The 144,179-nt window shown below is 37.8% G+C and overlaps 1 protein-coding gene and 1 non-coding gene across 6 annotated transcripts; one reads left to right on the plus strand and one right to left on the minus strand.

The window, feature by feature from the left end:
- The first annotated feature begins 46,811 nt into the window (after positions 1 to 46,811).
- LOC131066069 (protein ENHANCED DISEASE RESISTANCE 2) lies at positions 46,812 to 111,818 on the plus strand. 5 transcript variants are annotated; one of them, XM_058000744.2, is made up of 23 exons: positions 46,812 to 47,004; positions 47,107 to 47,304; positions 51,301 to 51,375; positions 51,490 to 51,543; positions 51,714 to 51,779; positions 51,938 to 51,999; positions 98,181 to 98,224; positions 98,561 to 98,647; positions 98,740 to 98,786; positions 98,862 to 98,962; positions 99,068 to 99,163; positions 99,274 to 99,338; positions 99,429 to 99,500; positions 99,630 to 99,785; positions 99,876 to 100,225; positions 108,846 to 108,915; positions 109,109 to 109,281; positions 109,536 to 109,637; positions 110,388 to 110,438; positions 110,536 to 110,679; positions 110,777 to 110,872; positions 111,168 to 111,269; positions 111,382 to 111,818. In XM_058000744.2, exons 2-23 carry the CDS (start codon positions 47,179 to 47,181, stop codon positions 111,490 to 111,492), a joined length of 2,250 nt encoding a protein of 749 aa, XP_057856727.1. In that variant the 5' UTR covers positions 46,812 to 47,004; positions 47,107 to 47,178; the 3' UTR covers positions 111,493 to 111,818. The 5 variants fall into 5 exon arrangements, with proteins under 5 accessions (XP_057856727.1, XP_057856726.1, XP_059070047.1 ...); XM_058000743.2 differs by having other exon boundaries at positions 47,110 to 47,304; XM_059214064.1 differs by lacking the exon at positions 46,812 to 47,004 and having other exon boundaries at positions 47,026 to 47,304.
- Positions 111,819 to 134,913: 23,095 nt separating this feature from the next.
- On the minus strand, positions 134,914 to 134,984 carry TRNAT-AGU (transfer RNA threonine (anticodon AGU)). Its single transcript has one exon. It is a non-coding gene; the product is annotated as a tRNA-Thr (tRNA).
- Between the last annotated feature and the right edge of the window lie 9,195 nt (positions 134,985 to 144,179).

A 144,179-nucleotide genomic window follows, 5' to 3' on the forward strand; every position in this document is an offset into this window, starting at 1 on the left:
TATTAAGCCTTTCAATATCATCATTGTTGTTTCCATTTTCACCATATACATTTTGGCACGCCCGGTGGGACTCTTGTCCCTTTTGCATTTAACATTTTGTTGCAGATTTTGTGTTTGAAGTTGCAGATCTAGCATTTTCGACAACATTTTCGTGTCTGCGCACTTTCGGGTCGCGTTTTTTATTTTCTACTGCATCTGTGACATCTGGAACCGCATCTGCATCCTCGACAGCAATTTTTTTTTTTTGTAGATTCTAAAAACCGCGTCTGTGGTGTTTTTAGACGTGTCTGTGTCCAAAAGTCACGTCTGGGTTCTAGAGCCGTGTCTGTGTCTCACATAAGTGTGTTTGCGTCAGATAGGTGCGTCTATGTTTGGGGTAACCGCATCTGTGTGCGTTGATTTCTTTTTTTTGGAGCTTTATTGATTCAGTTTTTTGTCATTTAATATTTCAGATCCGGTTTATTTTGAGCTAACATCTTCAAATCTAGCTAATAAAAATGGTGCATCTTGTCTTGAAAGCAAAATCGTTTGATTGAAGGCCCCTATTTTCACAAAGTCTTTTGGATCTAAAATTTACCTAACTTGTATGCTTGTAGGGAGGGGTGATTATTTCAAACAATCCAAACTACTAACAAATCTTTGTTGCAGGTCCTTGGCAAGGGTTTTTGATTTTTTTATTGTGTGCTTTGTTTTCAATAGACTAGCAAACACTTCAATTGGTGCACTAAAATTGAATCATTGTCTTTTGTGTCTTGAGCAATAGGCTCTTTTTGTTTAATCTTTAGAGGGCTTGTCTTCCCATGTGGTCATTAGGACTACTAGTGAGAAGAGAACGACCCAGGTGGTAGCAAAAGAAAAGCCATCTTCTTCCAAACCACTATAAATAACTATATTCATGGTGAAAACTATGAATAACTTGTGTTGATTAGTTCATACTGACACTATGTCTCCCCATAAACCCGTTTGATCAAATTTATTTGATCAGTTGTAGGGCGTAACCCCTACCGGCTGGGAGCCTTCTATATTTACAGAGCTGAAAGTGTCGCATGTATGGCCACACGAGCGGATGCCCTTACTAGCACCTTTTTGTTTTAGAAGCCCAAATCCTTCTAGTTGTTGGGGCAGGAGGTCGGACCTCTGGTAGTGGCCCACACACATATGGTTCTTAGTAGAGATACAAAGATCTCCACGGGGAGTTTTCGTGGGGACTGATGCTTGGCTGACCCGAGAAGTGAGTGTCGAGGGTGGAGCCAGTGAGGTCAAGCATCTAAGTATCCGCTCTGAATAGCGTAGCCTTGGGGGTAAAACCCCATGTGGGATCAACAACTATTGTCTTGGCCAGCCATAAGAATTGTGCTTGACTTATTTTAAACATTCAAACATTCAAGACCAAACAGCAAAACATTGTGTCTTTTGTGTCTTCAAGTGTATGCAAAACAATTTTACATCAAACAACACACTTTCTTTGAGTCATATTTTTGAGTCTAGACACTTGCAAACATTGAGTCCTCATCAAGACTATGTCCTCTTGTCACGAAAAATAGTCAAATAGTCAGATTTGGTCACAACAAAACAACTTCATAGATTGGAAAAAATTGCACAAATTTTGCAGAAACGTGTTTGTGTCTGACATAATAGCGTATGTGTCTTATAACCACGTCTATGAAGGGCAGAAACGCGTCTGTGTTTCCAAAATCAACATTTCATTTACCAAATCGCATAAATGTGTCTGTGTTTAACAGAACCACGTCTGTGTCAGAAAATCATGTCTGTGCAGTATACAGGCACGTCTGTGTTCAGAATTGAAAAACTTTTACAGTCCAGGAAACAAACACAGTTAGTTTCAGAATTCTTGAGCTTCCTAGGTTATTTCTCCAGGTTTTCATCTAGCATTCAACCTATCTTTGGGTCTCACACAGTCCATCATTGCTTTACACTTTACATTACATTCACATTTGTCTAAACTTGAGTCAAAAGGTCACTTGCTTGTCCTCATCATACTTTGTCAACACACTACATACAACAACATTTTACTAAGTGGTCCCTCATCAAGGTCTATCACCTTTGGGTCTCATTTGGTCTTACTTAGAGTCAAGGTCAACTTACCTCATCAAGAGAAACTATCATCTCTTTGGAAGTCACACCTACTCTACTACATACATACTTGGTCTTATATTTTGGACATTGCAAGTAAACCTCAGATTCATTTACATTCCATCCAACTCTTGGTCTTCCATACTCTTTCCATTTTCATCTAGTCTCACACATCTTGGTCAATACCTAGTTCATGGTTGAAACCCATTCCCAAAAATCTAGGAGAGAAGCTAAAGAGGCTCAAGAGTCTGCAAACATGAGTTCCTATGAGTATGAAAATGATATCTTTTTCAATTCTGATCATACTACATTACCTGACATGGATGCCTATAGAAACATTCCAAATGTTGAGAACATGGACACTACAAACAACAATGATACACACAATGATGATATGGACAACTTTTCAGTACATTTAGCAGATGTGGAAGAATCTATTATGGACCCCCACTTCAATCGATTGATTGAGGAAATAATGAGGAGGGATAGACAATACTTCTTACAAATGATGGCACAAAGTGGAGCCAAGATACCTCATGATTTTGACATGTCTCAAATAATGGAAAATCGACCTTTGCAACAATGTCACTCCAACATGGATCAAAGGAGGCCTAATAGTGGAGGCAATAGGAGACCACATCTTGTACCTGAATCACCATCATCTTTGTTTCAAAAACTAGAGGTCCCACATACACATGGTCAAGCATATGATACTCACCTTCGCAGACCATTATGGAAATCTTATGTAGAGAAATATGCTCAATCGCATATCAATGCTAAGGATCAACTACCAAAGCAATTGGATATTCAAAGGCATGCTCAAAATTTGGACACAAGGAAACCCCGTGTCAAATTTGGGGGCAACACATTAGAACATGACATGCCTGTAGAGTATGGTATACATGGAAAAAATAGATATTGCGTTCCTCAACATGAATCTATACCAAGTGGTCCATATATGCAGCATCACTATAGACCTCCTCCATATGAACATGTGTATGATCAATATCATCCATATATGCAACATGCTCCTCCTCCAATTGGTGCCTCAAGCATAGGGTATGGTCCAAGAAGTTGATCTCCACCTAAGAACAATTTGGAGCAACAAATCAGGGACTTACAAAAGAAAATGGAGGACATAAATACACCGAAGCCAACATACACAATGAGAGACATATGTCCTTATCCATTTGACAAGAGCATTCCAATGCCTCCTTTTCCTACACACTTTGTGATGCCTAAATTTGATAAGTATAGAGGAAAAGGGGATCCTAAGGCACACATAAGATAGTTTTTCACAGCTTGCATTAAGGTAGCAACAGAAGAGACATATTTGATGAGATTATTCCCACAAAGCCTAGGCGATCAAGCTATGGAATGGTTCTCCCAACTTCCACCTGGAATTAAGTCATGGGGTGACTTAGCAGAGGCATTTATCCAACATTTCTCCTACAACATAGAGACAGACATATCAGTCACTACTTTGTGCAACACCAAGCAAAAAGATGGAGAGTCTTTTGCATCATTTTTACAAAGATGGAGGAATCTAGCCAGTAGATGCTCTTGTGAAATTCCACAAAAACAAATGGTAGAAATGTTCACCCAAAATGTTAACAAAGAGATTGGTTATGACTTAAGGAAAGCTTGTTTGTCCACCTTCAAGGACGTCATTGAAAAAGGCTTAGCAACAAAGAAGGTCCTAATTGAACAACGAGTCATTAAGATATTCAAGGAAAACAAAGATGACTTTAAAGGAAAAGATAAGCCAAGATTTTGGAATAAAAACAAGAACACAGTCAATGATGGTGTTGTTGATGCCAATACAGTGCGACCCAAAATCATTTTTTCGGGATCAAGCTCTACAAAAAACCAAGTGAATACTCAAACAACTTCCAAATCACGAAGGAATTACACCCCATTGGGAGAACCACTTGAGTCAGTTTTCAAGAAGCTAGTGGCAAACAAGATAATCACAATTCCAGATTTTCCTGCATATGAACCAAAGGTCAAACCAAATTGGTGGAATGATGATGAATATTGTGAATTTCATAAGAGAAAGGGTCACAAGACAGGAAATTGTCATCGACTGAAGAACATCATACAAGATCTCATTGATAGGGGTGACATTGAGATTGAAGGGCACTCATCCAATCAAGAACATGAGATGTTTAAGGAACCATTCCCAAAACATGACAAGGGAAAAGCTAAAGCCACAAATGACCAAAACAACTATACCAGAGCAACCTATAACTATGATTCAACTATCAATCACATTTCGATGGACAATTACATCTCTACCATTATCATCAAGGACAAAAACCCTGAGAATTCTACCTAGAGACCCAAGATTGTCTTAAGGTGTTAGATCTTCTTCCGAACCTACCTCTAAATGTCATGTTACAACCCGTCAAGGTAAAATCACTTTGCAAGGTGCTCCAGCCAAGAACACTGCTTCTTCATCAACCAAGCCTGAGTACGACCTTGTAGAACAGTTAGGGAAGACACCCGCGCTCATCTCCATCCTTGAGCTCTTATGCATATCCCCCGCACATAAAGCTATTCTTGACAAAATCTTGAGAGATACTGTCGTTCCTACTGATCTGAACATGGACCAATTTCAAGCCATGGTGGGATACCTTTCCATTCCACACTCTCTTACATTCACAGAAGTCGACGACGCCTCCGTGAGCCAACCACATAATGCACCATTACACATTGAAGCCTTCATACACATAAAACGAGTCCTGATAAATGGAGGAGCTGGTCTAAACATTTGTACATTGAGCACAATTAAACAATTGGGATATTCTGATAAAGTTGTGAATTCTACAAACAAAATCACCATCAAGGCATATGATGATGAAGAGCGTTCATCCAAGGGCACAGTCACCTTACCTCTCAGAGTTGGACCAGTTACGAAGGATGTGGTTTGTCAAGTCCTAGATCTAGATCTCACTTACAACATATTGCTAGGGCATCCTTGGATTCATGAAATGAGGGCAGTCCCATCTACATATCACCAATGCATTAAGTTTCCTCACAATGGAGTGGAGGTAACAGTTAACGACGATCCTAATCTGTTCATATACTGCAATAACCTGAGATCAAAAACTAAGACCATCATTCCCAGTAATCGTGAAACTGTTCCTTCTTCGGCATACATTGATCTTGAGTCATTAAACCTTCGACATCAAAACAAGGTGAGCTTAAAGGCAAATTTCAGGACAAGGGCATGGGGGAATACACTTTAAATCAAACCATGTACTTACAACAAGTCATGAGTTCACCAAAAGAATATGGAAGACCACATCCTAACAAGCATGTATCCATCATTGTACTCAAATGGGACCCTACTACCTTTCAAAGATGGGGTGAACTGGAAGAGGAAGACTTATACAAAATGCTTTATAAAGACCTTGAAGATGATACACGAGATCACATCAGTCTACCATGTGAGAAATATGGCAAAGGTTTCAAGATTCTACAAAAATTCGGGTATGATGGAAAAAGCCCTCTTAGGTTACGAAAGGAAGGCATCATTGAACCTTTACAACCTTAATTGACTTTCAAAAAGGAATGCTCGAAGGGACTTGGTTTCTTGACTTCCAAGGTCCACACTCAAAGGACAAAAGAAGCCTTACAAATCAAAGCTGCCAAGATTCAACAAGAGGATCACTATTCCATAGACTCCAACAAATGGGAATGGCATTCAGACAAATCCTCCAGTGACTATAAGCTCACTGAGACATTCAGAGAGCCAGATGAACCCATAAAAGAAGAGGAATTTTATAAAAGATTCAAAGTTGGTCAAGAAACAACCCATGAGGATTCCACATAGTCCTTGTCTCAAGGTCCTAGGTTGAAATCACATAGGATGAGAACACCTGTCCCAGAATGCGCTACTAGTGATGATAATTTGGATTCATTCGCAATCAAGACTGATGAGGAGAGTGCCATCGATGACCTCGATAATTACCTTGACATACCTGAATATAATTGCATCTTCACTCTTAGCCCCGCTAACTTTGAAGACATTAAAGGCCTTCCCCTCGTTCACCGCCAACTCATTGACTGGGATCATGAAGGACCTGCACAGTTTGACACATTCCAAAATGATGAAGCTTTTATTGACTATCTTGGCATACGAGACGATCTTCCCCTTGGGGACCATAAAGCAGGATACACTATAGAACTCAATAGCGTGACATATTTTGGTGAGGGCGTCGGACCTTCTAGTCGCAAAAATGTAAAAATAAGAACAAACCAAAGGTCTTATGGCAAAAACCACACTGTGGCACTGTCTGACCCCAAAAAATTAAAAAGAAAGCATGTATCTGAGGGCAAAAACCTCTCTGAGGCACCCGAAGATGGAAGGCTCGACATTCTCCTAGTATCATATGAGGAAAATTCATCCATGTTGGTAGAGGAGACTATCAAAACAAACATTGGTATAGAAGAAGTTCCACACAACATATTCCTAGCCCAATCTTTAACGGAGTCAAAAAGGTCAAAATTCATAAGTTTCTTCAAAGAATGACAAATCAACTTTGCATGGTCATACGCTGATATGCTTGGATTGGATCTAGATTTGGTAATGCATCATTTGACAGTTAAACTGGGGGCAAAACCAGTGAAACAGAAATTAAGAAAGATGCATCCACAAGTGGCATTACGAGTCAAAGCAGAACTTAAGAAATTATTGGATGTCAGATTTATACGCCCAATTGATTATCCTAAATGGATCTCCAACTTAGTACCTATCAGTAAACCAGATCGCAACATCAGAATATGTACAGATTTCAGAGACATCAACAAAGCTTGTCCTAAGGATGACTTCCCATTACCAAATATTGACTTGATTGTAGATCTCATAGCAGGTCATGAAATGTTATCATTGATGGATGGATTCTCTGGTTATAATCAAATAAAGATCACATCTGAGGATCAACACAAAACATCATTCACTTGTCCTTGAGGAACTTTCTGTTGGAATGTCATGCCCTTTGGGCTAAAAAATGTAGGCGCTACATATCAAAGAGCCATGACTACTATCTTTCACAATCTCATGCATGTAAATGTGGAAGATTATGTTGATGACCTCTTGGGAAAATCAATAGATAGAAATACACATTTGGACATACTTTCAGTCATCTTTGATTGGTTGGAAAAATACAAAGTAAGATTAAACCCCAAGAAATGTGTCTTTGGAGTAACCTCCGGGAAGCTACTAGGATTCATTGTATCAAAAAGAGGAATCGAAGCTGATCCAACAAAAGTCAAGGCTATCCTAGAGATGCAACCACCAAGAAATATCAGTCAACTTCGGTCTTTACAAGGGAGACTCCAGTCCATACGAAGATTCATAGCGCAACTTGCAGATAAGTGTAATCCTTTTCAGCACTTGCTACATAAAAACATCAAATTCAAATGGGATGATAACTATCAATAGGCTTTTCAGACACTCAAAGGTTATCTTCTGAATCCGCCAGTTCGGATGCCACCAGTTCCTGATCAGCCTCTGTTACTATACATATCAGCTACTCCAACAGCACTGGGGGCACTCTTAGCACAACAAATTGCAGAGGGCAAAGAAAAAGCAGTATACTATATCAGTCGCACATTGGTAGGATATGAGCTAAACTACACACCAATTGAGCATTCATGTCTCATCGTGGTCTTTGCTTCATAGAAATTACGACATTACATGCTCACTCATAAGACTAAGTTGGTTGCAAGAATCGATCCATTAAAATACCTTCTCAATAAAGCAAGACTTACTGGGTGACTAGCCAAATGGGTAATGATCCTGAGTGAATTCGACATCGAGTATGTGGATAGAAAAGCAATAAAAGGACAAGATATCACAAATCAGTTGGCAGATGCTCCCATGATTGATGATGTTCCTCTAAGTTCAAAATTTCCAGATGAATCCATTTTAACAATGTCACATGCAAAGCCATGGCAACTGTACTTTAACAACTCATATACACAGCATGGGGCAGGAGTTGGCATCCTCTTTATAACTCCTCAAGGGGATTCTATACCAAAATCATACTGCATATCATTTCCTTGCACTAATAATATAGCAAAATATGAGGCATTAAGAACTGGATTATGGATTGCAGTTCAGTGGAAGATCCAGGAACTTCGTGTTTTTGGGGACTCTCAACTTGTAATCTGTCAAGCAACTGATGATTACCAAACAAAGGATGAAAAATTAATGCCTTACAAAAAAATGGTGGATGACCTAAAACAACATTTCACAAAGATAGACTTTGAGCAGATACCAAGAGAGTAGAATCGAGCAGCATATGCCATGGCTACAATTGCTTCACTAATCGATCTACCTCCGAATGAGACCTGCTATGAGTTCTTGGTGGATAACCTTTTGGTTCCTTCATATGAAATCATTCCTACTGAGATGATATGTGTCGTTGGTCCTGAGTCCTAGTTATATGGTTCCATCTTCACATACCTTCGTGACAATACCCTACCTCCTAATCTATACAATAACCAACGTCACACTTTCATTCACCAATCTTCTTGATACATCATTTTAGCTGATATCCTATACCGGCGAGGTCTAGATGGCACTCTTCTTAGATGTTGAGAAAGCGACGAAGCTCAGATTGCGTTACGTGAAGTACATGAAGGGATATGTGGTCCACATGCTAGTGGTCCTACCTTAGCCAAGAAACTCATCAGGACTGGATATTACTAGCCCAATATGGAAAAAGACTCATATCAATTTGTCAAGAAATGTAAGCAATGTCAAATTCATGGAGACCTCATCCATGCGCCAGCGCAAGAACTTCAACCAATTGCGTCTCCTTGGCCCTTTTGTCAGTGGGGACTCGATCTCATAGGCAAGATTCACCCTCCTTCTTCCAATGGTCATAAATTCATTATCACTGCCATAGAGTATTTCACAAAATGGATTGAAGCCGTGCCTCTTACACAAGTCACTGGAAAACAGATTGCTATGTTCATCCTCAACTATATCATTTGCCGATATGGTATTCTTGTTTCCATTATCATTGATAACGGGCATCCCTTCAAAAATCAGGATGTTTGTGAACTTTGTGACCACTTCCATATTTCCCATTGTTTCTGCACGCCATATTACCCCCAAGGTAATGGTCAAGCTGAGGCATCTAATAAGACAATCCTTAAAATCCTAAAAATGACAGTCGATGACACTGGCCGTAATTGGCATATCCAAATTAATCCTACACTTTGGGCATACCACACAAGTGTCCGCACACCTACAGGAGCTACACCCTATTCACTTGTCTATGGCACTGAAGCCATCTTGCCTATTGAGGTCGAGCTACCCTCTTTACGAGTCTCTTTGCAAAATATTATCAGTGATGAAGACTATAGGGTCTCTTGCTTACAAGAACTTGAACTATTGGATGAACGAAGACAAACTGCTTTTAATCACCTCAAGGCTTATCAACAACGAATGAGTCATAGCTACAATCACAGAGTCAAGCCTCTCATATTTGTGGTAGGTGATTTGGTTCTCAGAGAAAACCCTAAAAATCAGCAAGACCAAGAGAAGAAGGGCAAGTTCGAACCAAACTAGCTTGGTCCTTACATAATTATAGCAGCATATGGATCTGGTGCATATCAGCTCTCAACTACAGAAGGTGAACCTTTGGAGGATCCTATCAATAGCATGCACCTTCGTAGGTTTTACACATAGCTCTTCGGAATATCCTAATTCAAAATACAAAAAAAAAATCAAAAATTTCAAATATACAAAAAAAAAAATCATAAAACATAAAAATCGTTACTTGGTGAAAACCTGGCAAACAGGTGCCTTGTGACACAAAAAACATTGAAAAATCAAAAAAAGTAAAGAGAAATAATTTCATCCAACGGTGAAAACCACTTCGGTGGCACCTTGGGCAAGTACCATGGTGAAAACTAGGTCACCAGCACCATGCGTAGAGACATTGCTCCTCCCTCCTTCAAGATTCACTTTCATCCTTTCACTTTGCACACACTCATAACCTATTCGTTCATAATAAACTTACCCATTCCCATCATGGCTTGTTATTGATCTACCCAAGATTGGTTAGCATTCATAATAAACCTCCCCTTTCACCTCCCTTTCCATCCATAATAAATCAGATCCTATCTATGGCTAAGGCAAATCCTACGTCTAGTGATGGGCGTGGAACTGAGAGCATCACATGTTTCAAGGAGTACAGTTTCTTACAGCTTCCTTCAGTCTATCCACACCCAATTCACAATAAAGCAACATCTACATCGCCAATCCACAATAAAGTTCTGTCTTCTTCACAATAAAGTATCAGTTTCATGGATTCAGTCAGTTTCAGATGAGACAGCAGCAACAATGGGCTTCAACAAAATCAAATCTTTCAATAGACTCAGACAACATATGGTTCAATGTTATCTATCCTTTCTGTGAAAGTAAACATTGTGACCACAATCAAATAAGACTTATACAAGTGACAAGAGACACTAAATTTGAGGACTATAGTGGATGTTGGTGTCGAGTCTTGGTTTTCTTTTGATTTTATCTTTTGGTGACATGTCTTTTAGCTTTTCCAGGATGTCTCTGACTAGAGATTCTATCTCCAAGATGTCTTTGACTAGAAAGGCGAGGATGGGGTATCGTCACCTATTTTTCTTTGCTGTCTGTGGATTGTCTCTTAGTAATGCTATGACTTGTCTAAGGATATGAGGACACTGAGAGTCTAGTATGAACTGGGGCATTCCTTGTTTGCGACTATCTTATCTCCATGCAAACAAGTACAATGACTTTCTGGGTCGAACATATGCCTCGATTGTCATAACCTACTTGCCATAATAAAGCTCAATGATGATAACGCACAAGAAGCTCTTTCACTTTCATATCTTCTATCTTCCATCCCCCTTTCTTTATTGACTTCCATCATCTTCTCGAGTTCGCGTAGCCTGCTATCACATGACTGAGTATAATGACACACCAAAAAAAACATTTGCATTTCATGTAGTTGCACCTGCATTACCACATATAAGCATTTCATACATACATATAGATATCACAACAACATCACATCCTGCACACAACACCTGTTAGCACAATTTACATTTGCATTATCATATTCATTTGCATTTCATACATTCACATTTGCATCATGCATACACATATAAAAACATAAAAGAACAAAAATATGGCATTTCATCATGTACATATTTGCATCCATATGATAAGCATCACATAAGCACATCTCATCACATAGGTACACATGCATATAGCTGCCGCAAAGATGAATCATCTCATATAGATATAATCAAAAGTGTCATGATACAATGATGTCAAAATCATAGGGCTACAATCACCCGAAGGTGTCTACATCATCATACAAAAATGATACAATACTGATACATAGGGAGCCCTCTATGGCTATGATGAACTCCCTCCCTCAAAGCCGCCTGGCCTCGATGGAGTCTAAGCCCTGGAAGGACCCACCCCAAGATCATCCCTCATGTCCCCTCTATTTGGTGGTGGTGGAGGACCCATAACCCCACCACTAGACACATGTCTCCTCTGGCTCCCTCCCGTAGCTGTCGTTGTCCGCGATGGTCTATGGAAGCTCCTCACCCGCTGATCAGCTGGCACTACACCATAATAGAGATCCCACCAATAGCCTATCTCCTCCCCTGCCCGCAGGACATAGGCATATCCAGCCCCTGTGTCCCTTGTTGCCTACCTCCCAGCCCTCAGTGCTGTCTCAGCCTCTGTGTAGCGCTGAATGGCTTGGTCCCGCTTCCGCTCAGTATCTTTGAGCCACCTCCTGAGTCTATCCCTCTCCCTCTCCAGGTTTGAAATATCATCTGCCTATCCCTGGCAGATCTCCCTCAGCTCAGTCAGCTCATCCTCCTCTGCCTCGGCCCCCTGTACCTCTTCCTGTGCCTCCCCCTATACGAGTGCCTATCCCTATGCCTGTGCCTGTACTGGTGGCTATACCTGTACCTATACCTACCTCTGTCCCTGTCCCTACACCTGTCTGGGACCTTGTACTGCTGGCACCTATAACGCTAATCCACCGCGACCCCTCACAATCTGAATATATCTGTCCTCTCCACCCTCCCTCCGCGGTGCCACCCTCCTCTCTCCAACTGCACCCCGCCTCCTCTGTCGGCCTCTCCCCCCATCATCTCCATCATCATCACCATCCCCACCACCATCTCCATCTAGCGGCTCTCCTAGATCTGTCAGGTGTGGGAATGGATGCTCGGCCCAATACATTGTGTACTCTACATCCATGCCGGCATCCTCGATCTCTGGCCATATATCCCAAGGTAGGGGCATCATCTCCACTAGCTGTGTAACAGCCTGATCATATGATAGCAATGGCCCAAATTGCGCCTGATCCCTGACTGTCCGCGCATACATGCCTGAACCCCGTGGCATCCACTGGATCCTGCCAAACTGCCTGCCCACCCTGTCAACCAGCTGCCTCTCCAGTACATAGGGCGTCCGCCCAATCAGATACCTGCTTCGGAAGGTGTAGGGTAGCTCTACTGCATCATCCTCCCACTACTCGCATCCCAGGTACAGCCTCCATATAACTATATCAATCTCATCTATACCCCACCGCCAGTACTCCAACCTGACAATCCGTGGCTGCGAGGTGATCATATCATACAAATGCACGAAACTGCGTCCGTGACCTCTACCCCTTAAATGTATCGGTCATGTCACTGGTAGATGCAAATAGGCCCACACTTGTAACAATGTGACCCCGCAGCCCAATCCCACTGATCCATGGTACACAAATTGATGAAGCTCATAATATAGGTGTGCCAGCACACACGGTCACCAGGCATATCTGGTGTGCTGTGTCACCAGTGTCTCCAATGTGCTCCCCCAGCCCACAACTGACCCTCGTGTCGCTCTATCCGAACACAAGAACCCACTGATCGCTCCTCCTACCACTGCCGGTAGTGCCAATCCTGTCTATGTCATGGTATCCCATGCCACATGCCCTGCCCTCATCTCCAGTCCTGGATCCCGAAACACTCATCTCAGGGCATCCCTGTCTCCATCTCGATCATAGGGAATCAGCTCCCCATCGATCGGTATCCTCAGAATCCGGTACACATCCTCCAGGGTGACTGTCATCTCACCCATCGACAAATGAAACGTGCAAGTCTCGGAGTGCCACCTCTCCACTAGTGCAGTCGGCAATCCCATGTTCACCCGAAACTCAGGCACATATAGAATATGTCTCAGACCCATAGCCTCAATAGCAGCTCTGTCCTCGAAGGTCAGCTCAGGTCACAACCTCTGAGTTGATGGGAATCTCTCCCGTGACTCCAGCATAGGAAAATACTCCTGCAGTCAAGCAAATCAGTCATGTCAGTCATAGTGGCATTCACTGTTCATCACAAAATGCTACTTTTTTATCTAAGTGCATATGGTACTCTATCCTAGTGACACTCATTGTTCATCACAAAGTGTTGCTTCTATCCTAGTGGTACTCCCTATTCATCACAAAGTACTACGTGTTTTGCACTCCTTGTTCATCACAAAGTGCTGCTCACATTTGCACTCCCTATTCATCACAAAGTGCTCCTCACATTTGCACTCACTATTCATCACAAAGTGTTGCTCATATTTTGGTACTCACTATTCATCACAAAGTACTATGTCTTGGTACTCACTGTTCATCACAAAGTGCCTTGATCTATCTTATTCTAGGGCCTATGCTTGAGTGAATCCTCTTAAGTAGTTTCCTAATTGGCAACGTATGTTCTATTACAAAATTGTCAATCCTAGCCCTATTTGCTATCCTAGTCTTCCCTAGAGGACCTGCTTAAGTGTATCTTCTCAACAGCTTATCCAATTGATAGCGTATGTTCATCACATAACTGCCGATTTGACCTTGAAGACATAAATGCGCTTAGAGACTGCATAAACGTGCCTGTTTTACACAGACCTGCCTATGCTCCACATAGATGCGCCTGCAAGACACAAATGTGCCTACCTAGCATAGATGCGCCTGCACAGCGCAGACGCGACCGCATTCTATATAGACACACCTGGCACAAACACAGACGTGCCCATCTAGCATAGACGCGCCTGGCACCAACGCAGACGCGCCTGGACGTTTTTGACATTTTTTGGACCCTAACCTAGAGTGCATTTATTACCCTATCTAGCATGCATTAATGACAACAATAAATGCAACAAAGTACAAGGAGGTTTTGTGGTACTTACCGGCTCTCCTGCCTCTGCTGGCCTCTAATATCGGCAAACGCAATTGAATCTATGAACCAATGCCATCGCTGCTAACTGCTGCTGCTCTATTTTGCTCTGCACTCTGATCTCGTGGAGGTGTAGATGACAATGAGGATGTATTTCCCTCGTGGTCTATCTTATAGACTGCCCTAGCCCTCGTTTCCCGAGTCAGTCTTCTTTATCCCGTGACTCTATCACTCTATCCGGTCAGTCCTTTCTAGCCTTTCTTTCTTATCGAGAGATTGTCTGCAATATTTTCACACATTTTCATCCAATCTCTCGAGGGGGCATATCATTCCCATCTTGGGGCAACTTTGTATCAGTTCATCTTATCTTCTTTGAAACAATGCGACAAGCCACATTGTCTCAAAGAGGGGCAAAATGTAGACACCTAAAATTGTCCAATCTAATTAAATAAATATTTTTATTTATTTAATTATTTTAGCCTAATTCATCTATTTATTAAATAAATCTTTATTTATTTAATTAATTCATTTATCCTTTTCTAGCCTTATTTCTCATTTAAATAAATACATTTATTTATTTAAATTATCCTTTTCCCAAATTAAATAAATATTTTATTTATTTAATTGATCTCACTTCTTCTATTAATTAAATAAATCTTTATTTATTTAATTAATTCATTAACCTTTTCTACCCATGACACATGTCATTCATCTCTTAATTCATACACTACCTACCCCTTTCATTATTTTATTATTTCTTTTACCTACCCTCTAATCATAGTCGACCTCCTTTTACACCTCTCAATCTTATCCCTCCATTTCATATTGTGTCTTCTATATAAGGAGATGCTTCCTTCATTATCAAACCCTAACTATTTGATCAATTTGACTACTTGGCATATGCGATCCTACTTGCAACCACATTCCGTTCTTTGTTGAGCTCTTGTGCACATAAAATCTAAGAGCAAATATATCAAGCAAGATCAATGGAGATAGGAAGAATGGAGATCAAAACCCTATTGGACATGTGATGGTATAATCTTTGTGATTTCATTTGATTTGCATTGTCTTAGGTAATCTTCATATGTTATGGTGGATCTTTGTTGTTGTTGGGCTAGGGTTTTGTGGTTGAATCTATTTAGCATTTCAATATCGTCATTGTTGTTTCCATTTTCACCATATACACTATGTATTTAGTTAATTATCTTCAAACCATTTTTAGGTGTATACATTTTTCCTCTTTGAAGTGATGTGTGATGACGCGTTGGTTCAAAGAAAAATATTGATTTGATGCGGATATGATTTTGATATGATTCCCCAGATGTTGATTGATAGATTATGATGTGAGGATGCCCCAGACATTGATTGATAGATGATGATACGAGGATGCCCCCTTGGGAGATCAATTAAGAGAATTGACAATTGAATTGTTTGGATTTGTGCGAAATTGATTTCCCAATAAAATTTACTTGATTCCTTCAACTTTGGTTGATGAAAGTGTCGGTTCTTTGATTACTTTGATGTTTTTCTTGAATTGATGATTGATAGAGTTTGATTGACCTCATGATCGATGAGGGTCAATGATATAAACTCAAGATTTGATGATTTGATAGGATGAGTTTGATTGACTTCATGATTGATGAGTGTCAATGATGTAAACTCAAGATTAAAAATACTAGATGTGTGACCTCATGATGAATGAGAATCATTGATGGGTGCTCAAAGAGAGTGATGGAAGTCTCCAATGAGCAGATAGGATAGCAGATCAAATGGTCAAAGAGATTGATTGGATAAAGAACTAATATTTTGTTGATATCCCATTGCAGGAAGATTTAGATGTGTTGATGTTGGTTCATTCAAGGGAGTAGCATGAGATTTTTTTAGGCCGACAACATCTGGAGAAATTTTTAGTCATCGTCCTAGTGGACATTGATACGAGAGATTGATCATTGATCTGATTTTGTATACACCATTGATGAGACATTGATGATTCATGCGATATATTTTGACATTTTTGTGATATCATTGTACATTGGACCTTGATTATTTCTAATGATATGATATGTGGTCAATCCTATTTGCCCTATATGGTCTATGAGATTATGGATGCATTCTACTTGATATATGATTATGGACCCTAGACGATGGATGCATGCCTCTTATATGATGATGCAAGACAATGCTATATGTACTATGTGACACATGTGCAATGAAATGTTTCCTATTTGCATGATGCTTTTCTTACTTTTCCCATGCATGTTGATATGAGATGGATGTGACACAATACAATGATGATGTCTTTTGACATGATTGATATTTATGAATGAATGAAGGATTGAATGATTTATATGGATGATAGATCTATATGAATGACGTCTTATTATGCAATGTCGACATGTGACAAAATGAACTAACTTAGCTCATGCCGAATGAATGAATTGATTATTTTTGTTAATGTCCAATGTACTCAATCACATAATAAGAGAGATAACACATGTTGAAGCATTTGGTCTTGGAAAAAGATGAGCTTTTATGATCCCATGCAAAATGAAATGCAATCTACTTTAAATAATGCAAATACAAATGAGATGCAACGCTGCAATCGGATCAGTCACTTGGCCGTTTCTTTTTGTCATCATTGAGATTTTAAATTATGGGAAGTAAGTGCAAACATCGATGGTATAATTGAACCATGATGACCTGAGCACTACTTTCCTGGGTTTTGATATTGCAAGTTAGCACAAGCATCGAGGTATAATTGAACCAAGATGACCTGAGTGTTTCTTGCATAAAATAGGTAGTATTAACCATTTCTATATGCAAATCCAAAATGTCTTCGATGATACTCAGATGATCATGTCCTGAGACAAATTTACACATATTAATGATTAATTTACAAATAGTAGTCAAGAAAATATCATGTTCCTTGTTCCTCTAGTCAGAGACATCCTAGAGTCACTCAGAAATCATGATAGTGAAAATCAAGATAAAATAGTTGAACCATTATTGTCAAATTGTTAAAATCATTAGTCAAAAGATATTATTCATTGATATGTGTTTGTCATGTTTAGAATGACATTGGGTAGTTTGATGGTTGAAAATTGATTTTGTGTTCAACGTTGGATGTGTCTCAGTTTTCGCTTGACAAGTGTTGCCTACTGTTGTTCTACCTGTTTGATTAAGCCCAAGGAAATTTTGTCCATAGCTAGGTTCAAGATTTTGCCCCCAGTCTAGAAACAAACTTTATTATGGTATATACAATGATCCAAACCATGGTGAGAAATCACCTACGAAGCCTGCACATGTACAAAGGCTTTATTATGGATATGAACAACGTTAATGGAAAATGAATGCAAGCGGAAGGATGCATGAACTAATAGATGGAAGAGCTACCTGATAGATAGCGCCTATTACCAGGTTTTCACCATCTATTTTTATTGCACTTTTATATTTATTTTTTTGTTATTTTTCACTATTTTCATTATTTTTTTATTTTCTGTTTTTTCCATTGTTTTTGGATTTTCTGCTTTTGCACTTTTTTGGATTTTCTGTTTTTTCACTGTTTTTTGGATTTTTCTGCTTTTAGACATAAAACTTTTTCAGATGCATTCTATTGATAGGTTCCTTGAGTTGATCCCTATCTGGCATTGATAGCTGATAGGCTTCTAACCTAAATGTTGCTATGACAACAAATAGACCCAACCAATTTGGTTCAAACTTCCCTTTCTTTTCTCAATCTTACTGGTTTCGTGGATTTTCCTTGAGCAGTAGTTCTCCAACTTGAAGTGCTCTTGGTTTGACCTTGTGATTAGAACTTCGACACATTCTTTGTTGATACACCTTCAAATGATCAAAGGCATTTTGTCATCATTCATGGATCAATTCTAGCTCTTGCAGTCTGGATACTCATTGTTCTTCATCTGGGATAAGTCCTTTTAATGATACTCGTAGAGAAGGTATCTCTACTTCTATGAGAACTATTGGTTCTGATCCATAGACAAGAGAAAAAGGTGTGGCTCTTGTTGGTGTGTGGATACTGGTACAGTAGGCCCATAGAGTAGGGTTCAATTGAATATGCCAATCTTTGCCAACATCATTCATTGTCTTTTAGAGGATTTTCAAAATTGTTTTGTTTGATGCTTCTGCTTGTCCATTCCCTTGTGGATAGTAGAGTGTGGAGAATCTATGTTGGATCTGAAATTTCTCACAAAGCTCTTGTACATCCTGGTTCTTGAACGGTCGCTCATTATTAGTGATAATGGTCATGGGTATGCCATAGCGACATATGATGTAGTTCAAGATAAATGCAGCAATTTGTTTTCCTATGATATTTGTGAGTTGTACTGCCTCAATACATTTTATAAAATATTCTATAGCTACAAGGATAAATTTGTGACCATTGGATGGAGGATTTATCTTTCCTACTAGATCAAGATCCCATTGGCAGAAAGGCCAAGAGGTTGCCAAAGCATGAAGCTCTTGTGCTGGTGCATGAATTAAGTTTCCATGGATATGACATTGTTTGCATGTTTTAGCTATCTGAAAAGAATCTTGTTCCATAGTTGGCCAATAATAGCCAAAGCGTATGAGTTTTTTCATAAGGGTAAGACCACTTGAATGAGTGCCACAAATGTCGTTATGGACTTCATTTAAGGCCTTCTCAAATTCTTCTTGTTCAAGACATCTTAATAGAGTACCATCTAGACCTCATTTAAAAAGGGTATATGCGACAAGAGTATAATGGGAAGATTGGTGAATGAAATTTCATTTTTGGTTCTTTAACAAATTGGGAGGGAGGGTATTATCTTTCATGTATAAATTTGGCCATAGCGGGAGGAATCATGCCCAATAAGGTGACAAATAATTTGGGAATCAAGACAATTATGTGCAGGGTAAAACAATTCTTCCACCAGGAATTCTTAACGCTCTTGATTTTCCTATGTCTGAAGTAGAGAAGCAAGTGTTGCCATGGCATCTACTACTTTGTTGTCATTTCTCAGAATTTGCTCAAAAGTGATTTCTACAAAATACTTCTTGAAATAATCTACCATATTTTTATAAGGCATTAGTTTGTCATCCTTTGTTTGATAATCATCATTAATTTGATTGATGACGAGCTGAGAATCTCCAAAAACCTGTAATTGTGTGATGTTTCATTCTATGGCCATCTTGATTCCTGTGACCAAAGCTTCATATTTTTTTATATTGTTGGTGCATAGAAAACTCAATTTATATGCCTTTGGAATTGTGTGACCCTGTGGCATGATGAATAAAATGCCTGCTTCTAATCCATGCTGAGTATACGAACCATCAAAGTACAACTGCCATGTCTGTTTGGTGAATGCAAGGATATCAGCATTTGGAAATTCAATGTTTAAGGGATGATCATCTTGAAGTGGTTCTTCGACAAGATGGTCAGCAATAACTTGTCCCTTGATAGCTTTTTGTCCACATATTCAATATCAAATTCACTCAAGATCATGACACATTTTGCTAATCTTTCTATTAAAATCACCTTACCGAGAAAATACTTTAATGGATCTATTTTAGCAATCAATTTGATGGAGTGAGAGAGTAGATAGTGTCACAAATTTTGAGAAGTGAACACTACTGCTAAGCATGCTTTTTCTATTGGTGAATGAATTGAGCTCGTATCCCACTAATGTTTTGTTGATATAGTAAATAACTCATTCTTTTCCTTCATTATCTTGTTGTGCGAGCAGAATTCCTGATGATACTCCTGTGGCTGATAAATATAATAACAATGACTTTTCTTGAATTAGTGACATTAGAACTAGTGGTTGCATGATATATTCCTTGATCTTGATGAATGCTTCTTCACATTGATTGTCCCATTTGAAATAAACATTCTTGTGCAATAGATGTGTAAATGGTTGACATTTATCTGCCAACTAAGCAAAAAAAATTCTAATTGATTGCAATCTTCCTTGAAGTGATTTGAGTTGACTGATATTCTTGGGAGATGCCATTTCCATCATTGCTTTAACTTTATACAGATCTACTTCTATACCTCTAGCTGAAACAATGTATCCCAATAGCTTACCTGAAGTGACACCAAAGGCACATTTCTTAGGATTCAATCTTAGTTGGTATTGTTCTAATTGGTCAAAGATCTTTTCCTGTATTTCTAGATATTCCTCTTTGTTGTATGATTTTGCCAATATGTCATCTACATAGTCTTCCATGAATGTATGCATCATGTCATGGAATATTGTTGTCATGGCTCTCTGATATGTAGCACCTGCATTCTTTAGTCCAAATTGCATGACATTCCAGCAGAAATTACCCCATGGACACGTGAAAGTTGTCTTTTCTTGATCTTCTAGAGCTATTTTAATCTAATTATATCCTAAGAAACTGTCCATTAGAGAAAACATGGAATGTCCAGCAGTTAAATCGACAATGGTGTCAATATTAGGCAAAGGAAAGTCATCCTTTGGACATGCATTATGAGATCTCTGAAGTCTGTGCATATTCTGATACTTTTATCCGGTTTAGAAATAGAAAATATGTTTGATACCCATTAAGGATACGCTACAGGTCTAATGAATCCCACATCCAATAATTTCTTTAGTTCTGCTTTGATAAGGAGAGCTATATGAGGACACATCTTCCTCAATTTTTGTTTTACTAGTTTAGCTCCTGTAGCGACATTTAGGTGATGCATTATAAGATTTGGATCCAACCTTGGCATGTCTGCATATGACCAGGTGAAATTGATTTGTCATCTTTTGAAAAATTCTAGATATTTATGCTTTTCTTGTTCTAATAGATAGGTTGTCGGATGTAGAACCTTTGGTTTATTTGTTGTGCCAATGTTGACTGCCTATGTTGGTTCAGTCAATATAGATGATCTCTCTTGATAATATTCAAGTAAGGTGTCAAATCTCCCATCTTCCGACGCCTCAAGGAGGTTTTCACCATTAGATGCGTCCTTTCTTTTTAATTTTCTTTGGTCTAATGTTGACAATAAATGGTTTTCAACATTAGACTTGATATTTTTTTCTTTATTTTTACTTTTGCGACTGGGAGATTTGGCACCCATTTGACCGGAAGATGCGTTGGTCAAATCCCTAGTGGAAGTTGTTGTAGGCTCACTTGCATTAAGGTATAAGGCTATAGCATGGTCATTAGGAAAGGTATCAATTTTAGTATGTCCTTCATTATCCCAGTCAATAAGTTTAGGATGTATTAAAGGTAAGGGATCTTCAGGTTGAGATGTTTCAAAGGCATTAAGGGTCATGATAGAAACGTTAAATTTTTCAATACATATTTCAATGTCTAGGACGATACTCTCGTCAGAATGACCTCTCACAAGTAGTTCTTGATCACCCTCGATTAAATCTAAGTCGGCCGAATGTGATTCTAATTCAAATGATCTAGTTCCTAACATTTGTCCTACATATGCATGAACTGCATTGACATCCACATCTTCTTCATAGCAGGTTTCTTTAGCTAATTGTTCAAAATGATAGGAATCCCATTCCCATTCATTGGAATCTGTCTCACTAGTAGCCTGCAATCTATAGATTTGTTCATACAGCTTTTGGTTTGTTTCTTCTGTTTTCCTCACTATCTCTTTTCTTCTCTCATATTCAGCTTCTTTTGGGCTAATATTTAGTTCTGTCAGTATTTCTATTAATTCTACTTGCTTTATACCAACTTCTTGTCTATTTTGATTGGGATTTGACTCTGCTTGAGGAGTGCCTTTATTTTGTCTTTCTTGTTGATTATAAGTTCTCTCTTTTTGTGATCTTATGTTTGCTTGTTCTTGTTGTTTGGCAGAGGCTTCCTCTCTTTCGATTGCAAGTTGCTCTTGTCTTTTGCCATGTTCATCTTTTTGTTGCCTAGAAGATGTTTCTTCTTGTGGAGTAACTTGTCCATTCCCTAAGCCCGATTTGTCTATAGGCTGCTGAGTATGAGGTTGTATGGGTTTTGAGATACCTTCTTTATTTTTGCTACAGGACCTATTCCAGTGTATCCCATTTTCTGAAGAATGTTAAATCCTTTTCCATATTATTTTGTGGGTATTCTGATATTATTAATTTTTGTTGAACTTTTTCATCTTTATATAGCCATTGTAGCACATCTTTGTCATTTGTTTCCTCAGATAATGTCCCAGCACTAACAAATGCTCCAAATATTGGAAGAGGTTTTACAACTAGTTGTTGTTTTGAGTTTGATGGTTTACCATAAGATTTAGGAGAAAGTGGTAACTATGACAATGAATATTCTCCATTCCCTTGATGTCTTAGCTATATCCGTTTTTCAAAACTTGACAAGATTGAGAAAAATGATTTTTCCTTGGATTGTGTGCTTGAAGATGATGCCTCTCTATTATGTGGAACAATGACCTCTTGTGCTGGTTTCAAATTACTACAGTATTGGAATGGATTCAAGTCTGTTGAAATTGTGATTTCCTGCCCATTGTATGGAAACTTCAGGCACTGGTGATAAGTTGAGGGAATAGCTTGTATGTCATGAATCCATGGTCTTCCCAAAATTATGTTGTATGATAAATCTAGATCTAGAACTTGGAATGATGTATCTTTCTACGAGGGCCCTACGCTGATGGGTAATACTACAATTCCTTTGGAGGAACGCTCTTCTTCATCATATGCTTTGATTGTGATCTTTTTTTGCGGGGATGAACTGCATCTTCAAAATAACCTAAAGCACGAACAAGACTTAATGAGCAAATATTCAAGCCAGCTCCTCCATCTATTAGGACATGTTTAATGCGCGTTTTATGAATGAGGACTTCAATATGTAATGGAGCGTTATGGGGATGCTGCAAATACATGCCATCTTCTTTTGTGAATGATAAGCAATGAGGAGTTGTGAGGTGTCTCACCATAGTTTGGAATTTATCTAAATCAAGATATTTAGACATCGTCATATCTACTAGCACTCTTTCTAAAATTTCTTTATGTGCGGGTGAAAGTTTTAAAAGTTCTAAAAAATTTATTTGCATGGGAGTATTTTGTAATTGATCCACTAGACTATATTATTTTGAAATGGATGACGTGTCAGTTGTAGGACCTGATAAAGTAATTTTGTCTTTACTTGTTGTGATAACATGAGCGGGTTGTTGTTGTTGTTTCTCTTTGACCACAATCACATTAACCACATTATCATAAGTATGAGCATAGATCACTTTTGCTTTACCCTTGCTATTTTGCAATGCCGATGATTCACCCTTCTCATAATTAGGAAGAGGAGTTTTGAAAGTTGTGTGTGATTTGTTTGTCTTATGCCCATCCATAGTTGTGACGCCATTGTCAATCAAATCTTGGATGACATGTTTTAACCGCTGACAATCATTTGTTTGGTGTCCTTTGTTTCAATGAAAATCATAATAATGGTTGTCATTCCACCAAGCAGGTTTAACCTTGGGTTCAAAGTTTCTTGCTTCTATCAAGGTAATCAACTTGTTTGCAAGAAGTGTCTTTAGTGCTGACCCAAGTGGTTCACCAATGTTGGTAAATTTTTTGTGAAAGAAATTATTGAAAGATGATTTTTGTTTATTGTCATCTTGTTGAATCACTACTGTGTGACTTGATAAATTGAAAATGGGTTTCTTTGGTTTCACATTATTATTATCCACTATCCCATCATTAACGATGTTTCAATTTTTGTTCTAAAACTTGGGCTTATCATTGTTGTTATTATTATTGTTGTTGTTGGGAGGAGGATTAACTCCTCCTTTGTATATCTTGAACTCTCCTTTCTTTACCATAGCTTACTCAATCCTGATTCCATTATCAATCATCTTTTCAAAACTTGGATGACTTTGCATTTTTATTTTATAACTCATTTGTTCATTTAGATTGTCAATGAATATGTCTATCTTTTTCATATTCTGGCACCGTACGAGGATATCATGTAGCTAATCATCTCCACCTTTGTAGAAATGTCATGAAAGGTTCTCCACTCTTTTGCTTGGTGTGACACAAGTCTAGCATTGTGATCTCATGTTGTATGTTTTACGCATATTGTAAAACAAACTTGTCCACCAATTCTACAAATGATCTAATTCCAAGTGGAAGTTTCAAAAACTATTCCATAGCTTGTCCACTTAAGCTCTTTGGAAATAACCTCATTAAGTATGTGTCCTCATGTGTGACTTCCATACTCATTGTGCAAAATTCTCTTATATGATCTTGGGGATCAGTTCTTCCATTATATTTGTCATATCTAGGAGTTTCACAATTTAGAGGAAAAGGTATCATGTTGAGACTTATGTCAAATGGATAAGGACAAATTTCTTGAAGTGAATACTTCTTAGTAGTTCCCCTTTGTATATATTGAATTTGTGTTTGAAGAGTTTGTATTTGTTGCATGAGAGATAAGAGAGGATCATCGACATGATTTCTCCTTGTATCATCACGATCCCTTCTTGTATCATTACGATCCCTTCTTATGTCATCATTAGGTCTTCGTGTGTACTCATTGGTTCTTCATGCATCCTCATGAGTTCTTGTATCATCAGGAATTCTTGTGCCATCTTTTTTGTGACTGAAAATTTCTTCATTTTGTTCTTTGTCATTGTAAGTGTCACTTGATCCTCCCCTTTGTCTTAAATTGTTTACGTCAAAATCTTGGGGAAGTTTAGCACCATACTTTGGTAACATTAGGAAGTGTTTTTCTTTTTCACCCTCCAATATTTTTTCCATGAATTTATCAAATTTAGGATCTGGTTTGATTTTTCTAATGTGTTGATAAATTACCTCCTCTTCTTGTATTTCATTTCCTTGTGCCATTTCTTCACGATCTTCTGCCATTTCAAGCATTTATATTTTTGTTTCTTCAATCTTTTGTCTCTAAGCCTTGGTTAAAACGAGCATACACATGTTTTGAATATTTTGCGAGATTTAATTTTTCTATAATGTGTCTTAATAGGTGGCCAATTATTGAGGTAAATATGATAGATTGACAAGACACGAAATGGTCATTCAAGTATTTGCAAGTTTGCAAGTTTTTTTTTTTATCTTAGTTTAGAGTACAAATTTTGTGATTTTGATATGACCAGATTCAATAGGAATGATATATCCTATGATAGAGGATAAGGTTAATCTAATCCAGCGTTGTAGTTTCATGATAAAGGATGATAGATCATGATGAGAAACTATGTTTGAATGATCAGTTTATCAAAGAAAATGTGATCATGCACTTTGAGATGTTAGATCTTGAACTTGTTGGAAATGAATACTTGAAACCCTTAGCGTGTCTAGTCTTGAATTTGTTTTGATAGAAGATAACTTGAATTAGTGACCCAAGAAGACAATCTATGCATAGGATGGAAAATACTAGGTATATGCTCACTGTGGATTGATTAGGCAAGTACGACAAATCCGAAAAGGCATACAAAAAACACAGGTTTTTGTACTGATGAGAACAGAGTCTCGTATGACAAAAGATTGTGATTCAAATGAAAATTTCATTACTGCCAGTTGACAGAAGGGAAATCTCATATGAGTTGCTACCTATACTCGTACGACAGTTTAGGGTGAACCAGGCGATAATTCTTAGAGACCAAAATGACAAACTGAAAGACTCGTACAACAGTTTGGTGTGAACCAGATGATAATTCTCAGAGACCAAAATGATAAACTGGAAGACTCGTACGATAGTTTGAGGTGAACTAGACGATAATTCTCAAAGACCAGAATGACAAACTGCAAGACTCGTACGACACAGGACTGGACAGGGACGAGTTTCTAGCAAGAACAGAGTTTTGACCAATGAGTTTTGATGTTTTAATTATTTTCTTCAATTTCAATATTTTAGTTTCAGTTTCAAGTACAAAAACACAACAAACACACTAGATCCAAAGTGACCTCAAGCACATCACGCTAATCCTAAGGAAGTTGGTTGAGAGAGAAAAACTTTGTTTGTAAGCTTAGGTACACACCCAATAGCTAATCAGAATACGATCATTGAGTCTCACATAATGGATTCTTAACGCCATATTAGCCAGCTCCAAAAGCTAATGGGGGCACGATATGGCAAGTGTCTTGGGAGAGTTACTATCTCTATTGCACAAGTATTATCCCCCTTTCAGAGGTGAACTGGGTAGCTTCTATCTTCAAGTTCTTAATAAGGACTTCCATTCAAAATTACCCCTTGAAGTTGTGCAAGCACGATTAAGGCCTATAGCCCGACAAGGTACCGAAACAAGATGTAGTCATGCAAGCGTGATTGAGACCACGACGCCCTACAAAATACCCGATATGAGAGATGTCAAAGAGAAAACTCAAATAACTCCATCCTCCGATACTTTAATCCCAAGAGGCCTATTTATTATAGTGAGTCAGAATGCTTAGGTCTAGTTGTACTCACTTGGGTCATTCTCACAGGGTAATTACTTTTTCCCATTGTGACAGGCTCGCTAAAGGAACACAAATCTCAAACTCGAAAAGCTTCAAGGTTCTAGATTTTTGATTGTCTATATAGACAAGAGCATACTCTCCTACCTTTTAGACTCTTCTCAAACATGAAAAACAAATTTGTTCATTTACCATATCGCGATTTTTGTGCCTAGAAAACTTAAGAATACACAAAGTTTAGTTGAATCTCCTCAGGCAACCTGCAAAAACAATGAATCAATATTCATATTGTTTTTGAGCGACAGGCGTGTTCTTGGACAAACCTCTTGCAAAAACTGGTTAGGCTGTAAAAATCTCAAAACAGATCAAGATTAGCATTAGCATTATCAAAATTCAATCAAGAAAAACCCTAAAATGCAATCTATTTTTTATAAAAGAAAATCGAAACTCGTACGAGCTTTCTCACCTAGCCATACGAGAATTCTCACCTAACTATACGACAAAACAAAGAACATCGTACTGTGAAGAAAATAATGTTGTACGAGATTTTGTAGAATGTATGAACAGAATCTCGAAGGATGAGAATTTGATAATTTGCAAAGCCAAAAATTGAGTTTCGGGCCCCACAGTGGGTGCCAATTAATGTTTGCGTGAAATCTGGAATCTACATCTGCAACACAAACACTCAATAGATCATTGCATGCATGGTTAGTTGATCAAAATCAATAAATATAAAACTATAACAAATCGACCTATTGCCTCCTAAAATATGCGAGTATAGATTTTCTCTCAGATTTGTCTAAGCAATACCAGTGACTTGACTACACCAAGACGTAGGATTTAATCTATATGAATGCAAACTAGATGAATGCAAGATTAATAAATTAAACTAGATTAATCTAAAATGATATGAGATACATGATTGTATGCATGATTAATCTAAGATGCTAATTATGCTAGATGATTGAGATAACAAATGACTATAGTAATGATGCTAAAATCTAGGATGCAAGGGATCTTTATTGCTCCAAAATGAGAGGTATTTATAGGAATTCCAAGGAAAAAGCTAAGGTGGCAAGAATCAATGGTCCAGATCTGATCTAAAGATACCAGGGGCTAAGATTGGGGAAGTTGGAGAAGAGGTTGGAGGTAGGGACACTTGCCATCTCTATGGTGACAAGTGTCAATGAACCTTTCTCATGAGAGGGCAAGTGTCCTAGGGAGGAGACATGTGACAAAAGTGTCATGTGTCTCAAGGGGAGAATATCCAACCCATAAGAGGTTAGGATGTACAAGATAGGATAGAGTTAGTTAAACCTAGGATTAGATAGAATGGGTTAGGTTAGAGGGTGGTTAGGTTAGGTGGTTAAAAGTTAGGAGCCATGTGCTCATATTTGAATTTCGAAATTCAAATATTAGGAAAAGATGATTAATTTCAACAAATCAAGATTTGATTTGTTTTAACCAATTATGAGATTAGAAGAGTGAATAAAAATGGGGGGAGGATTAATTAATTTAGATTAATTAATCAAAGGAGAATTATTGAAATGAACTTAATGAATAAATCCTTAGATTTATTTATAAGTAGATTGAATGGAGAAATTAATCAAATTATTTGCGAATTCAATTAATTGAGAAGGGTTGTTAATTCAATAACTGTGTATTTAATTAATTATCTTCAGACCATTTTTAGGTGTATACAGTAATATTTGCACAAATGTTTCAAAATTCAGTTGCTAAATATAATCAATGCTTTGAAAGAGGAACTAAACTAGAGAAGAAAACAAAAGGTTGCTATTACACATGCTGTAAATTTTCTCATTTAGTTACAACTTGAAATTATAAGAATAGAAAGTTTTGGGAGTGCACCCAATATAACAAGTTTGCCTTGATGCCTAGGAAGAAGAACCTCAACTAACTGAAGAAGAGATGCCTTCTATCTCTAAATTGAAAATAGCAATAGTGCAATGTATATTGCTACATAGTGAAATAAAGTTGCTAGTTTGAAACTGAGAGACAAAAGTTAACTTATTTTGCTATTATTTTAGGTGTCCCAACTACCAAAGAATTTGAACTACAAAAACTATTGAAAGAATGAGGGATATTCTCAATTTTGAATTCAAAATATACCTCACTACTAATTGTTTCTTCTTGTCTTCCTTGTAGCTCACTAAGCAGTAATTTAGTGGCTCTTTGTCAGATGCATCTACCCAATTTATTCTAAACACTGCCACTTATAAAGACTCTTTCAAAAAGTTCATAGTATCTTCAATGATGATAACGATCTTTTTTGACTATTCTGCTGACAATATTAAATCTTGGCATTCAATCAAAATATGTTGATCAAACTTTCCACTGGGACCAAATTTATCCCCAATCGACTTATTCCATTGGGTAAGTATTATCTCTTTAGTACCCAACTAGCATATATCATCTTTGTACATTTTGGCACCAATGTTGTTGGTGATAAAGCCTTCAATAATAAGTAGGTTAGGAGAAACTAATTTCTTGCTCATTTTTTGTTGGCCTTCAAGCATGATAATGGAAATGAGAAACAAGCCAAGTCCAGGTGCATCAATCTAAGGAGACCCACAAGGCATGGGTTAAGTTCTTTGAAGAGAACTGTGTTTTTATACTTTACCAGAATCTAAGACAGATACTGCAAACATCCCAGTTGAAGGGAAGGGTAAAGGTATTATGGGTACTTCACCCTCAATTTTGAAAAACATTAAGATAGTGGAAATTGAGCTCCCGGTAGATACAAATGTACAGAATAATGTTGAGATACTGGCAAATACAGAGAGTGAAAAGGCTGATAATGAACAAGTTACTAATGTTGAGGACAACAGTCCTCTAGATCAGATTGTATAGGATAAGGATAAAGTTCCTAGGGAGGAATCGACAGTTACTGAGACTGCACCAAGTGGCAAAGCCACAGGTGCAAGTGAGGAAGTTATAAAGGTTAAATCATCAGAGTAGAAGAAAAAGGAATCTGATAGGGAACTAGTAGTGAGTCCATCATTGTTGTCAATTGACACCTCACAGGTTGAAAAGAAAAGCATAACTGAGATGAGTTCTATAGAGCTCATGATGTTGGTTGCACAGAAAATGATGAAGGAAGGATCTATGGACAAAGGAGTTATTGATCAGTCTATCACTATTTTGCATAGACTTATCCCAGAGTGTAAATTTGGCAATGAAGCAAGCCCATCCGGCAAGCTCAAGATAATCATTGAACACATTTCAAAGGATTTTCAATGTTTACAACAGATATCAAACCGACAAGCACTGGAGTGATTCACACAGGCAAAGAGAGCTACATTTGATCAAATGATTGAGTCTAAAAGGAAGGAAATTAATGATAAGTTGAAATTGATAGATAATGCATTGAGGCAGTGTACAAATATCTATAGAGTATGTTGTAATACAGGTTTTCTCACAACTGAGATAGATAAAAATATTAGGGACATTCAGGAGAAAATTACAAGTATAGCCAATTCTTTTGATGGATTGAATTCATTGACTACATCTATAGATGGTCAGATTTTGGTTTGGAAGCCCAAGTTTGTACTCTTGAAAGGGAAAAAGACAAAATCATAAGATGAGACAGAAGTCTTAGAGGTTTGGTGAGTCCCCGATTGGATTCATTAAGTGTACATAAGAAGGAGTGTATAGATATGGTTGGTAAGCCCACACCGACAAAACTTAATGAGAAAGAGTCATTTTCCCATATGTTAAATGTACTTGTGTTTATTTCTGACACTTTCAAATCTGGTTGGGATACTTATCTAGAGCTTTTGGAGAAGGCCTATCCATAAATTTTTAAATATATTCAGCTCCGGTAAGGTATTTTGGGGACATATTCATTGTAAAGTCTTTCATTCTTCATCCCGGTTTTCAGTTTTTGGTATTCTTTTTTAAATTTTTGATGACATTGATGTCAAAGGGGGGTAATATTGATGTGAAAAAGAAAAAGGGAGTTGTATACATTAGGGGGAGTATAGGTGGAAAACTATGGAAGTATGGAGTATTTTGTATTGATGGATATTCATCTCAGGGGGAGCAGGTTTAGGATGAAACCGGTAGTTGGAAACCATGACCATTTTTCACATGAGTGTTGCCATCAATGCCAAAGAGGAGATTGTTGGCAATTGACACTCAATTAGTTGGTTTCAATATGTTGTCATTGATGGCAACATGACAACTTGTCCCGACTTCATATTTTGGGTTAGTTGTGTACTGACAAGCACATCACAAACACTTCACCGACACTGACACCAACATCAACAAGTTGGAAGAAATTCTTTGGTTACCGACAATGCAGGCTGACATGGTATAGAATCAGGTTATCGGTATTGGAGACCGACATCTTTTGGATCCACATCAGCAATTGATTTTGATATTCATGTATTTATGTTATCTAGCCGACATGTACATTCATGTATACACCTAAAAATGGTCTGAAGATAATTAATTAAATAAGCAATTATTTAATTAACCCCCCTTCCCAATTTAATTGAATTCACAAGCAATTTGATTAAATACCTTTCATCTACTTATTAATAAATCTAAGGATTTATTTAATAAGTTCATATCAATAATTCCCTTTGATTAATTAATCCTCTCCCCATTTAATCAATTCTTCTAATCCCTAATTAAGATTAACAAACTCAAGTTTGTTGAGATTAATTACCATTTTTCAATTATTTAAATTTCTAAATTCAAATGAGCACATGGCTCCTAACTTTAACCACCTAACCTAACCATCCCCTAACTTAACCCATTCAATCTAATCTTGGGTCTAACTAACCCTATCCTATCTTGCACATCCTAACCTCCTTATCCTAACCTCCCATGGTGTGGATATTCTCTCCTTGAGACACGTGGCACTTTTGCCACATGTCTCCTCCCTTGGACACTTGCCCTCTCATGAGCAAGGCTCCTTGACACTTGCCACCACAAAGATGACAAGTGTCCCTTCCTCCATCCTCTTCTCCAACTTCCTCAATCTTGGCCCTTGATATCTTCAGATCAAATCTAGACCATCGATTCCTACCACCTCATCTTTGGCCTTGGAATTCCTATAAATATCTCTCATTTTGGAGCCATATGGATCCCATCTCATATCAATTTAGGCATCATTACTATAGGCAATTTGCATTTCAATTATCTATCATTTATCTTTTAGATTTATCATAGCATGTTAATCTAGTTTCTTAAATCATGCATTTCATATCATCTCCATAGTCACTCATGATCAAATAGCTACTCAACTCTTGAGTTGTCACTTTGGAGGTCATTTCTCCACTCAGAGCCCATCAATCCAACACCTTCAAGGTCCTCAAGAATAGAGGAAAATGAGACATTTCAAGGAAGGCTTGTGGTTTGCATTTCTAATCTAGTTTTGAAACTAAGCTTTTCAATTATATTTTATTGTCTCATTATATGTGTATGCCTCTTATATACCACATTTTTAGCATCACATTAATTGTCTCCCACCGTGGGGCCCAGCCCCTTTGATCTTTAACAAGTTTTCTTGCAGGAAATTTTATTGACAGGTTGATTAGCTCTTTCAGAGTGCAGATTAGCTCTCTTGGGCTCTTGAATCACATTCTTGGTCTCTATTGTGGCGTTCCGGCACCTCAAATGGCATTTATGGGAGATTCTTCAACTCTATTTTTATGCTTTTCTATACTTTAGCGCTTTCAGTCTGTACTTTAGCATTTTTCGTATGCATTGTGGCATTTTTGGCACATTTGTCAGCGTTTTCAGTCTATTAACAGCATTTCTGGTGTGCAGAACAACATTTCTGGTGTGCATAGCAGTGTTCTTGGCATATATGATGACGTTATTGGTCAATTTGATGGCATTTTCAGTTTTTTGTTAATTTTGCAAATATTGTATGTTGCATTCCTCATTTCTGTTGTTGGACTGTCATTTTCCTGAACCTAATTTGCAGATTGTTGGTTTTGCAGGTACTTATTTCATTGTGAAAGACCGGAGTCATAAACTATTTTGCCGCTAAATAATGCAACATAAACTACTAACTTTGTTTGCAGCCGTGAGATTTTGCAATTATATTTGTTAAATTAGGCACATAGACTAATTACAATGGAAATAGACAAACATGTCTTATGTGTTTTGATGATAGGCGAGTATGCTCTCACCTTTCTTAGGTGATCAGAAAACCAGACTCATCCTTTGCTTTCAATAGTGCATTTCTTTAGCAGGCCTGCCCTCCTGAGGAGTTATTAACTCTTAGCCCTTAAGGTCGGTGAGAGGGGAACGACCTAAGTGGGAACAGCTAACGCCAAGTACTCCAACCCACTATAAAATAAATGTGTTTTTGATGAAAATCAAAGCAACAACAGTGCTCAAGAATAGCTCTCCTTCGTACCTTCGGGTATATCAAACCTTGGTTTTCAAGGCTGGGAGACCTCTTAATTGAGTTTATACCCCGACGTGCTGAACGGACCCCTTACTAGTTCTAAGTAAATTAGAAGCTACCCGATTCACCTTCGAAAGGGTGATAATCTTTGTGCAAGAGAGATAGTAACTCTCCCAAGACACTTGCCATATCATGCCCCCATTAGTGTTTGGAGTCGGATAATACGGTGTTGAGAATCCATTGCATGAGACTCATCGGCCATATTTTGATTAGCTATTGGGTGTGTACCTAAGTCAACAAGCAAAGGTTTTCATTCCATAGGATAGACTGATTGATGTGTTTTCAAATTGTTCAAAACCCGTGAAAACTTAGGCTTTCTTTAAAGCTTCTTGAACATACACTTTATGTGTCCTTTGGGACAAAAATACAATCTAAATTCTGTGTTTGTAAGTCAAGTCAAGATATCATCCATTGAAATATAACAAACATTGAAAAATCAGACTTCAAATGGTCAAATTCACAAGTTTCACATCAGATTAGCTCTATCAATCCAAATAGTCACATTCACAATCCAAACATTAGCTCTTTTGGTCCAAACATTAGCTTTATCAATCCAAACAGTCGCATTCACAGTCCAAACATTAGCTCTTTTGGTCCAAAGATTAGCTCTTTCAGTCCAAACAGTCGCATCTAAAGTTCAGAGAGTCGCACCTATGGTCCAAACAGTCACATTTTTAGTCCAAACATCAACTCTCTTGGTGTGAATGTCAAATATATCATATTTTAACATTAACTCTCCAAGGTTGAGCACATTAGAGTTTTTGGTCTAAACATTAGAGTTTCTAGTCAGTTTAGTAGTATTTCTGGTCAATACAGTAGAGTTCCTAGTCTAAACAGTAGCTCTCTTGGTCTAAAGGTCAACTCCCTTGGTAAAATCAACAACTCTTGTGAGTTGCATGTCAAATTGCTCATGTTGCAGCATCAAATCTCCTAGTTGGTACTTGCTAGGTCTACATATCCATTTTCTGAGTCTGAAAATCACAAAGTTGGGTCAAAATTGAAATCTCTTAAGTTCAAACACTTAATTTACTAAGTCTACACATTATCATTTGAACTTTTTAGTCACTGTATTGCAGAATAGCATTTCTAGTCTGTCCGTCAGCGTTTTTGGTCTGTCTGTCAACATTTCTGGTATGTCTGGCAGCGTTTCTGGTCTGTCTGGCAGCGTTTCTAGTTTATCTGTCAGCATTTCTGGTCTGTCTGTCAACATTTTTGGTTTGTCTGTCAGCGTTTATGGTCTATCTCTCAACATTTTTGGTCTATTTAGCAATGTTTTTGGTAAGTTTGTCAACGTTTCTGGTTAGTATAGCAGAGTTCCTGGTCACTTTGTTAGTGTTTTTGGTAAACTGCATCAAAATCAGAAAACAAAAACAACCCATTTCTCAAACAATCAAACATAGAGAGTAGGTCATCTTGTTGGGTCATTCAATCAGGTTATCTTTTGTCAAAATAGATTCAAGAACAAGACACGCAAAGGTCTTAAGTTTTCACCCCAAACAAGTTAAAGATCAATCACCTTAAAGTGCAACATCACATTGTCTTTGATAAACTGATCATTCAAACATAGTTTCTCATCAGGATATATCATCCTTTAATCATGAAACTACAACGTTTGATCGAAATAACCTCATTCCTTGCTCATGTTGTTGGGATCTAGTACAGGTCAGCTCTTTCGGCCAAACAGTTGCACATACGGTCCAAATGGTCGCACATACGGTTCAAACAGTCGCACATATGGTCCAAACAGTTGCACATACAGTTCAAACAGTTGCACCTATGGTCCAAATAGTCGCACCTACAGATTAGCTCTTTTGGTTCAAACGGTCGCACATACGGTTCAAACAGTTGCACATACGGTCCAAACGGTCGCACTTGCGGTCCAAATAGTCGCACCTACGGTCCAAACAATCGCTCTTCTAGTTTAAATGTCATCTCTCTTGCTATGAATGTTAGATTTTTCATATTTCAACATTAACTCTCCAAGGTTGAGCTTGCTAGGTATAAACATCATTTTTTTCATTCTACACATTAACTATTGGGGTCAAAATAATCATTGTATAAGTTCTAACATCACTAGTTTAAGCTTCAGAGTTCTTGGTCTAAACATCGGCACTCTTGGTCTAAATGTCAACTCTCTTGGTCTAAACCTCAGCTCTTACGGTCTAAATGCCAGCTCTCTTAGTCTAAACATCATCTCTTTTGGGTTGAATGTCAAATTACTCATGTTTCAACACTAAATCTCCTAGTATGCACTTGCTAGGCCTAAATTTCAGTTATCTGAGTCTGAAAATAAAAAAAAGATAGGTCAAAATAACAATCTCCTAAGTTCAAACACCTAATTTGCTGAGTCCAAACATCATTGTTTTGAACTTTAGAGTTATTACACTATATAATAGGGTTTTTGGTATGTTCCTTAGCATTCTTGGTCAATTTGTCAGTGTTCCTAGTTAGTTTGTCAGTGTTTCTAGTCCATATAGCAGCGTTTCTAGTCAATATAGCAGTATTTCTAGTCTGGTTGAATGTGTTTCTAGTCTATTTGTCAGTGTTTGTGGTCAATATAGCATTGTTTCTGGTTAGTTTGTCATCGCTTTTGGTCCATATAGCAGCATTTCTAGTCAGTTTAGCAGTGTTTCTGGCCCATATAGCAGCATTTCTGGTTATTTTGTCAGTGTTTCTGGTAAACTGCATCAAAATCAGAAAATAAAAATAACCCATTTCTCAGTTAGTCAAACATAGAGACTAGGTCATCTTCTTGGGTCATTCAATTAGGTTATCTTCTGTCAAAACATATTTAAGAGCTAGACACGCTAAAGGTCTCAAGTATTCATTTCCAACAAGTTTAAAGATCTAACACCTTAAAGTGCAACATCACATTTTCTTAGATAAACTGATCACTCAAACATAGTTTCTCATCAGGATCTATCATCCTTTAATCATGAAACTATAATGATTGATCAAAATAACCTCGTTCTCTATCATAGGATATATCGTTCCTATTGGACTTGGTTCTTATCAAATCATCACCATTGCACTCGAAAACTGAAGATCGAAAAACTTGCAAACTTTTAAAACACTTAAACCATCTTGTCGTGTCATATCGCGCTATCACATTTACATTGACAGTTGATCCCTTGTCAAAAACAACTTTTAGACAATCAAACCTTTGAAAAAGAAACAAAAACACTTGCAATAGCTAAAAATCATATCCACATGACATACCAAAGCAAAACACAAGAAGAAAACATAACAAACCAACATTTCAGAACAATCAAACAAGTCTAAAATCAAAATCCAACCATGTTAAAACCTCACAAGGATTCAAATACATCTCAAAAGAAAGGTGGTTCTTTTATGCAACTCTTAAAGATATCCCTAAAGGATTTGGCTGAGAAAGATCAAAATCGTGCACCTATGTCTAGCAACGGCTCATCCCTCCATAAGAAAATTAACTCTCCAAAGGCATCTATTCCTACACCTCCTGAAAGCTTGCAAGAATCTTCCACAGCATCCTTACCAAACAATATACCCATCAAGCCTATTTTGGAGGATCCTATTCAAATCTCATCTCCTTCACATCCAAGCATTGATTCCTTGCAAATTGAAGTCCTCATTCATAGAACGCTTGTTAAACATGTCCGGATAGATGGAGGAGTTGGCTTAAACATTTGTTCTTTGAGTCTTGTCTGTGCTTTGGGTTATTCAGAAGATGCAATTGATCCCCTAAAAAAGATCAAAATTAAAGCATATGATGAAGAAGAGCATTCCTCTAAAGGAGTTGTGGTTTTACCCATCAGAGTGGGACCTTTGCAAAAAGAGACAACATGCCAAGTTCTAGACTTGGACCTACCATACAACATACTCTTGGGGAGACCATGGATACAAAACATGCAAGCTATTCCATCAGCATGCCATCAGTGCTTAAAATTTCCCTACAATGGGCAGGAAATCACAATATCAGCAGACTCAAATCCATTGTAGTGTTGTAATAATCTGAAATCAACTCAAGAGGTCATGGTTTCACATAACAAAGAGGCAACATATTCCAGCACACAATCCAAAGAACAATCATTTGCATCAATTTTGTCAAACATGGAAAAACAAATACGGCTAAGAGATCGAGGAAACGGAGAATATTCATTATCATAGAACAACAAACAAGAGCAACTTGAAGTTGAAAGGGAAGAAGAAGATGTAGAAGTCGATATAGTTCACATGTATGTAGGACAAACGTTAGGAACTAGCCTATTTGAATCAGAATCACATGCAGCTGACATGGACTTAACCGAGGACAATCAGGAGCTACTTGTACGAGGTCATTCTGACGAGAGTATTGTTCTAGACATGGAAATACATACTAAAATCCTTGACATCTCTATCATGACCCCTAATATCTTTGATATAATCCACCATGAGGATCCTTTATCCTTAATTCATCTTGAACCTATGGACTGGGAAAATGAAGGACATACCACCATGGATACCTTTCCTAATGACCATGCCATCTCTTTATATCTTAATGAAATCGAACCTACAACAACTCTCACCAGAAATTTCAGAAACGTATCTTCAAGTCATTTGGGTGTCAAATCTCCTAGTCGCAAAAGTGAAAATAAAGAAAACAATAAGTCTAATGCTAAAAACCATTTCTTGGCAACATTAGACCGAAAAAGAGTAAACATAAAGGACGCATCTAACAGTGAAAACCTCCTTGAGGCACCGGAAGATGGGAGATTTGACACCTTATCTAAATTTTATCAAGAGAAGTCATATATCTTGATGGAACTAGCAGAGGCAGTTATCATTGGTACAACTGATCTACATCCAGCAACTTCTCTATCGGAACTAGAAAGGCAAAAATACTTGGAACTCTTCAAAAGGAGGCAAATCAAAAGATGGTCATATGCCGACATTCTAGGGTTGGATCCAGATATTATAATACATCACCCAAATATCAGTCCAGGAGCAAGCATCAATAATGAAACACATCATGGATCAAGAGCGGGTATTCTATTCATCACACCACAAGGTCATACAATTTCAAAAGCATACAAATTAAGCTTCCCATGCACCAACAACACTGCAGAGTATGAGGCTTTGGTTACAGGTATCAAAATGGTTGTGGAATGGAACATTACACAACTTCAGGTCTTTGGAGTCTCTCAGCTTGTCATCAATCAAATCAATGATGACTATCAAACAAAAGATGGCAAACTCATGCCTCACAAAAAGATGGTGGATGACTTCAATAAATATTTTGTTGAAATCACTTTTGAACAAATTCCAAGAAATGATAACAAAGTAGCAGATGCCATGGTAACACTTGCTTCTCTATTACAAACACAGGAAAATCAAGAGCGTTATGAATTCCTGGTTGAAGAGTTGTTTCATCCTGCCTTTAATTGTCCTGATTCCCAAACCATCTGTCAAATTATTTCACATGATTCCTCCCGCCATGGCCAAACTTACACATACCTAAAAGATAACATCTTACCTCTTGACTTATCGAAAAATCAAAAGAGAAACTTTATTCGCCAATCCTCCCATTATACTATTGTCGCACATACCCTATTTAAACGAGGTCTAGACGGTGCTCTTTTAAGATGTCTCGAACAAGAAGAATCTGAGAAGGCCTTAAAGGAAGTCCATAACGACATTTGTGGCACTCATTCAAGTGGTCTTACCCTTTCAAAAAAACTCATACGCTTGGGCTATTATTGGCTAACTACAGAACGAGATTCTTTTCAAATAGCTAGAACGTGCAAACAATGTCAGATCCATGGAAACTTGATCCATGCACCAGCACAAGAACTTCATGCTTTGGCAACATCTTGGCCTTTCTGCCAATAGGGTCTTGATCTAGTAGGAAAGATAAATCCTTCTTCATCTAATGGTCACAAATTCATCCTTGTAGCTATAGAATATTTTACAAAATGGATCGAGGCAATACCTCTCACAAATATTAAAGGAAAACAAATTGTTGCATTCATCTTGAATTACATCATCTGTCGCTATGGAATACCAATGACCATTATCACTGATAATGGGCGACCATTCAAGAATTAGGATGTACAAGAGCTATGTTTGAAGTTCAAAATCCAACACAGATTCTCCACACCATATTATCCACAGGGAAATGGGCGGGCGGAAGCATCTAACAAAACTAATCTAAAAATCCTCAAAAAGACAGTGAACAATGCTAGGAAAGTTTGGCATATTCAACTAAACCCTGCTCTCTGGGCCTACCGCACCAGTATCCGCATACCAACAGGTGCCACACCTTTCTCTCTTGTATATGGATCAGAAGCCATATTGCCAATCGAAGTAGAGATACCCTCTCTACGCATATCACTAAAAACACTTATCCTAGATGAAGAACAATGAGTATCTAGACTGCAAGAGTTAGAACTGATCCATGAAAGAAGACAAAATGCCTTTGATCATCTAAAGGTATATCAATAAAGAATGTGTCGAAGTTATAATCACAAGGTCAAACTATGAATCTTTCAAGTGGGAGAACTAGTACTAAAGGAAAATCCACAAAATCAGTCAGATCGAGAAAAGAAGGGAAAATTTGAACCAAACTAGTTAGGTCCATTTGTGGTCACAACAGTATTTGGGTCAGGGGCATATCAGCTATCAACACAAGATGGAGATCAGCACGAGGCACCCATCAATAGCATGCATCTGAAGAATATTTATGTCTAAAAAATCCAAAAATAGTGAAAAAGCAAAAAAAATCCAAAAACAGTGAAAAAGCAGAAAAATCCAAAAACAGTGAAAAAGCAGAAAAATCCAAAAAAAGTAAAAAAACAGAAAATAATAAAAAAAATCAAATATGAGAAAAAGTGCAATAAAAATAGATGGTGAAAACCTGGCAAACATGCATTATCTGTCAGCTAGCTCTACCATCTATTGGTTCATGCATTCTTCCGCTTGCATTCTTTTCCATCGGTGTTGTTCATATTCATCATAAAGCCTTTGTCCATACGCAGGCATCTCAGGTGATTTCTCGACATGGTTTAGATCATTGTCTATATCATTATAAGGCTTGTTTCTAGGCTGGGGGCAAAATCATGAACCTGGTTGGGGGCAAAAAGTTGCAATCATTTTGAGCTTAATCAAAGCAGGTAGAACAACAGTTAGACAATGCTTGTCAAGCAAAAAACTAAGACACATCCAACGTTGAACATAAGATCACATTGTCAACCATTAACTATCACATATCAATCTAAACATGAAAAAACACATATCAATGGATGATATATCTTGACTCGTGATTTTAACACTTTGGCAATAATGAATCAACTATTTTATGTTGATTTTCGCTATCATGATTTCTAAGTAACTCCAGGATGTCTTTGACTAGAGGAATGAGGAAGGAACATGATATTTTTCTTGTCTACTGTCTGTAAATTAATCATTAATATATGCAAAGTTGTCTAAGGAAATGATCATCAGAGTATCATTGAAGACATTTCGGACTTGCATATAGAAATGGTTAATACTACCTGTTTTACGCAAGCAACACTCTGGTCATCTTGGTTCAATTATACCTTGATGCTTGTGCTAACTTGCAATATCAAAACCCAGGAAAGTAGTGCTCAGGTCATCATGGTTCAATTATACCATTGATATTTGCACCCACTTCCCACATTTCAAAGGCTCAATGATGAAACAAAGCAATGACTTCATGACCGGTTTGATCACTGCATTGCATTTCATTTTGCGTTTGCATTTAGCTTGCATTTCATTCTTGCATGGGATCACAAAATATCATCTTATCCAAAGCCAAATCTATCGCAGGAATCGTCAATGTATCAACATAGGTGTATACACAATCATAACGATGACTCATCTCTCCAAATATTGTCGACCCAACGCAAATCTTATGCTACCCCCTCAAATATGAACCCAAATCAGCATCGAAATCTTCCTGCAACAGGATATCAACAAAATGTCAGTTATTTATCTCATCTGATCCATTCTATCAATGTCTTATACAGGATGAATCCTTCCTGGAACCAGACATCTTGATCAAGTCTTATACAGGATATATCGTTCCTGAAACCAGACGCTTTGATCATCTTTGTCTTATATAGGAGGTGTCATTCTTGAAACCAGACTAAATCTTGATCTTATCAATCTAATAAATCTTATCAATTCAATCAAGCTTTATCAATCATCACATCCAGAATCACATCATAGTGATCAAAGAACTCACAGTTTCATAAATCAACGTTGCAGAAGTCAAATCATTTCTAATCAGGAAATCAATTTCACAAAGATCCAAAAACTCCAAAGGTCAATTATCTCAATTGATCTCCCGAGGGGGCATCATAGTATCACAATTTAGCAATCAATGGTTGGGGCATCCCATCAAACCAATATCACATCAACATCATCACATTGAGATTATTCTTTGAATCAACGCGTCATCACACATCGCTTCAAAGAGGGGCAAAATGTATACACCTAAAAATGGTCTGAAGATAATTAATTAAATAAGCAATTATTTAATTAACCCCCCTTCCAAATTTAATTGAATTCACAAGCAATTTGATTAAATACCTTTCATCTACTTATTAATAAATCTAAGGATTTATTTAATAAGTTCATATCAATAATTCCCTTTGATTAATTAATCCAAATTAATTAATCCTCCCCCCATTTAATCAATTCTTCTAATCCCTAATTAAGATTAACAAACTCAAGTTTGTTGAGATTAATTACCATTTTTCAATTATTTGAATTTCTAAATTCAAATGAGCACATGGCTCCTAACTTTAACCACCTAACCTAACCATCCCCTAACTTAACCCATTCAATCTAATCTTGGGTCTAACTAACCCTATCCTATCTTGCACATCCTAACCTCCCATGGTGTGGATATTCTCTCCTTGAGACACATGGCATTTTTGCCACATGTCTCCTCCCTTGGACACTTGCCCTCTCATGAGCAAGGCTCCTTGACACTTGTCACCATAGAGATGACAAGTGTCCCTTCCTCCATCCTCTTCTCCAACTTCCTCAATCTTGGCCCTTGATATCTTCAGATCAGATCTGGACTGTCGATTCCTGCCACCTTATCTTTGGCCTTGGAATTCCTATAAATATCCCTCATTTTGGAGCCATATGGATCCCATCTCATATCAATTTAGACATCATTACTATAGGCAATTTGCATTTCAATTATCTATCATTTAGCTTTTGGATTTATCATAGCATGTTAATCTAGTTTCTTAAATCATGCATTTCATATCATCTCCATAGTCAATCATGATCAAATAGCTACTCAACTCTTGAGTTGTCACTTTGGAGGTCATTGCTCCACTCAGAGCCCATCAATCCAACACCTTCAAGGTCCTCAAGAATAGAGGAAAATGAAACATTTCAAGGAAGGCTTGTGGTTTGCATTTCTAATCTAGTTTTGAAATTAAGCTTTTCAATTACATTTTATTGTCTCATTATATGTGTATGCCTCTTATATACCACATTTTTAGCATCACAATTCATATTGTAATTATCTTTGTAAGCTGACATAAGGCATGATAAATTATAAAGGGTATATGGGTCAGTTGGTTAGACCATTTTGAAATATGATATCATGAGAATATGTATTGGGAAGGAAATAATGAAGGAGATGCAAAACATATGAGAGAGATTATGTATGTGAGGATATTTTTGTAAAGGGTTATTCTGGTATAGGGTTAAGGGTTTCAAACCGAAACATACAAAGCTTAACCGAAACTGTATTCAAGTATAGAAGATGTTATCTTTGCAGTTCAATCATTTCTCCAAATTGCAATCTGGATTTGTATGTAGTCAGTGAGGCTCCTTTTGTGATTTAGCAGTGTGCTCTAGGCTGTAAGCCTTCCTGCAAGTGCAGGCCCCTATATTTTGTAATATCTCTTCGTATGGCTAGTGAATTGATATTGTGGGTCACAAATCCCACCGTGGTTTTTCCTCTTTGAGGTTTTCCACGTATAATTATGTGTGTTATGGTATTTATATGTGTGATTGGCTTATTGGTTGCTTTACTTCTTTCAATTCTATATGTATTGGTATACCGGTTAGTGTATGCATGTTTTAATAAGGTTAAAATTTATCATTTTGGTAGAACACTGATTCACCTCCCCTCTCAATGTTCTTGGATTCCAACACTTCTACCGTTACACAAATTGCAATACCAGAACAACTTTCGGTGCCTTAGCAAAAAACACCCCACATCCGGTCCAACCAGATCACTGGGTTTGACATCAATGACAATACTCACACAAATCTAACAAGCTGACAATACCATTGCCATTGTTTCTCCATACACCTAGCCTTGTACTCGTTTCTTGCTCCATTTTTCTACAACAACTATGTAAGACAAGTCATGGAGAAACGTGGGAGAAACCCTAATATTGCATAGGCGAGATAAGGTTTTAGCATTTTACATAGCATGTGGGGTTATATAAAAAATATTTGTAGATTATAGAATATAAAATATTGTAAGTCCCTAAATATGAAAATAAATATTTTGGTTTCTACCTTGGCATGTTCTTCCCTTTAGAGAAGTCAAAACATTTGTGACTTGATGCAACAAGCTATTACTCAAATCCAACACCTCGATGATATAACAATAATTAAAGGTTGATGATTAGGAGAATAATTTTATAAGGATGGAAAGAATTATATATGTGTGTGTATGTGTGTGGAAGTGGGTCATGACACAATCACAAGAGACATCCACAGAGATTGCACAACATGAGCTTCATTTCCACTATCCTTCGAAGCATACCAACAAATCATTGATATTTTGTTTACAACTTCTCACAAAATATCTCTTAAAGTAACTAAGAGTTGAAAGCAAGAAAATACTAAATGCTATGGACTTAATTCCAACCTAAAATCATCAATTCTCTGACCTTAATAATGAGTTTTCAAATTATGTTTATAGGGAAAGCCTTCCTTAAAATCAAGGATCAAAATCTTACCAAAACCAAAACATCCTAGGAGGTGCATCCAACATGCAAGTTGCTAGCCTATAACTGAAAGACCCAAAATAGTAATATTTGCACAAAGGTTTCAAAATTCAGTTGCTAAATATAAGTAATGCTTTGAAAGAGGAACTAAACTAGAGAAGAAAACAAAAAGTTGCTATTATGCAAGCTAGAAATTGTCTCAATTAGTTGCAACTTAAAATTCTAAGAATAGAAATTTTGGGAGTGCACCCAATATAACAAATTTGCCTTGACGCCTAGGAAGAAGAATCTTAACTAACTGAAGAAGAGATACCTTCTATCTCTAAATTGAAAATAACAACAATGCAATGTATATTGCTACATAGTGAAAGGAAGTTGCTAGTTTGAAACTAAGAGGCCAAAGTTAAATTATTTTGCTATTATTTTAGGTGTCCCAACTGCCAAAGAATTTGAAGTAAAAAAACTATTGAAAGAATGAGGGATATTCTCAATTTTGAATTCAAAATAACCTCAATACTTATTGTTTCTTCTTGTCTTCCTTGTAACTCACTAAGTAGTAATTTAGTCGCTCTTTGTTAGATGCATCCACCCAATTTATTCTAAACTTTGCCACTTTTAAAGCCTCTTTCAATTTATTCATAGTATCTTCAATGGTGTTAACAATCTTTTTTGCCTATTTTGTTAACAAAATTAAATCTTGGCATTCAATCAGAATATATTGATCAAACTTTCCACTGGGACCAAATTTATCCCCAATTGACTTATTCCATTGGATAAGTATTACCTCTTTAGTGTCCAACTAGCCTATATAATTTTGTACAATTTGGCACCAATATTGTTGGTGACAAAGCCTCAAAAAATAAGTTAGGAGAAATTAATTTCTTGCTCAGTTTTTGTTGGCCTTCAAGCATAATAATGGAAATGAGAAACAAGCCAAGTCCATGTGCATCAATCTAGAGGGAGCCAGAGGTGAAATGGTGTTACTCAAAGATTAGTCTCCAGGTGGGAGATTTTTTAGTGTGGAGCCTGATCAATCTCCAAGTGGTAGATTGTTAGTATGTAGTGACTAATCACGTTGTCAAGCTTAAATTACGATGACTTTTACAACAATGATTTCCCTCCAAATCAATTAATTGGGGAGTTCCCATTATTTAATAAAGAAGTTGGTTGCTATTTTGGTATGAAAATAGACCTTTGTAAAACACCAAAAAAGTTTGATAAATAAGTGGCCATGGAATGTGAAAAGCAATAAGATTGTAATTTGTTTCATCATTGGATAATAAAAGAAAGTGGATGACTATTTCTATGTGGATGTAGTCCACATTGGGTAAACCACATTAAATCTGTGTTATTGTGAATTGCTATTTTTACTTTTTAATTTGTATTATAATTAATATTGTTTATTGCTTCAGTCAATCTAAACCCTAACATTATGCCTCATAACCACTATATCATTACTCCTAGCTAACTCTCCAACTCTCAAATTTTTGACACTTAGCTTGACTTTTTCCTAGACATCGACAACCTCCATAGATGTTTTTTCCTTTTATTTTCATGTAATGATTATTGAATTTCTTCATAGATGAAACAATTTAAAGGAACTTGTCACATTACTTTTCTTTAGTCGAGCTTCAAGACAATCAATGCTTTAGCTTCCATCATGTAATACTACATATTCCCCATTATTCATGTGCACATTTGAATTCTACTTCTACACTTTTGACCATTCTAGAGAGTTTGATATGACTAACAAAATATGTTTTTTTATTTCTACTTATAGTCCAAAGAATGAATCCTTAATATATTCAATCCCCAAGGAATCCGATCTAGAGAGTCTAACATAATCAATAAAGAAGTGTTTACTTTTTTCCACTTGTCACCGAGTAAATGACTCCTCAACGTATCCAATCTCTAATGCATGGAATAGAGCATTATAAAGAGTTAGACATAATTGACAAAACATTATGTTGTTTTCTACTTGAGTAAGGAATGATTCCTCAAAATATTCATTTCCCACTACATGAAATGAACCATTCTAGAGAGTTTAACATAACCTAAAAAAAATTTGACATTTTCCATTTTCTAAGTATTGTTTCTTTTTACTTTCTAGTGAATGATTTACATTTATGAATAGTTTAGTTTATTTTTCAACTATTTGTTGATAACTATGTTCTTTGTGATTTACTTCATTCAATTAAAAAACAAAAACAAAACAAAACTTAGACCGTTTCTTAAGATTTTCAAATGAATTTGGCATAGAACCTCCACTTTTAAAACTAATATTTATAGCCACTCATTTATCCGCCACCTAGTGAAGGATTCCTTTCTCTTTACTAGTTGTGCCTATATTATTTATAGGTGGCCACTGTCAATCCTAGGACTTTTTAATTAAAAGGTGCGACCTTATAACCTTATTAAACTAGAGAATCAATTTCTTTTCATTTTAAAATACTTAAAAACAATAAAATAAAATTGGCCTAGTGTAAAGCACTTCTTCTCTTGCTAATGTTGACTTAGCCCAAATTATATCCTATGATTGGAAATTAATTTTTATTTTATTTTAAAGCTAAAAATGCATGCCTTATAATTTGGCGAAAGTAACACTTGTATTCAATTATTATTATTATTATTTTAAATCTTTAAATTTTAAAGTTCGGTTACGTCCAAATATGTCACCGTGAACTACCAGTAATCTTCTTCTGTCGCAAACTACCAGTCTCTGTAATCTGACATCGATTTTTCCGTCAAGTAACACCATTGCTGCATGCATTATTTGAAAAAAATTTATTGAAGCGCGCCTTTTGTGATTCAATCTTTGCCACTTTCAAATGATTTTCTGTCAAGTAGTTTGGTTTTCACTTTCTGTCACTTGAGTACACAATTGAATAAGATTTCTGTTTTGTCTTTTTTCCATCAGGTAATTTAATTTTTTTTGAAAGATGTGATTCCGAGGTGATCATTGACACCGCTTCTGAACAACATTACAACTACTTTCTTTTTATTAATTAATGTTGTCTAGTAGGTGACGGAAGAAGTTCAGCCCCAGCGAAATCTTCTGTTACATTTTTCTCCCACGTTTCAAGATTGTACAATGGAAGGATGGCTCTATGTTATACAACCAAATAGATTAAGGTTGCAGTTCCCTCGCAAGAAATATTTTATTTTGCAGGGCAATGCGCTTTTGTGCTTCAAATCCATGCCCTCCACTGGCCATGAGGTAAGTTTATGTAATTTATTTTAAAAAATTGCATTGGTTTGAGTTCTTGTAGGATTGAATTGATTTTTATTAGCAGTGCTCATGATTACCAATAAAATACTGTGTTGCAAGTAATATTAACTGTCGTTGAATAAAATTTGAATTGATTTTTTCATCTTTTTAGATATTTTGACTTTTTGGATTCCTTTTCTCTTTTTTCTTAAGGATTTCTGCGCTGGAATATTTCTAGCTGGCCTATTGCTTTTCCAGAGCGAAATTTGCCTATCTCCAATTTCGCTAATGAAATATTTGGTAGTAACGAAATTTTGATTTTAGTGTTTTGGTTGTTTCTTATTTTACTTAGAGTTCACAACTTTCTTCATAAATTATTCTATTGGAATTTTTTATTTTTTTTTCTTTTATAAATTCAATATACATGCACTGTAATTATTTCGTTTTTTAGAATCTTCTTCGGGTTTCAGCATATTATAATTTTTTTAATCTTTCTGATACTGTTCTTTTAGTAGTTTATTATTATTTTTATTGTTTTGTTATTTTTTCTCATATTTTTCTTTCAATAGTTTACTATTTTTTATTGTTTTATTTGGTTTTTTTGCCATCCGGCTTTCATCATTAGTATCCCAATTTGTCCTTTATTTTCTTGTTTAAATTTGTTCTGGAGCTCTGTGAAATCTTCCTTGTGTGAAAGCACCTGATACGATGTCTGTTTTTGGTGTATTGCCGACCTAACTATAATATTCTCAATATCTTGGGATTTGGACTTTTTAAATTTATATAATATTTTGTCTATACATATAGTTGACTAATGCCTTATGAATGGTGTTTTTGTCGATTCAATCTCGGTGTCAGGATGACTTTCTGGTATGGCCGTTGTTGTTTGTTATTATCTTTGAATCCTAAAATGTTCCTTTGGATAGGCAGGAAAAATGCATCTCAATTTGCAACATATTTCTCATTCCTATATTGTCTTTAATTTCCGGAAATTCAATTTTTCAGAACTATAAATTGCTGTAAGCACCGATTGAATACACTTATATGGGCACTGCTGATTTTTGTTTAAGAAAAACTGTGTTGGGTGTTCGGTTTAATTTAATGCATCTTTCAGATATATTACTAATGGCTTGGCCTAATTTTAGGTGACTTTCTTACCTATTGTTCCTCCTGACAACAATGCCATAGCTTTGATAAAATTAGGCAGCTGGAACTCAGTTTTCCAAGTTCCAGCGGTTCTAAAAACTTCATAAAGTTGTTTTTTGGTGTAAAGATTTCTTGTTTTTTTCTTTATAAATAAAAACTCTGAAATGCTTCATCAGAAATTAGACCTCATAAAGCTTAACAGATCCATTACTATTGCCAGGAATTTCCACTAACTTTTCCTGCCAATTCCATTTCTGTCATTTATTTAATAAGTCTACACCAAAATTATGCTGTTCGTGATCTATCAATCCTCAGTCTCGTTATTTTGTTTCCAAAATGTGTGAGTACCTGCTTTGGATTCTTGGAACAACATAGCTTTTTAATTGTTTATTTAAAAAAACGTTTTAGCTAAATGAAATAGAGGCTACAACTGCTTCATTACGTTTGGCAAAGAATGGGAAAAGGCAAATTAACCAAAATTCTTCTGCCAAACAAGGCTTCATGTTATAACCAGACAGAAGCAGCAGATAGGACATTCTTTGCCATGCTCTTGCATCTCTCCACTGTTTATTAAATTTGAATTTTTTTTCTTTCCAATTTTAGGTTGGTGTTTTATTTCTTGTTTATTGTTCTTTTATCCAAAGAAGTTTGCAGATTTAAAAGTGAACTTTTAGTCTTTGGCATTAAATTTTTTGAATCTTTTTGTCTTGTATTCGTGAGAACTTGAAATTTCTAGAAAATATTTTTTCCCTAGTTTTTCTTTTAAATGCTTTGATCAAATCTAGAATATTTGGAAACAGAATAATGGTACTGAGAGGTCTAGGCTTTAATAAAACAACTGGAAATGCAACTGCTCAAACCAATAACCAAGTTTTCCATTAATACTCTAAACGTCTAGATTGTTTGGCAACACAAGAGTGCTCTGAATTTCCAGGTCAATAAACCCAACCCCAATATGAATATTTGATTGTCGACTGTAGAAATATTTGATTATTAATTCCATTGTAATGGTGTAAGAGAAAAGTCTGTCAGAAATGAAGCTCATTGGATCAAACTCTCCAGTGGCTTATTGAAATTAAACTTTGATGGAGTTTTGAAGGGCAAGGCATTATTGCAGCGGTTCTTTTATCGAGAGATAATAAGGGTTTTTTTCTTTTTCCATTTTTCTTGGGTGTTAACATCAGTAATGAGACTGAATTGATGGCTGTTATAGAAGATCTTCATCTCACTAAAAAAGTGGGTTGTGGGAGGCTATTTGCGGAATGCGATCCTTCAATAGTTATCTAGGTGCTGACCAAAGTGGATTGGTCAAACTGGAAACTGAAATCTCTTTTGGAAGAAATGCTTGGTCTCTGTAAGAGAACTTCGATGATGTTCTTTTCAGTCATTGTTTTCAATGTGCAACAGAGTGGCCGATTAATTAGCCAATATAGTGGATCTTAACCCTCTTTCTTGTCTGGTGGCCAATTGTGCAAATGAGTGGGATGACCAAGGTGCACTTTTATAAATTGGTCTTCCCCTGTGAGCATTTGTTTAGTGTTGAGTTGTGCCAGGTGTGACTCTCAGGGAATGAGTTTGTTGGTCTTAGTATCTCTCTCTCATTGCTTACTATTCCACACTCAGAATTGTTATTTGGTTTTGTGGAGATATGAAGGGTGGCAGTTTGTTGTTGTTCTTGGAGTTGGCAATTTGATGGTGGCAGTAAGTGGCTTTGAAGAATACTTTGCAAGCTCTATGTTTCTATTGTGCCCTTCTTTTTTCCCCTGTGGTTGTTGGTGGTGGGCCTTGTGATTTTTTGTGGTGGCCTCCTCTAGGTCCTATTTTGTATGGCTCATGGCAAGAAAGGTTCCAAATCCTAGGATGCACTTCTTTCCAGTAGTTGAAAGCCATTTGTAACTGCTCACCTCTAGGCTCTCCTAGTTTGGTGTAAAGCATTTTGTGGTCAGAAAGTTTGGGAGTTACAGGTTACCTGCAGAATTTCATCCAAGAGGATTTCTTGCAGATTTTGGAAATTGAGATCTAAGTTGGTGAGGTGCACTTTTGAGCAAAGATTATTTTCTGCTTCTAGAGGAGTCTTTTGTTCCATTTTCAGCTGTAGCACCTTCATCTTTGACTTGCTCTGCCCTAGAAGAACCAACATCTTATGGTGATATCAGTATGCTTAGCAATGAGATTTTTCTTTCCACTGCCACCTTTGTGACCTCTAATCATTCTGCTTGGACCTATGCACAGTGATGAAGGAACTTTTTGTCACCTACACTCTGGGTACTTTGCAAGTTTTGAGTATGTTTACTCTTCTGATGTTGGTGGATGGAGCTTTTCTTTGTTTGGAGAAGTGTCAAGATGCTATCTATGGCATCAACTTTCCCTAGCTTCTGGACTCAAAAGACAAGCAATCAATGGTTACTTAGCTCCCAAATGTGGGCTCTTCTGCTGGCTGTTATAAAGGTGTTGGTGGGTGCGGTGCTTCACCTGTCCTAAGTTTTTGGTCATTCTCTTAGTCTATTGGGTGGAAGGCATTTGGTTTCTTTTTGGGCTGCTTTTTTTGTACCAATTGATTTATCTCGGGATGTAGCCCCTTTGTCTACTTCCATTTTTTGGTGATTTCTAGCCTTGTAACTTGTTTGTTAGATTATTTGTATTTTACTTCGATTTCAGCTGGTGAGATCCCTCATAAAAAAGAATAATTGATTATTAATTTATTCTACATTAAGCTTAACACTATTGCTTATGTCATTTCTAAATGTTTTAATTTAAATGCTTTAACATGTCCAAAGTCTAAATGCTAAGGATTATAATGGTCCACACACCTCTCATATTTGATAGCCTTATTTATATACCTTTCTTCATTCATTTCAGGAGCCTGTTAAAACAGGGGTTATTGACCCATGCATAAGAGTTGCAGATAATGGAAGAGAAAGCATTCACAGAAAAGTATGTCTGCTTTGTATGGGCTGCAAATAAATCATATCTTTTCCGCTTCCATCTTATAATCTACTTATATGATGATGAGAGTTAAATATAATGTCTCCTATGCAACATTTGCAGGTTCTATTTGTTTTTACGCTTTACAATTCTGTTAATCATGATGATGAGCTTAAGGTAAGATATTTTGACACAGGCAATGCAAAAAATGAATGTTTCTTAGTTTCCTGGGAGACATAGTGTTTTTTTAATATGACAATTTAAACAATATACTTGTAAAAATTTAATATTTCTAATTGGTAGTATGTGCATTTCCTTCTTGTATACTATTCAACGAATTTGTGCAGGTGGGAGCAAGGAGTTCAGAAGAGGCTGCCAGGTGGATGCATATTTTGAAAGAAGCTGCATTACAGGTCAAATAGATTTTTATGAATGTGAAACAAGATTTTTCTGGTGCTTGCACCTTGTATCTTATTTGTCTATCAAATTATGGAATGTCCTAAATAAAGTGATGTGGTTATTTAGAAGGCTTCAACTAACTTAAAACTTCTTTTTTTCCTGGAAAATGAAGGCACAACCTTCTCAAGCAGTAAGCACTTTGGTTGCACCTAGGAAGAAAATGTCAGGTTTAAGGCAAGTATATCTTTGTCTCATGAATCCATAGTTATTTACTGGACTCTTTTACAAGCTATTGCTCTATGAAGCCTTACGCACTTAGTCCTCAATCTCATTATTTTCAAACTAATGTTTGAAACTTACTTTTATTGAAAGTTGAAATTTTTCTCCAGTTCTTGTCTGTAATATATGCATCCTGTATTCTGGTCATATCAAATGCTGAACTGATCATTCATGTTGACTGGACCTTTTTGATACCGTTTCTTTCATTGGTGTAGACAACAGACTTATAAATAGAAAGTGAGTAGTGTGAATGGAGAAGATACTTCATAAAGTGATCTGTGTGACTAGAGGAGATGTTCTACATTTCAATTTTCAAAGTTTATGCGTACAATGAGTATGTTTTTCAAAGCTGAGGCTTATGATTCTGGATTTTGTTTGCAGTATGAAGCTTAGTATACAAGTAGAGTATGCTCAGATGCCTTGAGACATATCGTAAATCTCCTCTTATTGTGGGGAATCTGGGGATGGCAACCTAGGTTATATGTATTGAAGAATGCTGCAGGCAATGGAAAGTTCTAAACCTATGTGTTTAGTACCTTTAGATGAAAGGTAGTGCTTTGGTGGGAACTACCAAAGTAGTCCAACATAATTAAGTGATGAACATATTTTCCGTGCAATACTTGAACAACATTAGATGTTGCATATGCAGTTTAATTCTATCAATGACAAATTTATTGCACTTACTGAGAGTTTTTACTTTTCCTGTCCAAATATAGCTTGTAAGTACTTCACATAACCTTAGGTCAAGGTGGAAGGTTGGAGAGTGAAAAAAGCATGAGTTGTGATATGATTCAAATTTTCAATGTTAACCACATGATCAAGACTCTGCCTTGTTTTCTATGATGGGCTGTATATAAAATAAGACACTCAGGATTGTCGGACTGGAGAAGGACATACTAGATGTACAACTTTGATACTAGAGGGTGGTTAGAGAAGCTGATCCAAAACTATGTACAGAGACCACTGGTAATAATGATGACTTCTCCCTATCCAATTAGAATACACACTGTGATGCAACCTTCAGTCAAGAAATGAAAAAATGATAGTGGATTTGCAAAGGCATAGGTTGCCTCATACTATATCACCTATATAAATTGTCTCTTGTAAATTTGAAATTTATGTGGATTCCATTAAGGATGCAACACTTTTATTGCTAGGATTAATTTCCTTCAAAAGACCTTGCATACTCATACATGTAGATGCCTTATATTTACTTTGATTTTACAGTGTGGATTTCTTCCATCCCAGCATTAATGAAAGAAAAAGGATGAATTATTATTTGATTAAAGAATATGCAGAATTTCATGACATCTTCGTTGGCATCAGCTTTCTTAAATTTCTGGATTTGATGTTTTCTCTTATCTTTGTACAATGGAGTGATCACTCTTTAATTATCAGTGTTCCACGGGCGTTGGGGACGCGGGGACGCGTTTCCGGGACGAGGGGACCAAGGGCCTAAGTTTGGGGACGGCGAGGGGACGCGGTTGGGGGGTGGCGTGGCGGGGTGGTGGTGCTGATATAGTTATACATATACATATAGTACTTGAAAAACTAGTTTTGAAAAGATGTATGACAATATTACAGTATAAGAATTACATTTCAAATGAGACTATAGGAAATTTGAAATACTAAATCTAAATACCAAGATTTCTTCAATGCTAATTGTGTTGTTATATGGAGCCTAATCAGACTCGGAGGTTAAATTTTCCCCTACTTCTATCGGTGCGGTTTCCCCCTATATTTTTCAACGGGGGTTTGGGGGCAGCGCCCCCAAGTTGGGGTCAAGGGGCAGCCAGGTATTTTTATTATTTTCTAAAGGCGTCAGGTGTTATTTCTATTGGCCCACGTCCAATTAGGGTTGCCCCTTAACCCCCAAAAAGTCACATGTTTATAAAAAAATGCTTTTTTTGTTTACTTTTTACATGGGTGACGGGAGACGTCTGGGCGTCTCCCCGTCCCTCGAGAGACGTCTGCACATCTCTCGAGAGACGGGGAGACGCCCAGACGTCTCGGTGTTCTGGCGGCGCTTGGGTGGCGGTGGCGGGCCGGCGGGAGACGTCGCATCCCCGAGACATTTCTTACGGGGAGACGTGGCCAAAAAGGGGGGGGGACACGTCCCCGTGGAACACTATTAATTACAGTCTCATCTTCTAAATTCACTTATTTTCTTATATCCTTGCATCAACCTCACATGCCATTGATATTTACCATCTCTATGACAACCTACATGGGATTCATTTCTTGATTTCTTTTTGGTCTTTATTCCTTTGACATGGATTTGCAAAATCTAGATTTGGTTAAGTCTTTCCAAAAGTTGTCTATGGCTACTGTATACATTCCATTCATTATGATGTACCTCATTATTCCTTAGGATATCATCCTATGGGAAAATGGATTCAGGATGCTTACAAACTCATGTTGTCACTCCTGTCCTCAGTTCAGACTTAGAAAAGAACAGTAGGTACATGTGATATTAATGTTTCTTTTGTTAGGAAGCAAACTAGTTGATTCTTTTTAAGAGAGACCAAATTCATTCTTGATTCTATAATATGATAAGTACAAAGGTAAAGATGAACCTAGATTTTGAAAGATAATAAACAAAAACCTTGTTGAAATTATATAGCTAAGTTCGGATTACATGTAATTATAGCTTGCTATGAATATTGGGCAAGACCTATATAATGTAACTTGTGGATAGGGCAAGACCTATATAATGTAACTTGTGGATAGGACAAGACCTATTGAATGTAACTTGTATTAAAACGTGTTGGAGCTGACCTATATTAAAATCACTTGTAACATGAGGGCTATTTCAGTTTTGGCGCTAACCTTAAAGCATTGAATTGTAATTAAATATGTTCTTCATGCAATCTGACTGGGGAGAATTAAAAGGCTAAGTCTCCTATATATACAAGGCTATCAATCATTGCATACAACAACACACTCACGCGAATTACTTCTCTAATCTGCAAGTCATCTAAGTACTCAGCGAACTCCTTCAGCAGAGCATCAGCAAAATGCATTCCTTCAGCAGGGCAGCAAACTACTCCCAAAGGACAGCGAATCAATTCTGAGACAGCGAATACACTTCAAGATCAGCGAATCCATCTTCAATAACAACGAACTGACTTTGGAGGAGCGAACTTCATTTATGGTCAGCGAATTGTCCCCTTTGATCAGCGAATGGTGTCAATGATTAGCAAATGGTCATCAAACTGTCTTCCTTGATTAACATTCAAGTATACTGCAGATAAGTTCATTATTCTGCTATGCCTTCCTGTTGTGACCATTTCACACATCGCCCCATCGCAAATGGGGACCCCCTCTTTTTGCTTGTTTTTGTTCGTTTTCGCTTTCGTTTTTAGGGTTTTGTTAGTTAGTTAGTTGTCTGGATTTAGGGCCAAGCCTTAGGGTTTTAAATTTTGCCTTTTCAAGCCAAAATCCAGTCGCTTTTGAGAGCTTTTTGAGCTTCTTTCCTAGAAGCAAATTTTTGAATGCAATGAATTCGCCAAAATGGTCTAATTTTCAATTGGAATGTTCATGCAGAGCTTAAACTTGTCTAAAGGATGACCGTCAATGTGAATTTTTGTCTGATTGAATATTTTGACCAAATTTTGACTTTTTTGAAGTTTGATCCTGGGCATTGGAATTGATTTGTTTTCGCCTCGTGAAGTGTTAAAATGTGAAAAATCTTGTTATTTTGGCCTGTAGGAGCAAAATCGCTCCTGTCCCTCAGTGAAGGACGGGAGCTCAATTTCAAATATCTCATTGTCCTTGCAGAGCCCAGACAAATTTTACGTTTGAAGTGATGAAGAACGACGAGATCTTTTCATTGAATATAAATTGAAGATTTTCATGAGCACAGAAAGGTCTCCAGAAGGAAAATCGCTCCTGTCCCTCAGTGAAGGACCGGAGCTACAATTCAAATTTCGCCATGCCCATGCAAGATTTTGATAGCTCAGCAACTGGAGGACGTCCGAAGGAAGATACTTTGCCAAATGAATATAATTTGAGATGCAAAAAATGGAGAAAATGACCTATATTGACTAAATCGCTCCTGTCCCTCTCCAAGGGACCAGGGCGAGGTACCTAGTAGCTCTCGTCCCTCTCCCAGGGACCAGAGCGATTCCCTCCATTTTGCAAAAACCAGACAAGGGTCAAGACAAGTTTACGTTCAAAAACGAAGGAGAACATGGGATGAACGCATTGAATATAAATTGAAGATTTTTGGACGTCCATAACAGTGCTAAATGCCTAGTTCGCTCCTGTCCCTCAGGAAGGGACCAGAGCGATTTTTGATATAATTGCTCTTCTTGCAAAGTTACAAATGATGTCAAGGCATGAACGAATGGAGGGAAGAAGGACGAGTCCGTTGAATATAAACTTAGAGCATGGCAAAGTAAGATGAAAGCCACAGGGGAAAAATCGCTCCTGTCCCTCTCCAAGGGACCAGGGCGATACAAGGGTGAAGATACGTCCCTCTCAAGTTCAAGGTCGTCCCTCCAAGGTTCAAGACCGATCCAAGCCAGGACAAAAGGTGGCGAGGACATTTCAAGGCATTTCCACCAGGCGCAAACGTTACAAAGGTCATCACATGGAAGGATTTGTACTCTAAAGACCTAGATCGCTCCTGTCCTTTGGTAAGGGACCAGAGCGATATCTACATAATGGCGTAGATTTCAAAAGGCGAACAAAGTTTCGAGCAACCAAGAAGGTCGAAAGGACGTCATTTCACGCAATGAAGTTGATTGCAAGTTGGTACAAACAAGAACAAGCATATAATGATGAACTTCGCTCCTGTCCCTCAGGAAGGGACCAGGGCGATGTTAGATGCATTGCCCATTTTATGCAAAATTTACGTAAGGACAAAACATTGCAATGTTCTGGAGGGTCCATGGTATGACAACAAGGTGATAAACAAGAGAGTTGAACGTCCAAACATCGCCAAATGGTGTAAAGGCCCCACATCGCTCCAGTCCTTTGGACAAGGACCAGGGCGATCCTATCAAAAGCGCTCATATTCCTCCAAAATCGAAACAAGGCGAGGTTAAGCAAGACAAAGGAAGGCGTTTGGAAAACATCACAATGAAGGATCGAAGGTCAAAATGCATGTTGAACGTGAAAAAATCAAGATCGCTCCTGTCCTTTGGACAAGGACCAAGGCGATGCTATTAAAACACTCCCGTCCCTTCAAAGATCAAAGCGAAGCAAGGTTAGGTAAGGTGAAGGACGACGTTTGAAGGACATTACCATGAAGATCGAAGTACAAAGTTGACAAGGCCAAGGAAAACATGTGGATCGCTCCTGTCCCTCTTCAAGGGACAAGGGCGATGATCCTTATAACATCGAAAGTACCTTGCAAAAGCAAGTGGAAATAAGCGCAAAGGACACAAGCAATGATATTTCGAAGGTCAAAGGACGCAAGGTGAATGCGAGATGGACATGAAAACAAGAAGATCGCTCCAGTCCTTTGGACAAGGACCAGGGCGATATGCACTTAAAGGACACCCATATGCGCACACAAGGCGATCAAATTCGAAGGACCATCAAGGTGATCGATTTTTAACGTGGAGATGAAGGAGTTGGACGTAAGAAATGCAAGAATCATGCCAAAGATAGTGAATCGCTCCTGTCCCTCTCCAAGGGACCAGAGCGATGAGGTACGTCCCTTTGTTTTCCAATTTTGGCGCCAAACAAACAAATTTAAATTTCCTTAAATGCTAAATCGATTAAAAAATTGAAAATCCATTTTTATTTAGCATTTAATATGGCGTTATCTTTTATTAATTATATTTTGCCTTTATTAAAAATCGAAATTCTCATTTAAAAAAACGCAAGGCATTAATAATTAATTATTTAATTAATATAAAAATCGGTTTGAAGCGCCCAATTAGGCAAGTCGGCCTTGTTATTTTATTGCAAATCATTTAAAAAATGGTTTTATTTGTCAAAGTCGGCCTAAGAGGTGAAAGGGTATGAGCGCTATTTATAAGGGGAGTGAAACGTTCATTTTTACATAATCATTTTTACCTTCCTTCATGCGAATCAAGAAGAGGCGAATATAGTGCGAAGTGTGTTCAAAGGTGGTGCGATTTCAAACCAAAGGTGGCGCTAGTATCATCTTGTGTGGAGTGCGAATTGCGTTGAAGATCAAAGGTGGTGCGATTCCAAACCAAAGGTGGTGCGAATTTGAAGATCACGCCTAAGGCGAATTTGCTAAAGACTTGGAGATTTATTTGTGCGAATTTGAAGATCCATTTGAGACCACGTCCAAGGCGATAAGTGAAGATCACATTCTATCCAGAGGTGGCGAAGTGTATTTTGAGGGAACCATATTGAAGATTATCTTATACCTCAAATTTTGCCTAGGCGAATTTTGTTTTTGCATTCTAGAGTTAGCTCTCTATCGAGGTATGGCGATTTAATTATTATTGTTTTATTCATTCATCGTCATATTTCAAATTTTGAAATTTTGATTCTTTAAATCTCTTAGCTCAATCGTTGTATTTTAGGAAATGATAACTCTAGGGACTTATCATGAGGTTTCCTAAAATCTATCTCTCTTATTTACGTTATTTATTGCAAAATCTATTTCTTATAATGAAATGTTGTGTAGGTATGGCGACCCCAAAGGCGGGAGCATCCACCAGTCGCTCGGCTCTCATGAAAAAAGATCAGAAGACTGAAGAAGTGGAGACCAAGATCGTGTCCAAGTGGAGCAACATTGGAGATACAAACTTGGGAAACTTTAGCACGAAGAAGTTCCGAGAGATCCCTTACATCGGCAAGCCATCACCTGTCGCCCGGAGAATAATAGAAAGTGGCATCATTAAGGCGGCCGGTTTTCCTCCAGCCATTCAGTGTCACGAGTTGATGATCGAGTGTGCCCGTCATTACAATCCACAGTCCAGGACCATTGTGTCCAATGAGGGAAATATTTTGGCGTACCTTTCAGAGGAGGCCATCAGTGAAGCCTTCCATCTTCCAGAGCACAGGGACATGATATACAAGAGCATTGAAGGAGCCAGATCAGTGTACGATGATGATCCAGATGCTTGTCTAAGCATAATCAACAAGAACTGGCTACTCAAGAGTCGTCCCCGTCTGAGCAAAGTACCGAACACACCGCACAGGATTGATTTCCAAGAGGAGTATAGAGATTTGATCACCATGCTCAACAGAGTCACAGGAGCACCTCATGCCTTCTATTTTGAGAAATGGATGTTTTATTTCATCCAGGTGATTGTTCAAGGGAAGGGTACAATACATTGGGCTAGGATAATTAGCCATTGCTTAGACGTACAGTTGAGAAGACTCAGGGCCACTAAGTCCTTCCACATGAGTTCATATGTCATCTATGCCTTAATCAGGAGCGTTGAGTACGCAGGACTACCTCACAGAGGAGTGATTGGAAGAGGACCCGGTGAGGTCAGAGTTTGTGAATCCTATACCTACTTGCATCATCCACCAGGGAAGAACTACAAGTTAATCAATGATACTTTCACGATGAACATCACAAGGACGTTGCAAGGAGGGATTCACAACAGATTATCTCAAGATGCCCAGGAATTAATCAAGAGGTACGGTGCTTGGTTCATTCAGTTTCCTAAGTTCACTTACATTAGAGTGTATGGATGTCCTTTACCTCCATACATGTTGCCAAGATACCCGACAGACAGGATTGTGTTACTTGAAGTAACAAGGCAGTTGGCAGCATATATGAAGGCATTCAGACACAGACATCAGAATGGAGTTCAGGTACCTATTATTTTGGGTAATTCAGTTGAGGTATGTCCCAATGTCTCAGCCATGGATGATGCAGAGAGGGAGTTAGCCTTGTATCCTTTTTCATCTTTTGCTTGGAGGAATAGTTTTGATCCTCATGGACATTTAGAAGAGACAGTCGGTAGAAGATTTAGACATGAGTACCAGATTGAAGATTTTATGATGAATCTCCTAGATGATCTCGAAGTGAAACGTAAGATACATTCTAGATTGCCTCTGGATTTCATCAGGAAATGTAAGATTTACAGAGTAGCCGACCAAGCTCAGGACAACGGCAGGCACATCCAATCTTCATATGATAGAGAAAGCAAGACAATAAGTTTGAATTGGAATGAGCCCGAGGCCGTGGATTTAGATGGATTGATGGCACCAGTCTTGTCTTGTACTCGCAGATGGGTAGATGTTCAGCACCAGAAGTTGAGAGAACAAGGCATAGCCATGTCTTTTACTTTGGAAGAGAAACCAGCCGAAGGTGGAGCCAGTGTTAGTGAAGGCAATCCTAATCCTAGGAATTCAGGTGAAGGTAACCTTCGATGTGCCAGTGAGGGCAATCTCCATTCGAGAGGTTCAAAGAGAAAGGAAAGATCAGAAAAGAAAGAACCTTCCAAGAAAAAGCAAGGTGCCAACAAAGATCAGACACCAGGTATTTCTTCCAGGCCAGAAGATAAAACAGTTCGAGTGGAAGAATCCATGGAATCGATGGTACAGAATGACAGGCAGGAGGAAGAACAGGCACAGCATGTTTCATCCGATGGATCTCTCCAAGACTATGATTTAGAAGAAGATAATGAAGTAACATCTCCTCCCAGACAAGAAGAAGTAGTACACAAAGAAATTCAAGTTCAAGAGACAAGATCAAATATCCCAGATTGGTTGAAGGAAAGATTGACTAAGGTGATCGTAATTGAGGACGAAGACAGTGCAATCGATCTAGAGAGCCTTGTTGGACGTTCACATATGACAACAGAGAAGAAGAAGGCTACAAAGATGTCCAAGATGATTCGAGATGAGACTGGATCTAGAAAACTGCAGGTAGCTACACCGGCAGCAGACAAATATGAGGGTGAGATCCTAGCGGAGGACTATCATATACAGACTATTGAGTTAGGACCATCCACAGCAGAGCAGACTTTAGATGATGCCACCGACACATTTGAGGCATTGAAGGATAAGTTCAGAGAAGAAGTAGAAAAGAATAGAAAGCTTGAGAAAGAGGTCGGTGCATGGAGAACATATTTCAGTCACATCAATGAACCTTTGGGACGTCAGGATCCAGTTAGATCACCATTGCAGGCATTGCCCCTTCAATCAATCAATGAAGCGGAAAGATTCAGGAATATGGTCCAGCGTACACGTAATTGGATGGATAGATCTCACACGGTGGCCATTGAGTTTATTACAAGGATGTCGAAGATCACCCACCAGGCTATCCAAGTCCTTGAGATAATCCACAGACTGATGGCAACAGTAGCTGCATTTGCCCACACCAAGGACGTTGTCATTCCTGTCTTGAAAGTTATAAGACATACATCCAGAAGAATTTTAGCACAAGAGAAGATCTTGGAAGGCGATTCTCACAGTTTGTTTCAGTGGTCAACCTTACTCCATATAAAGAGTGTTCTCTTTGAGGACATCAGTGTTAGATGTGGTCAAGTTGAGGAGGTGATCAATCCGATCCAGGACAGAGTATTTGAGGTACTTCGTACCATTCTTGGCAGAAGGATCGAGGTCGAGACAGATGTGGATTTACAAGAATTTGAAGATAGAATCAAGATCATCTTTCGCAAGGACGCAGATGTTACAGATGAGCAGTATGATCAGATGTATGCCACCATGCTCCTAATTGATAGAACTAAGGAACTTGAACCTACCTGGGACACAGCTCTTCTAGATGCATTTGATCAGGTTATCCACTTAGAAGAGAGTATCAAGAATCTTCCCGAGATTCCAAGCACAGAAATCGAAGGAATTGTGACAAAATTCATTGCATATGCTAAAAAAGAAAATTGGAAGGGGAATAAGATTCTAGATGAAAGGTTGTTACAGATGACATGACATCTTAATTCTCATTGGCTGATACCTCCTAGATTTTTGTGCCAAATTTAATATTTGGCTATGTATTTAATATTGTTCAGTAAAAAGGAGGTCATTTGTAACAAAGCCCTAATTAGGGTTTAGGTGTCATGATCTTGTCCATCGATTTACTTTCAATCTGGACCTTTCATTGTAACTGGGGATGCTATTTATACCCCCCATTTTTCATTTCATTTGTATCAGAATAGTCAATAGAGAAATAGAGAATAGAGTTGTAAGCAATTTTTATGTTGTAGCAAGATTGAGTCTTGAAGAGAGAAGTTCAAGCAATTGTTGTATATGATGACTTGGAAATCAATAAAATATTGAAGTTATGGTGTTTTGTTGCAAGTTTCTTGAGTTATCTTCATGGTTGTTGGATGTACTTGAATCACGCTCAATCAAAGTAGTTTGTTAATTAGAAAGACTAAGTGTGAGATTTGATATTTGGTAGGATTCGCAATCCAAACCACTAGCTTCTTGCTGATTGTAAGAACGCCTTGCGTGGTCGACTGGAAAACACCTTGAGTCCTTAACCTTCAAGCATTTTCGTATCTAGGATATGTACCTTCGTAGTAGTGTCCTTGATCTTTGATGCATTGAACATCATTATTACCTTAGAAGATCGCACTAATTTCAGTTGAGTTGTTATCTTATGGCAAAATTGAAATTGGTTGAGTCTTGCCAAATCTCATTCATGCTAAGTCGTTCATAGGGTTAGACTAGATTAGACCTCTCAAACCCTGTCCTTTTTCCTTTTTTTTGAAAGTTCCTTTTAGATTAGTAAAACCTTCGAACTATTGAATCCGTAAGAAGCCTTGAAGGAAACAGCAAATCACATCATACCACTAAAAAGCTTGTCCACACGTGGAGACCCCACTAAAAGAACCTTGGAGTCCACCTAACTGATCCTTTTTTGCAGATCTTCAGCAGTTAGAGACTATTTTCTCAAGAGAGGATAAGATGCCTAATGGTATTTTATTCTGTGTATGATTGTGTACAAAATACACGTCAACAGAATTGGCGCTAGAAGGAGGGCTCTTTAGTTTCAAAGTTCGAAGTCCGAAAATTTTGAAAAGAGAAAAATATTGCAAACATGATCATGAAGTACGATGGTGTTGCCGAATGAAGGACTGAATCAAGTGGTGCAACCCAATTTGCAAGTAGGCAATACCCAAGAAGACATCATTTCCCAATTGAATCAAGTAGCTTGGAACGCAAGGAGAAGCCAAGTCGAATATAACAGAGTCAGAATCATCTTAGAGCAAGAGGAAGATATAGCCGAAGAACATCAAAGGGTCATAGCTAGGAATCTTCGCAATCAAAGGAACGTACAATAATCCTTGCAAGACTTCACGCTGGATCGCATTGGTTCATTCTCGCCCGAGAAACATCAAAGGTTGTTGAGGTCCACACCAGGCATCAAAGATCTAAGTGAACTTCAGTTTACTTCCAAAGCAAAGCGAGCTAAGAGAGAGGACACTCCCAAAGAGTTCGAACTAAGATTGGAAGGATCTCCTGAGTCATCACAAGTTCTCCAAGAACAAGTCCAAGCGGCGATCCAATTTAGTATCCAAGCAATTTCACAAACAAAGAGCCAAGCTAGTTCATCAAGTTCAAGTTCAAGGAATACAATGGCTCATCGTGCTCCACCACCACCTCCTCCTCCTCATGTACTCAATGGCGCGACGTGGCTAGTCAACAATCCATCACCATTGGAATTTGCAGTTTATCATGATATGCCAAAGAATCCCGAACACTTTTGTTCCAAGTTCAATGTTAGTGATTTCCATCGCACAGCAGAAGATCACATCAAGATGTTCGAGGACCTTCTTCGTAACAGACAAATTGAATATGGAGATGTGGCATGTAGGCTTTTTCCCTACTCATTGGGAGAAGAGGCATACTTTTGGTTTATTCATTTGCCTACAGGGTCCATCAGGACTTGGGACGCGATGAAAGACGCATTCATTGCTAAATTTGGCATCCCAACTACACCAGCAGAGTTATATAGACAGTTCGTTGAGGTTCGAAGGAGAGAGCATGAACCTATTACTTCCTTCAACGACAGATTTCACCGAGCATACACAATGCTACGTCCTCCTTATCTTATTGCAGATCCAAGGGAAATTTACTATGGAGCCTTAGATCATCTCACGGCCATGTTCGTAAGGACACACCCAGCTCCGAATGATCTAAATGCGGCCTATACTAGAGCCATTGAAGTGAGTAAGCACATGGGACAAAACATCACTGGACCACTACTACACATGGGATCCGTCGCAGCACCTAACCAGATGCAAGCAGTTGGCACGGCTTTAGCCAACCAAACTCCAGTCATGAATCCAATCCCGCAAGCGACCTATCCAAACGTACAGCCGGCGAATCAGTTGGTCCTTCACCCAGGAGCTCCAATTTCTCAAGCTCCACCCGCTCAACCTGTGTACCTGCAAAATGCTACAAATTCGTCAAGGACACAAGAAGAGAAAGATGAAATGAAAGAGCTGATTGAGCAAGTCAAGAAGTTATCAACTGAGGTCACCCACCTGAGGAACCAGAATAATCAACTCCAGAGCATGCAGAGGGCCAACCACGGCCAACACGCGAACAACCAGAATTTCCAAGGCAATAATAATCAAGGATTCAGAAACAATTATCAAGGAAATAACAATCAAGGTTTCCAAAGAAGACCATGGAACACGGCTCCAAACAATGGAAATGTGGTGACGCCTTTGGACAATCCACCAAATGCGCAAAGTCAAGAGAACCCCTCTTCGGGCAAAGTGTTTTTAGCCGAAGCAGCCTTGTCTAGTTGGTGCAGACTCCACAACACGAACCAACATTCCGAGTTGCAGTGTCCTGAGTTTAAAATTGCGGCCGATATTTTCCAACAAGAGATGCGCACCACCAATCCACCTGAAAATCCTCCCACCACAGGGTACGAAATTGTTCCAACCACGCAGTATGGTCAAGCCATGATCGTTGAAACCTGCAGATATTCACAAGAAGAAATTAGTCCAGTACAAAATGAGAGATTTCCTCCAGAATCGGCCAATGGACCAATGGTGCCACCAGGATCTCAGTTTCCGCCAGCATCTGCAAACGGACCTGTAGAGGATTCAGAATACTATTTCCCACCATTGAACGACAGTGTTTTAGTAGAAGGAATCAAGGAAGTGTTCCACCAATCGTCAGGAGGTGCCAACCAAAAAGTTTATCACAGGAATCAGAGAAATCCCGAACCATTAACAACATCGATTCCTCCAAACAATTTTTCAACTCCACCGGATCCCCAAGCCAGCAATGTCCCTGAATATCCACAAAACACTCAAGAATACCGACAAAGAAGAAATATTTCACCTCCCGCGGGAAATGAAACGAAAAGATTGGCCGCCTTGGTGTTAGATGAACTTAAGAAGGTCAAGGTGAGTTTACCACTCTATGAGTTGCTCAAAGTGTCTGAAATTAAAGAGACAGTGATCAATAGTTTGAATGAACCTAGTGCAACGAGGTCAAATGTTCAAGCCACTATCAATGTGACTCAAGAGGAAGCCGATTCTCAAGAACAACCCGAGCAAAATGAGTGCATGGTTCAAACTATAACCTTCCCAGCTAAAAAGGAAGATATGTTAGAAGGAAAAGTATTACTCAAAAGAGGCGAAACCAAGAAAACTCAGCCTATAGTCAAAGAGAACCTCACTACTAACTTGGTTCTACCCGAGAAAGAAGTTACAATCAAGAAAGATGTGGTTAAAAAAGGAAAATCTGCAAACCAGGCCAGTCACTCAAAAGAGGAGAGCCCAGCAAAGGAAGATCACTCAAAGATCAATCAAATTAAACATCAAGAACCAAGTGAAGAAAATTCAGTGCCTTCTCAAGGAAAGGACGAACCGGCCCCGTTCCTACTATCAGTCAGAATATTTGGAAAATTATTACACAATTGCCTTTATGATTCCGGAGCCTCAAGCAATGTCATGCCCTTAGCCGTTTGTCAAAGACTGGGAATAACTCCCGCACCTACCAAGAGAAAAGTCACTCAGCTTGACAAGACAGAAGTTCCAGTCATGGGAGAATTGAACAACATTCACATGCAATTGGCCGCAGACCCAAGAGTCCAGAATTTTATAGATATATCAGTAGTGGATATTCCAGATTCATATGGAATGCTCCTGAGTCGAGATTGGTCCCGAAAATTGAATGGATATGTATCGACCGATTTCGCACACATGTGGCTACCATGGAGAGGAGTCCCGAACCAGATTAAAATTGATAGCACCCCAAGGTTGAGATTGATGATAACTGAATATGGAGAGGACAATGAAGTTCTATTTTTAGAATCTGACCTAGGAATATATAAACCAAAAGTAGAGGAGATCTTAATGATACAAGATATACAAGATAAAAATACCCAACAAGAGGTCATGGAGTCAACTGAGATCGTCATTGAAAGCGATCAAGGATCCGACCAAGAAGACGAAGGGATGTTTGAAAACTTCCGAAGGTTTGTACAAAGAAACATCCAGCAAAGTGTACAACTTGGCAATATAACATCCGTCCGAGATCTGCTTCTTCCGAATTGGTGTAGAATCCACAATGCCGTCCACTCAGAATTATCTTGTGCTTTATGCCAGACCGCACTGGAACAAGTATACAAAAGGGTCCCACAGACACCAACTATAGAAGAAACTCAAGATTCAGAGAATGAAGGCTTTACAGACACCGAAAGTTCTGTGGAAGACGAAGTCTCGTCCAATACATCAAATGAAAATCATGAAAGTCCAGAAACAGACAATCAAGAAAATCAGATATGGACACTAAGGTTCGACGGATCTAAGTCCAAACAAGGATCCGGAGCCGGATATGAATTAATTAGTCCTAAAGGAGAAACATACCTTGCCGCTCACAGATTACAGTTCCCTTGCACCAACAACGTAGCAGAATATGAATCTTTGGTTCATGGATTACTGTTAGCCATCCAAAAGGGGGCAAAAATACTGCAAGTATACGGAGACTCAGAAATCGCAATAAGACAAATCAGGAAGCAATATGTCTGCCATGACAAAAGGCTAACTAAGTATAGAAATCGAGTCTGGGATCTGATTGAAAGTTTTGAAGCTTTCAATATCAATTCAATTTATAGACATCAGAATCAAGTGGCCAATTCACTTGCACAGGCCGCGAGCTCATTGATTCCATTAGCAATGGAAGGATTAAAGAAGTTTACCATCGAGTTGATATCAGTTCCTTCAGTCCCAGATAACATCACCAATTTCCAGGTTTTCGAAGACGACAAGCACATTCTAGACTTCCTAACCAGCACGGACATCTTCTTAACGCAGATCATAGATGAAGACGAAGTGGGTGAAGCTGAGTTCGATGCCGAAGGAGTTCTGAACTTAAAGACAAACACTATTCCGAAAGGAATGGTTGAATTAGAAAGGATTTTTGATCCTGACAAGTTGAAAGAAAAGAAGAATCACAGTGTAGAAGGCAATATGTGTGACGCGATCAATCTAGGTGACGAGACACAAGTTAAAAATGTTTTCATTGGAAAGTCTTGCACAGCACTTGAAAAGGATGGAATCCTAAAGAACATGAGGGACTTCCCAGATGTCATTGCATGGAGCTATGAAGATCTCAAGACCTACGACACTGCGATTATCACTCACACAATCCCGTTGAAACCAGGAAGCAAGCCATTCAGGCAAAGACAAAGACCCGTCAATCCTTTGTTAGAACCGCTGATATACCAAGAAGTGAAGAAGTTACTCACTGCTAAAATCATCTTCCCAGTAAGACATTCGACGTGGGTCGCCAACCTGGTACCTGTTAGAAAGAAAAATGGAGAGATCAGATTGTGTGTTGATTTTAGAAATCTCAACAGAGCATCAGAGAAAGATAACTATCCGCTTCCATCATTAGATAAAGTACTGCAGATCGTCAATGGATCACAAATGATGTCCTTCCTAGACGGATATTCAGGATACAATCAAGTCCTAGTCGAACCTGAAGATCGAATAAAGACTGCTTTCACCACCAAATGGGGAACATTTGCCTATAAGAGAATGCCTTTTGGACTCATAAACGCCGGAGCTACATTCCAGAGAGCTATGGATATCGCTTTCAGAGATTTAATTGGTAAAAGCATTATTATATATATGGATGATATCACAGTTTTCTCTAGACAGAGAGAAGATCATGTGGAAGATTTGAGAAGAGTTTTCCAAAGATGTAGAAGATACGGTGTCTCCCTTAATCCGAAGAAATGCATATTTGGAGTCACAGAAGGAAAGCTTTTAGGACATGTAATTTCAGAGAAAGGAATATCTATTGATCCTGAAAGGGTGAAGGCCATATCTACTATCAATTTGCCAGCAAGTAAGAAAGAGCTCAAATCATTTTTTGGCAAAATCAACTTCGTCCGAAAATTCATTACTGGATTTGCCGAGATTGTCAGGCCATTGAATGAAATGTTAAAGAAAGATGCAAAGGTCGAGTGGACTCCACAAGCCAGAAGAGCGTTTGAAGAAATAAAGACCGCAATTATGGAGGCGCCAGTCTTGATTAGTCCTGATTATCTCAAACCATTTTATTTATATTCCTTCGCCTCCGAATACACTTGTGCCGCCATTCTCACCCAAAGAAGTGAAGAGAGGGATGAAAATCCCATTGCTTTCATGAGCACCCCGTTGAAAGACGCAGAATTAAGATATCCAAATGTTGAAAAGCAAGCATACGCATTAGTAAAGGCAGTTAAAAAATTCAGACATTACCTCCTGAGAGCCAAGATTTATGCAATAGTGCCTGATGCGGCAGTCAAGACTCTTCTCATGCAAAATGAATTAGGAGAAAGAAGAGGAAAGTGGGTCGCCATTATCCAAGAATTTGATATTGAGATACAGCCCATGAAACTTGTCCGAGGACAAGCTTTGGCACAGACATTAGCGATAGATGGGCCAGGATTAGTCCAACAAATTTATGAATTAGAAGATGTCACACCTGATGAATGGTACAAAGACATTGTGACATATTTGCTTAATCACAGATGTCCTGCTCACATGACACCTACACGAAAGAGAGCATTAAGGTTAAAGTGTCAACATTACGTGCTTCAAGGATCTGTTCTATACCGCAAAAACTATGAAGGAGTATACCTGAGGTGTGTTGGCAAAGACGAAGCAAAGCAGATAATTGAACATTTCCATTCCAAGTTTGGAACCGGACATGGAGCCAACCTCACCACAGCTCACCAGATCCTAAGAGCAGGATATTACTGGCCTACGCTTTTTAAAGATACATTCAATCACATTAAGACTTGCCACACATGTCAAGTCGCAGCTATAAGAGAGAGAAATCCTGCCATGCCACTGAATCCGGTGATCGAAGCCAGACCATTTGCGAAATGGGGAATGGACTTTATTGGTGTCATCAACCCCGCATCCTCAGCACAACACAAGTACATCGTTACAGCTACTGATTATTGTACCAGATGGTCAGAGGCACAGGCACTTAAGGTTTGTTCTACTGAAGTTGTAATCAAGTTTCTAGAGGAGAACATAATCACAAGGTTTGGATGTCCCTATGCGTTGGTTTGCGACAATGGATCGGCATTCACATCATTGAGATTCTCAAATTGGGCTTTTGAGTACGGGATAACCCTCAAGTTTTCATCAAATTATTATCCTCAGGGTAATGGATTAGCAGAATCTACAAACAAAAATTTGCTCAGTGTTATCAAGAAATTATTAGAGAGAAGTCCAAGAGAATGGCACACCCAGTTGAGATTTGCTTTATGGGCAGACAGAATCAGAACAAAGAACGCATTAGGCATTTCGCCTTATTTTCTAGTCTATGGTCAGGACCCAGTCTTCCCCATGCAACTCAGGATTCCAACCTTGAGATTCATTCAGGAGTACATAGAAGACACTGATGCAGTGCAGGCCGGGTTGACACAATTGATGAACCTAGAAGAGAGAAGAGATCAAGCACTAGATAACTTTGCTAAACACCAAGGAGTGGTGAAGAGATGGCTTGATCGACAAGCAAGAGTCAAGGCGTTCCGAATTTCGGATCTCGTCCTGTATTGGGACAAAGCACATGAGAAAAGAGGAGAACATGATAAGTTTGATAAGCTTTGGAAAGGTCCTTATCAAATTTCAGAGATATTGGGAGAAAATGCATTTAGGTTGCAGACTTTAACTGGAGAGGACATTCCGTTGCCTGTCAATGGGAGATATCTCAAACACTATTTCCAATCCTAAAATGCCAAGGCCTTCCCTTGTACATAGCTAGTTTAGTTTGCTTTCGTCGTTTTCCGTTTGTTTGTTTTTCTCGCGTTGGTTTGCCTTTTTTTGTTTCTCTTAGTTTAGGTGCTTTTGCTTTTAGGTTAGTTGTTTTGTCCTGAGGGGTATCCATTTGACATTGGGTGATTTTGTTATATTACGCTCTGACTTCCTGCTAGATTGTTGGATGCATTTGGAGAATCATGAGGTCTTTTGGAATTACTAAGGGAGTTTCTTTTAATGAAGCTTTGAGTCAGGACATATTTGCATTGAAGTAGATTAGCTTATTGAACTCACGTATTATTGTCCTTCAGTTATTATATTTTCACACACTTATAATCTCCGAGTCATTATGGTTTACAGGCGAAGCTGTGATCAGTGAAAAATCTAAAGTCTAGCTTCAGCGCCACCGCAATCCTCAAACCCTAGTGAGTTTCATTACTCACAAGCCAAAGAATTGACAGAACTGAAAAGCAGTATCAAAAGAAAAGTTGAAAAGATGAGAAAAAATCAAAAGAAAAGAAATGAGCTAAAAGGAAATATCAAATTGGCTAAAGGGAATATGCGAGTAACTCCATCGGGGCTATAGACGCCTGACTGGCAATGGAGCAATGTTCGTGAGCTTGCGGCGATAACCTCGTCGGGACTATGGACGTCTGACTGGCAGCGAGGCTCTATCCAGGATGCTTTTGGAGTTTAGACGAACCATGTAGCTTATCACAGGGGAACCTGAAGATCATGATTGTCTTGTTGAGGGGAATTAACGCATTTGCACACACATGGGTAACTGTGGATTTGATACTTTGTCTCAATATGATGGTCTCTTCTTGTAAGTGTTTCTTAACTCCTGGTTTTGTTGAGGGAGGTTTTCTGAGTCTTCTTTTAGAAGGATTGATTCCCAAATGTTTTGCAACATTTCTCAGTGGTGTCGCCAGATGTTGTGACCATTTCACACATCGCCCCATCGCAAATGGGGACCCCCTCTTTTTGCTTGTTTTTGTTCGTTTTCGCTTTCGTTTTTAGGGTTTTGTTAGTTAGTTAGTTGTCTGGATTTAGGGCCAAGCCTTAGGGTTTTAAATTTTGCCTTTTCAAGCCAAAATCCAGTCGCTTTTGAGAGCTTTTTGAGCTTCTTTCCTAGAAGCAAATTTTTGAATGCAATGAATTCGCCAAAATGGTCTAATTTTCAATTGGAATGTTCATGCAGAGCTTAAACTTGTCTAAAGGATGACCGTCAATGTGAATTTTTGTCTGATTGAATATTTTGACCAAATTTTGACTTTTTTGAAGTTTGATCCTGGGCATTGGAATTGATTTGTTTTCGCCTCGTGAAGTGTTAAAATGTGAAAAATCTTGTTATTTTGGCCTGTAGGAGCAAAATCGCTCCTGTCCCTCAGTGAAGGACGGGAGCTCAATTTCAAATATCTCATTGTCCTTGCAGAGCCCAGACAAATTTTACGTTTGAAGTGATGAAGAACGACGAGATCTTTTCATTGAATATAAATTGAAGATTTTCATGAGCACAGAAAGGTCTCCAGAAGGAAAATCGCTCCTGTCCCTCAGTGAAGGACCGGAGCTACAATTCAAATTTCGCCATGCCCATGCAAGATTTTGATAGCTCAGCAACTGGAGGACGTCCGAAGGAAGATACTTTGCCAAATGAATATAATTTGAGATGCAAAAAATGGAGAAAATGACCTATATTGACTAAATCGCTCCTGTCCCTCTCCAAGGGACCAGGGCGAGGTACCTAGTAGCTCTCGTCCCTCTCCCAGGGACCAGAGCGATTCCCTCCATTTTGCAAAAACCAGACAAGGGTCAAGACAAGTTTACGTTCAAAAACGAAGGAGAACATGGGATGAACGCATTGAATATAAATTGAAGATTTTTGGACGTCCATAACAGTGCTAAATGCCTAGTTCGCTCCTGTCCCTCAGGAAGGGACCAGAGCGATTTTTGATATAATTGCTCTTCTTGCAAAGTTACAAATGATGTCAAGGCATGAACGAATGGAGGGAAGAAGGACGAGTCCGTTGAATATAAACTTAGAGCATGGCAAAGTAAGATGAAAGCCACAGGGGAAAAATCGCTCCTGTCCCTCTCCAAGGGACCAGGGCGATACAAGGGTGAAGATACGTCCCTCTCAAGTTCAAGGTCGTCCCTCCAAGGTTCAAGACCGATCCAAGCCAGGACAAAAGGTGGCGAGGACATTTCAAGGCATTTCCACCAGGCGCAAACGTTACAAAGGTCATCACATGGAAGGATTTGTACTCTAAAGACCTAGATCGCTCCTGTCCTTTGGTAAGGGACCAGAGCGATATCTACATAATGGCGTAGATTTCAAAAGGCGAACAAAGTTTCGAGCAACCAAGAAGGTCGAAAGGACGTCATTTCACGCAATGAAGTTGATTGCAAGTTGGTACAAACAAGAACAAGCATATAATGATGAACTTCGCTCCTGTCCCTCAGGAAGGGACCAGGGCGATGTTAGATGCATTGCCCATTTTATGCAAAATTTACGTAAGGACAAAACATTGCAATGTTCTGGAGGGTCCATGGTATGACAACAAGGTGATAAACAAGAGAGTTGAACGTCCAAACATCGCCAAATGGTGTAAAGGCCCCACATCGCTCCAGTCCTTTGGACAAGGACCAGGGCGATCCTATCAAAAGCGCTCATATTCCTCCAAAATCGAAACAAGGCGAGGTTAAGCAAGACAAAGGAAGGCGTTTGGAAAACATCACAATGAAGGATCGAAGGTCAAAATGCATGTTGAACGTGAAAAAATCAAGATCGCTCCTGTCCTTTGGACAAGGACCAAGGCGATGCTATTAAAACACTCCCGTCCCTTCAAAGATCAAAGCGAAGCAAGGTTAGGTAAGGTGAAGGACGACGTTTGAAGGACATTACCATGAAGATCGAAGTACAAAGTTGACAAGGCCAAGGAAAACATGTGGATCGCTCCTGTCCCTCTTCAAGGGACAAGGGCGATGATCCTTATAACATCGAAAGTACCTTGCAAAAGCAAGTGGAAATAAGCGCAAAGGACACAAGCAATGATATTTCGAAGGTCAAAGGACGCAAGGTGAATGCGAGATGGACATGAAAACAAGAAGATCGCTCCAGTCCTTTGGACAAGGACCAGGGCGATATGCACTTAAAGGACACCCATATGCGCACACAAGGCGATCAAATTCGAAGGACCATCAAGGTGATCGATTTTTAACGTGGAGATGAAGGAGTTGGACGTAAGAAATGCAAGAATCATGCCAAAGATAGTGAATCGCTCCTGTCCCTCTCCAAGGGACCAGAGCGATGAGGTACGTCCCTTTGTTTTCCAATTTTGGCGCCAAACAAACAAATTTAAATTTCCTTAAATGCTAAATCGATTAAAAAATTGAAAATCCATTTTTATTTAGCATTTAATATGGCGTTATCTTTTATTAATTATATTTTGCCTTTATTAAAAATCGAAATTCTCATTTAAAAAAACGCAAGGCATTAATAATTAATTATTTAATTAATATAAAAATCGGTTTGAAGCGCCCAATTAGGCAAGTCGGCCTTGTTATTTTATTGCAAATCATTTAAAAAATGGTTTTATTTGTCAAAGTCGGCCTAAGAGGTGAAAGGGTATGAGCGCTATTTATAAGGGGAGTGAAACGTTCATTTTTACATAATCATTTTTACCTTCCTTCATGCGAATCAAGAAGAGGCGAATATAGTGCGAAGTGTGTTCAAAGGTGGTGCGATTTCAAACCAAAGGTGGCGCTAGTATCATCTTGTGTGGAGTGCGAATTGCGTTGAAGATCAAAGGTGGTGCGATTCCAAACCAAAGGTGGTGCGAATTTGAAGATCACGCCTAAGGCGAATTTGCTAAAGACTTGGAGATTTATTTGTGCGAATTTGAAGATCCATTTGAGACCACGTCCAAGGCGATAAGTGAAGATCACATTCTATCCAGAGGTGGCGAAGTGTATTTTGAGGGAACCATATTGAAGATTATCTTATACCTCAAATTTTGCCTAGGCGAATTTTGTTTTTGCATTCTAGAGTTAGCTCTCTATCGAGGTATGGCGATTTAATTATTATTGTTTTATTCATTCATCGTCATATTTCAAATTTTGAAATTTTGATTCTTTAAATCTCTTAGCTCAATCGTTGTATTTTAGGAAATGATAACTCTAGGGACTTATCATGAGGTTTCCTAAAATCTATCTCTCTTATTTACGTTATTTATTGCAAAATCTATTTCTTATAATGAAATGTTGTGTAGGTATGGCGACCCCAAAGGCGGGAGCATCCACCAGTCGCTCGGCTCTCATGAAAAAAGATCAGAAGACTGAAGAAGTGGAGACCAAGATCGTGTCCAAGTGGAGCAACATTGGAGATACAAACTTGGGAAACTTTAGCACGAAGAAGTTCCGAGAGATCCCTTACATCGGCAAGCCATCACCTGTCGCCCGGAGAATAATAGAAAGTGGCATCATTAAGGCGGCCGGTTTTCCTCCAGCCATTCAGTGTCACGAGTTGATGATCGAGTGTGCCCGTCATTACAATCCACAGTCCAGGACCATTGTGTCCAATGAGGGAAATATTTTGGCGTACCTTTCAGAGGAGGCCATCAGTGAAGCCTTCCATCTTCCAGAGCACAGGGACATGATATACAAGAGCATTGAAGGAGCCAGATCAGTGTACGATGATGATCCAGATGCTTGTCTAAGCATAATCAACAAGAACTGGCTACTCAAGAGTCGTCCCCGTCTGAGCAAAGTACCGAACACACCGCACAGGATTGATTTCCAAGAGGAGTATAGAGATTTGATCACCATGCTCAACAGAGTCACAGGAGCACCTCATGCCTTCTATTTTGAGAAATGGATGTTTTATTTCATCCAGGTGATTGTTCAAGGGAAGGGTACAATACATTGGGCTAGGATAATTAGCCATTGCTTAGACGTACAGTTGAGAAGACTCAGGGCCACTAAGTCCTTCCACATGAGTTCATATGTCATCTATGCCTTAATCAGGAGCGTTGAGTACGCAGGACTACCTCACAGAGGAGTGATTGGAAGAGGACCCGGTGAGGTCAGAGTTTGTGAATCCTATACCTACTTGCATCATCCACCAGGGAAGAACTACAAGTTAATCAATGATACTTTCACGATGAACATCACAAGGACGTTGCAAGGAGGGATTCACAACAGATTATCTCAAGATGCCCAGGAATTAATCAAGAGGTACGGTGCTTGGTTCATTCAGTTTCCTAAGTTCACTTACATTAGAGTGTATGGATGTCCTTTACCTCCATACATGTTGCCAAGATACCCGACAGACAGGATTGTGTTACTTGAAGTAACAAGGCAGTTGGCAGCATATATGAAGGCATTCAGACACAGACATCAGAATGGAGTTCAGGTACCTATTATTTTGGGTAATTCAGTTGAGGTATGTCCCAATGTCTCAGCCATGGATGATGCAGAGAGGGAGTTAGCCTTGTATCCTTTTTCATCTTTTGCTTGGAGGAATAGTTTTGATCCTCATGGACATTTAGAAGAGACAGTCGGTAGAAGATTTAGACATGAGTACCAGATTGAAGATTTTATGATGAATCTCCTAGATGATCTCGAAGTGAAACGTAAGATACATTCTAGATTGCCTCTGGATTTCATCAGGAAATGTAAGATTTACAGAGTAGCCGACCAAGCTCAGGACAACGGCAGGCACATCCAATCTTCATATGATAGAGAAAGCAAGACAATAAGTTTGAATTGGAATGAGCCCGAGGCCGTGGATTTAGATGGATTGATGGCACCAGTCTTGTCTTGTACTCGCAGATGGGTAGATGTTCAGCACCAGAAGTTGAGAGAACAAGGCATAGCCATGTCTTTTACTTTGGAAGAGAAACCAGCCGAAGGTGGAGCCAGTGTTAGTGAAGGCAATCCTAATCCTAGGAATTCAGGTGAAGGTAACCTTCGATGTGCCAGTGAGGGCAATCTCCATTCGAGAGGTTCAAAGAGAAAGGAAAGATCAGAAAAGAAAGAACCTTCCAAGAAAAAGCAAGGTGCCAACAAAGATCAGACACCAGGTATTTCTTCCAGGCCAGAAGATAAAACAGTTCGAGTGGAAGAATCCATGGAATCGATGGTACAGAATGACAGGCAGGAGGAAGAACAGGCACAGCATGTTTCATCCGATGGATCTCTCCAAGACTATGATTTAGAAGAAGATAATGAAGTAACATCTCCTCCCAGACAAGAAGAAGTAGTACACAAAGAAATTCAAGTTCAAGAGACAAGATCAAATATCCCAGATTGGTTGAAGGAAAGATTGACTAAGGTGATCGTAATTGAGGACGAAGACAGTGCAATCGATCTAGAGAGCCTTGTTGGACGTTCACATATGACAACAGAGAAGAAGAAGGCTGCAAAGATGTCCAAGATGATTCGAGATGAGACTGGATCTAGAAAACTGCAGGTAGCTACACCGGCAGCAGACAAATATGAGGGTGAGATCCTAGCGGAGGACTATCATATACAGACTATTGAGTTAGGACCATCCACAGCAGAGCAGACTTTAGATGATGCCACCGACACATTTGAGGCATTGAAGGATAAGTTCAGAGAAGAAGTAGAAAAGAATAGAAAGCTTGAGAAAGAGGTCGGTGCATGGAGAACATATTTCAGTCACATCAATGAACCTTTGGGACGTCAGGATCCAGTTAGATCACCATTGCAGGCATTGCCCCTTCAATCAATCAATGAAGCGGAAAGATTCAGGAATATGGTCCAGCGTACATGTAATTGGATGGATAGATCTCACACGGTGGCCATTGAGTTTATTACAAGGATGTCGAAGATCACCCACCAGGCTATCCAAGTCCTTGAGATAATCCACAGACTGATGGCAACAGTAGCTGCATTTGCCCACACCAAGGACGTTGTCATTCCTGTCTTGAAAGTTATAAGACATACATCCAGAAGAATTTTAGCACAAGAGAAGATCTTGGAAGGCGATTCTCACAGTTTGTTTCAGTGGTCAACCTTACTCCATATAAAGAGTGTTCTCTTTGAGGACATCAGTGTTAGATGTGGTCAAGTTGAGGAGGTGATCAATCCGATCCAGGACAGAGTATTTGAGGTACTTCGTACCATTCTTGGCAGAAGGATCGAGGTCGAGACAGATGTGGATTTACAAGAATTTGAAGATAGAATCAAGATCATCTTTCGCAAGGACGCAGATGTTACAGATGAGCAGTATGATCAGATGTATGCCACCATGCTCCTAATTGATAGAACTAAGGAACTTGAACCTACCTGGGACACAGCTCTTCTAGATGCATTTGATCAGGTTATCCACTTAGAAGAGAGTATCAAGAATCTTCCCGAGATTCCAAGCACAGAAATCGAAGGAATTGTGACAAAATTCATTGCATATGCTAAAAAAGAAAATTGGAAGGGGAATAAGATTCTAGATGAAAGGTTGTTACAGATGACATGACATCTTAATTCTCATTGGCTGATACCTCCTAGATTTTTGTGCCAAATTTAATATTTGGCTATGTATTTAATATTGTTCAGTAAAAAGGAGGTCATTTGTAACAAAGCCCTAATTAGGGTTTAGGTGTCATGATCTTGTCCATCGATTTACTTTCAATCTGGACCTTTCATTGTAACTGGGGATGCTATTTATACCCCCCATTTTTCATTTCATTTGTATCAGAATAGTCAATAGAGAAATAGAGAATAGAGTTGTAAGCAATTTTTATGTTGTAGCAAGATTGAGTCTTGAAGAGAGAAGTTCAAGCAATTGTTGTATATGATGACTTGGAAATCAATAAAATATTGAAGTTATGGTGTTTTGTTGCAAGTTTCTTGAGTTATCTTCATGGTTGTTGGATGTACTTGAATCACGCTCAATCAAAGTAGTTTGTTAATTAGAAAGACTAAGTGTGAGATTTGATATTTGGTAGGATTCGCAATCCAAACCACTAGCTTCTTGCTGATTGTAAGAACGCCTTGCGTGGTCGACTGGAAAACACCTTGAGTCCTTAACCTTCAAGCATTTTCGTATCTAGGATATGTACCTTCGTAGTAGTGTCCTTGATCTTTGATGCATTGAACATCATTATTACCTTAGAAGATCGCACTAATTTCAGTTGAGTTGTTATCTTATGGCAAAATTGAAATTGGTTGAGTCTTGCCAAATCTCATTCATGCTAAGTCGTTCATAGGGTTAGACTAGATTAGACCTCTCAAACCCTGTCCTTTTTCCTTTTTTTTGAAAGTTCCTTTTAGATTAGTAAAACCTTCGAACTATTGAATCCGTAAGAAGCCTTGAAGGAAACAGCAAATCACATCATACCACTAAAAAGCTTGTCCACACGTGGAGACCCCACTAAAAGAACCTTGGAGTCCACCTAACTGATCCTTTTTTGCAGATCTTCAGCAGTTAGAGACTATTTTCTCAAGAGAGGATAAGATGCCTAATGGTATTTTATTCTGTGTATGATTGTGTACAAAATACACGTCAACACTTCCCTAGTTTGGTTTCATTTTACTATTGTGCATATACTGCTGTTCTAAATGCTTCAAGTGTTGAAGCCGAATTGTAAAGATATTGACTAATTATTGCATAATAAGATCTGAGATTTATAGCTAGGTTTTTTGTTGGTGTTGGAAATAAGCCACACCTAGACCGACGATGGACTGGTCCAAGAGGGGACAGTAGCTCAGTGGTAGAGCGCTCCAGCAGCGTATGGAAGGTCCTAGGTTCGAGTCCTAGCTGGTCCATGTCTCAACATGGTATTAGAGCCAGGTCCAGTCTAGGAGCCCCAAGCACACGAGAGGTGTGGCTTTAGGGGGGGTGTTGGTGTTGGAAATAAGCCACACTCGGACCGACGATGGACTGGTCCAAGAGGGGCCAGTAGCTCAATGGTAGAGCAATCCAGCAGGGTATGGAAGGTCCTAGGTTCGAGTCCTAGCTGGTCCATGTCTCAACATTTTTCATCTCCAAGAGGGAGGTTTTCCCAAGGTATTTTGGTGTTCCTAGTGTTCATTATTTGGTTTTATGTCATTGCTATCATTTGTGTGATCCTAAAATTAACAAACCTAAGTACATTGGTTCTGTTTGGATCCTTTCAATTCTTCTTCTTTGGCTCTAGACCTGTACCCATAGATGATTGCAAATTATAGCTTGGTAAAGATAACATTACTAGTAATTCAATTTATGGAGACAATAGATGTTGCAGTCATGGATAGGGAGCCACATTAATGGCAGCCTTGTTCTTGCAGAAAATTCTTTATGGCAGTTTCAACTCCAAAACTCCTATAATACGATATGTACTAAGGTAAAGATGAACCTAGGTTTTGAAAGATAATAAACAAAAACCTAAGTATATTTTTGGATCCTTTCAATTCTTCTTCTTTGGCTCTAGACCAGTACCCAAAGATGATTGCAAATTATAGCTTGGTAAAGATAATACTACTAGTAATTTAATTTATGGAGACAATATATGATGCAGTCACAGATAGGGAGCCACATTAATGACAGCCTTGTTCTTGCAGCCAAAGACCAGATTTAATACACATATCCTTGATGCATTATGAAAACACAAATTTAATCCAAATTCAAACACACAAAGGAACCATGAGCAACAAAATAGATTTTAAAATTTATGAGAGGCTTTAAAAAACTTGTATTATTCACTTGATCTCCCTACAAAATCTGAACTGAGTTTTTCCCACCAATCTCTTTGAGCTTTCAATTCGTTTTGCAACAGTAATTAGACACAATAAATAGGTTGGGTTTCCTTGATTTTTGACCTTCAAAATCTGATTTTTCTTCATCTTCTTTGTCTTGAGTTTTTCTCACCCCTCTTTTTGAGCTTTCAATTCATTTTAAATAGTAATTAGAAACTTTGAATTGATTGGTTTTCCTCAACCTTTGGCATTTTTAAATCCAAGTATTCTTCATCCTCTGTCTTGTGTGCCATGAAATGCATATGGTTCCGCTGCAGAGTATGTGTGAAATGTCCACACCTTTAGGCAATTCTATGGTGATCATTACTTGACAAGTTCCTCAAAACTTTGCATGGACTAATCTTTTTCCATTGGAGTTTGTTTTACATTCATTTTGGAATTCTCTTCCTCGAATGCACGAGAACTAAATCTCCTTCTTGAAGCTCAATTTCTCTTCTCCTTTGATTTTCAAGCTCTTGGCATTGTGCAACAATTTTCTTTAGCTACTCCGTCACTGACTTGTGGAATTTGCACATATACTCAGAAAATTCCCCTCCCGCGTCCCCCATGCACTCTTTCTAGTCGATCCTTTGTTGTTTCTCAACTCTATGATACCTCTTAGATTGTGTCCCTAAATTGTCTAGAATGGGTCTTTGTTGTACTCTTTCTTATTGAGTTGTTATAAGAATAATCTATTTGCACTTAAGTCATGTCCCTTTGTTGGGCCTTCTCTTCAACTAACAATTTTAATAGAATTCCAAGGGCTTCTATTTATCACCTTTGTTTGGCCTTTGTTTGTGGATAGTAGGTTGAGTTAAAACTTAAATGAATACCTAAGTTCCTCCACAATGTCCACCAAAATTACCAACAAATTTTATATCTCTATTTGATATGCTATAGTGTGAGTCATGTAACCTCACATTCTCTTTGAAGAATAATTAGTTATATGTGTGGCATCACTTGTCTTATTACAAGCTACAAATGTGCCATCAACAACAACACAAATTGTATTATTTTCCTTTTGTATCCTTGGAAATCCTAGCGCAAAATCCACCTTAATTTTTCATTCTATGGTTTCTTTGATATTAACAAAATCTTATTAGGTCAATACAACCTTGTGTTTTGACTTCATTTTGATATTCATTGTCATCCTTGGCCAAAAGTCTCTTTCCTCTACGTGAGAGTTTTGTATGCACCAAAATGGCTTGCTAATCCTTATTATGATTCCTTTGATCAAGTTCTTTGTTATTGACCCATGAGATATACAAAAACAATGTACCTTGAACATATCATAATTTGCAAACTTGGATTTGATAGATTGCAAATTGAGAAACTCGACGAAAACTTGACTACTTGAAGAAATACTTGGGGAAATAATTCAGAGTGCTTCGATCTACAATTGTATTTTGGGGTACATTTTCAGTAAATAAGCATTTTTTTGACACCTTCAATACATAGTCACATTTTTAGTATACACTTGTGTTTTAGGGCACATTTGTAGTATATAGGTATTTTCATAACACATTTATAAATATACTGAAAATTCAGGCATGCAATGGGAGCAATGAAAACACCAATTTTGTAGTGTTTTTGGGCATTTTATTGTGTTTGGGCAAGTCACAAGTTAACTTTTTAAAAACTAGGCTAGCAAAAAATCTAATTTGTACTTGACATCTCATTGAGTTTTCTAACTATACGACAAACCATCAAGCCAAACGTATTCCATGGAGTGTTGTCCATGCTTGTTGGCTTCACACATGTTGCCCATGCATGTATGAAATCTGCATCCTCTTGGTATTATTCCCCCATGGAATCAAAACTAATATCTTCAACCCTTACTTCTATTGATGCTAGACATCTACCTCGAGCATCAATAATTCTATTTTATTTCTCACTCCTATGTATTAGATCAAAAGAGTAACTTTTTAGAAATTCTAACCATTTTATGTCTTTGGTTTAACTTACCTTCTCTATCAATGAACCATAGTGTTTGATGATCTATGTACAACACAAATTCTTATGGAAGCAAAAAATGTCTCCATTAATTTAATGCTTACATAATCGAATATAATTCAATCATAAGCTTAATACTTTCTCGCCCTATCATTTAGTTTTTTGCTTAAGTGTTCTACAAATCTTCCTTTTTTAATTCAATATAACTCTTATGTTTCTCCCACTAGAATCACAATTTACTTGGAATAGTCTCACAAAAGGTTGGTAGTGTCAACATTGCCTGCTCTATCACTTTCTTTCGCTAACAACTCAAATATCTTCTCCATTGTAGTTGTCCACTTAAATTCCCTTTAATTACCCCTCATTGTTTTGGTGATAGGTGCACACACGCAACTGAAGTTTCTAATGAACTTTTGGTAGAAATTAGCTAACCCAAGGAAGCTTCTTGCCTCAAACAAGATGTTTGGTGTTGGCCACTCCAAACTTGCCTTCACCTTTTTATATCATTACTCAATCTATCCCTTGAGATCATGAATTCCAAGTATACCAATTCTTATTTCATGAAACTACACAATTTCAAATTTTAGTAGTGCCTCCATTTACAATCATTGCAAGATTTTCCTTTTTGGGACTCAATCCTATCACCCCTTTTTGTGTCGAATCCCTTACATTTATGTTCCCATTTCATGATCCTTTGACAATAATTGATTTGAGATAGTTCATAAAGGCCATCATGTTATTTGCTCTTGGTTGTGGTCCTCTTTCTCTTGTCCTTGGTCATTTTCCCACATCGAAGAGATTTGAATTTGGCTAAGTCTAGTGTTTGTTGGGTGTCGAGGTTTTGACCTACTATTAACCTTCATCCTCTTATCACTTGCTCCCATTCATCTTATCAACCCTAAAATATTGCTTAAAACCTTGCAAAATGATTAAGTCTGGCACTAATTGGGCTATCACTAAACCTCTTACCCTACTACCATTTTGGCATGCATTATCACTTTCTCTAGATTCTCAATTCCAATCCATTTCCCTGACCCCTCATCGAAATTTTCTTTCATTCAGGTTTTGACCTTTGTTTTACTGGCTCGTCAATTTTTGACATTAGCTAGTGGTTTGGCTTGAGGCTCAATCCTTGACGGGCCTATTGTGAGGTATTCATACATCACCCCATTGCAAATGGGGACCCCCACTTTTTTTTTCTTGCTTTCGAGGATAGTGTTAGAGTCCTTAACTATTAGCCTTTGCATTAGAGGGGTATAGGTGGTCAAGAAGCCAAGAGTCAAATGGATAGCCTTGTGTGAAGTGTGAAGTGAGTGAGTTTGTAAAGTTTAGATATCATGAGAGGCAATCATGAGTGAAGAAGGATTGCTAATTAGAAGGTTACTTCAAGTGCTCCTCTTGAGGAGCAAACTTCACTTCATGTGCACCCCTTATGTAGCGAACTTCTTGCACTTCTCCTACAAAGCAAAGCTCATCCTAGGGCTACATGATGAATATTGCACGATGCATCAAAGTTGAGAGAGAGACCGAAAGAGATAAAAGGTGAGTTAGAGCATTCACTACCCTCGAGAGCGTACTTCATTTACCATCACCCTTGGAGAGAATTTCCCTAAGAGCCTTGTTTGAATGTGAATTAGAGCCTTTGAATGAATATAGTAAGCATGGTTTTGATTTGAGATCACCTCTTCTTTGGAGCAAAGTTTACCTCATGAGCTCATTTGATAGGAGTGAATTTTGCATTTTAGGCCTTCATAGTGAAAGTTTGACATGGTATTGTGAATGAAAACTTGAGAAACCTAAGGTAATGAAGAAAGGGTTCATTTTGGTTTTCACTTCACCTTCAAGCCTACATGAGCAAAATTCACCTTCATGAATTGAGGTATAAGAGTGAACTTCATGAATTGGAGGAGATGAGCGAACTTCATAAACTCAAGCATATGAGCAAACTTCATGAACTCAAGCGTATGAGCCAACTTCATGATTTGAAGGAGGAGAGCGAAATTCATGTTGGAAGTAGAGGAGTGAAGGAGATTTGAGAGCATTTACCTTGAGTTGATTCAATTTGGAGCAAACTTCATCTTCAAGCACCCATGAGCGAACTTCACAAATTGGAGTACATGAGCGAACTTCACAAATTAAGGTACATGAGCAAACTTCAGGAAGTAGCCTACATGAGCGAACTTCAGGAATCAGCCTACATGAGCGAACTTCAGCAATCAAGATATATGAAAGAACTTCACAAACTGGAGTACATGAGAAAACTTCACAAATTGAGGTATATGAGCGAACTTCATGTTTGGAGGTATATGAGCGAACTTTATGTCTTGTGAATGGAAAGTGAACTTCATGAGAATGAGTTTGAGAGAGAATTTCATGTGATGATCTCCAAGAGTGAACTTCATATGCAAAGAAATAGTGATTTTGAGTTGAAAACGAACTTCTTAAACTAAGCAAGAGGAGTGAATTTGTTCTAGTAACATTCCTTAAGGACAGTTCGTCATGTATACATCAATAAATGGTGGAAAAGCTCAACGTTGGAACCCATAGAATGAAGATAAATTAATGAAACTGAGTTCAAAGGAAAGCTAAGGGTAACTTCATGAACATCCAGTGTTGGAGTGAATTTCAAATGTCCCTCTCTAGGAGCGAAAAAACAACTTCAATAACTCCTTCATGAGGGCGAATTTTGTCTAAATCCTCTTATCAAACAAGCTAAACACATAAAATCAAGGGATATATCAAGTTAGAAGAACTATCAAGGTTATATATTATGTATTTGATATCATGTTTGTTTTGTTTTGCAGATGAGAGAGGATGGTGATTGCAAAGCAAAAGGAGAAAGATCGTAAGATCTACACCAACATGCAAAGGGGAAAGCTTCATTTACAAGCAGAAAATGCCTAAGAGGAATCTCAAACTCTCAAAGGAGCACGATAGAGAAGTCATACAATCACCCAAAAGAAAGCAAGCGAAGATGGAGGAATGTCTCAACTACCTCAATGCTTCCCACCATCACACCAAACATCAAGCAAGCTTGTAATGTTGAGTATCAAATCTTCCAAGTCTACAAGCAATTGAAGTGGCATCCCAGTCATCACTCGCCAATCAAAGAAGTTCCACATCAACATGTCTAGATGCAATGTATGTGACTCACCCGTGATGGCACAAACTTCGAGGCACCTACCCTTATTATCTATTGGTTATGCTAAAGCATTGTAATTATTTCATTGGCCCAAATTGAGTTTGTTGTAACAAACCCTAATTAGGGTTTTCATTATAAGATCCTAGCCATTGATTTCAAATTGATCTGAGCCATTGAATTGTATTGAGAGCATTATAAAAGGCTCAATCTCTCATTTGTAAAGGTTAATAGAGAAATAAGTGAATAGTTAGTGAATAGAATAATGATTAGCAATTAGAGTAGTTCAAAGGCTGATCCTCAGAATTTTGCTCAAACAAGAAAAGTTGAAATGGTCCTCGTTCTTCATCAAAGACAACATCATGACTGAAGATAAGACGATCAGTGTCTACATCAATCAGCCAGTAAGCCTTGTGGTGGTCACTGTATCTTGTAAACATAAGCTTCTGACTCTTGGAATCCAACTTGGAGCGCTTGGCATCTGGAATCCATACATATGCTAAAGAGCCAAAAACTTTTAAATGACTGATCTTGGGTTTGCGACCAGTCCAGGCTTTCTCAAGAGTCTTCCCCTTAATAGCATGTGTGGAAGACCTATTAAGGAGATAGACTGTAGTAAACACTGCTTCTGCCCAATACTTCTTAGGAACATTTTTGTGTTCCAATATAGACATAGCCATTTCTGTAATGGTGCAATTGCGACATTCTACAACACTGTTTTGTTGAGGGGTGTATGGTGTGGTTAACTGATGTTTTATGTCACGTGTATCACGGAAAGTAGTAGAACAAAACTCCCCCCATTATCAAACCTAAGAGTAATAATAGAACAACCAGACTCTTTTTCTACCAAGGCCTTAAATTTCTGAACTACAAGAAACACATCTGATTTCTGTCTAAGAAAGTACACCCACATTTTACGACTCAAATCATCAACAAAAAGTAAGAAATAACTGCACCCAGTAATAGGAGTATTCATTGGACCACATACATCAGCGTGGACCAACTGTAGTACCTTAGATGCTCGCCATGAGTCACCATCCTTGAGTGGTGTCCTGTGCTACTTCCCAGCTTGACAAGCTTCACAAACTCGTTGATTCTGAGTTTGAATTTCAGGTAGGTCATGTACTAAATCTTCCCGAACAAGCTAAGCAAGGTAGTGAATGTTCAAGTGACCATATCGTTGATGCCATAGACTGGTGATGGAGGATGATTTAGCTGCAAAGGCATGCTCAAGAGAATCACCTTTATCCACAAGTCTGTAAAGACCATGATCCTCAATGCCAATAGCTACAGTAGTGCGTGTCGCACGATCAACAATTGAACACTTGTGAGCACCAAATATCACATCAAGCTGAGGAGAATGTCACATGATCTGACTCACTAAGAGTAGGTTTAGTTCCATGCCAGGAACGCAGTATACATTGAGGAATATGAGATTCCTCCCACCAGACTGTATTTGAACGTTGCCCTTGCCGACAATGGTATACTCTTCACCTCCTCCAAATATGGCTGAATCAATATAGGGAGAGAATTTTGTAAACCAATCACGCCTGTGAGTGAAATGCGGAGAAGCACCAGAATCTATATACCAGGCAGAAGATTTCACATGGTCTGCAGGTGTTTTAGCCATGAAGACGTAAAAGGAAGACTCTTTTTGCTCTGTGTGCTCAACAACATTGGCTTAGGCTGAGACCCCCCTACTTCCATTGTTCGGAAGCTATCCGATTGTGACAATCCTTGATCATATGGCCATATTTGTGACAATAATTGCACTGACCCTTTTTCTTCTTCGAACCTTCTTGAGATTGGCTAGAGCCCTTCTGCTGAGATGACTGCAATGACTGAGATTTGCCTTTATCCTTGTGAAAGGTTTTGGTTGCGAAGGTTTGTTCTGAGGAGGACGAAATGGCACTTCTACCAAACTGTTGTTTCCAAAAATCTTGCTACAAAAGTTTGGTGAACAACTCTGGAAATTTCAGATCAACATTCGTTGAAGTAATGTTGAGAGTTTCTATAAAGTGCTCAGAGGATTTTGGCAGACTTTTCAGGGTAATGACTACCATATCCTCTTCCTCCATTTTTCGACCAGTAGCTTTGAGCTGATCTCGAATGTCCTTAATCTTCTTAAGATGCTCTTGTAAGGACATTCGTTCATCCATCATGATGGAGAACAACTGGTTCTTTAGGAAGAGTGCTCGGCTTTTGTCGGATGTCTCATGCAACCCCTTCAGATGCTTCCAGATTTTTCATGCTAATTTGCTAGAAGGAATCTGAGGTAATTCGTCATTTGTGATGGAGAGATTGAGAAGCATGACGACTTCCAAATTTTGGTCATCAAACTTGTCCCGATCTGATCTGGCTGGGGAAGGACGAGATTCTTTTCCCAAAACAAGATCATCAAGTCAGCGATATTAAAAAATAGTCAGCATGTGCTGCTTCCAGGTGTTATAATTTTTGCCGTTAAATCTCTACTGCCTTCCAACATTTATTTGGTCAATGACGCCACCTTGCATGCTTCCCACAACATAGAAAATGAGAAAATCTGAAAAAGCGTAAATCTGAAACAGAGGCAGAAGTAGGTACATACTTAAAAAAAGTTAAGTACAACTAGCATGAATTTCGAGAAAAAATTTTGACTGACCCAAAATAATCCGACAAAGACCCAAAAGAGCCCTCGAAAAACCCACAAGGAATATGAAATCAAAATATTTTTTCGTTGCCGCCAAACATAAAGACAGAGGATTTCGTTGTGGGAGTGTGCAAAGAAATCGCGAGCTGTAGTTAAAGGAAATTTCGCCATGTGCACACAGAAGATCACCAAAAACAAATGCAAAAAATCGCTAGAGAACCCGCCACAATATGCCCAAAAAAATCGTGTTTGAAAGGTTGTGCCGAAATTTTAAACCCTTTCTAAAAAAATCGCAACAAGAAATCGCGGGATGGAGGTCGCACAGGAAGAAATCGTGCACAGAAAAAAAACAGGAGGTCAAGGCCAAACAAAAAGATGCGAAACCGCATCGCCTCATGTCGGGTTGCAAAAAAATGGCACACTATAGAAAATAAATGTCCGCCATGAAAAAATGCAGACCCGAAGATCCCACGATCTGGAAATTCGAATTTTTCTCAGAAAAAGAATGAAAAATTTGTTTCAAATTCTAAAAATTTCATTCAAAATTTTCGAAACAAAAATTTAAATGGGCTCTAATACCATATTACAAAATGTAATTGGTAAAAATATTTGATTGTATTTACAAATGATCAAACGATCATTAAATAAATTACAAGGGGACGATGTTTCTGAATAAGAAACAATTGTAAAATAGAAAGAATCTAAAATTACATTTTATTTACATAATTGACCATTAAACAATAATAAAGAATATTATGCTAATAAGGTTCCCACCTATGCTAGGTCGGTTTGCCTATATTATTGTGGCATCTTAATTAATAAGATACCAAGCCAAAGAAATATCATATTCATTTAATTTCTTTCTACTTTATTTGTTTTATTTATTAACTTCAGCTATAACAAAAATTGCTTTCGATTACAATTTTTTTTTTTCTCTCTTGATCAAACCTATGTAAAGGATGGAAGTCAATCTTAAATTGCTGGAATTGAAATTTCTTAGATACACTCAAAGGAAATTAATGTACCTAGTATATTGGAACTTAAAAATATTAATTAAGGAAATGCATATTAACTTGCTGATATGACCAAAGTAAGCTTGTATGCACAAAATTGAGCCTCTATATTTGTATTTTCCACAAGTCAAATGTTTATTAAAGGATTGTTGCTTTTCAATTTTGGTAAATTGGCTTACTTTCTTCTTGTTCATATGCTATCCAAAGAGTGACGAGATACATAGCTGAGATTGTTTGAGAGGATTATCCAACAATTTTGAAACCTTTATTACTTGGTATTGCAACTATTTTTGCATTTTATATCTTATTAGAATTATATTTTTTGCAACTGTCTTTAGTAAGGTATGTAGTGAAAACAAGTACCTAGTTGAATAAGAAGGAACTAAAATCACTTGATCCAATTGAATCTTCACCCCATGCTAGAAATTATTTTCATTATCATAAAATTTGGTTTCCTCGTTTCTAAACTCATTAAATTAATTTTTTTGTTATAAAAATAGCAACTATTGCTTCATGAAACAAATGATGTGTTTGTAGTATTTGATATGCATTGCTGTTATAAAATTTGAATGTTCCCTAACCTGAAGAATTATGTTTGGGATATTTATTCCCAAATGTGGTACAAGCAAGGTTGAGGAACATAACCCTTGCTTTCAGGCCCAAATATAGACCTTCAAAACCACTTTCATAATTTTTTAAAAGGAAATTAACCATGATTTTTGAATGTTTTCTTAATGTTTTTGGTGGGAGGGACAAGTTGTAGGGTTGGACTTGCTGAGTAGTTGGGAGTACTTTTCAAAATCTCAGAAAAATTCACCTATAAACTTGGTGATTAAACATTGGAAATACATGGGGTAGCAAAACATTGGTGGGTATGTGGTGACTTGCCAGATTTGCAAACTATGGTATTATCGATACAACAAACTAGGTGAAAATCAAAGTAATTGGGCACTAAACTGACTAAAGAGTATCAGGTTGAATAATAGCAAAAATATGCAATTTATTTTACCTTATAATCTCAAATTATTTTGATATTTTGCTATCTTGTTGGATACAGCCTTCCAAGCATCTAACTTTGGATAAATTTTTCTAAACTAGCATCACAATATCCCTGATCTGCAAGGTAGGCTTCCACTTTACAATTCTTCAATTCATACTTCTCTAATAAATTAAATATAGAACCTTCCCAAGACATTAAACTCTAGCAATTGCTGCTCTCTTGCATTAACCTCCCTATTTACCTTTTGAGAAGCACCCAAGCACTATCCTTGCACATTTGGAGAGATTCTCTCAATACACATCAAGGTTTTTAGTTGCAGCTCCTTCAATAGATGATAAATGAATAGACGGCTCCTCAACCTTCGGCTCTTTTGTACCTATCAAATCACTCTTAGGAGCTAATGAAATTGCCAACCTATCCTTGTCTGTGGAAGAGGGCAAATGATCAAAGATCTGAGAGTTATTCATAGTAATGTGTTGTTTCTCCACATTATGCCACCAAAATGCCTTCCCAAAGGATTCCCTTACACTTGACATGAAGTAGACAAATGCCCAATGCCAAAACAATTTCTTTGTCTAAAGGTCAACTTTTCATAATGTAGGTGCTGCTTCCATAATATCTACTGTCAACCAGATCTCTACTTGCAAGCCCATTAAAAAAATCCATCTCTACCAATTTTCATACAAAGAGAATTCTTAATCTTTTCTATTGTAGAATAGATGGACACAAATTTACCCAAAGATTTTCCTATGCTTTCCAAAGCAAACCGAATCCATTACTGTTGGAAATTAAGCAGTTTTACACAAATTGACACAAGTCGGAAGTTTCTTTTAAAAGATTAAAATCTGCAAACCATGGTTTTGTGTATACCAAGAGGCATTGCTCTCCAAATCGATGGATACTTTTCCAAGATCTCATCTCTATATATTTGGAAGCAAAAACAACTATAAGAAAACCTCAAGGGAGAATCTTTATTGTACTAGATATTAAGGGTTTCCAAGTTTGAGTTACCTGTTGGTTCAGCTCTTGCGAACTTGGCCATATATTATTGAATCTGCATATAAGCTTTAGATTTGAATAGGTTTTTTCTTTTTAACTTCTTCCCCTAGCTTCACTAGATGAGTTTTCTTGTTTTTACTGTTTTTTCATGGGGGTCCTATCCATCCAAATGCATTAAATAAGTACACCCTACTCTTCCTCCTATCAGTGCTGCATAAGAGTGATCAGAATGACAACCCTTGATGTAAGGGATGTAAGGGACTCCCCTTACTCAAACACATGCTTTGTTAGACTAGATGAAGGGTTACTCCACCGAGATTAATCCTACCAATATTCATACATGACATAACAAAGAGAATAACTTAGAAAATCGAAAGAAATAACTTGCCTTATATTTCCCAAATCAAATGAGTTACAAATCCATCAATTATGAAATATTAGCCACTTAGGCTTTACAACTTCGCAAGATGGAGCTATAATCTATTCTTCTACATCCCTTAGCTACTACTCCATTTAGAAGAGAACTCAACTCTGAATGGATAACCTCTAGCCTAAGCCTCCCTTTTATAGCATTCTTGCGTCCCTTGGAAATCCCACTCCCCCTCTTGATGAACAACACATGGCTATCAAAAAAAGCAATACATAGCCAATAGATGACCTTTCAACTTCCCTAGGAAGGCTCCTTAGAGATGTCTTTTCAATTTTCCAAAGTGGGTGCCTAAAAAGATGTCTTTTCCCATTTTTATGTAACTATTCAATAAAAATGAGTGCACAAATCTTCCCCTTGTTCAGAAATCAAGAAGGGTATTTTAATGATTTTAGCATTATAAATGTTAGAAAAATATCTGCCCCCTTGAAAATTACAATTGCCTTTACACATAGGCCACAAATATTAAATAGTTTCAACCCCCTATGCCCCCTTGGGCACTTTACTAGGTACATGGAAACCCATAGATGCTTGTATTTATTTTTATTCACCTAACCTTAACTAAAGTTTAAAATAAAAATATTTTTTTAGATGATGCAAGATTGCTCTACACCCCTATAGATGCTCTTGCATCAACCCTCAATGTAGCCTGCACTTGAAACCTTGTTGTGTGCCTCACTAGCTCTATCCTTCGACCCATCTATGGACTGAAGTAATAAGCTAGACAAAGACTCATCCCTACACCCAAGGCAGGCCTTCTTTGCTACAATTGAGAACAAGGGCCTTCAATGCGGCATCAACAAGCTCCTTTCCAAAAGATACATTAAGGTGTATGCTAGAGCTCCCCATAAAACTCTCTCTTAAGGTTAGTCATTTTGAAAACAAAACTAAGAATGAACTTTGGGTTACGAAATGTTGTCTAGGCCAATAATACAATAAAGGCCATCATGACTTCCATTCAAAATGTAAATAAGCGCTACATCCTTTGAGAATGAAATTGTGGGTAAAGAATTTCGGTTCTTAGGAGATATACTTGGAAATCCTTGCTTAATTTTGTTGGCATTGGTGTGAATAGGTTATCAAATGATTTTCTCAAAGCATCATGAAACCTTCCATGCATATAAGGCTTCCAGCTGTTGGTATAATGCTTATTAATTAAGAATTTATTTAATTTTCCTATTAATATTGAAAACAATAAAGACTATCTCTCGAAAATTTCTCCAAATTTACTTATGTCTTTTTTTGTATAGATTTGGAATCTAGTTTGAATTCTTTGAGTTTGTATGCTGCTTCCATAACATATGAAAGACACTATTCCTTTTTGAAACAAGAAAATTTTTATAATCTCACACAAATAAATTGTGGACCTACTAGCATTTGAATAATGCACTAGAGATTAAAGATTCCAATAAAATTGTCTAGCTTAATGCTGACCTATAATGTTGGTCTATGTTAGATGTGGAAATATGAATGCCAAAATATACAAGTTTTACTTTTGGAAAAACTACCCACTTTAGTAATATCACTGCAAGTAGTGAAGAATATAGTTAAAGCTTCCCATTCGGCAATGAGCCATCTCAAATTTCTATACAAAATGTACTCAAAAGGACTAAAATCAAATGGTTTTTCCATGGTTACAGGGAGACCTGTCTCCTACCCCCTAAGACGCATCTCAAAGACAGAGATGCGTCTTCGGTACCAGAGACATACCTGAAAACTTCTTGATGCATAGGATGCTTTTGGTTGCCGTTTCTTGCTGTCTGTGAAGTCCCCTGACTAGAAATTGACGTCCCCCTCTAGAAAAATTAGAGCAAAACATGGTAGAAGGCAAATAAATAAAGTTTGTGACCAAGAAAAGTCATAAGGAAATAACTAATAAGGAAATCATGTCGCAGGATGACAAAAATCCATGTAAAGTTATAGTGATCAGATCTATTAACAGTGTAGACTTTTTGAGAGGGACATAAACAGTTGTATGACTGATTTCCTATTATTGTAATGGTCTAAAAAGAAACTGCCTTTACTATTAGGCTGACAATATTGAGTGTGCTCAATACCTATATTACTTTACTTTCACTAAACCATTTAACTGGTACCAATAGTATAAGCAATTTTCATATCACTTTTTGTTCAATTTTAAAGTTAACGTTAAACTTTATCTCTGTTATTGTTTTCACTTTTCTATGTCATGATATTTTCTGAAAATTATTAAATTATCGTAAAAAAAATTGGCATCTTCAAGTATTCCCTTCTCCTATTTTTGAAAATTAGCCGTACCAATACCAGTACTAGTCTTTGGCATCTCCAAGTACCCCCATCTACTGGTAACCTTGGGTTTTTCCCATTTGATGTCAAATGTTGAGAGATTTTAATTGAATAGTTTCTTCCATGGTTCATCATCACTGCTATTGTTGTGGAGTGGCTAAAACAATTAATTCTTGGAAGGATATTATGTCCAATGAAAGAACCTAATCATTTCAAGGACTAACTTATCAGATATTGTGATATAGCTCAAGTGCTTCTTAAACAGTCCAGATAAAAGCATATATTTTTAAAGTTGATTGAATTTTTCAAGTGACCACCTAAATATATTGTAAACTGTCCATGTAAAATGTCAACATGGGTGCATTACATATAACCACATCAAATTGCTAGTATAAGGTGTACAATTTGAATTCATGCACCTTTGGAAAACAAATATTATACCTATGTAAGACACTTCTCAAAACATCTTGAGGGAAATGCATATAAGCGTCTTCCAATTTTGGACCATGTCCGATTTTGAAATACGCAAGTACAAGCCTACTCAATATAGAGACTTGTGATGTTTGAAATTTACTCACTATTCAAATTACAATAAAAAAAAATGAACTAGAAAGTGTTGTTTGCCACTCAGAACATGATAGTCGCGTTAAAATTGCTGTAGTCTAAATGTCAATTTTCATGTGTAGCTCATGCCTCATTTTCACAACAGAAATGTAATTGCATTTAAAATATCTTTTCATGTTTAGTAATGCATATCAAGTATAAATTTGTGTAGAAGAATGCATGCAGTTAGTAAATGAGGACTGCCTAATATGTAAACAAATTTTAGAGAGGTTTATCCTAGTTTATGCTTGTCATATGAGTCTCTTAACTATTTTATAGGTTTTCATACTGTTGTTTCAGATAAACCTTAAAATTGTTCTAATTATGATTCATTTATTTTATATTTGTATTTATCTATTTGTTCATGTGAATGGATGCTTCCTTTTTTCTATATATTTAGTATATTGAATTGGAGATATATAGGTTTTGTGAAGCTAAATTCAGATGGTAAAGGTGTCACCTAAACGTCAAAATAATTTCAATCAACTATTACACCCAATATAGTCTTCTCAACACCCCTTCACCCACCCTCCACCCTGACATGGCTCATGCTTGATGTTCACAAGAAAAAGAAAATTGTAAATAATAGTTCGTTTATTTACCTAAAGTTTAAATGATGAGTAATGCATGAATCCCATAAGTTATAGTTTTTCAAAGGAGGAAAAAGATGATGCAACAAAACCGACATGTATATGTTTCATGTATTGTTTATGGCTCATGTTCACATCAAAAATGAAATTTGATGGCCCAAGCAATGAATAATCCATGCATTGCATAAGTTATACATAGTTTTACAAATCAGGTCAATGGTTAAGTATTACATTGTTAGTAAAAAGTTATTCCAAAGAATACATCATATCTATACGTCTTAGACATGTTTATCTTGGTCTATGCTCATCACAGAATTTCCTCTTAACTAGAGTCATATCCTTGCAGACCATTAGTTTAGACAACATTTATAGATGCTGTGATAATTATGTCCAAGTTTTATTTTGCATTTATATGCACTATTATTTTAGTGCTCTCTACATGAATTCACAAATGATAATTGTCTGTTTTCTTTTTTTAGTGTATGTGATTGTATTGAGTTCAAGAAAGACGCAAGGTTTAAATGGAGGATTTTTTTTGTTAATAGATAACATTCCAATTAAGGAACACTATGGAGCCTCATGCTTTTAGGTGTGCTATCTTTTATTTTGTGAGGGCTGCTTTGAGACACTAAGAATGCTTCCAATCCACATTTGGTGTTATGAAGAAGCTTATGCAGCTCTAAATGAACTACTTTCCATATGGGAACAAGTAGCAATGACTCTTAGTTTTATATCCTGTCAGAGGCTTAATGATGATTTTAATCTACCTTTCCTAAAAGTGGGTTTTTCTATGACCATTGAACATTGTAACTTGATCATTATATAAATATACCCTTATTTTGGTAAGAATGCATCCATGCTAACCAATCAATTGTTTTATATAGTCTCGTAAGTCAAGGAGTAGGTACCTGATTTAATACATTTTTTACTAGAATAGTTTCAATATCCAAGTGGATAACCACATTTGTCAGTGGAAATATTTCATGGCAACTTATTATAAGAATGAAAACAAGCCTAGGTTAAGAGGTCCTCTCCTTGTATATGTCATTATAATGCTTCTAATTCCAACATTCAAGAATATAAAAAGTCTGGTATGTTGTCTCTGGTTATTTTGGAATATAAATAGTCTTCTCTATGAATTGGACTTGGGGGCAGCTATATTTTATGCTTTAGGTTTGCATGGAGTTGAGGTGATTTACTAGATTGGATGGAAAGTACTTGAGTAAAGAAGTCTTTTTCCTTGACATGAATTGTGGTGTATAGAAACCAAGAAAATTGGTTAAATTGGTTCTCTTCAGTGAACATCTCTATATAGAAAGCAATTATATTAATGTCCACAAATGATCAAAATCGGTCAATGGAACTGAAATGTATAACCAATATAAATACCAGGAGGAGAAATAAATAGAAGCTGAAATTCAACTTACAAACATAGTTCCACAGGGTTTGGGTATGTTTCCTTGGGGGATGGAAAAACGTGTTTTGGGGACCGGGGTACTTGAGACCTAAGTTTGGAAACATCGGGGGGACGGCGAGGGGATGATGGTAGGGGGTGGCAAGGGAGCGGTGCTGACATATAGTACTTGAAAAATTATTTTTAAAATATGTATATTGTATAACTGTTTAAGGAATAAGTAAACACATTGCAATAATTGCAATGAACTTTGAACAATAAGTTATAAGTAGAAACTAGAAAGATTGTGTTTGAGTATCTTAAAAGGATCTAACCCTAAAGATAGTAAAAGCTCTAATTAACTTACCAATATTGCAATAATTGCAATGAACTTTGAACAATAAGTTATAAGTAGAAACTAGAAAGATTGTGTTTGAGTATCTTAAAAGGATCCAACCCTAAAGATAGTAAAAGCTCTAATTAACTTACCCCTATCATTTCAGCTCAAGGTATAGAAATAATAGCATAAATCTATTTCAATTTTGTGATCATGAAAAACGCCTTTATATGTGTAATGACCACCCTAGACAATCTTTTATTTTTTAACAAGCATAAGAACCATACAAACTGAAGCAATGCTTATCTCCGCTATTAAGTACTGATAATGATTACAAGCTAATACAAATGTTTGTACAGGGCAGCACATTGAAAAGACACTTTCTAGATTGCCCAAATTGCATGAAACTAGAAAACAATAAAGGAAAATACCTTGAAAAGGCAGCTGATGATCACTATAGGTACGGAACACACATTTTGATTTGAATCACTGCATACAATAATGCAGGTCTGCTACAACTGGAAAATATGTTGCAGGTCTGAAACATCACCATTGTAGGTCCAAACAACCCCTTAAAGCCTCATAAAACTCACTCTATGCAACCATGTTCGCCCCCAAACAATGCCAAACAGCCTGAGATAGACTCAACCATACCGATCAGTCTTACAAAATTGTAAGTCAGTTTTCAAGTCCCCTCCAAGGTTGAGGGACGTCTAGGAGTCCCCTTTGGCGTTTCTAACACAAGAAACTTCTGAGAAACATCCCTCTAGTGAGGAAACGTCTTGGAGATGGCAGAGGAAACATGGTGGCGGTGGAGGGACGGCGGAAGGACGTTCCCTAGGTGTCCCCATGTTTTAGGGACGTCCCCGTCTCGAAAACGATTGCATTTTCAGGGGGGACGCATCCCAGTGGAACACTGATTAAAACCCAAAAATGAAAGAGTCTAATGAATGGTGTTCATTACCTCACCTTTCTACGACAGATGGTGAAGAGAAATGACTCTTATATATACATCCCATATTTGTCATCATGCACACCTAATTTGGGTCAATCAAAAGAATTTTCTTATCAAATCATTTAAAATTTCATCCATTTCTTGACTGGTAAGGTAAATGGGCACATCAAGCTTCCTGAAATATCTTCCAAGAGAAGTCTAGCTGTTCCGATTATGTAGGTAGAGCATTGGAGATTAGATATTTTTTATACGGTATGCATCTTGTGACAAGTTCTCATTACAACTTACATTAACCAGATTATAGGGAGAGAATTTATTGTCACATACAAGAAATACGAAAACAACATAATGTTTTTTTTTGAAACAGGTACCAAAACATGCCACTAGTGAGCTCACGATTCTACAAGTAAAACAAGAAATGCAAATTTTAAAGGATGTTGTGTATTCACTTGTTTCGTACTTTGCTAGAATTGAGAGCCCTTAATCATCGAAAGTTCTAAAGCAAGTTCCTTAGAATTCCTTGCAAAATCTTTGTGAAGGTTAGAATGTTTTATCATATCTTATTTTAAACATCATCAAGTGCCTCAAATTCGAGATCCTCAATGAAATAATAGGGAATCTATAAATAGGTTTGAGAATGATAAACTGGAAATGAAGCAAAGTTGGCAAACTAATAAGTCTATTAGTCATGGTCACATTAGATTCTAGAATTGCATGAGATTATATACAAAATTTGTTCTTTCTATATTTAGTTTCCTGCTGTATGCATGGCGAGCGAGAGCTGGATTGGAATACTTAAAGATTATAGCCATTGGTGGGTTGGATTTTAATTTCAGATCATGGATTTCGTCATTGATAAATTATAAGCTTTGGACCTATATTTTTTGTTTTTCCAATTAATTTTTTCATGGTTCTTATTTGATTACCGAATAATCTCATATTTCTGTTTTGACAGACCTGGAAGCAGAAGATTGTCTTCGTTCTGCAGAATCAGCTGTGGTGTGTAAAAATGTTTTTTTTTATACTTTCTGATTTTGAGTTCTTTCTCATCAAGAATGCGTGAGATTTTTTTATGCCTTTATGTTTTAATTTTGCTGTTATTTTTACCAAGAGAATCGAATTTCTACCTCCTATCAATATTTTCACTTAAACGTTTTCTAAGATACTCACCGTTGTTATATGTAGACTTCTATCATTGGCTTTGTAACTGATATATTAGTCATACATGTTGATGGCTTCCTTCTTTCTTAGAACCAGTTGAATTTTCTTTTGGAGATATTGCTCGCTCTTACTCAAAATTTCTATCTATATTTTTTTTCCCTTCACCATATGTAGATTCGCCGGACTGGTGGCTGCCTACAATGCAGACAACAGCTGATGTCATTGCACCTTCACCATGGAAATTTTTTGGTTGTGAGAATGGTAACACAAATCAATTTATTCTCACCATTGCTTACCTTTAGCTAATTGATTTGCTTCTGTTTCTTCTGATAAGGAGAAGTTTTTTGATGCAGGATTGCGATTATTCAAAGAGGCAAGTGATGGAGAATTTAGGAGCAAGGTATATGCCCTTTCTTCTAGGTGATTAAATTCAGAAAATTACAGTTCAATTTCTTAACTCTTGTAATCTACACAGCATTGGGATAATCATCCAGCTGTGATGGCAGTGGGTGTTGTGGATGCAACCTGTGAATCTGTATTTAAGACTGTTATGTCTCTCGAACCATCAAGATCAGAGTAATATCCAACTACCCAGTTCATTACTTTTGGGACAGCGTGTTAACTGTTCTGTTGAATTGTATATAACTCCTAGATTTGAACTTAGGTAAAGCAGTATTGCAGGTGGGACTTTTGTTATCTACAGGGTCAGGTTATTGATCACTTGGATGGTCACGTAGACATAGTCCACAAACTGTTGCAGAGTAGCTGGCAGCCTTGGTAAGCTATACATTCTTTGTAATTATTCAATGATACCAAAGGAAAATAGTCATCCTGCTTAAGTTGTCCTTATATATGCTAATCTGAAGTATTTATATTTGTTATAACAGGGGGCTGACACCAAGAGATTTGGTTCTTCACCGTTACTGGAGGAGAGAGGATGATGGCTCATATGGTGATTTTCTTGCGTTCAGTTAACAGTGAAGAACTTCAATTTGTTGTGACCTTTTAGCGTTTATCTAAAGTAGCTACATTTTGGGTGCAGTAATTCTTTATCATTCTGTGACGCATCCGAAATGTCCTCCTTCTCGGGGTTTTGTGCGTGCCCGCCTAAAAAGTAAAGTGACTATGCTTTTGATGAAAAAATGGAATCAAGATAGAGCCAATGTATAAACTTGCAGAAAAACTGTTTTAACTTTTAAGGATTTAGCAGAGGGTATTGATGGTAAAATCTGTATTTTTGCAGGTGGAGGATATGTGATATCTCCGTTGACTCATCCCCAACAACATCCACGTGCAGTTGTTAAGCACATGCTAGCCATAGACTGGAAATATTGGGCATCTTATTTACGACCATCTTATACAAGAAGAATTACCCTCCGAATGCTAGGGCGCATAGCAGGTATTTAAAGAAAAATGTTCTGCTGCAATTGAGAAAAATTCAAATGAAATAAGATCATGACAAAAATGATGTTTCTCTATGCATTTACAGCAATGAGAGAAATGTTTAAGGCTAAGCCAGTTCATTATCTGTCTCCGGGGCTATTGTCTAGGGAGTTAGCAATGGGAAACGCATCAACAAACAATGAAAACACTGAAGAGAAAAGAGCGCTTTTCCCAGCACCAGAATGCAGTTCTCACGTTTCTTCAAGGGAATTTATTGGCTCATTATATCAAACAAAGGAAACAACATCCTCATTCCTTCAATTTAGTGATGCAGTTGATGAATTCTTTGATGCACACTCAAATTGTGAATCAGCTCAGACAGATTTGGATCAATCACTGGAGCACCCTAGGGAGAGTGAAGGGTCTCTAGATGATGAACAAGCAATTGAATTGCAGGTATTAGAATGTTGATCTCCTTGCATATGACTTTAAAATGGATTCCAATATTACTGGCTCATTTGGTTCATGAATATAAGACATATCTTTTTACTGATTTTCTTTAAAGCAAATGCCTTCCATATGCTTGCTTAAAGTTTGGTATTCCCTGTGGCTATCATGTTTAGTAGGACTATGTACAAGGCTCCCCATGTAATGGTTATTGCAAAAACATTTTGTGGGGAGGATTTTTTTTATAATAAATTTGCATTTTGCATTTAGTTCTTTCAATTCAATATAAGATGTGAAAAGACATTAAGCCAAAAGAAACATTTTCTGCTTAGAACTGAAAATGATCTAATGCCAAAATGGAACCGTTTTCTGCTGAACTCAAAAAGGTTTTTGGACTGGATAATACTGAAACTATATTATCAGAAAGTTAAATATTCTTTAGAGTTTTTTTCACATGGTGCATTCTGATTATATTTAGCTGTGATAATACAAGGACTGAGACGGTCAAAACGGAAAGAGTTCAATAGAAAATGGTAAGCATATACACATTAAAGAATGCTTTAATTAATGCTTTCTATTGGCAAGGCTTGTTGGCACATTAACTACCCAAATCGGAATTGGGTTTGAGATATACCTTATTGCTCTCATTTCTCTTCTTCTGCCATACCATTGCTTGCATCTCATAGTCCTCTTTACACCCTGTTGACGTGTTTTTTATGACCGCGTCTAACACAGAATAAAGTCACCAACGGTCACCTTATCCTCTCTTGATCAAGATTAGTCCGTTTGCTAGGATTGCTTAAAGTTCAAAGGACTAATTCCAAGGTTCCTTCAGTGCATGGACGTGACTCAGTTGTTTGATGGGTTTGCTGATAACCCAAGGGGGCCTTACGTATGTTGAAGAAAACTTATGCAAGCTCAAGGATTTTTGTACGGATGATTTGCAATGAAAGCTCTAGTTTTGGATCTTTTGGATTTTGAATTATGCAGAAAGTAAATAGGAGTAGGGCAGAGGAAAACTAGACTAAAAGTAATCTAACCCTATGAACAAAGAGACGAGATAACTTGCGCAAAATCCAACCACGCTTCGTTTTGCTAGCAACGCACAACTACACGAAGGCGGTGCAATCTTCAGAGGGTGTGTTAAAGATTTTCAAATCATCAAGAGAAACCATCAAATCGAACAATCTCTTCTGATAATCGAAGTTAAACATACACATATAACGGAGGCTTGGGCTAACTTTGCACGGTATGCAACAATCAGCTGCACACCAAAAGTATGAGCACACATTTTTGCAACAAGCGATCCTATCAAATCCAGTTCATCTAACAACATGAAAGCAAATCTAATATATGAAGAGAATGAGACCATGCGAGCTCCGAAACAACACAAGGACACACCAACAATTGAACAATCTATTAAGTGTTTGCTTCAAAAACTCTTAGCAACAATCTCTGACAATAGTCTCTCCTCCTTTACAAATGAAGGAGTCACCCCCTTACATAGGCCTCAAGCCATGATTAAATGCAAAACCCTAATTAGAGTTTGCCCTAAAGATTCCCCACTCAAGGTGCAACAAGGTGGGAATCAGCAATTAATAACCCATTATGCTCATGTACAATTAATTTAAAAGAGCCTAAAATAGCGCCCACTAGCACATTAAATGTGCCCCATGATGTTGATTATGCCCAGAATATAACCGACACCACCATAAATGCCCATCATTCTCCTAGTGACAGCGACATGCACGGAGAATCTATCATAAAACTATAATGAGAAGGCGACATGCAAGAAGATTCCCTATTTGATGATGACATGCATTGACTGGACCCACGTCGAGTCAACCTTCCTTCAGCAATAAGTATGCCACTACTATTCAACCAAAAGACTTTCGTCCAAAAATGGACGACCATTATCTCATTCATTTATGGCGTATGCAATGAATTTGCCAACGACAGCTTCCAGTTCTCCGATGGAGACACTTGGCACATTTTCAATGTTGAACTCCATCAAGGCAATCTCTTCCTCGCTCCTGGAAAAGAAGCTTTCCCATTCTGCCATGACTTCTTGCGTCTTCTTCATTATACCGGAGAATGAAGAAACATTTGCAAAATGTTCCTTAGGGAACGAACCTACGAAGAAGAAATCGTGTAACTGGGATTTCAGGGAGTTCACCGTTATTCCTCTATCACTGAGTTTCCTCGCAAACAAAGCTTCCATTGCACTAAGGATTTCTTTCTGTATCCCTCTGATAGACTCTTTCAAGGTGACAGAGTCAATGCTGAATTTATCAAGGGTGTCCTTTCCTAAACAGATGGCGTAGAACCATCGGGGAAAGTCATAAGCTTCATTCTCTTGGATCACTTTCTCGTCCACCAGAGTTTGCCTTGGAGTCTTCGTCAAAGCCCTGAGTCGCGAAATGGTTAAGTCTTGGTAAACGTCCACATCCTCCCATAGTCCTTCTACTGCCTCTAATTTGTTTAGGAGGGCCACGAACTTCGAATGAAGCTAAGCTAGATCCTCAATGAATTTTCCTACCTCAGCGTAAACATCCTCTACCCATTCCCGGGAATTTTGCGCCATTTCTCTAATAAGTTCTGCATCATCAACCAATTCCTTGGGAAGGGAAGGAGGAGGAGTGAATGAAGCTCCTGCCTCCCTGAGGGGTCTTTTGAAACTCTTGACGTATTCGCATAGGACTCTATTTTCTTCCCTCAGCCGCTTACATTTTGCTTTTGATTTCAGCAACTTCTCCTTTATGGCTAAGGAGGAATCTTCAAAGTCTCCCACTACTTGACCTGTGGAAGCATGGCCATGATCAACTTGTCTGATGACATAATCCTCCTGCCTAATCTCACTCCTATCTTTATCCACTGCAGGTTCAGCAATGTGCAAGGTCCGAGATCCAGATTCTTCCCTGACCACCTTTGAAAACTTCTGGGGGGCCTTTCTTTCCGGTGGCCGATCCATCCTCTTCAATAATTCTTTTAACTCCTGAGTAGGATCGGTTCCTCCTTCTGCTTCATTCCCCAGCCTGCCTATCAACCAGTCTGGAGCGGGGACGAAATGGCTATGATCTTCTACATGCTCCTATTCCTGAGATTCTTCCTCCATTTCACCAAGGATAGTCTCCACGAAGCTATCCTGGCGAGCTTCTTCCTAGTGCGAGGGACTTTCTTGCCTCTGACTTCTCGATCGATGGTGGCCTTGTGAAGCATTGATGCCGAGTATATTGGGTGCTGGAATGTTCCCTGGAAGTGGACCTGTGGAATGTGGAAACATCTCCACTTCCCGTACACTCGAGGAACTAACTGGTGAATGCTCCCTTGCTGTTCTTGCTCTCTTTCGTGGAGGTTCTTCTTGCTGGGCTTCTTGTTGAACCTCCTATGGGATTTCCTGTTGGATATCCTTCTTCTTTGTTGTCCTTGGTCTCTTTGGCATTTTTCCCTTTGTCTATCGGGGCTTCCCTTCCTGCCTGAAACTTGTGAAGAGCTTTCAGTTGCCTCACTATGTGAATCCAGACTTCCCATTAGTTGGTATGTTAGATGGACATTTTCTTCCACCAACTTTCTTATCTGCCTGTCAATCTAGTGCTTACTGAATTTCAGCACTGGTCTAGCTAAGATATTCAAATCTTCCATCTCAAGCTCTGACCAATCTGGCAGCTGGATAGGTTGATCATTTACTTTCTCGAATTCAGGTTGTGTCAAATCTACATCTTCCTTCACCTGATCCGGCACTTGATAAATTTCACTTATTCTGATGGTGTAGAGGGGCAATCTGGAATGCATTCTTCTTCGGACCTCAAGGTCATCCTCGATACTTGCCCAGTAATCCTCCAAGTGAAACCTGTGTATGAATTTGACTCCGGCAACCTTCCTAATCTAGCTGTAAGGATCATATTGGGCCCTAGATGTGTAAAATGGCAGGCAATAGAATGCCAATTCCCCTACCGCACTTTCAGCGGCCTCCAAACCTGGGCATATCTCCATGAAATCCCCCAAGACAACTAGAAATTCAATTGATTGCTTCTTCTTCTTCTTCTGCAGCTGATCATAGGCAGTTAACTGCCTCATTAGCTCAAACAATACAAGCTTGTCTGACGGATATCTGGACAATATATATAACTGGAAGGAGAATCCTTGCGTCCTGATGTATGTGAATTTAGGAAATTTCAAGAACGCAGCTCCATACTTCTGGACCAAGGCACTTGCTTGTGGCAACAACCTCATGTGCAATTTATTCTGCATAGGCTGTGTCAAGTACATGGTGAAAGTGTCGTTTGTCAACCTGTAAGAATTCATATTGTGGAGATGCAGCTAGGGATAACACTCATGTACTTTCAACTCAGCTGGTCCGCAGCCCATGATTCCTCTTGCTGACAACCCATCGAATCCTCCCCTTCGTGCAAGCATATAGAACAGGTAGGAGCCCATGAAAAAGGACTGGGACCTTTTCTCTTTAAGGTTCTTCAATTGTTCATGCAAGTAGCGACTGATCAATCTAGCCTAGTCGATCAGCGTATTTGAATTCATGATCTTGCCTATGTAGAAGAACATCCAAGCCTCAAAGTTCACCAAATGTGGGGATCCCATTACTCTGCTTAGCATTTTTATCAAGTCTACATACTCCTTCTTGAACTCGAAGATTGTGAGAGTTTTGGGCATCTTGGAAGCATGCACTCTAGGCTTCAGCAACCACTGCTTGTTGATCAAATCAGCGCACCTGGCAGGGCTTGCTTCATATACTGCCTGAGCTCCGCTACTGGTCCTGTACGTAATGGAATAATGTGAAGGGATTTTGAAAGCTTCACCAGTTGACTCTGGAGTCAATGTTGCCAGTTACTTGCCATCTGGCGTTGAGATTGTTTTCCGCTCCATAGTGTAATGTGCTGCACATTCCAAGACCAGGTCTGGGCATTGAATAGCGGGAGGAAAACCAGCTGCTGCGACTATTCCACTTCTCACAATTTTGACAGCTGTCGAGGATGGATTGTGCCCTGCTGTTCCGAACATCCGGATCTTGAATGCAGCCAAGTTGAATGTGCCTAAATTAGTATTGCTGATTTCATCTTGTAGCGTCCTAAAATTGCGACACTTGCAATTTCGACTGCATTTGGGTCTTCACGATGGCGGCGCAACGTTGAACCTGAATGGAGACCTCGAAATCTGTTTACGACATCAAAAACTGCATATTTCTGCACCTTGGCCTGATCCTTCCTTGCACCCTGCTGTCCCGGGAGGTGGGACCATGGCGCCCAACGCCCTGGTCCTTGGCCTTATTTTGGGCCCGGCCTCTTTTGGGCATCGGGTCTTTAAGTTTGCAATTCGGGAAATAATGTTTCCTGGTCGGCCTAAGGTCGGAAAAATCAGTCTCTCAACCCTAATTGACAAGTATATAAACTACTTTTCCTCTCCTAGAAAAGGAGGAAGGGAGGAAGAGATAGGTGTGCAAAAGGCGGAAGCAATATTCAAACATTCAAACATTCAAGCATTCAAGCATTCCTTCAAACAATTGAGCATTCTAAGTCTCCATTCAAGGCTAGGTGTTGCATTCAAGACAAGGATTCAACCATTGAAGAGGAGATCACATACAACATACAACATACTACATACATTACACCTTCGCATGTTGCAGGTACGCGGCTGTAATTGAAGATCTGGAATCCTTGTGCAGAGACGAACAGATCCACCTTCGTTTTGCGGATTTTTCGGAGGACCGTGTGCACTCCGGGCGCCATCATCCCGTCAACTTTCGCTCAAATTTGCAGAACAGCACCGTCTCGACATTTTACTGCTAATTCTAGGTCCGCAACTTCATCCCGTACCCCTATCTCTGTTTATAAGCGAATCTTTCCTACTTTACATGCATTCTTAGTTCAATCATTCTATCTACATTCTTTACAAAAGAGGGTATCCTTGATGTCTTAACCCTTGAAACTCATTTAGAATCCAATCTTGCATTGCGTGGGATTGGATCTTGTGGGTTTCAACCCCTCTTTTGAATGTAAAGTCTCTCCTAAGTGAAAACCATCAACCCTAGTGACTCTCCCTTCTCTCTCCTTGGAGTTGGGGAGGGGAGAACAACTAGGGTTCGATTTTTCTTCTTTACACATCCCATCTTGAATTCAACCAAGAATGAGGAAGAAAACTCTTCATCTCCACCTTGATCAATGCTTGCTTGGAGATAGTAGCTGCCTTGCTTGGTTCCGCCATCTTGGAAGCACCTCGAAATGATGAAAAAAAAAAGACTAAGTATGACTATTCTTTACTCTTCCACTTCTTCTTTCCCGAATCTTGCATGTGAACAATGAAATGCCTTTCCAAACTTATATAGAATTCTTAAGAGGCATTGATTTAGCAATTGCATTCATGATGCATCATACTTTCCCCAATCACTACGCCATGCAAAGGCAACTTCCCATGCGAATGAGTTCAAATTTAGAATTTTCCTTAAATGCTCCAAGTCATGCGTCATACTTGGAAGATTCTCTTTGCCAACTCGTTGATTTTCATTCTTTCCAATTTTGGAGGGAATTTGAAGGATTTTCTCAGGATTTGCTCGATTCCATTCTAACTTGTCGTCTCCTGCTTTCGAAGGAATTTTCATGTCTCTTCTCAACATCCCTATTTTTTAGGGATCTTATTTAGGAGTCAGGCTCATTGGATGGGGAATTTTGCTTTTTATTCCTCCTTGACTCCTTGGATTCCATGCCTTAGGCAAAATTTCAATTTTTTAGCTTGGGCGGAATTTTCACCATGCCAAGGATTCATGGATTTTTCTTCTGTCCTTGGCTTCTCCATTTTGACGCCTGACTGCATACTTGGGCGCAATTTTGCTAATGCAAAGGATTCATGCATTTCATCTATCCATCCCTGACTTCCTCTGCTCAGCGCCCAATTGTATGTCCTGGCGTAAATCACACTTGGCCAAAGAATTTTATCTTTTCTTCGTTATCCTTGGACATCCTATTTTGGCACCCTCCACCTTACTTGGGCGGAATTTTCACCCGGAGAGGGATTCGTGGAATTCTTTGTGAATCCTTGGGATCTTCATTTTGGCGCCCAAGCTCATACCTGGGCGCAATTTTGACTAGGAGGAGGATTCATGAAAATTTCCTTCTCTCCTTGCTTCTCCCATTTTGGCGCCCCAGTCCATACTTGGGCACATTTTCTCTCTGGCCATGGATTCATGGATTTTTCCTTCTCTCCTTGGCTTCTCCATTTTGGCGCCCCAGTCCATACTTGGGCACAATTTTGCTTTGGCCATGGATTCACAGATTTTCCTTCTGTCCATGGGAATCTCATTCTAGTGCCTGACTCCACATTTGGGCGGATTTTTGCTTTGGCCATGGATTCATGGGATTTTCATCATTTAATCTCCCAGACTTATAATATTTGACCTCCTGTAATTTTGAAGTGTTTTCTCGAGCTTTCCATTTTAGGCATGGATTTCCAGCACTTGACCCATTTATGGCTTTCTTTGTTTGCTGTCTGACTTTCCGGAATTAGAAATGTCTGCGAACGTCTGATCCTTGTCGCCTTGGCTGACTGACCCTACCAGTACTGACTTTCCAAAAATAGAAACCTTCCAGGTGTTAGCGTTAGATCCCTAGACAGGGTGCAGGAATGACTTGCTATAAATAGAAACTTACTAAAAATAGAAATTACTAAAAATAGTAAGTTTGATTTTTGGCAAAATGACGACATTTCGGGACTCGAAAAAATCCCTAAAAAATAGGGACTTTCTAAAAATAGAAAGTTGCTCCGGTTGGGCTCAAATTTTACTGGGAGGTCCCTTGAAGGGTCCTGATTCGAGTCATATGCTCAATTTTCCAAAAAACCCTAACAGGAACCCCTAAAATCTAGGACAAAAGGTAGAAACCCTAAAAAGGGACAAAACAATCCCTAGACTTCATAGAATTCGCTTGACAGAGAAGCAGATTAACTCTAATTGACTCCCGAACATCCGCAAAGCGGAGAGACTGAAGAGATTGCTACCAAGGCACACAAAAAAAAAGACCAAACAACGGAAAGGGCCTAAAAGCTAGGGGGTCCCGATCTGGGAAGGGGTGATGTGTGATTAGGTCACAACACACCCATAACTCTTCTTTGCCCCTTTCTTTGTATTTCATTGTGTCCCACTAGGTTTCCTTGGGATACTCTATAAAGGAGTTTCATCAAAGGAAGATTGTTTACAAACGTAGAACCTAATAATTTAACAATAGAGGAACACTTGTAAAGCACACCAAGTCTTATGAGTTTCCTATTTTCATTGACTAGGTTTTCTGTATCTATCTTACCTCATTTAGGGCATTTCATCTCACAACAGCTATTCCAATCAAAAGGGGGAAAGTCAACCTAGTGAATCCTTCCTTTGGCCTACACCCTTTTTTTCCATGCATGCAAGATGGTCATTTTATTTTCATTATATTCCAACACTTATTCTCTTATTACATTATTGAATGCATACTCAAAGAGGTCGTTGCCCTTAACATTATTAGTGGCTCTTCTCTGAATACAGTAAGAACTTTGTGTTTTGAAGTATATTTAAATTTTGTTCAGTTATAGGTTCTGCAATTCCTTGGTTAGTGTATTTGTAATATCTGTTTTGAATCATTTGGTTCAGCTTGGAGATCATCAAAAGACGTCAGCAGCTACAGTTATTGTCAAGTGTTTTCATGATCTAGCTTCTGCAGGTATCATTTATATCTTTAATGTGCGTTGCGCAATATTTTGGGTGCCAATTTAGAGATGATATTTTCAAGTCCTAGTTCAATGGTGTACATCAGATTGTAAGAAAATGTAGACACATGTTTTTTTTAGATTTTATGTTTGAATTTGTTTTAACTATGCATGATGGGGGTGCAAATGTTTGAATTATTCTTACAGCAAGTCACAAACGATCACAAGTGGATGTTCACTTGGGAGATGATGTAGATTTTCTCAGCTATGAAGCAACTCTTCCAAAAAATTCTGCGTGTACATTGCCAAGCAGTTGGTCCATGGCAGATCCAACCACATTTTTGATACGTGGCAAAAGTTATCTGAAAGATCGTAAAAAAGTATACCAACTGTGAGCCCATATTTGAGATACTGTAATATGCTTTTATTTAAGAGGTGCAGCATTTTTGTCTGCATTTTATTTGAAAATTTATATTAGAGGGTTCATCTTATATAGGCATTCATTTTTAATTTTGACCAATTATAATAGATTTTCATAATTTATACTCTCTGTATTAGTTGCTATTCAAACTCAAAAGTTTCTCTCCTCAATATCCTTCTAATTTAAAATTTGAATTATACTTTTACTCTTCAGATTAAGGCAAAAGATACGTTAATGCGTATGGTTGCAGCAGATTGGCTCAGATCTAATAAGCGAGAGGATAATCTTGCTGGACGTCCTGGAAGTTTTATTCAGGCATGTTATTTGTGTATAGTGATGTGTTTTACTGTTTAACATCAACAGCCATAATAGGTTCATGTCTGTGTTTGTGTACATGCCTGCGTGCACACCTGTATACATAATTTTGTGCCTCAGTTTTTCACAATATCACAGCTGTTTTTGTTAAGATGTGTGAAGTTACAAGTTTTAGAGTCATTATTCCTTGACAACATGTTACATTGACCTATTAAAAACTGACATTATAATAATCCAACAGTAGTATATGTAATAGCAGTCATTGATGAAGGTTCTACTTCTCAAATAAGATAGTGCTTGGCAGGAACTTCCACATTCATTTATATATTTATCCCTGTTTTGTGGGGTTATGGGTAGCCTGATAAATTGAATACTACTTAAAGAAGTGTTTCTATGGAAATAAAATATATATTCGAAATGAAATTCCTAGCCTCACAAGGTCTACTTGTAAATTTTGATAAGAAATAGATTCTAGAGGGGTGATATTTTGTGTTTTTATATAGATAGAGGAGAAAATGTTACTTTTTCATTTGGTTATTGGCACGTGGGTAAATTTGTGAATATCATTTTTCTTAAATTTGTTCCTCGGTTGATCTTGGTTGCAAGATAGAAGGCTTTTTCCTTGCAATTTTCCTCCTGCAATTGTGGCAAATGGTCCTGATCATTTTAGTCAAAGTTTGTGTTTATTATACTAAATTACTCTAGTACATACAATGGATGCTTAACAATAACCATTTCTTGTGATAGCAGAGGAGAGCAGCTGAGTATAGCAATGAGTTTTATATCATTATAAATATTCAGGTAAGCATTTCAAACATAAAATAGTGAAATACTCGCATGACAAATGTGTTTCTGTTAAGTGACATGATCTCTACCATCTGTGCCCTCTGCTTACTAGGTTCCAGGTGCAACAACACACAATCTTGCCTTATACTACATGATGGACTGCCCTCTTGAATCTGTTCCTTTGCTAAAAATGTTTGTTGAAGGAGATGATGCTTATCGCAATTCACGATTCAAGCTCATTCCCTATATTGCTAAGGTAGATGGATGTCAGCAACTTTTGTTTGTATTATATTTATCAAAACTTTACTTATTGGTGAATTAGTGCTCCAGTTAATTGGTTTTTCCTTCTTCAGGGCTCCTGGATAGTTAAGCAGAGTGTAGGAAAGAATGCATGCTTGTTGGGTCAAGCACTAGAGATAAACTATACTAGGGGAAGCAACTATCTTGAGGTATGTTTTCAAAATTCTTCCTAATGCGGTACTAATCTAAATAGGGTGTGAAAATGCATAATCGAAGTTGCAGGGTCTTAACAGAACTCACCCATTTAATGGAGTGCTGTAGTAGCTACCCACATACTTTATATTAATAGAAATCTGTACAAGAGAGAGTGATAACATACTTCCGGAAACATTATTTTTGTTCATTATAATGTGTATAGTTTTACTTTTTGCTCGACTTAGATGTGACATTGTTGTGCTTGGCCTCTGATTGAATTTTGAATATCTTTCTTCTCACTTGTTATAGCTTGGCATCGACATTGGTTCCTCTTGTGTAGCCAAGGGTGTTGTTAACCTAGTTCTAGGTTACTTGAGTAAGTTGGTCATAGAATTGGCTATTCTGATACAGGTACATATTTTGATATTGAAATGCTTTTTTGGCAAACAAACTTGTTTTCATTAAGATAAATCATGAACCATGTAACGAAATCAACTGATTCCTTTTATTATACTTTGGATAGGGGAACACAGAAGATGAGCTCCCAGAGTTTCTTTTAGGGACCTGTAGGCTCAATCATCTTGAGGAATCCAAATCAGTCCCAGCTGGACAGAAATATCCACAAGCCACGTGATGTCAAATCTCTGAATCAGCCTTATCAATATGGTGTACTTTTGTGAAATGTAATGATACAAGGAGGAACAGTCTGGCAGCAGCAAGTTCCCTTCATTAAATAAGGAAAGATCAGAGCATCACTGAATATTAAATATATATGTTATTCCAAGGTGCAATTCACAAATGTTGCCCTCTATTGGAAAAATTTAAGATCCATTGGTCTCATTCTAGCATTCCTTTTCCTTCTATTTGTGAAGATTCAAAAGCAATTAACTCTCAAAGAAATTTGGTCATTGCATTTCATTCAATTCATATGAATATATATCCACTCACATTTTTGTTGTATGGCTGTCTTATACTTTGTATAATATAAGAAGATTATTTGCAACATAAAAAAACACTATATTTTTTGTTGTTCTTGTATTAGGAGACATTTTGAGGATGTGGGGATACTTTGGAAACATTCCCTAGCTGTTCACAATTTTTTGAAAAATGCCCTAGCTTTCCGATAAGACGATAGGAATAAAATTAGCCAATTTTTTTTATAGGGTCCAATATGAAAAAATTATTATTATTTTTTTTATGGGCTCCACACCACATTTAGCCCTAATTAAACAAAAGAAGCCTCCTTTCATTCTAACTCATTTTTACATGCCAAAACTATTTGTAGTCAAGTTCAAAGATAAAAAACATTTTGAGTAGGGTTTGAAGGTGCAATTGGAGAAATCCTCATTGGTGAGGAGTGAGGTAGCAAGAGAAGTAGAAGAGGTAAATGAGTCTTCAATCTTAGTTGAAAGTTGTAAGGAAGAAGTGTATAATTTTTTCTTTAATGAAATAGAAGAAATAAATGTGAGAGTTTCAATCTTAGTTGAATGTTGATCAAAGTGTGAGAGTGTTGGAAAATGACCATAAAACCCATTTGTATTCTCTTCCATCAAGAAACTTATATAAAAGGCCCTTCTTATTCTAAAAAATCTCTTCTCCAATTTGTGATAGCCGTCGATAAAGACAAAATGAAAAATTCAAGAGGCACTAGTGTGTGGTTGTGTTACATTTGTAAAATAAATTTTAGAGGGAGTTATATTAGGGTATATTTTCATTTCTTAGGTTTTACAAGACATGGGATTAAGGTGTGTCTGGATGTAAAAGAGGATGGAAAGATAGATGTGCATAGATTGCATATGGAGAAAGTCTTGAGGTGTGCCAAAGCCAACACAAGTTACACAATGAGAAATGTCTGTTCCCACTTGGTTGCTAGTAGTGGTCATGTTTCTACAAGAGGAAGGAGAAGGACTAGTCTTAGTGAGAAGGTGAGGATAGTTCTAAATATGTTCAATATGTAAGCGTGAGATGTGGTAATCTTCCATTGTCAATTTTTTTTATGGTCATTGTTGGATGTTGTTGGTCATTAATGTTGCTAGGATATGTTATTGTCATTGATGTCAACATATTCCTGTGTACTGCTCCGGTGTGTTTGAGAAGATCTTATGATCCAGTTTTGCAATGTAGTTTTACTGATCAATGTTTTGTAGAGCTCGGTATATCCTTCGGTATATTTCGATGTGATCAGATCTTGTGCCAAGATTTTGGGATATTGTTTGGGATGGTCTTGTGTATCTTCATTTCAGATGGTTCGTGATTTGGTGCTCTGCAAGTTATCTTTCTTCGTGACAGTTGTCGATTGGTTGTGTTCTTGAGCTTTCAGATATTGACCGATGAAGATTTGATAAGTGGTGTTGGTGCAGCTGTTTCCAATGATCCTAACGTGTTCATTGGTGTTTCCTAGTCGTGTCCTATTTGTTCTGGTGATCCACATTGATCGTTGTGCGAGTTTTGGTGATTTCTATTAACTGGTAATGATTTTCGTGTTATGTGGTTTTCCTTGGTGGTGTAGCGTGTTGCGGTTGATCTTGGCGTGATTTCCGATAGAGTTGTGCATTTGGGTGTTGTTGACGTGTTTTTCATGCACATGCGAACACAGAATAAAATACCTAAAGGTACTTTATCCTCTCTTGACCAAAGTTTCCCGACTGCTGAAGATCTCGCCGAAAGATAAGTTGAGGCAACTCCAAGGTTCTTGTATGTAGGTTCTCTACTTGTGGATAAACTCTTTGTGGTATGATGTGATTTTGCTGGAATCAGAAGGGGGCTTACACTTGATGACTAAACGTCTGATTTGCTTTGAATATTACTAGAATACAGGATTTCACTAGTCTAGATTTTGAAAAAAAGGAAAAAGGACGAGGGGAGGGAAGGATCTAATTCTGACACCAAGAATGTAGGAGCAATGAATAACCTTTGATGAAATTCTAACTAAGTCTTGTTTTGACATCCCAGGACTATTTCCACAAGGTTAGTGCGATCTTCGAAGGAAAGCTTTATGATGTTCAGATCATCGCTACAAGCATAGACACCATTAGGTTGATGCATATCAGTGAAGAAGCGACAATTGAAGTTAGGCTTAAGTTGAATGATTCCAGTTGACTACACAAGGCAAGTCTGCAATCAACAAACTGCTAGTAGTATGGATATACAAATTTCACCATCAATCAAACACATTTCTTCCACTCATCTAATAACATGAAATCAAATCTGAGAAGTATAGAGACCATGCAAATTGTTGAATCGACCCATAGATTTCACCATTTCTTCAATGAAGTTTTACAAGCCTTTTACAACATCTTGGCAGCAATCTTTGCCTTCTCTTTCTATTATACTCTAATTGCTATACTATTAACTGACTATTCACTATTTCTAACTATTCACCCTCTAACTACCAACTAACTATTATTAGCCTTTACAAAATGAGGAGCCAGGGCTTATATAGCGCCCTTAATACAATTCGATGGCTCAGATCAACTTGAGATCAATGGCCGAGATTTTACAATGAAAACCCTAATTAGGGTTTGTTACAACAAACTCAATTCTGGCCAATGAAATAATTGCATTATTTGGACACATGTCTTCTCTGAAATATTCGACCAATGGATAACCGGGGTAGGTACATCGAAGTTTGTGTCATCTTTGATGAGTCAGGTACATTGAATCTGGACATGCTGAGGTGGACCAATCCGACTGGAGGAGTGATGACTGGGACGCCACCTTGTCTGACACTTGCAACTTGGTTAATGTTCAATTTGATGATGCTGAGAAGCTAACTTTAATTAACTCTTCTGAGACTATTTGCTTCTCCAATGGACCCTTGCTTTAACCTCCCTTGTCTTTGATGTGTAGGATGGATGGTGTACCTTTCCTTCAAATGCTGGATTGGAAGAGGTCGTCCTTGATGATGCTAGACTGGAGGAGGTCGTCCCTGCTGATGTTGGATTGGAGGAGGCCATCCTTGCCCTGGCCTGGTCTTCTTTCACCTGCAAGACAAACCATAAAATGATTAAGGACACATAATATATTTATTCTAACATAGCATTTTATACCTTAAATCATCAACAAAAGATATCAAAATGAAGCTTGCTCAAGATTCTCCCCAGGGACAAGCTCCATAAGAATTTCGCCTTGGACCCTCTAGAAGGGTCAGGAGCGAATTTTGCATTCCTGGCCAATTTAGACCTCTTTTCAACATTACCTCACAATTAGCTCCTCGCCTAACCCCAAACAAGGTGAAAAATAGTAGTTTCAAAGGATTTCGCCCTGGACCCTCTGGAAGGGTCAGGAGCGAATTTTGCATCTTTGGACAAATTCCATCATGTCTCTACTCCAAAATGCCTTCCAAGGAAAGCATACGCTATCCTTCTCCTCACCAAAGGCTGGGAATCCACAACTTGACCTTCCTCATGGGCAAACTAGGTGATTTTGGGAATTTCGCTCTGGACCCTCTGGAAGGGTCAGGAGCGAAATTCCTTCTTTAGGCTTCATTTTACACTTCCTTCACTTCAATTCATCTTGCAAGGCTTAAATAACCTCTCTCCAGCCTTTTCATGCCTTAGGAATCAAAATCTTGTCTTGACACGAAGAGGAAATAGTGACTTTGATGAATTTCGCTCTGGACCCTTTGGAAGGGTCAGGAGCGAAATTCACCTTTTGCTTGCCTATTCACACTAAATTTCACTTTCTTCACTTCACTTCATCTGGACTCCCCCATATTGAATCCACTTCCCAACTTGGCAACATTGGTTTGATCTTCACAAGGCCTAAAAAGTCAAATTCGCTCAAAAAACCTAGCCAGGGACAGGACCTATCCAGAATTTCACTCTGGACTTCCTTTGGAAGGATCAGGAGAGAAATTCCAATTTTAGCTCAAAATTCACACTTTTGATGGTCAAACATTTTTCCAAGGCATTCCAAATAGTTTTTCTCACCCTAGTCTAGGCTTGACTTAGCACAAAATTTGGAGAAAAGGATGGTTTTAGTGTTTTTCACTCTGGACCCTTTGGAAGGGTCAGGAGCGAATTTCTTGTTTTGAGCTCATTTCTTCATATTTGGAGACCAAAATCCATTCAAGGGCAATCTCAAGGGCTTCCATCATCTTTGTCCAGGCCTGGCTTGGTCTAAATGTGAAAGGAATAGGTGGATTTTAGAATTTCGCTCTGGACCCTTTGGAAGGGTTACGAGCGAAATTCTTGATTTGGCTCAATTTCTTCAATTTCAATGTTTCCTAGCAACTTGAAGTTACTCCTAAAGACTTCTTCCATCCCAATTCACTTTAGTTTGCAATTGTCTTGTCACAAATTTGGAAAAAAAGGTGGTTTTGGTGAAATTTCGCCCTAGACCCTTTGGAAGGGTCAGGAGCGAATTTCTTAATATAGGCTTATTCCTCCATCATTTCAAGTTGAATTCACCTCAAAAGGCTAGAAAACACTTCTCCTCTCACATCCAACCCAAGTTTGACTTGATTTTGCAAGGGAAAATAGGTGGTTGAAAAATTTTCGCCCTGGACCCTTTGGAAGGGTCAGGAGCGAAAATCTTGTTTTAGGCTTATTCCTCCATCATTTCAACTTGAATCCACCTTAAAAGGAAAGAAAACACTTCTCCTCACCCATCCAAGCTAAAAAAACCCAAGTTTGACTTGACTTTGCTAGGAAAATAAGGGATTTTAGGAATTTCGCTCTGGACCCTTTGGAAGGGTCAGGAGCGAATTTCCTATTTTGAGCTTATTTCAACTACTCCATTACCTCAATCCAATATTCAAAGGTAAGAACACATCAAAGTCCTTCTAACCACGCCATAAAACTCAAGAATTTGACCATCTCCAAGAAGAAAATATGAGTTTCCAAGAATTTCGCTCTGGACCCTTTGGAAGGGTCAGGAGCGAAATTCACCCTCTTGGCTAAAATCCTTTATTTTTTAATGCTTTCAAACATTTCCAAAGGCCAAACATGTCCATTCTTCCTTTCAAGATACCTTGCAAATCAAAATTTGGTCAAACAAGGAAGGGAATGATGTCTAAGGAGATTTTTGCTCTGGACCCTTTGGAAGGGTCAGGAGTGAAAATCATGATTTGGGCTTGTTTGTACAATTTTCAAACTTTCAATCTCATTTGGGAGCAAACATAGATCATTCTTCACCTAAGGAACAAGGATTGATGCCAAAATCAAGTAGCAAATGAGGTTTATAGTGAATTTCACTCTGGACCCTTTGGAAGGGTCAGGAGCGAAATTCTCTTTTAGGCTAAAATCTTGATCTTCCAAAGCATCCCACTCCCTCTCAGGGCCAAAACATACTAACTCCTTCTCCATCATGCCAAAGCTTAGCCAAAATAAGGAGGAAAATAAGAGCTACAAAGATTTTTGCTCTGGACCCTTTAGAAGGGTCAGGAGCGAAAATCATGTTTTGGGTTTGATCCTTGACTTTTCCAATTCCAATCCTCTTTGAGAGGCAAACATAGATCCTTTCTCTTGCATCTCCACCAAGATCCTGACTTTGGCTAGAGGGAAAATGAGTGCTTTCAAGAATTTCGCTCTGGACCCTTTGGAAGGGTCAGGAGCGAAATTCACATTCTTGGCTAAAATCTTCACCTCATCCACCTTTACTCACCTCCTAAGTTTAGAACATGTCAAGACACCCCCAAACATGCCTAAGGAACTATGAAATTGGTCTTGACAAGTGATAAATTGAGGTGCACAAGGATTTTCACTCTGGACCCTTTGGAAGGGTCAGGAGCGAAAATCATGTTCTAGGCCAAAATCCTTCACATCTCAATGCCTTCATTCACTTCTCTTGGCAAGAGTACATCAATCTATCCCCACTATGTCCAAGAAACAAGGTTCGCAGTGCAAACAAGGAAGAAAAAGGTGTTTAGGGAGAATTTCGCTCTGGGCCCTTTGGAAGGGTCAGGAGCGAAATTCACATTTAGGCTCAAATCTTGACTTCATTTCTCACATTTCTTCATCCAAACAAGCGTTTTGCCTTCACAAATGCTTGGGAATGAGCTTGTTCATGACTTTGGGCAATGTAGAATGTCTTATGGAGAATTTCGCTCTGGACCCTTTGGAAGGGTCAGGAGCAAAATTCGCTTTGGACCCTTTGGAAGGGTCAGGAGCGAAATTTGACATTTTGGTCTCTCTGTCAGGATCATTTTATGGAATATAACAAAATCTCCAGGATGTTTGAGAGTGGTTTTGGACCTCCAGGAGTTATAATGCAAAATCTAGTTTTTGGAGGATTCTTCAGTTTTCCAGACTTAGTCAAATTTCAGGATCAGGACATTCCAGACTTAGCCAAATTTCAGGGCATTTGAAGATCAGGATGACATTCCAGACTTCATCATTCACCAACTTGACCTAGCTCGGACCTTCAAGAATGATACTTACTCACCAAGCAAGACACAATTCGCAATAAGAGCAAAACCATGCCCCAAGGAAGACTTTCAAAGAAACCCTAACCTAGAGCATCTACTGACACAACCTAGCTCAAGCAGAGCTTGCTATCCAGTGATCCCCCTAACAACACTCATCATGCAAAGGCTAATAGACAAAACCCTAAAAGACCTAGAAAACAAACCCTAGAAAGCAAAAAGTAGGGGTCCCCATTTGCAATGGGGCGATGTGTGAATACATCACAACAGGTATTTGATTTAGGTCCATGCTATATGCTATGTAAATCACTATATTGGTCCGGTGGTCAATCTTTGTATCGTATAATGTAATTTTGTAATTTAGGGTTGAGGGTTTAGTTGACCTTATTATCAAGGTTGATGAATTGTATATATATATATATATAGGTGATATATTCATGTAATTTTGGTGTCGATGTTGTGTTTGCATTATCGAAGACTAGTATATGTGCAATCAAGTGATTTATCCTTCGATGTTGTGTTGAGGAGAGACAATTGTTGCAAAGTAGACAACTGTGCTTAACCAGAACTGTAATTAGGCATTTGGAGATGCTATTCTTTCAGTTCATTTCCTCTGGATTGTAGTCCGAATTTTTTTGTAAGTCAGTGAGACTTCCTTGAGGGTTGTAGCCTTTCAGGCCATTATATTTGAATAGTGAGCTCTAGGGAGTGTGCCTGAATGCATGTGCATTCCCCATTGTAATATTTTCACATACTACTGCAGAGTATCATCTTACTATGGGTAGGTTCCCACCGTTGTTTTTCCCTTAATTGGGTTTTCCACATCAAAATCTTGATGTTGTGTGTTGTGCTTTCAATTTGCTTATCTGTCTTATTGCTGTAGTTTATCAAATCTATTTTTGGTGATTAAGTTTGTTATTCTGGTGAAGACTAATTCACCCCTCCTCTCTCAGTCTTCCCTCTTTGCTGATGTTAACAATTGGTATCAGAGCTAGATCCTCAGGTAGAAGCTTAATCGCTTGAGGAGATCCAAGATGACAACTCAAGGTGTTATCTTTAAGAAGGACAATCCTAGATTTGATGGAAGTAACTATGCTATATGGAAGAACTAGATGGAAGTGCACTTAAAATGTCTTGGAGAAGATTACTAGAAGATTACAAAGAATGCCTATGCTGTTCCTCTAAATGGACCGACTACCCCTAATGAGATCAAGGAAGTTGAACACAATATTAGAGTGAAGGAAGCATTTCTCAGTGCCCTGACTGATTCTGAAATGACAAATGTAATGGGACTTCAGACCGCACATGAGATCTAGGAGAAGCATGAGATCTTGTATGAAGGTGATAAACAAGTGAAAGTTGCTAAGCTGTAGAGTTTGAAAGGAAAATATTAGACATTGAAGATGGGAGATGATGAGAATACACTTTTTCATGGCTAAGGTGTATGACCTTGTCCTAGGTATTAGATGTGCCGGTGGAACCATTGAGGAAGATGAAATTTTTGCTAAGGTGTTGAGATCTTTGCCTCTTGCTTATAAACATAAGATTGTTGCTATTGATGAGATCTGAAGTGTGACTACAGTGACAAGAGATGTGTTGGTTGGAAACATTGTTGCATTTGAGCTTGAGTGAATTTGGAGAATCACATGGAAAGTCTGAGACAACATTTAGAGCATCAGCGTATGTATCTGAAAAGCAAAAGTATGATCCTAGTGAATGCAAAATATCCAAATATGAAAAAGAGAGAAGAGAGATGGAAGAGCAAGAAAGATCTTTAAGCATTCATTGCCCAAAGATTGCCTAAAGGAGCTGGTAAGTATGATGCAAAGTTGTCCTTGAAATGTTTCTCTTGCAATAAGATAGGACATTTTGCCTCTAGATGCTCGAAAATGATGGCTAAATATGACAGACATGACAAGTTTGATAAGCATGATAGAAATTATAGATGTGAGAAGCATGAGAAGTGTGATAAGCTCTACAAGTCTAACTAGAAGTTTAGAAATCAGAATAACTATTACTATTTTGTTGATGAAGGTGTTACAAATGAAGAATTAGAAGGAAACGAAGTTGTGTTTATTGCCATTAAAGAAGATAGACCTGTACCTGTTGATTCCACAAGCTGCACTATTGAGGAGAAGGCTTTAGCTACTAAGGTTGAAGAGAAAAATGAATGGGTGATTGATAGTGATTGTTCACATCATATGATCGACGATAAAAGCAAAGTATAGGAAGGTATAATGGTGGAATAGTTAGATTTGGAGATGACAAAGCCTGTGTAATCTGTGGGAGAGGTTCTATTTCTTTTGATGGTAAGCATAACACTGATGATGTCTTATATGTTAAAGGTTTGAAGCATAATCTTTTGAGTATTGGACAAATGGTTGATAAAGGTTATGATCTACAATTCAAGGATGGAAAATGCAAGATCCTAAATGCCTCCAGTATAGAGATTGCATTTGGAACTAAGACAAAAGGTAACATTTTTCATTTGAATGCTGGTGAGAAAAGTTGTTTGATTGCTCAGATTGATGAGAGTTGGTTATGGCATAGGAGAATGTGTCATGCTAATTTTGATTCAATGACTAAGATCAATTCTACACAAGTTGTTAGAGATCTCTCTAAGATTGTTAAGCCTACTAACCTGGTATGTAAGGAATGTCAGTTGGGTAAGCAAACACGAATTTATTTCAAGAGCAAACAATATACATCAAATGGATTGCTAGATCTTGTACATATTGACCTATGTGGACCTACAAATGTTAAAAGTGTGTAGGGTGATAGATATTTTATGTTGCTAATTGATGATTATTCCAGGATGATGTGGGTTGTCTTTTTAAAGGAGAAATCAGAAGCATTGGACAAATTCAATATATTCAAAGCAAAGGTGGAGACTGAGTTTGGTTTGAAGGTAAAGTGTCTGAGATATGATAGAGGTGGAGAATTTTGTTCCGATGAGTTCAATTCATTCTGTGAGAAACATGAGATTAAAAGATAATTATCTGCTCCTAGAACCCCTTGATAGAATGGAGTTGTTGAAAGGAAAAACATAACTGTCTTGGATGCTACAAGGACTATGTTAATTGAAGGGAATGTTTCGAAGATCTACTGGAGAGAAGCTATTAACACTGTTGTTTACACATTCAACAAAGTTCACATCAAAGGTGATACCGGTAAGACCCCTTATGAGCTTTGGTTTGGTCATGTTCCTACTGTGAGATATTTCAGAGTTTTTGGTAGTAAATGTTATATCAAGAGAGATGAGGATATATGAAAATATGATGCTAGAAGTGATGAAGGTATCTTCTTGGGATATTCAACAAAGAGCAAAGCCTATTGATGCTACAACAAGAGATTGAGAAAGATAGTGGAGAGTGCAAATGTAAAGGTGGATGAGAACCTTGGGAAAGAGATCAGAGCATGTGGTTATGATGATGGACAACATGTTGTTTTTGCCCCTATTCAGACTGAAGAACCTAAGCAAAATGATCCGATAGAGATTGTTAACCCGGATGTTGCTGCTGCCGGTGAAGAGGTGCAGGAACCTAATAATAAGACAAATCAGAAGACTCTGAAGCATGTAAGATTGAATCATTTTGAAAATCAAATTATTAGTGATAAGAATAAAGGTGTGATGACTAGAAGAAAGTTAGCTACTAAAGAAGTATGCTTGATTTTTAAAGTTGAACCTAAAGATGTTGCTGAAGCTTGTAAAGATGAAAGTTGGATGAGAGCTATGGAAGAAGAATTAGATCAGATTGAAAATGGGAATTTATGTCTCGACCTATGGATAAGAATGTCATTGGTACTAAATGGGTATTTAGAAACAATTTGAATGAAGTCGGCGAAGATGCCAAAAATAAAACTAGATTGGTTTACAAAGGATATTCTCAGAAGGAAGGAATTGATTACGAGGAGACTTTTTCTCTGGTTGCCAGACTTGAAGCTATTAGACTGTTGCTTGCATATGCTTCTTATAAAGATTTCAAGGTATATCAGATGGATGTCAAATCTTCCTTTTTGAATGGTGAGCTAGAGGAAGAAGTCTACATTGAGCAACCTGATGGATTTTCGTTGTCAGATGATGAAGATATGGTATGCAAACTATTGAAATTTCTTTATGGATTGAAGCAAGCCCCTAGAGTTTGGTATGCTAGATTAGATAAATATTTATTGACATTGGGATTTACTAAAGATACTGTTGACAGTAATCTGTACTTTAAGATTGAGAATGATAACATCCCGACTGTTGAAGTCTTTGTTGATGATATTATTTTTGATGGTGATGATGACTTGAGCATGAAGTTTTCCGGTGATATGCAAAAAGAATTTGAGATGTCTATGATTGGTGAGATGAAATTTTTCTTAGGTTTGCAGATTGCACAGACTGGGAAAGGTATATTTATATCTTAAACTAAGTATGTGAAGGAATTGCTGAAGAAGTTTGGGTTAGACGACTCCAAACCGATTGGAACTCCTATGGTGACTAGCTGTAAATTGTCTAAGAATGATGAATCTTTGAAAGCTAATCAGAGCTTGTACAAATCTATGGCTGGTGGATTGCTAAATCTTACTTAGACTAGGCCGAACATTATGCATGTTGTGTGCATAGCTGCTAGATATCAAGCTGATCCAAAAGAGAGTCACGTCAGTGTTGTTAAGAGGATATTCAAATACCTGAAGGGAACTGTGGATTATGGTTTGTGGTATTCGAGGAATGATGATTTCATGCTATGTGCCTACACTAATGCTAATTGGGCTGGTGATATTGATGACCAGAAGAGCACTACCAGTGGAGCATTCTTTTTGCGAAAGAAATTGGTGTCATGGACTAGTAAGAAACAAGATTCAGTATCTTTATCTATTGTTGAAGCTGAGTACATTGTTGCTGCTAGTAATTGCACTCAGGTAGTTTGGATAAAGAAAATGTTAAAGGATATCAGTTATTTATGATGAGCCTACTATCATTTATTGTGATAATTCCATTGCTATCAACATGTCAAAGAATCTGGTGCAACATTCAAAGACTAAGCATGTGTCAATCAAATATCATTACTTGAGAGAGCAAGTCAGTGAAGAGAAGGTAAAGTTGGAGTATGTATCTACAAAGAAACAAATAGCTGATATTTTAACTAAACCTTTGCCTGTAGATACATTTGTCTACTTGAGAGACAAGTTAGTAGTATCCACCCCTCCTATTGAGAACTAGATGCATTAAGTTGCATCAATCCGGTGGACTTCACAGTCTTATCCTTTTTTTTTCCGGATTGGTGAGTTGGTGCTTCTCCTTTGGTGGAGTAGTCTGTGTTTTAGGGGGAGAGATTCTTGAGATTCATGTTCTTGTTTTGGGGAGAGTGAGTTTGATTTTCTGTTTTAGAGATCTTTGACATTGTTGTCAAAGGGGGAGAGAGATCATGTGAAAAACTACTTTATATGTCTTGATTTTAGGGGGAGTTTGTTGGAGATATCTTCTTTCTTTGCATTGACTGTTTTTCACATTCATATGTTGCCATCAATGCCAAAGGGGGAGATTGTTGGATGTTGTTGGTCATTGCTGCTGTTAGGATACGTTGTTGTCATTAATGTCAACATATTCCTGTGTACTGCTCCGGTGTGTTTGAGGAGATCTTATGATCCGGTTTTCTAGTGTTGTTTTGCTGATCACTGTTTTGCAGAGCTTAGTATATCCTCCAGTGTATTCCGGTGTGATCAGATCTTGTGCTGAGATTTTGGGATGGTCTTGTGTATCTTCATTTCATATGGTTTGTGATTTGGTGCTCCACAAGCTATATTTCTTCATGACAGTTGTTGATTGGTTGTGTTCTTGAGCTTTCAGACGTTGACCGATAAAGATTTGATAAGTGGTGTTGGTGTAGTTGTTTCCAATGATCCTAACGTACTTGTTGGTGTTTTTTAGGCATGTCCTATTTGTTTTGGTGATCTGCATTGATCGTTGTGCGAGTTTTTGGTGGTTTCTATGAACCGGTGATGATTTTTCGTGTTATGTGGTTTTGCCTAGTGGTGTAGCGTGTTGCGGTTGATCTTGGTGTTATTTCCGGTGGAGTTGTGCATTCAGGAATTTTATTTAGGTCCATGCTATGCTATGTAAATCATTATATTGGTCTGGTGGTCAATCTTTGTATCGTATAATGTAATTTTATAATTAAGGGTTGAGGGTTTAGCCGACCTTGTTATCAAGGTTGATGAATTGTATATATAGGTGATATATTCATGTAATTTTGGTGTCAATGTTGTGTTTGCATTATCAGAGAGTGGTATATGTGCAATCAAGTGATTTATCCTTTGGTGTTGTGGTGAGGAGAGACAGTTGTTGCAGAGCAAACAACTGTGCTTAACTGGAACTGTAATCAGGCATTTGGAGATGCTATTCTTTCAGTTCATTTCTTCCAGATTGTAGTCCGAATTTTATTGTAAGTCGGTGAGACTTCCCTGAGGGTTGTAGCCTTTCGGGCCATTATATTTGAGCAGTGAGCTCTAGGCAGTGTGCCTGAATGCATATGCATTCCCCATTGTAATATTTTTACATACTACTGTAGAGTATCATCTTACTATGGGTAGGTTTCCACCGTGGTTTTTCCCTTAACCGAGTTTTCCATGTCAAAATCTTGGTGTTGTGTGTTGTGCTTTCAATTTGCTTATCTGTCTTATTGTTGTAGTTTATCAGATCTGTTTTTGGTGATTACGTTTGTTATTTTGGTGAATATTGATTCACCCCCCCCCCCCCAGTCTTCCCTATTTGTTGTTGTTAGCAGCCACACCATTCAATTTCACGTAGCATGTTTTCCTCAAAGATGTAGCTTTAATTGACATGATAGTGAAGGGTGCTTAAATGCACATCTTTTGGAAACCATGTGCTCGTGCATTGAACAACACATTGAAATACATAGGGGAGATAAATTGGGTGCAATAAGGAGTGGCAAAAGTTACAAATATTTAGGTGTTTATTTGCAACCACCACACTTCACTTGCTCTTTTAGAATTTTTTTGAAGAAATTATTTAAACTTGTGGAGGCTAGCTATGCAAATTATTTATTTTGTTAGAAAGGATGCTTGAAGTGAATGTAATCTCGCCATTTGAGATTACCCTAATCTTGCCCTTGTAAATATCAAAGTTTGTTAATTTTATCCCTTATTAATTTTGAAATCAAATATTTCTCCCTTGATCTGTTGACTTTCTTGTCTTCTTCGATCTTATGTATGATTCCTCCAATTCCCCCTTCTCAATTGAATTGCTTTCTTCTTCATATATTCAATTGTGGGAAGTAAGATCTCTTCGTAAGAAATGGGTCATCACTCTTCATTACTAACCTTAGAGAATAATAAATTATTTTCCAAATTGATCTCCCTTGGATGTCCTCCTCAAATGAGACCACCTCCTTTTTATAACCTCCAATGTAAGGGAGAGTCACACCTGCTCACCATGTATGTCCTTTGCAATGGTCATGTTAGAATCCTGAGTTGTTGTGTTGTCATTGATGTCAACATGTCTTGTGTTGTCATTGATGTCACTATGTGTTGTAGTGGTCCAAAAATGAATGTTTTGATGTTGTTGTGTGATCTGGTAGTGATATTGAGTTAGTATGACGTGTTTCCGAAAGGTTGGTGCAGTGAAAGTTTCAATATGTAGGAAATAGTATTTATGCAGAAAAGAGTTTTAATGTCCCAATGAAAGAATGCTTTGCATTCTTCTAATAAGTGAAGATTATGGCATGTGGTTCTGGATATAATATTTATGATTTATGTATGTTGTGCTATCAAGTTTATAGGTCCTTTATTGCTTAGATGGTTGAGTTAGTTGTTGTTTCTAACAATGGTATGTCTATCGAAATTGGTCTAAAGAATGCTTGGTGGTTCTCTGATATGTGGTTTCCTGTTGTGTCTTGATGGTATGTGTTGTGTTCCAGTTCAGTTTTCTAGTGATGGTTTGATTGGCAAGTGAAGGAATGGTGTTCTGAGTTTTGTGACGTCAGATAGTTTGGCTTCCAATTGACTGTGATAGTGTATCATATCTAGATCAAGTCTTTTTGGTTTGGATATGCTTTGGTGGTTGAGTTTGGATGTTGATATGGGTCTCACAATGGTGAATGTAGATATGCATTGAGTTTTGTGCATTGGGGATTTTTTTGGGCCTACTCATTGGCATACTAAATTGTTTATTTACACGTTTCATTTGATGATGACTTTGGAGGATGTATTAGCATGTGCAACTCATTAGAATCGTTTGGAAATTATGTGTTATGATATTTTTTGTGTTCCCTTTATATCCTGGAGTGGACTGCAATGGATGTGCAATGGACATTATAGGTTCAAGTGGCCGAATTTATGCAAATTTGTCTATGGTCAACTTAGTTGAGAGTTTCAATGAATTATCTTGTATATATAAGAGTGTGGATGTATGGTTTGAGTATGGGATGTATGTGAATTGATGTGAAGTGGATATGAATGATGCACAAGCAAATTTGGTATAGTAGAAGAGAAAAAGATAGTTTGCGAAGAGCTTTGATATAGTGTTTGTTGTTAGATGTGTTTGTCATGATATTGCTCGCTTGACACTGTGGTTCAAGAACATGTTGTGACCAAATCACACATTGCCCCATCATAAATGGGGGGCCCCTCTTTGCTTTCCTTCTTAGTTTTAGAATAAAGTGCTCAGTCTTCCTTTAAATAGGTCATCGAGGAGTGAGTTTATATTTGCAATGGTTAAGCTTGAGCGATTCACCTTCAATTTCAAAATTTGGCTAAAGGCATGGAATGCTTCCTAGGCTAGGAACGCTTCGTCCTTTGACCAAGGACATTTCATCCTTTGACTAGGGGTGCGATCAATCAAGAATGTTATCTCATCCTTTGTCCAAGAACGTTTGATTATTTGACCAAGTTGCTCTACGATTGGAACAATCTCTCCCAGCCAAGGAAAATACGCCTTGGGCAAATTTTGCTTTAAGATGTGTCATTTAATGCATGGCGATTTTGGAGAGGTATTGTTGTCTCAGAATTAAAATATGAAGCAATCCATTCGATCGGTGCAATGAACAAGGTAATGCATGCAAGGTATAGCATTCAATTTGTTTCGTCTACTTTGTACAATGCATGCATGGTTGGCACCACCTCAAGTTAAACCCCGCCCCTATGTCATCCGTATATACACATTCAATATGAGTTTCATGACTCAAGGCTGGTTCCAAACATCGATCACAATGCATTTAATGGAAGTTGCTACACAGGAGAAAGCATTCAGGATGATAACAATGAGTTGATTTGGCCAACACAACATATTAAATTTGATGAAGCCAAGCAATTGCATTTAATGACAAATTGCAAAACTTGAAATCCTTTATTAGCATTGATTGCAATACATTTAATCTATGGCGATTGCATTTCATGAAATAATTGCAATACATTTAATGTGAGTGGCAATTTAAAACAAATCCATTCCAAAGGCACCACGATTTTTGAGAAAGGGATACTCTTATATAAAATTCAAAATTGATAACTATGCAAGCATTGAATGAGTGCAACCAAGTCGCCAATTGTTTAATTATAATGCATTGAATGAAATTTGTCAGGCATCTGTGATGAAGTACCGAATTTCTCTAACTCGCTATAAGCTGGTGTTAATCATTTCATTTGATCAACACATAATTGATATTGTTACTAATCTCATTGATTTCCACCGAGAACAAGCTATAGCAAATTCATTGGTGCAATTATTGTTTCAGGTTGTGCCATGGTTACAAGCTATGGCGTATTCATAAGGGCGATTATACCAGGCAACACCCACATCGAATGAGGCTTCTTCACAGCAAGTTTACTTATAAGGCCATCGATCTGATCTGATATTTTGACAAACATTACAACAAATTACTTCACAAGCAAAAGCGATTTTGATGTGAGAATACAGTCAATGTACTGAGTGTGATCAGCGAATTCAGAAAGAGATTATCATGCCTACATCAACAACTTGACAAAATCCAGTAGTTGATATCAAAGGTGCACTCATATATAAGGGCAATTTGGTCAAGTCCCAACCAAATCGAAGTCTCAGTCTATTGTGAAACAATTCGCAGGTCTGAAATGAGGCTTATTTGATGATTTTTATACAAAATCAGACTATGTATCAAGACACTCTATCGCTTATTGCTTCCATGAAGATTTTTGCATAGAAGGCTTCAATTCATCATATTTTAATCATTTAAATGTATTTGAAGGTGTGAATTATCAATTTGGATTATAATGTTCAAGTTTTACAATCTAGGGTTTTGCATATACATCTAAGGTTCTAGGCAATATTAAGATTTCAATATATCATCAAAATCTAGAGTTGAAATTCGTATCTAAGGTTATTGATTTCAATTTGCAAGAAGATATCATATCACAAAGCTAACTTAGACATCTTTTACAGGTAGGTCATGGCTAGAGCACGTCAAGCCATCATCAGGGAGGACTCAAATAGTGATATAATGGAGTCCAAAATCACATCATTTTTGGGAAACATGGGAGATCTCAACCTAGGACAAATCGTCATGAAAAAGTTTCAAGGGTAACTATACACGACCAAACCATCATGATACTCCAAGATGATGATGGTCAGTGGCATTGTGAAGGTGACAAGCTTCCCTTTGACAATATAGTGCAATGAACTCATTGTTGAATGTGCTAGGCACTATGACCCAATCAAGAGGATGATCATGACACCTAATGGCAAAGAACTCACCTACCTTTCTGAAGATACAATCAGCGAGGCCTTCCACATACCAAAATTCAACAACATAATATATAAAAGTAAGGATGTCATCAAGGTAGTTTATGATGAAGATCTCGACAAATGCCAAGAGAATATCAACAAGTGTTGGTTACTAAAGAGTAGACCTTGTCAATCAAACTTCCTGGCAAGCTCCATAGGATTGACTTCAAGGAAGAGTTTGGAGATTTGATCACTCTACGTAGTTGAGTCTTCGGGATCCTACAGGCCTTCCAGTTTGAGAATTGGATGTTTTACTTTATGCAGATCATATCAATGGGGAAAGAAAGAATCAATTGGGTGAGGACTATTAGCAACAACATTGATATACAACTCAAGAGGCTTGAGTGAACAAGGACATTCTCCATGGGTTCATATGTCATGCATTCACTTGCTAGGACTTGTGAGTATTCAAGATTGATATATAGAGGCCTGGTTGGTACAAGATCAAGACAACTGAGAGCATGTGAATCATATGTGCAACTGCAATACCATAACAAGACTCATTTCAAAAGAGTGAATGATGCATTCACTATGCACATTACAAGGACACTACAAGGAGGTATTCATCAAAGGTTGTACAAAAAAGAAAAATAGTTAGTAGAGAAGTTCGGTGCATGGTTCATTCAGTTTCCTAATTTCAACTACCTAAGAGTTCAAGGATGCTCTTTCCCACCCTTGATGTTACCAAGGTATCGTACCGACAAATTGATATTGCTTGAGTTGGTGAGGCAATTAATGACATATAACAAAGGCTAGAAGAATAAGTTGAAGACAAAGATTTTATTTCCTATTTCATTAGGATGATCCTTGGAGGTATGCCCATCCTTGCAAGTAGCAGAGCAGATAGATGAAGAATTCAAGTCTTTCCTCCTAATGTTGTACTTTTCTAGAGACAACTTTGATCCCTATGATGACATCCAAAAATCTAGTGGGAGGAAACATAGGCATAAGTTGCAATTAGAAGATCATTTTATGAAGGCACCAAATGATTTGGACATAAGGAGGAAATTTTGTTCGAGGCTACCCATTGAGATCATTAGAGTAACTAAAATTTTCAACGTCTCTGATCAAGCACATGATGGTGGAAAGTGTCTCTTGCCAATATATGAGAAAGAAATGTGTAGACACCTAAAAATGTCTCATTAATCTGTGCTAATTATTCGTCTTATTAATTAAATGATTCTTTAATTATTTGATTAAACTAATTAAATTCTTCTAAATTAATTTTAATCATCACATTTCTCCAACATTACTAATTATTCAATTTCTATCTTCATCATTTAATCAGTTAATCATTTCTATATAATTAATTAAATATTTATTATTAATTGCGATTTAATCCTTAATTAAATTCGATTTCAAATAATTAAATAATCTTTAAATTATTTAATTAACTAATTCATTCATCTAAACCAAATTTCAAATTTAAAATTCCCTGAATTCCAATTTCATCAAATTTCTATTAATTACATGTGCATTTCACTTTTCAAAAATCCAAATTTAAATTGAAATAAAAACTGAATTGTGAATTTCATCTCAAAATCCTACAGCACATGTTGAAATTCTAACTCGCACTCACATTTAGTCTGACTAGGCAATCAATTCAATCAACTGAGCAATTTATTCAATCATCTCCCTAGTTAACTCATCAATCACCTTTTTCAACTCCAAATCAGCTTTTTGGAATAGAGTAATCAATTCAGTGAACAGATTAATCAACTCAGTTTACTAATCAATCAATCCAGTCAACTCATTAATCAAATGAGTTAAACTCCCAATCAGTTTTGTCTCAAGCAATCTTAGCCATTGATCGATTTTGTTCTAGAATGAATCTCAACCGTCCATTCTTATCCTCCAAAATCTATAAATTCAATCCATTTCTCTTCAATTTAAAAAAATACCATTATCTTCGAAATTATTATGCCATCTTTATGCAAGCACTCCAGCACAACACTAAGAGCCACACCGAGACAATATTGGAGAAGAGCAGTAGAAGCCATGGACAAAATCAATTAAGGGAGTTTTAATTTAGTTTCCATGTTTCATTGATTTTTGTCTTACATTCTATTGTCATTTATGGATTAGCTAGTTATATTCAAGTTTTGGTGGTTAGCTTGGTTAATCTAGCTTAATTATGCCTCAATTTTTTCCATAAAAACACTAGTGAACTCGACGTGAAATAACAACTAATATTTTTACTTGATTTGGTGTTTTTGCAAATTATGTGTATGGATTCTCGTAGGCATCCATCACATTTTGTATTCATTAATACACTATGTCTCATTCATATTCTTAACGTCTCGCATTTGTTCTTATAATGTCTCGCACTCATTGATCAAAGATTTCATATACGTTCGTAATGAAGACACAGACTAGTGATTAAGTCATTTTTTGTTCACAACCAATCTTCCTCTCCAATCTTAATTAATTCTTTAAATTCTAGAAAATTCATATTTTTGTTTTACATTCATGCATTTGTCTAACATGAATCAAACCTATGGCATGTAGAGTAAAATTCAAGATTTTAGGATTTACGAGGAGCATTTAATAGAGAAGACAACAACGATATTTTCAGAGACTTTGGAAAGCAGAAAGGAAATTCAATGAACCAGAACTTCAAATCACCTATCTCAAATACCAAAGATGACTCTATGCCTACATAGAAAAATATGGCATGATAGAAGGAACAAGATTGCGATTATAGAACAAAATTGTCAATTTTGAATTATCTAACTCTTTGTTTTGTACTCTTTAATGTTTGTGTTTTGAGTTAGTATTTATTTTGCATTCATTGTGACAAAAATTCGCAAGAGTTTTCTCAGAATTTCACATTTGTAGATACTTTATTTTGCATTAGTTTAAACAGGATTTCACATTCGTCTTTTTATCATTTTGCATCGACCTACTAAAATAGATCATTTGATGTTTCTATTTTATCATTTTCTTTTCTGGTTTCTTTTTTGTGTTTTTGATAGTTTGTCTGTAGCATGTGGTGGGAAGAATAGGGAGGGAAAGATTGATCCAAGACTCTTATTGAAACTATTAACTTGTGGATTGCAAGGTTTCCTTTCTTAGTTTCTATTTTGCTCACATTTGGATTTGGGTGCACTAAAATAAACCTTTGTATGCAATTCACATTTCGATTTGGGCTTAAAATGGACATGGATTTGTTTTATGCTTAGATTAGATCACACATTGCAATGTTTTAAGGTTAATAAACTTATTTTTTTCATGCTTGGAGCGCTTGCTCATTTCGTAGGGTGGACACACAATTGTATGAAGTACCTTTTTGCTTGCCTTCAGGGTCTTGGGAGATAGGGAAAAGTGACAATGAAGCCCATTTTTTTATTTGAGTAGTGAGGTGTATCTTTGACTAGGAATTTCATCACCCCACAGAGGTATCTTGAATTGGGACATGTTGGGGATATCGACTCTCCCAACGCAATCTCGAGCGGGTTTTTCGAGCCTCTATATAAATATGTTGATTAGGCGGTTGGAGTGCTAAGTGAATTCGGCATATGTGGAGGCTCCCTCAGCACCAATAAGATTAGTTGAAGCCTTAAGTCGATTGCTTCAAGAATCCATTGTTGGATTGGTGATCCTTCAGAACTATACTACAAGCTAATTATTTTAGTGACAAAAAATCCCACATTTGATGGTTCAGACAGTGTGAATCGTACCTTGTAGATACATCTCATGTGCCCATCTTGATGAGACAAGAATCCCCCAGTTATAAGATCTCCAGATCTTTGGGGTAAGAGAATCTGGTATGCTTGAGAAGTGAGTGTCGTGGTGGGGGAGCCAATGCTACCAAAATCTTTATCTACCTATCTCGTATGAGATATTTTATTATAGAGGTCCCATTGAATGGTTTCCAAGGTTGCAAATGTTTTCCTCATGTCTTTAATATTTTCGATGTTCTAAGCCAGTAAGAGTTAGTCTTTCTTGGGCTCATCCAGGCCCTTTTTCTTGCGTAACTTTGATTTTCAAAGTTGTCAAAAATAAGTTTAGTTGGCCATATTGTCTTTCATATCTATATGTTGTGTTTGCAAAACCATTGAAAACACAAAATTGTGCTCAAACAAATTCACTCCAACAACCAACTCCATAAATACCAAACTGTTAAACAAGGTCTCAAATTCACAAAACAAAGTTTCTTATTTATACCTTTTGCAATCATAGGGTGGTTCCAAATCCTTAGTCCTCAATTTGCATAGTCTATCCTTAGTCCTCATATCATCCTTGTCCATATTACATAAGTCCTTGCCTAGTATACCTTGCATTGACTTTCATAATCTAAGCTTAGTCGTTAATTTGTATAAGTCCACCCTCATATTGCCCTTGCATAGTCTATATTGGATTAGTCCTTGTCTAAATTATCTTGCATAGTCCTCATATGGTCTTTGCCTAGTTCATGATTAGTCCTCATATTGCATGCATAATCCTTTCATAGTTCTCACTTTGCATTTCACGTCAAGTCCAGGTTTGTCATTTTCACCCAGTTCTTGCATAGTCTTGATTTACATTAGGTCCAAACATTCTCTCAAAGATCATTGAGTCCAAAATACCCCTAACTTTTAATCGATCATCATATCAATCCCGATTCCCTTGCTCATTAGTCTAGCATAGACAATTGCTTTCCAAAATTCCATCTTGGGTCATCAACAAACTCTTAATATTTTTGAGCAGTGTCAACTACTTGGTCAATACATTGAGTCTCTATTAGTTGCATTCTCCTTAGGAATTCATTTCCATTAACTACACTTTTATAGCATGTGTTGCAATGGTTTAGCATGGTGATGGTTCCTTTCTGTTTCTACAACCTGATCTAGGACCAAACAACTATAAAGAAGAAATTGTTGATAGTTTAGACATCCTTGCTTGGAGGCTAAGAACGAGTCTACCCTAGTATATGGGAGTTGAATTTGTCATAGACAACGAAATACGAAAAGCAATCTGAATCCAAAGAGCAACTGAAAGAGAAATCGTTCAACAAAGAATTGAAAGAATTAGACTGCAACAACAACACCAACCTCCTTGTCCCAATCTTCAACAACCTCCTCGTCCCAATCCTCAATAGAGCGTTAGAGTAATTTGCATACATAGTCTTTCAAGAGTAGTATTGTCATCCTAAGTGCATAACTTGTCAAAGGTCTTACATTTTCCAAGTCATTCTAGGTGTCATTCATGCCCTTAACAAGATCACAAAAGGCTAAGAATAAGATAGACTTGAATAGTGACCCATTGGTTAATCCCACGCGGAACATGGATTTATCAACCTACCAACATACACAACCTCAAAGAGTTGCACACTGGCAACAAATATAAACAACATGCCTTCAATAGAAGAAATTCGGCAAAACTTGACACAAGCAGAGCCACCCAACAAGATCCGCAAGTCCTCATAGTTCTCAATATGCTTATTAACACAATAGGGACAAATACCTTTCCCTTCTAATTCATAATAGAGCCAAGTTACCCCCAAACATTGACATCTCAACAATATTTCTGCTAGGGGTAACTTTGAATCAAAACGTAAATCACACACCAAACTTGACACAAACACAAGTTGCATCTTCAAGCTCAACTCACAGTGCACCTCAAAACACAAAAGTGACAACAACCCAAGCCACTATGGCTTCAACTCAGAGTTCCCAATCAGGTTCCATATCCTCAAATACAAATGTCACATCTCAAACAACCTCCAATATTACTTCACAACTGTTGAGACATGGACCAGCTAGGACTCGAACGTAGGACCTTCCAACACTGCTGGAGTGCTCTACCACTAAGCTATTGGCCCCTCTTGGACTAGTCCATCATCGGTCCGAGTGTGGCTTTTTTCCAACACCAACACCCCCCCTTAAGCCACACCTCTCGTGTGCTTGGGGCTCCTAGCCCGAACCTGGCTCTGATACCATGTTGAGACATGGACCAGCTAGGACTTGAACCTAGGACCTTCCAACACTACTGGAGTGCTCTACCACTGAGCTACTAGCCCCTCTTGGACCAGTCCATCATCGGTCCGGGTGTGGCTTATTTCCAACACCAACAACAACCAACATCAAGTGTCTCAAACAACTAGGCACAAACTCAAACAAGTATCATTCAAAATACCATTCCCACAAGTACCTCTCAACCAATAGTATTAGGCTCCGTGGAAACTACTTATAGTGGTCAGGGTTTGAATCAAGGCTCCACCAAAATGTATAGACCAAGTCAACCTAATGTCAGGACTTGATTTACCTACTTCACAGCTCCCAGTGGAAGTCATAACACACAATTACATAATCAGTCAATGTTCCAGCAGTCTCCAGTATAGTCGAACACCTATCCTTTTGTGGGGAATACATATGCAGGAAACACACCTCTAACCTAGATAGAGATATTGCCTCAACAAGTTCAAAACCTCCAAAGACAACTGATAAACATGCAAACTGGGAATGAAAAGAAAAGTTATACCATGGAGAATCTTCATCCTTATCCCTTTGATAGGACCTTGTATATGCCACCCTTTCCACCACATTTTGAAACTCCCAAGTTTGACAAATACAAAGGAAAAGGTGATCCTTGAGATTATGTTAGGGAATTCTTTACTGCATGTATTGAGGTAGCTCATGAAGACACATACTTGATGTGCCTATTTCCCAAAAGTCTTGGAGAAATAGCACTAGAATGGTTTTCACACCTCCCATTGAAGATTGTCTCATGGGCAGAGCTAGCCGAGTAGTTTATAGCAAACTTCTCACGTAATATAGATAATTCAGTTACTCTAATGGATTTATGTGCTACCAAAAAAAGGGAAGGTGAGACATTCACTACATTTTTATAAAGATGGAGATCTATATACTGTAGATGCCTTAATCATATCCCAGAATTTGAACAAGTCGATATATTCGCTGAAAATCTCATTCCTTAGATCAAGTATCCATTGTAGATGCAATGTCTCAACACCTTCAAGGAGATCACAGAAAAGGGTTTAAAGTGTGAGAAAGGTCTTGTAGAACAAGGGATCCTGAAAAATCACATGGAAAGTGGGTTGACCAACAACACAAACAATGAAAAATTAAAATTTTGGTCGAAAAATAAGAATATGACAAATGATGGGGTTGTAGATGCCCATGTGGTCAACATAGTTCAACCAGTGGTGTCACTACAAGGACCAGTTGAGTCCTTTGCACCAAATAGGAATCAATCCCAAGATGATAATGCAACATCAATGAATGCAAATGTTGTATAGTCTGGTAATCCCAAGCCTCCAAGGGTTAATACACCTAGAAGAAATTACCCACCAATTGGAGAACCAATTGAGTTAGCTGTTAAAAATCTAATACAAACCTATGTAATAACCCTACCAGAAATCAAGCCATATAAACCACTTCTTTTCAAACGAACTTGGTGGAATGATAATGACTTTTGTGAATACCATCGCACCAATGGCCACAAAACATCAAGTTGTTATAAGCTCAAGAACTTGATACAATATCTCATAGATCAGGGTGGAATTATTGTGGATGCTAATAAAGAATCTATTAACATAGATCATATTGTCTTCAAGGATCCTTTTGTAAAACATGACAAACGAAAGGCTTCTAGTTTAGGGACACAAGATAACATAGAAAACTACACCGAGGTAGCATATGATTATACAATCAATGCGATTATTGTAGGAGATAAAGATATTTGCCATAATCACTATCAACCAAAGGAACTGAGATTGTGTCATTGTTACTCACCGGTCAAAGTTCACATTGCAAGGGGTTTCGTCCAATCCTCCTCCACCAAGTAACTAAAATGTAGTTGATTAGCTAAGAAAGACTCCTACACAAATTTCATTGTTAGAGATACATAACATTTTACCAAGTCACAAGGCAATCCTAGATAAAGCTCTCTAGGAGTCTATCATCACCCATGACATAAATGAAAATAATTTCCAATCCATGGTTGGGAACCTAGCTGCTTCCCATGTAGCATTTACAAAGCAAGATGTCCTAATAGACAGACCTATGCATAATGTGTTGGTATTTTGGTATGGTTTTGTCATTGATGTCAACACCTACTAAAACACTAGCACTTTGGAGATCCAGAAACATTCACCGGCAAGCAAGTAACTATTGCATAGTTATTGGTATATGGTTCACCGATAGGATATAATGATCACCGGGACTTGAAATTATGTGGAAGACACTTGGTAATGTCGAAGACATCTTTTGGACATCTTGTCCTGGAGTTTTCTTCATTGGTATATTCATATTTGCATATTTGCTTTTACCAACAAATAGGTCCAGGGTTACCTAGGGTTACACCGACAGGTTTATCTTTTCCAGATCAGCATGGCACGCTAAGGAAATGATTAATTATTGTTGTAAATGCATTAAGCCAACATGTTCAATCAGTTATTGCATTAGATATTATATTGTTTGTAAAATGTTTTTATTGTAATATCTTGTAGAGCTGACCTACTAAAATTGGTCTTAGGTTATTGTATAAATGTAAGATCTTAATTGTAAGATCGAATGTGGAATGCGAAAAAGAATTGTGTGAAGGTATATGCGAGATTAAGCAGAGCTACACACGAAGACATCATTTGAAGGTGAAGTTAGGTTTTTGTGAAAGCATATCAACATTACACCGGTACTGAATCCAGCATATGAAGATGCTATTTTGTCTAGTACATTCTTATTGGATTTAACCATCCAACTATAGTCAGTGTGGCTCCCATTTTGTGATTGAGTAGTGAGCTCTAGGTTCTTGGCCTTTCTGCATGTGCAGACCCCATTTATGTACACTTACTATCTACAGTAGTATCATTTGATTGTGGGTAAGGTTTCCCAGCGTGGTTTTTCCCCTTACAGGGTTTCCACGTACAAATATTGGTGTTGTGGATGACTTTGTGTTTATGTTTCATGCATTAATCTTTACCGGTATAGCTAATAACTGTTAACACTGTCTACCGACATACTTAACTGGTTTACCAGTATTAAGCATTAAGGTGGTTAAGTTATCTTTTGGTTTAAAATTAGTTGACAATTGATTCACCCCCCTTGCTCCTCAGTTATCTCAGGGACCTAACATAATGATCCCCTCCATCTAAAAGTATTTGTCCACAAATGAAAAAAGGTCAAAAGAGTGCTAATAGATGGAAGAGTTGGTCTCAATATACACACTCTTAGTTTGGTTAAAGCATTGGCTACTCACACCATCATATTGATCCTACTAAAAGGATAAACATTAAATTATATGATGATGAGGAACACCCCTCAAAAGGAGTGGTTACTTTGCCTGTACAAGTGGGACCAGACACCATTGATATCACATTCCAAGTCTTGGTTTGAGAGCTGGGATACAACATGTTAGTAGATTGCCCATTGATACATGCCATGCGAGCTATGTCATCAACTTTCCATCAATGTGCCAAGTTTCCTTATAATTGCATTCAGATCACGATACAAGGTGATCTTAACCCCTCCCAACATTGCAATTACCTGAGGGTGAGCACAAACAACCAAGTTCCTATCAATCAAGTAGCTCCTCTCACCTCATAGTTGGAATCATTGACAATGTCTAACACCCAAACATCTTCATCCTACACATCTACTGAATCATCTCTCCTAATCAAGAAAGAAGGATGCGGTGAGTATTCTATTTTTGGCACATCATTTGTCAGGCAATTATCTTTATCCCCAAGATCTTTTGGGAGGCAACTACCAAAATCTACAAATCAAGACAAAGGAAAAGAGGTGGTTAGACATTCTTCCTCTTTTTATTTCATAAGGTGGGGAGAATTAAATGAAGAATCCCTAGAGGAGGATGTGAACAAATGGTTGTATAAAGAAGAAGATTACAATTCAAACATCAACCTTTCTTTACATCAATATAAAAATGGTTTCAAAATGTTGCAAAAGAATGGTTATGATGGCATGAAAAGATTAGGGTTATTGAACCAATATTACCATAAAAAAATATAGGGAATAAAGGATTAGGATATAGCAGCATGACAAGAAAAAAAACAACAGCCAGATCATATACCTTGATTGTACGAAATTTGCCAACTTCAACAGCACCCCCGCTCATAAATGAAAATGATGATCCTAAATTACCAATTCATAGCAACGTGTCAATTAATGTGTCTACACCTGCATCACATGTAAATATAGTTACAAAAATGAGAATAGCACCAACATCACATGTAAATGTAGTTACATAAATGGGAATAGCACCATCAAATGAATCACATACCCATTTCACATCATCACCATCATCAACCAACCCATCAATAGAGACAAGTATAGCACCAATGGGTGACAATAGTATCATATTACCTTGGCCTCTTATCAAAGCACTAAATGCCATCTCTATCACAGAGAAAGGATCTACAAGTCTTGAGAATGTTCCACTATTCATAAATGTTGAAACTCGACCCCCTTCAATTGAAGAAATTGATGAACCATATGAAGATGGATCAGATCTAGAAACTTACATTGAAAGTGTAATAGATTCTCATGAATATGAATGGACATCTCTTCATACAATCAAAACCTATGTAGTAGATAAGTCTTATGATCATCAATTGCCTGTTGATGATGGTATAAGCTACAATGATAAAGCAATAGACCAGAATTCCTTGAGATATTATGTTGATACTAGAAATTGTATGATATCAATGCTACCTCCTCATGAAGACATAGACCTCTGTCTAATGTATCCTCACTTGATATATTGGGGGTAACAAGATCAAACACATCTAGATTGGTTTGAAAATGATGAGGCTATTGCAGAGTTCCTAGGCACACGAGATGGATTTCCCTATGATGATCACAAAGTTGGATTTGCAATAGACTTAGACAAGATGGCTTATTTTGGGGAAGCAAGCTCCTCTGTAGAGGTTGAAGAAGATGAACACACAAGCACTAGTAGATTAGATGAACTCCCTATTGATCAAGAACGATCAACATTTCTAGTAGAAAAGACAAAGTCAACATTGGGGGCATTGAAACCATAAACAAGATACATTTGGCTCAGTGTCTCAAACCAGAAGAAAAAAAAAAGTTTATTCAATTCTTCAAACAAAGACCAATAAATTTTTCTTGGTCATATGCTGGCAATCCAGGATTGGTGCTCCATCATTTACCACTACTGTCGGGAACAAAGTCGTATAAACAAAAGTTGCGTAAAATGCATCCTCAAATCACTTTTCTTGTAGAAGTGGAGCTACAAAAGCTGTTGGATGTGGGCTTCATAAGACCCATAGATTATGCAGAATGGATATCAAACTTACTACTAGTGATGAAACCCAATGGGGGCATAATAATATGCACAAACTTTAGGGACTTGAACAAAAGTTGTCCCGAGGATGGCTTCCCACTCCCCAACATAGACATGATTGTGGGTTTAACTGCTAGGCATGAAATCCTTTCACTCATGGATGGTTTTTCTGGCTATAACCAAATTAGGATTGCACCAAATGACCAACACAAAACAACCTTCAATTGCCCATGGGGAACATACTGTTGGAATGTGATTCCATTCGGCCTTAAGAACATTGGCACCACTTATCAAAGAGAAATGACAACCCTCTTCCACAACTTGATTCATGATATCATGAAAGATTATGTCAATGACTTACTAGCAAAATCCAAAACTAGGGATAATCATCTTGATGCTCTAGCCAAAATCTTTGACAGGATTGAACAATACAATGTCTGGGTCAACCCGAAAAATAGGTCCTAGAAGGATGATCAGGGGAATAATAAGAAATGTAGGATTTTGCAAGTGGGTGAGGGAAAATAGGATTTTTAGTTAAATTAAAATGATTTAATTTAGCCAAAAGGGATGCAACTTGCATTTGTAGGATTTTGCAAGTGGGAGTATTTACAAATAAATTTTGATTTATTTAAATGCAAAGGGGTTTTTAATTAAATGTAGATTTAATTAAAATGGGAAAGGGGATAAATGGATTTTAATCAAATAAATAAGATTTATTTAATCAAATGGCTAAGGGTACTTAACCAAACCTTAGTTTAATTAATAGGTTAGGCTAGAAGAAGGAGATTTAATCAAATCTTTAATTTGATTAAAAGGTCAATTAGAAGAATAAGGATGTTAATTAAATCTTAATTTAATTACTTGGAAGAATTGGGGATGATTAAATGAATTAAATTCACTTAATTCATTATGCAACTTTTAGGTGTCTACAGTTCCTCCTCCTTCATCTTATAGAGAGAAACAACTGATCTCTCCTATTGTCCAACCTAAAAGACCTCAACCCAATCATCCTTCCCTAAAAGAAGAGATGAAGCCTATAACTAATGAACCTAAAACTCCTCAACCTGTAGCCAAAACTAGATGAAACTGTTGTGCAAGAGAACACCAACGGAGATGATGTACTAGAGCTTGTGAAGTTGTTTCCCAAACCATTTATTCTCCTAAAACACCAATTGTTAACATGATTCCATTTTCTCCTAAACAAGATGTTCAACCTAATTCTCCAAGATGCAAAATGATTAAAACAAATGATGGTTCATGTTCTATTCCTATTAGATCTCCTATAGTGATGAAGAAATAGGTGAAAATGTTGTTAATAATGAAAATGTTGTTAATAATGAAAATGTTGATCCTAATATTTCTAATGATGAATATGAATATGTTGATGTTGACAATGATTTATCTGCAAAAATTTTAAAAGCATTAATCCTAGCTCCTAGTAATGAACAAAGTGATCCATCATTAGAGCATGGTCCTTGTTTGGAACTTGTGATAGCTCCATCTATTGTGCTCGATGTGGCTCCTCTTGCGTGTTGTCGACCTTCTCGAAATAATGATTAGAAATATCGAGGGGAGGATGATGTGCTTGCTTAGCTTCATTAGCATCATAGATTCTCTTTCTCTCTCCTCTCTTGCTTATTTGTGACATTATTCTTTGTTTCCCCTATTATTCTATTTGTTGTCCCTAGTGTTTTCTACTTGAGGACGATGCAAAGCGTTGAGATCTCTTTTGGTCTCTTCCATGTTGACTCAAAAGACACATATGTTCCCTTCTTCAATGGTGGTTTCCTATCTTTGGGGGATGAGGACAATACTATGCACATATATATACAGGATATACATGGGTTATCCTAAAAAGCATACTGACTCCAACGTTAGGTAAAACCACCTCATTTTTTGTGCTTTGTGCTCAATCCTTTGATTTATCCTCTCTTGAGGGATAAAATATTACAATAACATGCTTGTCTTTTTGGGTGTATCCTACCTTAAAACAATTGGTCTTGGCAAGGCATGTGCAATCGCTTTAACGTGGGGGATACACTCTGATCATGATTCTCTCTCTTGATACTTAAAGTTTCTTAGCAAACTTTGTCTTTGATTTATGATTTTTAGTATCTTCTTTTCATGACTCATAGTAAGAGAACGTTACTAGTTGTAGTCATGGTTATCTCTTTCTCTCTCATGATCTTCCCTTTTACCTTATCATTGAAGTCATAAGATCCTAAAGTCCATTGGGGGCTTGGTGAATCTTGCCTCTTTGATGTGGTTAAATTCTTTCAATCTGAATTCCTTGTACTTTACGATGAGTATTTATATAAGCTCATACTCCCGCTAAAGTGGGGGATAAATGTAACGTCCTAAAATTGTACCCCTCACAATTTTCGACCGCATTTGGGTCTTCACCTTACTGTTTGCGCTCCTCGGCTTGATCGAAGACTTGATTATTCTCACACATATCAAAAACACCATTAAACTCAGTGATGCACCATTCCTGTACCTTGATCCTACCCCAAATTAGGGCAAGACCAGGGTGTGGTGCCTTGGTCCCCCTTAATGGGTACCTATCTTGGACCCATCCCCCTTACCTATCTCAAATTTGAAGCGGGAAAATCTCCTCTATGTCGGCTCAAGTAAAAAAAATAATCAATTCAACCTACGAGCAAGTATATAAGAGGGTTTTCCCCCCCTCATTTGAAAAGAACATGAAATTCAATGAAGCATCCAAGAATTCAAAAGATCAAGCATTCAATCATTCAAGAGCAATTGAGCATTTTCAGTCTTCCTTCAAAATTTGGAGAAATAATAGAGTCAAGATTTAAAGAATTGAAGAGGAGATCATCATTCTAATTCATGAAATCATAATTCCATGTGGAGGCAAATAAAAATTCACAAGGAGGTATAAACATTTCATTTTCAATCAATTCAACATCCCCTCAAAGATGAGGATTTCTACTTTTAGTCATTTCAATTACATTATTTCAACCACTTGGTTAATTCCAAAATTGGGGCTTGACCTAAAGGCAAACCCCTATTCCCAACACATTTCCCTTTCCTTTTGTGTGTAGGTAGCGGGTGCGTAGTTGTACTTTTGGAATTAAGCTTTATTTGCAAAAACAGAAAAACCCTTTTCGACGCACGAAAGTTCAAAGGACGGATAGGAGGGAGACTTGGTCTAGACACACAGTCCCTACAACTTTTGGCAGATTTCACAAAGAAACTCTGAATCATCTCAAACTTCTTAGATCCAGGTGCATGACTGAATCCTGAAACTATAGCTCATTGTTTTCTCATATTTGTCTTCATTTCCAACACTTAGCCTTAATTCAACTAATCGACTTACAAAAGAGGGTCAATTACATTCCAAACACAATCAATCTACTTAGTATTCAATCCTTGCATCATTTAGGATTGGATCTAGTAGACTCATCCCCTCTTTTGAATGTAAAGTCCTCAAAGTGAAAATCAGCTTAGTGAATTCTCCTTTCCAAGTGGTAAATTTTCTAAGCCCCAAATTTTCCACTTTACAGGGTATCTTCAAATTTTGAGTGGATGAGTCTCAAATCGCTCCTCTAATTTCAAGTTTAGTTGATTTTAGAAAAAAAGTGACCACTTATACCCCCTTTTAGTTCACCATCTTGGTGCACTTACCGCAATGGTTCCTTATTTTTCTTCTCATCCCTTTCTTCTTCCATTTGTCCTTTTTTAATTCATATCTCCTCCCCTTTATTCCGTCCTCCATTCCATATCCTTTATACTTTCATATTTTATTGAGGAGAAACAAATTTGTAAAAAGAGAGATCTTTTTAAAGGGTCATGTCTCCTTATTGTTGTCCTATTATTCAAATCAGATCTATAATTCTAGTTATGGATTAATAATCCCCCTTTCAAATGAAATTCTCTTCTCCCTTTTATACCTCATGTTTGAGAGAGT

This window comes from Cryptomeria japonica, chromosome 11 (genome assembly GCF_030272615.1).
Source record: "Cryptomeria japonica chromosome 11, Sugi_1.0, whole genome shotgun sequence".
Classification (NCBI taxonomy): Eukaryota; Viridiplantae; Streptophyta; class Pinopsida; order Cupressales; family Cupressaceae; genus Cryptomeria; species Cryptomeria japonica.

Bases quoted from the DNA above. Each gene is read 5' to 3' on its own strand.
- LOC131066069 (XM_058000744.2), top strand. From the start codon at position 47,179: ATGGAAGGATGGCTCTATGTTATACAACCAAATAGATTAAGGTTGCAG. The intron at 51,780-51,937 runs GTCAAATAGATT...TGGAAAATGAAG, and splicing joins TGAAAGAAGCTGCATTACAG to GCACAACCTTCTCAAGCAGT. The intron at 98,225-98,560 runs GTGTGTAAAAAT...CACCATATGTAG, and splicing joins GTTCTGCAGAATCAGCTGTG to ATTCGCCGGACTGGTGGCTG.